The 144,179-nt window shown below is 35.4% G+C and overlaps 9 protein-coding genes, 1 long non-coding RNA gene and 5 pseudogenes across 34 annotated transcripts in view; 9 read left to right on the top strand and 6 right to left on the bottom strand.

Moving 5' to 3' along the window:
- LOC108983172 overlaps positions 1–981 on the top strand; it is a 4,331-nt gene extending 3,350 nt beyond the window's left edge. For 4 of the 5 annotated variants that reach the window (XR_004802599.1, XR_004802600.1, XR_004802597.1 and 1 more), the window contains one exon: positions 1–981. This exon is cut by the window's left edge. This is a non-coding gene — a long non-coding RNA (uncharacterized LOC108983172). The other variant, XR_004802601.1, reaches the window with a different exon arrangement.
- A 5,132-nt stretch (positions 982–6,113) lies between these two features.
- Positions 6,114–6,951, bottom strand: LOC109015262 (annotated as a pseudogene).
- A 23,908-nt stretch (positions 6,952–30,859) lies between these two features.
- On the top strand, positions 30,860–35,129 carry LOC109005389 (receptor-like protein 15). Its single transcript, XM_018984328.2, has 5 exons — positions 30,860–31,289; positions 31,401–31,565; positions 32,160–32,318; positions 32,430–32,817; positions 32,902–35,129. The coding sequence occupies exons 4-5, from the start codon at positions 32,754–32,756 to the stop codon at positions 35,013–35,015; spliced, it is 2,178 nt and encodes a 725-aa protein (XP_018839873.2). The 5' UTR covers positions 30,860–31,289; positions 31,401–31,565; positions 32,160–32,318; positions 32,430–32,753; the 3' UTR covers positions 35,016–35,129.
- A 3,077-nt stretch (positions 35,130–38,206) lies between these two features.
- On the bottom strand, positions 38,207–42,444 carry LOC109016767 (protein OS-9 homolog). Of its 9 annotated transcripts, none has more exons than XR_002000594.2 (5): positions 42,263–42,444; positions 40,346–40,549; positions 40,069–40,140; positions 39,274–39,686; positions 38,207–39,142 (listed from the first exon to the last, which is right to left on the bottom strand). XR_002000594.2 is itself a non-coding variant. In XM_035694936.1 (5 exons), exons 1-5 carry the CDS (start codon positions 42,347–42,349, stop codon positions 38,907–38,909), a joined length of 471 nt encoding a protein of 156 aa, XP_035550829.1. In that variant the 5' UTR covers positions 42,350–42,444; the 3' UTR covers positions 38,207–38,906. The 9 variants fall into 9 exon arrangements, 3 of the variants coding, with proteins under 3 accessions (XP_035550829.1, XP_018856259.1, XP_018854686.1); XR_004802594.1 differs by having other exon boundaries at positions 39,274–39,354; positions 42,259–42,403; XR_004802593.1 differs by having other exon boundaries at positions 42,259–42,397.
- An 11,465-nt stretch (positions 42,445–53,909) lies between these two features.
- Positions 53,910–54,921, bottom strand: LOC109020388 (annotated as a pseudogene).
- Positions 54,922–61,926: 7,005 nt separating this feature from the next.
- On the top strand, positions 61,927–65,722 carry LOC109005442 (heparanase-like protein 3). The gene is made up of 9 exons (XM_035694931.1): positions 61,927–62,448; positions 63,064–63,100; positions 63,223–63,406; positions 63,498–63,646; positions 63,937–64,167; positions 64,246–64,435; positions 64,522–64,647; positions 65,015–65,114; positions 65,200–65,722. The coding sequence occupies exons 1-9, from the start codon at positions 62,212–62,214 to the stop codon at positions 65,557–65,559; spliced, it is 1,614 nt and encodes a 537-aa protein (XP_035550824.1). The 5' UTR covers positions 61,927–62,211; the 3' UTR covers positions 65,560–65,722.
- A 333-nt stretch (positions 65,723–66,055) lies between these two features.
- LOC108988535 (probable anion transporter 6, chloroplastic) lies at positions 66,056–76,560 on the bottom strand. The gene is made up of 15 exons (XM_018961819.2): positions 75,999–76,560; positions 75,431–75,576; positions 74,185–74,284; positions 73,820–73,872; positions 73,297–73,371; positions 72,411–72,491; positions 71,930–71,991; positions 71,736–71,803; positions 70,973–71,088; positions 69,585–69,621; positions 68,194–68,289; positions 67,636–67,777; positions 67,480–67,532; positions 66,599–66,685; positions 66,056–66,501 (listed from the first exon to the last, which is right to left on the bottom strand). Exons 1-15 carry the CDS (start codon positions 76,380–76,382, stop codon positions 66,400–66,402), a joined length of 1,602 nt encoding a protein of 533 aa, XP_018817364.2. The 5' UTR covers positions 76,383–76,560; the 3' UTR covers positions 66,056–66,399.
- Positions 76,561–78,905: 2,345 nt separating this feature from the next.
- Positions 78,906–80,968, top strand: LOC108980943 (annotated as a pseudogene).
- Positions 80,969–81,709: 741 nt separating this feature from the next.
- LOC108988536 lies at positions 81,710–93,448 on the bottom strand (annotated as a pseudogene). The gene is made up of 11 exons (XR_004802592.1): positions 93,019–93,448; positions 90,102–90,676; positions 89,635–90,014; positions 89,237–89,323; positions 88,815–89,145; positions 87,875–88,283; positions 87,614–87,673; positions 87,324–87,504; positions 84,755–85,974; positions 83,301–84,294; positions 81,710–82,275 (listed from the first exon to the last, which is right to left on the bottom strand). The product of XR_004802592.1 is annotated as a pyrophosphate-energized vacuolar membrane proton pump-like (transcript).
- Positions 93,449–96,547: 3,099 nt separating this feature from the next.
- On the top strand, positions 96,548–100,996 carry LOC108980946. Of its 4 annotated transcripts, none has more exons than XM_035694929.1 (5): positions 96,548–96,745; positions 96,831–96,905; positions 99,060–99,103; positions 99,338–99,566; positions 100,343–100,996. In XM_035694929.1, the coding sequence occupies exons 2-5, from the start codon at positions 96,836–96,838 to the stop codon at positions 100,651–100,653; spliced, it is 654 nt and encodes a 217-aa protein (XP_035550822.1). In that variant the 5' UTR covers positions 96,548–96,745; positions 96,831–96,835; the 3' UTR covers positions 100,654–100,996. The 4 variants fall into 4 exon arrangements, with proteins under 4 accessions (XP_035550822.1, XP_018807549.2, XP_018807548.2 ...); XM_018952004.2 differs by having other exon boundaries at positions 96,548–96,749; XM_018952003.2 differs by having other exon boundaries at positions 96,549–96,745; positions 99,338–99,641.
- A 1,097-nt stretch (positions 100,997–102,093) lies between these two features.
- Positions 102,094–107,207, bottom strand: LOC108980944. 8 transcript variants are annotated; one of them, XM_035694919.1, is made up of 4 exons: positions 107,104–107,207; positions 106,099–106,197; positions 104,907–105,259; positions 102,094–104,566 (listed from the first exon to the last, which is right to left on the bottom strand). In XM_035694919.1, the coding sequence occupies exons 2-4, from the start codon at positions 106,099–106,101 to the stop codon at positions 102,262–102,264; spliced, it is 2,661 nt and encodes an 886-aa protein (XP_035550812.1). In that variant the 5' UTR covers positions 106,102–106,197; positions 107,104–107,207; the 3' UTR covers positions 102,094–102,261. The 8 variants fall into 8 exon arrangements, with proteins under 8 accessions (XP_035550812.1, XP_035550813.1, XP_035550815.1 ...); XM_035694920.1 differs by lacking the exon at positions 106,099–106,197 and having other exon boundaries at positions 102,094–103,353; positions 103,438–104,566; positions 104,907–105,337; XM_035694922.1 differs by lacking the exon at positions 106,099–106,197 and having other exon boundaries at positions 104,907–105,061; positions 105,166–105,337.
- Positions 107,208–113,003: 5,796 nt separating this feature from the next.
- Positions 113,004–116,891, top strand: LOC109008297 (monogalactosyldiacylglycerol synthase 2, chloroplastic-like). Its single transcript, XM_018988337.2, has 8 exons — positions 113,004–113,648; positions 114,507–114,679; positions 115,143–115,304; positions 115,402–115,543; positions 115,635–115,859; positions 115,944–116,006; positions 116,106–116,180; positions 116,288–116,891. The coding sequence occupies exons 1-8, from the start codon at positions 113,373–113,375 to the stop codon at positions 116,546–116,548; spliced, it is 1,377 nt and encodes a 458-aa protein (XP_018843882.1). The 5' UTR covers positions 113,004–113,372; the 3' UTR covers positions 116,549–116,891.
- Positions 116,892–118,306: 1,415 nt separating this feature from the next.
- LOC109008293 lies at positions 118,307–121,048 on the top strand (annotated as a pseudogene).
- Positions 121,049–123,971: 2,923 nt separating this feature from the next.
- Positions 123,972–128,596, top strand: LOC109008296 (ubiquitin C-terminal hydrolase 22-like). Its single transcript, XM_018988336.2, has 3 exons — positions 123,972–125,108; positions 125,374–125,498; positions 127,317–128,596. Exons 1-3 carry the CDS (start codon positions 124,222–124,224, stop codon positions 128,087–128,089), a joined length of 1,785 nt encoding a protein of 594 aa, XP_018843881.1. The 5' UTR covers positions 123,972–124,221; the 3' UTR covers positions 128,090–128,596.
- Positions 128,597–130,560: 1,964 nt separating this feature from the next.
- Positions 130,561–135,536, top strand: LOC109008294 (translocase of chloroplast 90, chloroplastic-like). 2 transcript variants are annotated; one of them, XM_018988335.2, is made up of 3 exons: positions 130,561–130,959; positions 131,705–131,836; positions 132,779–135,536. In XM_018988335.2, exons 2-3 carry the CDS (start codon positions 131,710–131,712, stop codon positions 135,037–135,039), a joined length of 2,388 nt encoding a protein of 795 aa, XP_018843880.2. In that variant the 5' UTR covers positions 130,561–130,959; positions 131,705–131,709; the 3' UTR covers positions 135,040–135,536. The 2 variants fall into 2 exon arrangements, with proteins under 2 accessions (XP_018843880.2, XP_018843879.2); XM_018988334.2 differs by having other exon boundaries at positions 132,773–135,536.
- Positions 135,537–144,179: the final 8,643 nt, after the last annotated feature.

The following is a 144,179-nucleotide window of genomic DNA, read 5'->3' as shown; positions in this document are numbered from 1 at the left end:
CATTTGTCAAAGGGTTCAAGAGTTTGAAACTCCATGAAAAATAATTTATAAACTGTGTATTAGTTGACTATGATACATAAAAATGAAAATGTCGGACCAAAACTTTTTCTAGGTTTTTGTGTTTATAAAATCCACACCCCCCCCTCCCCCAAAAAAAAAAAAAAACAAATTGAAGGATGTCCTGTTTCTTTTTTTCCCCTTGATGAATGATGGTGAGGCTAAAAACAACATTATTTTGGTTTCATCTTTAGTTCCTGCATGGTTATTCATGTGAGTTAATACCATCCAGATTTGGTAAAAAAATAAAGAGTAAAAGCACGACTGGCAAGACAAAAGAATCTAAGAAAAAGAGTTGGTTTTCGGTACTACAGTTGATAATGCTTTTTCCCCTTTATCTAGATCACTTGTAACTTTATCATGCAGTGATGGATGTAATTATCTGTTTCAAACTACACTTACAATTTCCTTTATATATGCTAATATATTTTATGTATATAACTAGAATTAAGTGCACGTGTCTTATTGCTGGATAATTTTTGTTGATATATTGTTTTTACAATTCTTAACTCTTTCATTGTTATGATCTAAAATTTTGACAGGCTGATGTTTCATGGAGATCTTGTGAACTTGATTTCTTACCTCTTGCCATGATTTTGTTGGAAGTTGGGACTCACATCTTTAACCTTCTTGTACTGTTATGACATTTGCAGAAACTTGGACGAAGTTCAGATCGTGAAGTTTTGTATTGGAGAAGCCACTTTAAAGCATGTTGTTATGATTATTATTATTGTTAATCTGCGTGCTCTTGTAGGACTCTTTCTGTGCTGGTTTCTTATTACTTTCTAGAGAATGCCTGTTTTTCCATTTTTCTTTCTTTCTATCAGCTATTTGAACTTTTTGCAGTATTATGTCACTGCTTTTTTTGGTTAACATTTTCATTTGACTTTTTGGGTTCCTAAGTTTTTATGGCTTGCTCAATTCAATTGCGGAGTGATAGTGATTCAAGCACAATCAGGATGATGAGGATCATGATAACTCTGATCATGAGTCACGTCCACCAGGTCCATGTTCATACAAGTGTCTAATTGCTATTAATGTTGGAAAAGCAAAGGGTGGTCTATAGGAGGCGTTAAAAGTTGAATTCAACATGTATTTGATTGAATTGAATGATATTTTATTTTGAATTAATATTTTTATATTTTGCACTATGCTTTAAATTACTAAATGAAATTAATCAATTTTATAAAATATATATTATTTTTTACAAATAATCATTTCATAAAACTAGACAAACGTGCTTTGCACGTAGCTCTCACCTAGTATATATATATATGCATGCATGCATGCATGAGTGGGCACATAGAAAATGGTCGAGTGGATTGATGAAGGCTATATATCACCTTTACATTAATCTGACTCGTTTTGTTACTACATTAATTATTAGCCATGCATGGTAGTGTGTAATGCTATATACAGTTGTGGAGTGCGCAAGCATCATGCAATTATTTTGAAAAAGAGTTAAGTCTACTATTAAAAAATTATTTTTTTTCATGTAGATCCCGTATTTCCTCACTTTTTTTAGGGGTTGCGTGACGTTTACGCACTCTACGACTGTAAATATCATTTCTATATATATATATATTGACTATATGATATATGTTAATTGAAGCATACGTAATTCCAATATTAATCATATATAAATAATAATAGCAAAAACTCAAAAATATTAATGATAATAATAAAAATAAAACTCCAATATATATAATGTGGAAATTAAAGAGCATGCATGCAGTAGTCTCATATCGATGATGATCACTAAATTATCGAGCTCACGCATTAATGGCAAAAAAGAACATCTTCGTTGAAAACAAAGAAAGATCATAAAAACTAAGAATTAAGGAATTAAACAGTACAAGAAACTTACCTAGCTAATCGATCGACATGAATTAATTTATTTTAACCAGAATGATCGAGCTGGTAATCATCTTATTCTTCAGAGATTTTAGGATCATCAATCCATGCCACTTGTAGATAATGCAAGCTGGATCAGGACTTCATGTTCATGGGGAAGGCGGAGCTGGTGTTGCAGATGGAGGCTTTGCAGCAAATTGAGAACAATGGTCCTTGAGCCATGGATGGTGCAAGAAATGATCACCCTCGCGAGCATGTTGGCCATGGCAATCCTCAGAAACCAGCTGGTTGAAGGCAGTGCAACAAGTCTGGCCTAAATTAGTGAAGTTAATTAATGATAAAATTGCCCGAATAATATCGGCCACACATGGCTCTATCTTTGAGACAGCAGTCAAGCATTTCCCAACTTCGTCTGTAGGACGTTGGGGGTCCGGGTGATCATGATCATCATGATGATTGAGAACATCAAAATCCCGTGCATAAGCACAAGGCAAGTTTTGAATAATGACTGTGACTGAGCAAATAACGAAGAAGAACACAGCTAAATATATAATTTCTTCATGATTCTGGTTGAAGGTGATCACCGGTTTTCTAGCTAGATGAACAAGCTGAGATGACAAATTAATAAATTAGCTTCGCATGTAGGCTAGCTGCAGGGACTATATATATATATATAGGCCAAAACATCAGACTTGCTCTTAATTAATCTAGCTAGTAGTTATTTGTTTGTTATGATCTCAAATCTTTTCCTCTATCTTTTTGTGATTTTCTGTTAAGAGATTATTATATCATGAGCTTTTTGCTACTCATCATCCCCACACACTCATACATTATATATATTTTTTATTCTTCTTAAAGTAATTAAATTTTTCTACTTATCATTTATATATCACATATTTAGTAAGAGAAAAAAAAAATATAATGTGTAAAGATGATGAATAGAATTTTTCTTATTATATATAGTGGACTGCTAAGGCCACCGAGAGGGGCCACAAGAGTTTCTATGCATGGAGAAATGTAAAATACACTTTTTTTATTTTGTATGTTTTTTTAAACATGTTTTAAATCACTTGAAATATTTAAAAAAAAATCACAAACTCATACTTCTTTAATCATTAAGTTTACAAAAATCATATATATAAATACATATAATATTATACAGGGTTGAAACGATCAACTTGCTCTTCAATTTGTGTGTTATGAGCTGATCAAATCTTTTCATCTCTCTCTGTGATTTTCTGTTTATCATATTTGTAAATCCAAGACTCCAAATCACGAGTCGCGCCACTACAACATATTGTAGTTTTTGCGACGGACAAAACCGTCATAAAAATAAACCAAACTGTCACAAAATTAGTGTTAAAAATCGTCCACGTATTGACAGAACAACTGCATCACAAAATATATATATATTGTGTCGGTTTATTGTTCAATTGTCACAAAAAATATTTTTTGTGACGATTTGAATTAAAATACAACTCAAATTTTATTCAATAAGATATGAACATTTTTAATATCTAATTTGGCAGAAAGAACAGCTAGCACATACAGCAACTTTAAATCCCTCGGGTGCTCATCAGTTCCACTGATTAGAGATTTGAAACAGAAAATGGAAACTGGACATAGAGCATCTAGATCTAAAAGATTCAAGGGGCCCAGTATTGTTAAGTATAAGAGTGGAAAACCTAATAATAGGAGCAGCAATTGATCTAAATACAAAGATGATAAGCAGAATAACTAAAAAATCATTGATTATGAAGTAACTACTAACTTCAGCTAACTAATTGTCCAGTAACTATTTGTGGATTTGCGAAACACACACCTCGCCTCTAAATTCTCTCAATCAATCGAGGAAACGTTGTCAAACCCATCAACAAAACGACAGAAAGATAAGGAAAAGATGAACCCAAACATCATCATTTGATGAGCATTGGTTGGCATGGAATATGAATCCAGGGGAAATAATCCTATCGAGCAGCAACAAATAGAAATGAAAAGGACTTGAAATCAGTCAAAACAACCAAAGTTGGTAAATTTAGCCAGAAAGTTTATAAAACCGTCTTGTGACAGAATAAACAAATGGCCTTTATTGCAAACTTGGGAGTGTTCTTCCGAACACCACATATCTGTCTGGGAAAACCTACCAAATACGCATAAATATGTAAACCAGATAAGTAAACATTTCAAAAGTAATATTTACAGATAGGTGAGATCAATAACACATGCAACCAGATAAGTGAAGATTCAACTTTCTCGAGTAGTAAAACTTATCATGGAATGTAAGTTTCAACAACCAATATTATTTTGACAGAACCACAGTATAATTAACTGACCTCACTCAGAATGAGTAAATTAATGCCGGGTCTACTAGACTTCTCTCTTCCATAAGGAAAGAAATGTGTACAAAAACACACCACAATTCTTCTCATTACCATTTCAACTACGTACCACAGATGCATGGCAATGCATAGTTGGAATAAAATTAGCACATTCATTACGATAGAAACTCTAAATGTAGGCAATCTAATCATAGTACTAAGACCCAGGTGCTAATAGATTGGTGGTATGAGAATAGTGATCTTGATCCAAGGATTAGATACCCTTTATCTGCTGAAGGAAAATGTCTGGTAAGTGATGATTACATAGCCAAGAGCCTATCCTTGATCACAATAAAGAAATGCATACAAGGAGGTGAAAAATGATGTTTGACAAGCAACGCCGTGACTAAAGCACTTGAAATCGCTGATAGTTATTGCTACCTAACCCTTGATGAGCTCTGACACAGGCCAGCAAGTATGGATTACATTGTGAGCTCTGAAACTACAGCTAAGCAATTCTGCAAGGCCGTAAAGGATATTACAAGTCTAGGGGTGTGATGCGTTCATTCCCAAAGCTCTAAGAACAGCATTCACCTAGGAAGTTCATCACATTCATATTTGTGAAAATGAACCAGGTGACTAAACATGAATGCAAACATAAAGCAATCAATAGGTCACTGCATCAAATCATATTGGAAAAAAGGAATGTTGGCCATGCTTGGACAATGATGAATAATCAATTTTAAACAAAAAACATCAGAGTCAAACTACCACTGCAAATGATAATCAATTCACAAGGATATCAATAAGTTAACTGAGGAATGAAAATCGTGTAAAAGTAAAGGTGGAAGAATTAGGCCCAAAAACAATCAGATCAAGAATAATGGGTGACAGGCCAAACATAGTCCTAGATTAAAAAAATAATAATAATAAGTAAATCAAAGAAATTATGTGCATTTAAAGTTGTTACAGTTATTTTCAGTATCTTGTTGGAGGTGCTTTTCAACAAAAGTTTCAATTTAGAATTTTTTTAAAAGTGGATTTTCAGATTTTTTAGGATACTTAAAACCACTTTTTATAAATTTACCAAGCATGCTATTTTTTCTTCAAAAGAGCTTTGAAGCTATTGAAAGTACATACTTTTCATGCTTTCAAACTCAACCAAACGGGCACTACAACCATCAAAGATCACAATCACAACCTCCAAGAGGAAGTAAAATGTTTCACAAGAAGATTGCATAAAGGTAAAGATAGGCCAGCCATTAGTTAGTTTACTTGGGCGTACCATACTCACGTCAAATAAACTATACTTTACTCAAGGACAAACAACCATTAGTTTAGGCATACTTTACTCAATCCAACCCAATAAAAATTTGACCCAACTAAAGCATACCATACTAGACTCAGCTCCACGAGATAAACCATTACCAGTATTAGTCTTCGCCTTTTTTATCCACTATGAGGTCATTTAACCCCGAAGTCTTTAAAGATTTGATACAGAGGAGCAAGCTTGGAGCCCACCAAGTCTTTATAGACACTTCTGGATTTCAGAAATGGCATGAGTCATCTCTAGCAAACATAAATAATCAAGCCCGAGGATTTAATGCAAACCAGAGCTTCGAAAGTGATCATCATCTAAGTACTACCCATACAGTCCACTTCCAGAATTTTGGAAGAAGCAGCAGTGCAATGTAAGCGAGTCGATTTTGGAAGCAGTGAAGGAACTAGCAATAGAATCATGTTACCAAGTAAGGAGTAAACTTGAAGGGTTTTGTCCTCATCCCCATTCAAATCTTATCTTTTTTCAGATGAGTTGTCAAACTATAACAATCCTACTGCCTACATATAATCGCAACCTAAAAATTTTATCCAACAAAAATACTCTATCAATATGCAAACAAATAAATACCCACAAATCCAATCAGTAGGAACATAAATGTCATTAATCGCATATGCAAGCATCACATCGGCAACCACCCGAACAAGAAATCAACATCCAAAAACTAAAACTCACTATGGTAGCTTCCCGGACCGAAAAATCGCGAATTTGGACTTCTCCGAGTACGAATAGTTGATCCCATGGTCCTTGAGAAACTCCTCGAGTAATTTCTTGGCGTCCTCGGGATTTTCACTCTCACACTCAATCTCATACAGAGTCCCAAACCCAAAATCAGTCTCGTCCACCTCCAATTTCAGTCCCTTCCACTCGTACACTTGCCTCACGTTCCCAAATCCTCCCAGCCCCACAAACCCCAACGCCCCAAACTCCTCCCTCGCCCTCCTCACAACCCTAGACTCCACGGCGCTCAGCTTCGCCGGCTCGGCCGCGCAATCGCGCCCGATAGACGGGTCCAGGTCCTCCTCGTCCTCCTCCACGCGGCTCACGCCGTCGACGAGGATGGCTCTGGCTTTGAGAGTGACGACTCAGCGGGGGTCCTTGTCGGAGAATCTGAGCCTGAGGACGGCTCTGAGAGCCGAGAGCTCAGCGGCGGAGCCGTCGAAGAAGTGGTTCTCCTGGCGGTGAGCCTTGACGTGGAACGGGGCCAAAATATTGGTAACGCGGCGGTGGGCCCCCGCGTCTGGAAGCCGAAGTTTAACCTCGACCTCCATGAATCAGCTGGTTGGATTCCCCAAAAATCCCAAAAGAAGAAGAAAGAGATAGTAACAACTTATAGGGTTGTATATGACGTATAGGTTAGTTTTGTTTGTTTCTTGAGAGAAGAGGCGGATACGGAGGGGGATGGATGAGTCTTTGGCGTGGCTGTCGAGTTGCTGGCGGCGGAGGTGGCGGCGATGCGTTTGCGGGCCTGGTCGAGTTCTTCTCTGTCTTCGTCAGGCTTTGCTTGGCTTTCTCCTCAGCATCTCTAATTTTCTGGCATTTCTGCTTACTAAGGTTTCGTTCGATCATCAACTACTCTCAACTCATCTCAATTTATTATTATAATTTTTTAAAATTTTAACACTAAATATAATAAAAAATTTAATTTTTTTAAACTTTTAAATAATAATAATATTAAAAAAATAATATTTTAACAATATTTTATCATCTCAACTCAACTCAACTTAACTTACTTCAACATCCAAACTCAACCTAAATGAGCGACCGCTAGTTAATTTTTTTTTTAATATTTTTTAATAGAATAATTTTTGGCATCAGCCACTGTTTACATCAGCCGATCGCACACCTTACGTGTCCATTTCACAATTGTGTTTCCCTCCCTCAGACAATTCACATTTGAAATCACTTTCTTCCTCTTCCCCCGGGTCGCCCCAGCTCTCCTCCCCTCCCCGTTTCTTTTTGTTCCTCCCCTCCCCCGGTCGCCCCCTACCCCCACCACCCGCGTCGACATCCTCTCCCCCACCCCTACCCTGCGTTGCCATCCTCTCCCTCTCCCCCCACCCCCACCCCCACCCCCACCCCCGTGTGCATCTCCCCCTGCTCTCCTCCCTCCTCGTTTCTTTTGTTCCTCTCCTCCACCCCCGCGTCTCCCCCCCTCAGTTTCCTCCTTGAGGTGGCCTTGATTCCATCAGCTTGGGTCTTCTATAGAGTTGGCTTGCGGTGACTTTACAAGTGGCTACTGATGCAATCATGGTGACACGGAGGAACATTGTCAATGACTTAGCACCATGCGGCGTACGGTGGTGCAAGGGCTGGACATGAGTTTTTAATGTGAGGTTGCGTTGTTTCTGGTTGTCGAGACAAAGGAATTATGGGAGGGATCTTCCCATGCGATTGCTCAATAGGGACAGAAACTATTTCCGTAAGAGACCTTAGAGCATTAGTATTGGTTTATGCATATCCATATGCAAAATTATCTCTTTTACATATTCACTTTGACATTCAAACAAAATTCTCACATTAGCTTATGCATATTTGAGACGAAATAATAATAAAATCAATTTTATTATTATAACTTTTATTATTGTTATATTATTATAACATTGGCTTATGCATATTTTATTATTGTTATTTGAGACGAAATAACAAAATTCTCACATTGGCTTATTATTTTATTATTATAACTTTTTTGCTAAAATCAATTTTTTTATATATATTTTACAATTAACATCCACTACATACATTTGACATTAATAATACAAATCTAATAATAAAAAATATAATTTTTTAATAATAGTATATTAAAAATATAATAAAATGAAAAAAAAAATATATAATATATTATAATAATAAAATGAATGTGCAAGTGAATGTTTGTTTTGTTGTTGAAGGAGGGAGAAAATGAAAGGATTGTGTGAGAGAGAGTGGGAGGAGGGATAAATAATTATTTAAATATGATTTGTAGGGTGAATAGTAGTTATCCAAATTTGGATAAGCACTATTCATAGGTAGTTAAATATTTGGATATGTATAAGCCAATGTAGAAGATTTTAGGGTCATATTATGTAAATATGACTTTGTATATGCATATACATAGACTAATACTAATGCTCTTAGTTGCCGCCACCCGAGATTTTCACCTAACTCACAAGCTCGGCGAAGGTGGCTTTGGACCCGTATACAAGGTATGATTAAATTCAGCTGTAATTTGGGTTTCCAAAGAAGTTTAAACTTTAAACTCTGTATGGTTTCTGAGAAAGTTTAAGATGTAAGATTAGATATACAGTTCTATCTTAGCTTGTTCCCCCCTCGTCCTGCTGGAAACATAAATATCCAGATTTTAATGTAATGGGAAATGATTTAATGATGTGCCTGTTTTCTCAATTTTTTGGTATTTTCTCATTTTTTTTTTGAAATAGAACAGAGCGTTAGAGGACGAAAATGCCTCATCCTCTATAATCTTTGCAAATTACGTTCTGGGAGTTGCCGGGTGTGTAAAAAGTTGTACGTCTTTTGGGAAATAATAGTGAAGGAGATAAAGATTAATGAGACAAGGAATGAAACTAACTTGGTCGGTGAATTAGGAACAACTTAATCATATTGGTATACAACGGAAAAATGAGATTTTAGAAAATAGAGGAGGTTTCTGAAAATTTGTGGGAATAATTTAGAACATAAGTACAACCACTAATATTATACAAATGAACATTACCAATTTAGAAGATAGTATAGAATCATTGATATCATGTACATCATATGTATATGTTTAATAGTTAAGCCACTTGCCTGAGAGTAGCATTTCTATAGTGTTAAATTATTAAATTTGCAGAAGCATATTTTTCCACGCTTGAGTTTACATTCCAAATGATAATAATTTACCAAGCTTTCTCATGTTTTGGGCTAGACCTTTGGATCCCAAGGGAGAGAGCTTCTTTGTTATCAAAGTAACCTACTAACCTCAAAGGGCAATTGAAACTTCTTCTAAGTTTTGGGATGCTTTTGGTAATAGGGGAAGTTGATTGATGAGAGAGAGATCGCGGTGAAAAAGCTCTCACACAGCTCAAACCAAGGGGAGAAAGTGTTTAAAAATGAGGCTAAGTTGTTGGCACGCGTTCAGCATCGGAATGTTGTGAATTTGTTGGGGTATTGTGTCCATATGGTGGAGAAGCTACACGTTTATGAGTAGGTCTCCAATAAGAGCCTAGACTAACTTCTATTCAGCAAGTTCTCTGTGACTCTCTGCTACTTTCCTTTATTAACATTCTTCTTCTTGTTTTCTCTCATGTGCACTCACTTATTAGGAGATTTTTATTTAAAAGTGAAATGAAACTGAAAGAGGCCTTATGTTTAGGTTCTAAGTTCATAGCTAATAACAACAGTTATAGTAGTAGTTTGTAGTTCTCCCCATTATATTTCTCTATTTGCTAGCCATGTGTAGTTCATGTTGGGGAATTTTTTCTTTGCTTTATTCTTTGACCATCTGTTGCCTGCACTATGTTAATCTAAATAACAGCAACTGAGTTTTGAAACAGATAATTTTTTTTTCCTCTAGTTCACGGGATTATTGGTTGATTATTTTGGATAGATTATTTTGGAAACTCATCCGTATTAAAATGACTTAGAATTAAAAGAATGCTGAATTGTTTTTAGTATGTCTATGCACATTCTAAGTTGGGCTGGAGGCCAAGTTTAGAATTTCCCAGTTGACAGTTGGGCAACAAGTAGAATTTGATGCAACAACCTTTAGACACGATCATAATCAGACAAGCTCAAATGTGGAAGACCTCTGTCAGAGATATTGTAATGTACCACAAGAGGTCCATCCGATAAAAGTTAGAATGAAATGTAAATGGGAAGACATTTGGATTAAAATCATCCACTAATAATTGTAGCTGTTTTGTGGTAGAAATAATTCTTTCGAATCTTCTTTTCTCTATGATAGGCCATTTTGTCATGCCATCTCTCCCAACAGCATTCAATTTAGCCTTAGTAGCTGTGCCCCTAAAATTAAACTCCTGTTAGTTATGAAGCCTTTAGCTTGATCATTTATGATTCAAATGTTTTTTTAACAGGTTTATGGGTCGACAATGTCGGGGACAAATAGCCATGCTTTTCTTTAATAGACCTGTTGGTACTTAAAAATCTCCATTAACTGTGACATCTTTTCTTTAGATATAAAAATTACATTTGAAGGTAATTTCACAATACTTCCGTTCATGAAGTAATAGCAAAGGTGAAATATACCGATAATATATATATATATATATATATGGCTATCTATGATTTGATTTGAGATTGTCAGTCCTCCTTGATTTCTGGTGTGTTTCTTTTGGAAGAGATGATGGCCTGCCATATCTTCATTTCCTGGGTTTGAGCAGCAGCATGCTAGCAAGAAGAACTTGCAAATGAAGACTTAATTATAAGTGCATGCTTAGCCAATGATATTGTACTTCTCAAGTTGCGACCTTTATAATGACCTTTAAATGAAAAGTTGTGTAATGAAAACAACTTAGCTCAAGATTGGTTTCCTTACTTTTCAATGAAATCTGTATATTCATATTGGTAACATTATGTTTATTGTATATTGGATCTATGTTGCAAAATTGCACAGAAATTATGATACAAGAACGATGCCTCATCTTGCCAAATTCCCTCATCTCATTCACATGAAATAAACTTATACAGATATCAGTGCATGCTTAGTCTCCAACAGGTATAAATTAAAATTGTACAAGAACTAATTAATACATAGCAAATGAAAATTTGGTCTTGTCGTCCATTCCAATCTTGTCAAAATCCTTCATCTGAAAGAAGTGACACAAAGCCATTCAAAACTTAATTCCTTCTACGAATGTCTAAATTAGTTACATTTATATGGACCAAACTGTAAATTCAACATCAACATGGCTTTTTTAGTGCACAGTTGTGTAGCTTTTTCTTTGCATTTTTTTGTTTTCTCAGAGTGCACTTAACCACTTTACAGATTGGTTGGTGGTCCGCTGTCTTTTGTTCTTCCTCATCTGTCAACCACCTTTTGAATGCTGCAGTAAAGTTGAATAGAGGAAAAAAACAACTTCAGCATTGTGGAAGCAACTCGAACTCTACTATAGCATACGAGAAAGCCATAATGAGGAACATTTGACTAATGATAAACCAGAAAAAAGAGGTTGGACTTACAAGAATGCCATCATAACGTGATCAGAAAATGCTACCAAAACATCATCTCAAGAGGTACAAAAATTACACAAACTACACCACAACCTCTTTCTCACTCCCGAATTCCATACCGGATTTTGGTGCTTCAACTCGTACCTCATCATCTGGGACAACAGTGGTACCCTCTAATTATTCATTTATGTTGAATAACATTTCTAAAAATTACAACATATGGATTGGATTAGCATCAAACCCACGAAGAAGACCACATAATTATATAGAATAAAATTACCCTTCTTTGCATAGCTCATGCGAATGTTGTTTGATGGAATTAAAATCTCTGCAAAACGACAGGTTTAACAATCAAAGATGCCATGCCTCCATGGGTCAGGAAGTTGTTAACCGAGAATAACATTGCTTATTTTTATACTCTCAGCACTTCCTACAATTTCACAAAAAAGTATAAACAAACAAATCTATACAGAAACTTGGTTAATGAAGCAATAATATATGATCTATATTATGTTATACCACTAGTACTTGCAGAATTATAATACATGCATTTGTACCCTACAATAATATCATTAATAATATTATTGAAAGTCTCCTCATGAGTTTAGTATTAACTGCTTCGACTTCTGTTGTATTTGTGATCTTGCATTTGAGAATTACATAGATATATTTATAATTACAGTTTTTGGTGACTATAGTTGATTCAACTATTAATTATAAGTAGTACTGACAACCTGGAGAGGAAATAATCACCTCATATATGCATTTGTGTTGAATATAAATGCTCTGATTAGACACCACCAAATGACATAAAAGTAGTAAAAAAAAAAAGTTTTCAAGTTGGTCTTGCACATAGATATCCCTATATTGTGCAGAAAATGTAAAAACCAAAATAATAAATATAAAAAAAAAAAAACACCTCGAAATCTTATAAATAGAGAGTCAGAACCTCTTATAAGGCTCATATGCTCAAAGAACCAACAAGTATGACCTTTGACATATCAACACCAAGCATTAGCCTCAAAGGAAAACATTTATCTTTTCTCAGTAACAAAATACTTGGCTAAACGACAACAATAAGTCACAGAAATTAACCAAATTCAGCAGTACAATGGCTGGAGTAAGGCTTGACCTATGATTTTTATGCATTCTGCATAAAAACTGACTCTGGGCTTCTAACTGAATTTTTTTAATGTTAACTTGAATAATTAGATTTGCATAAAAATGTGTCTACTGAACTCCAACTTCGTAAAACATGAATACATATAGAAACCTATCTAGCATGCTCCATCAGTTTGATGAAGTACCTGAATAATCTTTTACCGTAACATTTATGCTGCACAACATGTGTAAACAATATGCCCAACATTGCTGGATTTGAGACAAAATTGCAGCATTTGAGACAATTTTCAAGTGTGCTTTGTCCTCCCTAGAATTTGAAAGTAGTCAAACCAAACATTGGGCAGCAATTGAAAAGAACAGAGATAAACAACATAGAAAAATCACTTCTAAATACCCCAAGTAACAAAATAAAACAAACTGAAAAATAAAAAATAAAAAACTAAATTGAATTTTTTAAATGCCCTTAACTCACTCACTCATTCGAGGTACTATCCGGACGGGGGCACCCTAATCCGTCCCCCACTCCTGCATGTGTGGGAGGGTTTGGCACCTAGAGCTCAGCCCCAGCTCTCCATGGGCGGGTGCTCCTATCTGGATGTCGAGAGAGGATTGGCCCCATGGTCGTTCACCCCTACCCAAATCAATTAAAAAAAATTAAAATCATCCAAAACCAAAGAGACATACTTGGGACTGGGAAGCCGTGGACAACGCGAGAGGAAGATAAAGAGACAACATCAAAAGGTGAAGGTTTGTGCGAGGTAGTAAGAGAAAGATAGACTAAGAGGGGAAGGAGAGACAGTATCGACAGAGGGAGGCTTAACATTTTAAACAAAATCTAATAAAAAATATGACATCATTTTATTAAAGAAAATTATTTTATTAATATATATATATATATATATATAAAGTGGGTTGGGCTGGACAGATGGGATAGATCCCGAGCCGGCTTGGGTCCAATTCGAGCCATGTCCCGGCATGGTTTCACCATGAGGGCGGATGCTCCGCAATCCGCATGGGACGGGCAGGGGGCCCCACTCCTATCAAGAATTGAATCAAAAACAAAATTCAATGTCATATTAAAAATTGAAGGATGAAATTTAATTAGTTATTTATTTTAATAATTCTATACATTGTTAAATCTAAAGTTTTGGTATCATATTTGTTACATGTCAGTATTATATTATATATTGTACTCATATTATCTCTTACTATTAAATCTTTTTTTTTTTTTTTTTAGAAAATAAGAGTTGATCAAAAAATTAATAGTAATGTCACCAATATAGAAATAAAGTGATAGATTATTATATAGCATTTTTTCACGTATTAATTATGAGTTATGTTATATATTAGACTCTCCTCATAATTTTATCTCACTTGATGTGCCATTGATCATTAGCTCTAGAGTTTTTAAAAAAAGGCACAAAAAATTGGACATCAAAAAAATACTAGAAGTTGGTAGTGTATATATTATTGGTTCTTTACTTTTTCTTCCTTATATTGTCCTTGGAAAACTAAATAAGACATAAAATAATACTACTTGGGAGAGCTGAAACGATGGAATATGTAATTATTCAAAGCATTATCACTAATAAGAATCAAGTTTTAGTCTAAATATTATATATAACCCAAATCTCACAAAGGACTTGCCGAAGCTTTTTTCACTTCAAACTAAACCGAATTTTTGGACAGCTAATTATTTTGTCACTAAAATTAATAGGACAATGATTGTTGGACCAATAAGAGTGATCAACTGATTTTTTTTTTTAATTTTTAATTTTTACTTAATAGTTAAAAAACTGACTATTAGTGAATTAATATTTTTCTTTTGTTTTTTAAAATTATTTTAAATTGTATAAAAAATGAGTGAAAAAAATCACAAAGGACTTATCTGTCGTTTTTCTCGATTAATCTCATGGTCCGAGTAGCAAGGGCCAAAGTAATAAGCCCGTCGTAAAAATGAAAAAAAACAAAAACAAAAACAAAAGCATCATTTTGTTACTAAAAGACGTCTAAAGCAACAAGTTAATCGCCCTCTTTGACAATTTCTAGTTATGTTAGGACTCCCAAAAGAATATTAGTTTTATATTTTAAAAGAATTAACATTGTTAACATAACATTCACATAGTTAAAAAGGCATTAAAGTACTGATTTCTTTCCCAAAAGTACTACTCTCTTAACAATTATTTCAGGATACTTAAATTACAGGTTAAATTGTTGGGCAATAATTTAGTTAGTTAATAAAAATAGAAAAGGTTGAGCCAGTGACTACACAGTTTAATCTAGATTTGGTATCTCTTGGTGTCTTTGTCCATCTAGAATGGAAAAGAAATAGCGATATGAAATGAGATTTAACGTTTTGTAATTACTCAATTGAATTTTTTAAACGTGTAACACTTATGTAATTTTTGTGTATAAACTATGGTTATAAGGTTGAAGATGATAGCTCCTTCGAGGGGAGGGCCTCCAGAATTGAGAGAGAGAGAGAGTGAGAGGAATCTAAAAATAACAATTTGATCAATTTTTGCATAAAGGACGTTGGGCAAGGACTCTGCTCTCTAATAGTCTGACATAGGGAATAACCAATTAGATTCCCTTCTAGAACTCTTATGTAATTATAGACACTTAAAAGAAATAAAGGAAGAAATAAAGATTGGGCAGCATGCCCATGGACTCTTACATTACTAGATTGGACTACATCTAATAATACTTAACCATAAAACAGACCCCCTACAACCCTCCAGCCCATGGACTCTTACATTATTGGACATGACTACATCTAATAATACTTAGCCCATTATTCTGACTCAACCAGGCCCACATCTGAGCCCATGACTAACCCTAATATATCCACCCTCCAATCCCTTCCCTTGGCTTTCGTGCCCTAAGGCATCAGCCCCTTTCTTTAGCATTCGTGCCCTAAGGAAAATTGGAGTGTTATAGACCCCTCCCCTTCACAACACCTTGCCCACAAGGTGGGGGAATGTGGTCTTCAGCTGCTTGCATGGTTCCCATGAGGCGTCGTTTGTAGACTGTCCCTTCCATTGAGTCCAGAACTTGGTGAGAGGCTAATTCTTAAACTTGAGCACACGGTAGGCCAACACTAGTTCTGGTTCTGGTTTGAGGACTCTGGCGGCATTTGTGGGAGGTAATGTGGGCAGATACACATTCAGTTGGCCAAGTTTTTTCATCAGCTGCGACACGTGAAACATCGAGTGGATGGATGCCGTGGGTGGTAGTTGAAGCTTGTAGGCCACAGTCCCAATCTTCTTTACAATCAGAAATGGCCCATTAAATCTAGGGGCTAGCTTTAGATTCCTTCTTTGGCCCACTGTGACTTGTTGGTAAGGTTGGAGATGCAGGTATACTTGATCTCCTACCTGAAACGTCTGCTCTTTTCTTTTCAAATTCACATAGCGTTTCATTCTGTTTTGGGCCCTTCTAGAGATTTTGTTTGGGAACTGCTATCATATGCTCCCTTGATTGTAATATTTATTCTACTACATATACCTTTGAGAGTCTTGGAACATAACTCGTTAGCTTAGGAAGGGGTACCCATACAGAGCTTGAAATGGTGTTAATCTTGTAAATTAGTACCGAGTAGTGTTATACCACCACTCAACTAAGGGAACCCATTAAGCCCAATCCCTAGGCCTGTCTCCCGAGAAACACCTCAAGAAATTCTCCACACTTGTTCACTGTCTCGGTTTGACAATCTAACAGAGGATGATAAGCCATGCTAAATGCCAACTGAACCATTTAGATTCTAAACAGTTCCTGCCAAAAACCACTACTGAACATGCTATCCCTCTCAAACACTATTGCATTAGGCAACCCATGTAGCTTCAAGATGTACTTAGTAAATAGATGTCCAATTGTTTTGGCTATATAGGGATGAGTGATGGGGATGAAATGCCCATATTTTGTCAACCTGTCCACCACAACCCACAAGTTATTATAACCCTGAGAATGAGGTAGACCCTCAATAAAATCCATGAAAATCTCAACCCATGGTATTGCAAGAATAGGGAGTCGCTGTAGTAAGCCCCTGGGCCTTGTTTGATCAGCCTTGACTTCTTGACAAACCTCACAATTTCTAATAAATTGTTTAACTTCAACTTTTGTTCCTTGCCAATAAAAATCTCTTAATGTGTGAAGGGTTTTGTCATAACCCGAGTGTCCCCCAAGGGAACTGGCATGTAGTAAGTGCAACAATTTTTGTTTAAACTTCCTGTCTTCAGCCACTAGCAACCTCTGTTTGTAGAAAATCAACCCATCCCTTATTACATAAGTAGGAGGCAACTCTCCCTTCTCAGATTTCCCAAATAGCTCTTGTACCTTAGAATCCTTATTATACCCACTTTTGATCTCTTCCATCCAATCCAAGGTAGGTAGTGAAATCACAACCAACATAGCCTCCCCATTCTGTTCCTACGTCTCAAATTTTCTAGACAAGGCATCTACAACCTTGTTTTCAATCCATTTCTTATACTCCACCAACATGTTATAACTCAGTACCTTGGAAGTCCATTTCTACTGCATTAGAGTGCCTACTTTTTGTTCAAGTAAGTACTTCAAACTATGGTGGTCAGTTTTGACCATAAAAGGGTTGCCCACCAGGTAGGGCCTTCATTTTTGCATTGCCATCACTAGTGCATACAGTTCGTTTTCATAGGTTGAGAGGTTCAATATCCTGCCCTTCAAGGCTTGGTTTTAAAATGTTATTGGCTTGTTCTTCTGCATTAGCACAGCTCCAACAGTCCCTCTTGAATCATCACACTCAATCACAAATTGGAGAGAAAAATTAGGCAAGACTAGAATAAAGGGTTGAGTTACTTCATACTTTAATTTTAGGAAGGCCTCTTCAATTTCTTCAACCCACTTAAAATGATTATTTTTCAATAACTGGGTAAGGGGAGCTGCAATGCTCCCATAACATTTGATAAACCTCCTATAATAGCCTGTTAAGCCCAATAAACCCCTCAAAGATTTCACTATAGTTGGGCTAGGCCATTCCTTCATTGCTACCAGCTTCTCGGGATCAATCTTCACCCCACCAACCATGATCAAGTGACCTAAATAAGCCACTTCCTGAGCTGCAAATCTGCACTTGGAACCCTTAGCTAGTAAGCTGTGTTGTTTCAACAGTTCTAGAGTAATCTGTACGTGGTTCTGGTGTTCTTCCAAAATGAAACTATAAACCAATATGTCATAAAAAAAAAATAAGTATGAACTTCCTTAGATATGGCCTAAATGCCTCATTCATCAAACTCTTAAAAGTAGATGGTGCATTAGTAAGCCAAAGGGCATTACTAGGAACTCATTGTGCCTATCATGAATTCTAAAAGTTGTTTTGTGCACATCTTCAGGTTTGACCCTTATTTGTTGATACCCCGAGCGTAATCCAATTTAGAGAAAAACTTGGACCCACTCAACTCATCCAGCAGATCCTCCACTACTGGAATGGGAAACTTATCCTTCACAGTTACCTTGTTTAGTGCCCTATAACCAACACACATCCACCATGTACCATCTACCTTCCTCACTAGTAGTACAGGTGATGAATAAGGGTTGTGGCTGGGTCTAATCACTCCTAAACTCAGTAACTCTTTAACAATCTTTTCTATTTCATCTTTTTGGAAGTAGGGTATCGGTAAGGTCTTACTGAAATGGGCTAGGTGTTGGGTTGTAGGGTAATGGCATGGTCATGTGACCTTTCAGGAGGTAGGCCTTTAGGATCACCAAAAATAGCAGTGTATTGTCAAGTATTTTCTGGATGGATGGGGGTATATTTGTGTTTTGGAGACTCTCTTTTAGCTCAGCTATTTGTAATAATAGGCCCATTCTTTCCAATTTATGGTTTTGGTTAACATTCCCCTCTTAAATTAACCCACTTGGGCACAACCCTTTTAACTCCATTGGTTGTTTGTTAAACTGAAATTGCATGTGTAGTTCCCTAAAATTCCACACAATTGGCCCCAACTCACGCAACCATTCCACTTCCAACAACATATCACACCCTAGTAACACCAAGACAAAGGTGTTAGTAGTGAAAACTGATCCTTGCAACTTCACCCTCAAACCTGAACATCTCCCTTCACTCACCACCTGCTCCCCATTAGCAACTCTCACCCTTAAATTCTCATCAGTTTTTATTGGAATTTCCCATTTTCTTATCACTGTAGGGTCCAAAAAATTATGGGTACTTCTTGAATCTATCAACACCACAACTTCCTGCATGCCTATCCTTCCTTTTACCTTAATGGTCTTAGGATTTAAGGATCCAGTTCATGCATGCATGATATTTCAAGTTGGTCTATACTAGTGACAAAATCCAGCATTACACGACTATCAAACCCTTCCTCCACTATAACAGGTTCAATTAATTCCTCCTCTACCTCCTCAATCAAAAACAACTTAGGCTGCTAGCACCTATGACCTGGATTCCATTTAGAATCACAATAATAACAATGGCCTTTGTCTCTCATATCTTTCATTTGCTCGGGTTTTATTTTCTACACTGGGATAATGGCTTTGGTTTGATTATGGAAGATGTTTGATGAGTTTATTTGGTTTGGTTTAAGGATTCCAAGTCATGGGGATGATGTCAACAAACAATAAGTTGTCAACAAAGTCTTGGGGTTAAACATACGTACTGTCAATCTGATTTTATCCCTAAGCCCACTCAAACAATAGCTGAGCTTATACCTTTCAGATAAGCCCCTCAACCTATCAGATAAGGCTTCAAAACTAGCCATGTATTCTTCTACTGAACCAACCTACTTAAGACGAGTTAAGGACTCAATGGGGTTATTATAAGATGATGGCCCAAATCTCTCTAATAGGGCTCTAGTCAAACTTTCTCAATCTTGGAATCATACCAAGGCTTGCCCCTCCATGTGGAAAGAAGCAATTCCTAACTTGTGTTGTGGAAGAGTATTGTGATAAGCAAAATAATGGTTGGTTTTATACAACCAACCATTCGGGTCCTCTCCGTGAAAAGTGGAGAAATCAATCCTTACCTACTGAGGATGAGGCTCTGGAGATGCATCACCTTGTGGATGGCGATGGCCTTGATTGTCAAAGGAGGACTCTCCATGGAAGGTGTTGTTGCTCCTTTTTTGTAACTCCACTGTAATGTTGCTAGTTGTTGTATCACTGAGTTAGATTGTCTTTGTAATGCCAACATTTATGTTTTCAGGTTTTTTAGCTGTGAATCTGTGGACTTCTTCAACGAGGATAGCCCATCTTGGAGCTGGTTGAGGTGTGTTCCTTTTGCCACGATGAAGATGGCAGACTGGAGATGATTCTTGTTTAAGAGGTTGATATGAACCTCAATCGACTCGCTTTAAGACCCAACAAAAATATTGGAAAATGCAACCTAAGAAAGCTAGAATCAAGTCAAACGATGGAGAATCTAGACCCGTTGAGAACTCGTTTCAAGTACCTAGATTATATTAAAATCTAAACCCATTGAAGAACCTGTTTCAAGAACCCAGATTACAAGGAGGAACGTCACAAAAGTTGCTATTTACCTTTGATAAGTTCAAAAGTTCAATCATGAACAAGAGGAATAAACTCAACTCATAATTAACATTCAATATTGTCTAACTCTTAAAATGAGGCTACCAAGAGTATTTAAACCAAAACCTAATTAAAACCCTAGCCAAAATAAAACCATTTCTCCCTAAAATACCCCTGAATGAATAGTGCCACTCTACAGTAATTCGGCTACAATAATTCTGCTATAGTAACTCTTAAAACCCTAGTTCCTAATAAATAACTTTCCAAATAAACCCTTAGCCACAAAACAAGACATTTCCAAAACCCTAATTCATAAGAAATAAAACATATGTGGGCTAAGCATCCTCAAACCCACTTATTCTAAACTAATAAAATAAATTCTGTAACAAATTGAAAGCCTTCAATAACAATAAGTTCAAATAATAACTATAAGTCATGTCTTCCACAACTTGTATCAAATGGATCAAAACTGATTCTCCTTCTTTCAAGCCCATCTTGAGTGTTGGGCTCTTACTAGCTTCATCCTAAGTGGATTACACCATTCATTGATCTTACATGTCCAGACATATTCTTTACTGTAAACAAACTCTCTCAATTTATGTACAAGCCCACTGTTACGCATTGGACAACAACAAAGAGACTCCTACGCTACTTGAAGCAAACAATTTATCATGGCATTCATATCCGCAAAAGCTCAAGCTCAACAATGATCACCTACACCGATGCTGATTGGGCCGGAAACTATGATGATAGGAGCTCAACATCTGCCTATATATGCTTTCTTGGTTCAAATCCGATTTCTTGGAGTTCAAAAAATCAAAGGGAAATTGCAAGATCATCCACTGAAGCATATTATAGAGCCCTTGCAAATGCAGCATCTGAAAACATTTGGTTATTGACACTGTTTCAGGAACTCGGCTTCCCTATTTCTTCACCACCAAAATTACTTTGTGACAACTTAGGAGCCACCCAGCTCAGTTTTAATCCCGTTCAACACTCTCGGATGAAGCACATTCAGATCGACCTGCATTTTGTTCGAGATATGGTTCAAAAAGGAATGCTGAAAGTTCATCATGTAACCACACAAGATCAACTTGCCGACCTTCTTACAAAGCCGCTGTCAAAGCAACAATTAAGAACCAAGATTGGCCTTGCTAATGGCAGCCCTATCTTGCGGGGGCGTATCAGAGACAATCCCACAAATCATGCACCAAATCAAATCACAGAAGAGTAGCCAAGATTCAAGGAGGTGATTGTCGGACTAATCACAATAATCAAGCTTCACAACAGTTACATCTTTACAGCCACGATTTTAGCTAGCTTTCCTATAATAGACTTTATATTCTTTGTATATATATAGCACTCAATTCAATTGTACATGTACTGGAATATTGTAATCAATTCTGTTAATATACAATCAATATTCAAATTCCATCAGATCAAACTTTATATTGATGAGCAACTCAGTTATTTCCAACCTGAACTGGTCAGTCATATCCAAAGGATTCAAATATATTGTATCATTACTACTTAATGGAGCTGGAGTAGAAATTTGCTTACGATATTCCAATTCATGATATTGTGCTTATCCTGAGAAATAAGCTAGAAGCTGAACTTGGAAGCTTGCATTTTGACTTGGATGTTAATAGGGATAATTTGACAGTGAACTTTAAATATGTAGGAGTAATTAATCTTAGCACAGAGCTCGTAGCTCCCGACCAGTCGCACGCCTTCGCGCTATCCCACGGTGAGCTCTCTCCCCTTCCGCATACCATACTCTCTCATCGTGTTTCTCTCTCTCACCGTGTTGTTCTCTCTCTCTCTCTCTCTCTCTCTCTCTCTCTCTCTCTCTCTGTGTGCTCCGCCAAGTTCACCACCTTCCACCGCACCAAGCGCCGCACCCACCACCGCCAACCTCAGCCAGCTCCATGCGTTGTCGCACGTTCCCTTCTCTCTCGGTGTGCCTCTGCTGCGTAATCTACCTCACATAGTATGAGCATGTTTTCAAATAACAAAGCTTACCGTATAGTTGGTCAAGCATATATTATTTGAGGCAAGTTACATCTTTACCCTTTGAGTAAAAGGTGTATTGGCATTTAAACTTTTAAATATGTATTAGTGTACTCTATTTTATTTTTGCTTACAGAAAATCACTTATGTATTTTATCATGTTATTAAGTAAAGTTTTATTTTTAAAGTAAATAATATTGGTGTAATGTTATTTTTACATTTTAGATATGTTTTAGTCTATTTAAAAATAGTTATGGTTTATTTTAAAATATTGTGGGATAATTATATTTTTCAGTATTAAACTTCATAAGTTGTTTTCATTAATACATAGGTCTGACTTTTAAATATTTTTGTCATAGTTATTAAATCAACAGAGATGATTTTAGAAAGTGACGATTTGAAATTTTAGGTTTTGAGGACTTTAATAGGTTATTTTAGAAGCGTAGGATTGATTATCGAAATATGAGATTAATTGGAAATTTATGAGAATTACGTGATTATTTTATAGGTGACGATTAATTATTGTCCGATGTTTTTGAGGAATTTCGAAAAAGCTAAGAAGTTCAGGTAAGCGGGGTTTCTATGCTAGACTTTGCATTTAAAATAAAATGAGCTGAGGTTATTTTTGGAAAATATACATATTTGATGTTGAAAAGAAATTTGAACTGCCTCAGTTATTTGTTTTGCATTATTCATGAGATTCCGTTTAAGAATAAATTATTTTCTGTCATGACTGGTGTAGACATGAGCTTATTTTTTCACATTTTGTTTCTGCTCGGTTAGCTACTGGAGTTCGCACAACCCTACCACGAGGGTTAAATATGGTATTTGTTCTGATATGATAAGATAAGATGTGATATTTCAGTTTATGCTATGCCAAAGAGATTTTGATTATGAATATTTTTTAAACTTTCGCTCTGATATTCTTGATAACATATTCTAACGCTGCATTTTGAAAACATTATTCTAATTCTGCATTCTGAAAGAAAATATTTTCGTTCTGCATTCTGAACTCTGTAAATGCTCATGTTTACACACTAGTATATGTCCTGTGCTTACTGAGTTGTTGATAACTCACCGCTTATCTCCATATTTATTTCAGATAATTTTGATGGTTCAGCTGGAAAATAAGAGTATAAAGTTTAGCAAGGTATAATGATCGTAGTGGAATAAGTGCCTAAGGGTACAAATGCTTATTTGAGGTCGTAGTTAGTAAACTGATTTATTTTTTGGGTATTTGATTTGATGAGTTGAAGATGTTTTCGAGTTTTGAAGAATTTCTAATTTATGTTATTGGGGATTTCTTTATTGTCGCCATGGAGGAACTTAGATTTTTGGATTGATTAAGTGGATTAATATTTTATGGGATTTTCTGGATTTTATAGTTGTGTTATTTTTAAGTTAATTTTAAGTATTAAGAGTTAACTCTCCGGACCTTTGGGAACGGGACGTTACACCTTGTCTTGTGGTTGGCTTATTTTGCTTAGTGTTCATTTTTTTTTTATTCGATGTTGTGATTTGATGCATGTAGGCTAATTCAAAATTTAATAAATATTGCTAATTTTTTACATAAATTAAATTGAACAAAGAATTGTTGCATGCACATATTTACCTCCTCTAGGTGTTATTTAGGACCAATATTATAATTTCAATTGGCATAAGAGATTTAGAGTGCATTCACTCTAGATTTAAAATTATTTTATGAAACATACAAGTCTTAAGTGTGTAAATCTACTTCTTCCTTCCTTCCCTCTCTCTCTCTCTCTTATAAAATCAAGGACTTTGTATCTGATTTTTGCCGGAGGAAGCTTCTTCCTCCTTCTCCACCTCATTTTCCTCCTTTCTCCATCCACTCACCTTGTGTATCAAGGTAGTTCTTTTTGCTTAGTTCCATTTTGCTTCTTTCAAAGTCGAAAAAGATAGATCTATGGCTTTTCGACAACACCTGAGAGACACGCACAGTATAAGCAGACTCTCAGGCCGCAAATCGTTCGCAGGAAAGTGTCTGTCTTGCAAAAATCACCGCTTGTGATCCTCACATGCAAATCTTTCCAACAACTCTTTTCACAACATGTGCCAGAACACCGAACTCGCCACCACCAGATCTTTCAGATCTGACCTTTGTAGCTGAAAAGAGATAAGCATGTTACCTTCACACATTACCACAGATTCCGAAGTCAATCGGAGTTAGTCCAAACTGTAATCCATCATTTTTCATATTTATCTTATTGTTTTTCTTTTTGGTTTTCCTATTCAGGAGTGGAAAAAAAAACTGGTGAACCGGTAAACTGGATTGGACCAGACCGAACTGACCAATTCGATCCGATATTGAGATCGGTCTGGTCCAATACCAGTTTCATTTTTCTCAAAATAGGTCGAAATCGGTCTGGTTCCTATTCTCCTTTTTCTAACACCGGCACTAGTTTCATAGTATTAATTAGTATTAGTAAATATAACAATATATTACAATATACTATAATATATCACTATACTCTATAATACAATTATAATATATATTATAATATATTACAATATATTATCACTATATTATTATATACTATAATATATATATACAATATTATATATACTATATATGTATAATATACCGGAAAAATCAAACTGAAAGTACCGGTTTAGGAGTGTAACCAGTGTGGTATCGGTTCTTCAAATTTCAAAACAAGTATATACCGGTTTGATTCTAAAATATGTTCAAAATCGGATCGAACCGGACCAGTATACACCCTATCCTTATTGTTAATTAAAATATAAAAAGAGTTCATCTCTCAGAGTTTTGTCTATAGAGTTTGAGTCATCTCCTTCTATGAATACTGGGTTTGAGTCTCTGTTTGGATTGAGAGTACTGTCTCGTGGATGTTTGTTTGTAGAAAGTATTAACAGTAATAAAGACCAGACCAGTCACAAAAGGAAATATGGTGGAACTCCAAATGCATTATTTTGATTTATGATGTCATGTTTGATATGTGATCATCCCATAATGTATTTGGTTTTTTGATGAATGAATGATCACAATTTCGCTTAAAAAAAAATAAAAAATCTGAATGTGATCATTGCATACTCACGTCATCTTGAATTGCATCGCCTAATTAGAAACTATTTTTTTTAATCAACAACCATAAACTTCATTTCATTAAAATCAAACAACTTTATAATCTTATATTGGCTTAATAGTTTCTAACCATTTTAGAAAATTTTTAGGGTAATTGAACTAACTTCACTTTTTATCTTATTTCAATTTTAAATGCTGCTTGGGTGAGGAGTCATGATAACCATTTTTATTATTTTTTTACAATCATCTTTTAAAATCAGAATATTTATGTAAAGTGAGATTATTTTTAAAAGTTATTTTATAAAAATATTTTGCATAATTTAAAGTATAGTTCTATAAGAATTATAAAAAATAATTGTAGTCATGTACCATTTTCTTTTGTAAAGTTGTTATCAACGGTTTGCACCAAAATTTAGAACGAAATATTTCAATATGAGTACATTTTAAGATAGTCATTATGTAAATAAATTATATATATAATTATATTACAAAGTCATAAAAATATCGTTACAAGTTTAAAAACATGATAAAAGTGAAGAGATAGTGAGAGTAAACTCGAAAGCGATTTGAAAGTGAACTCCATATTTTTTCGGTTCTCTTTTCGGTTTCAGTACTTTTTATCTGTAATTCTTGTTTATTTACGTTTAATGGGTTTGAGCAGCCATGTCTTTCTATGACATTTTTTGTCTTCTAATGTTGTTCTTCACGTGGAGCTGTAAGAATTCTATTCAAAGATGCCAAGTTCACACTTGTCAAAAGTCACAGCAATTGTCGGCCACATGACTCACAAACAAATCGTAGAAATTAACGGCCATTTCTCTTTTTTTCTCTCGTTTCAATCTGAAAACAACTTAAAGTGAGTCAAGGTCTTCTCAATATGGAAGACTTTCTGGATAGTACGTGGAAGACTTTCTCGTTTGAAGTTTGAACCATGTCTTTCTATGACATTTTTTTGGCTTATAATGTTGTTCACATGACACCAATTGTCAAAAGTCATGACAACAATTGTCGGCCACACTCATAAAGAAATCGTAGAAACGGCCATTTCTTTAAAGTGAGTCAAGGTCTTCTCAAATAATGCAACGGTGATAATAATCGATGGAAATATGTGTATTATAGGGAGAAAGGAAGAGACGAAAATGTAAAACAAATTAAATATATATATAAAAAGTTGAAAAATATTTTGGGTAAAGAGATTTCAATAAAAGTAAATTTATAATTGATGTAATTTGATATAATATATCAGATTATAAAATTATTTTTATCGTAAAATAGAACTAACATATTACATAAAACCATATCTATTTTTAGATTTATTTGTACGAAATCTCTTTTGTAGCCATTTCACTTTTCTAAAAGTTATATAGTGTTCATTAGTCGTTAATTTGCAGCCATAGGATGCCAACTTAGATTAAATGCATAGCATTTGTAGAATATATTAAAAAATATATATATATATTTTAAGTCGTGGAGTACATAAGCGTCATACACCTTTTTGAAAAAAATAAATAAATACATGACTTGTTTGAATAAAAAATTAATTTTTTAATAGTAGATTTCACTATTTTTTAAAATAATTATGTGGTACTTGCGTACTCTACGACTAAATATAGTAGTACTCTTTAGTGAAATCTAAATATTTTCTGATACGTTGTTTTAGTTGTAATATTTTTTTCAAAAAAAAATTTGAGAAAGTTTTAATGATTAGGTAATAATTAAATAAAAATTAAATTAAATATTTAAAATTAAAAAATATTTTGTATTTAAATGATACTTATAAAAAAAATTATAAAAAACATACATCTCATCTTATTTCATCTCATCTAATTTAAAAATTAATATTTCAAAATCTTGATCTCTTTATCCATCTCTATCACCATTAATAGTGAGTCAAGGTCTTCTAAATAATGGAACCACTATGACTACCTGGTAGCTGGCGCTATAAGGAAATGATTCTTTACTAAGGATCGAAGACTTGTAGCAGAACTCGGTATGCACGGATATGTCATCACTATGAAAGACTTTTCTAGATGGTTATTGGTGGAAATATGCGTATTTGAAAATAGAAGAGACGAAAATGTAAAGCAAATTATACATATAAAAATGAGTCCATCTGTCATTAATTTGAAATCCTATGATGTCAGCTTATTATTATATATATATATATATATATATATATATATGTAAGTATGTAACTTAAATAATAACATATTAATAACTTACTATTCATATTCATATTTAACAATAAGTTTATATCTAGGAGAGGCATAAACAATAATATTAAAATTTTATATTATATTAATTTTATAATATGTGTAATATATATAGCATAAAAATTAAAAAAAGTTATAATATATTTAATATAAGAAATTAAATATATCCTACAAAAGAAAAAAGAAATTAAATATATATATATATATATATTTGGCTTTGGTTTGGTCTAATATCTTGAAAACCGATATCAAACTGGTTTTTAATCGATTTTGTTTTATAAGAAATTATTTGTAGCTAGATTAGTTTGTGAACTTCACATCTGCGATGTCTTTTTATGAACATAGCATTCCTCTAATCTAAAAGCTGTGATGATGTAGCTATCTATATGCAGTCTAGGAGGCATTTAGAGTTATAAATAATCAAAACTACTGACAATCTTTTAACCATTTTTCTTTAAATTGTATAATGGTGTTTGTTAGTGAAAATTAGGGCGGCAAACGGTCCGGTCCGGTCCGGTAATTTTCGGTCCATCATTTTTCCTGACCGGACCGGACCGAACACCCAAAGGGACCGGACCGGACCGATAGTCGGTCCACCCTCTTTTTTTTTTTTTAAATAATTAATAAAAAAATTTATTTAAAATACTAAATTAAATTAAGTGACTTATTAATGTGGATTATGTAACAAACTTAATAAAAAAATATTTTATATGGTCAATGATAATAAATTAGATGAAAATTATATTATTAATTTATATAATTACTATATAATTAACTAATTGATATTATATATTTATTAATTCATAGAATATTAACAAGTGTTAATAGTATATTTAAAATTTTATATTGTTAATAGTGATAGGTTAAATGAAGATATATATAAAATATTGTTAATTTATAGAATATTAACAAGTATTAATAATATATTTAAAAATTTATATTGTTAATTGTACAATTATTATATATAAAATATATATAAATTTTTTTTTTTTTTAATTTTTCATTCGGTCCGGTCCGGTCCGAAAAAACCGTGGACCGGACCGAATGATTTCCTCCTCTAAAATATGGACCGGACCGGACCAGTCTAAGTCTCGGTCCGGTCGGTCCGTTCGGTCCGACCGGACCGTTAATCACCCCTAGTGAAAATGTTGAAATGCAAATTGTTTGCATTTAGGCCCGTTTAGATGTTTGGAGTATTTCATAATTTTGTGAATAGTAATAAATTGTTTTGATTTTATATATTTTATTAGATTTTGAGAGAAAATAAAGAAAAAGTTAAATAAAATATTATATAGTTAAAAAATTATTTTAAATATTTTTTTTATTATAAAGTGTGTAAAAGTTATATTGATTTTTGTGTTTTATTTTTAAGTTTGTAAAAATTGTATTAATTTTTGTATTTTATTTTGAAGTTTGTAAAAGTTGTACTTGTTTTTATGTTGAGTTAATGATTAGGTAATGATTAGATAAAAAATTTAAAAATTTAAAATTAAAATGTGTTTAATATTGGAGTGATATTTAAAAATGAAATTATGAGAACTTTTGAGAATCATGCATCTCCAAACGAGCCTTTTAAGAATTTGAAAGCAGTAAAAGATACATCCCACTTCAAATTGACTTATCTTTATGATTTGTTGGATTATTGGTACTCGTGGGATTAAGCTTGGAGTAGTTGTGGATATATATAGTATTACTCTTTGGTGGAGCTTATTTTTTTTCAAAACGATTGCGCGACACTTGTATATTCTATGACTATATCTAGTATTACTCTTTGGTGAAAGATAAATATTTTTTGGTACGTTGTTTTAGAGTGTTACTGTTTTATTTGAGTTAACATGTTTAATTTGATTTTGAAAAATGAGAGAAAAAACGGAATACAAATATTATAAAATTAAAAAAGTTGTTTGAATATAATTTTTAATTTTAAAATTCGAAAAAATTGTATTATTTTTTTTTCCTTTGAGAATTTGAGAAGGTTTTAATGATTAGATGAAAATTAGGTTAGAGATTTGAAATTAAAAAATAATTTTTGTTTAAATGATAACGTTTGTGAAGAAAATTATAAAATGTTTTGAGATTATCATCTCATTTCATCTCATCTAAGTGCCGAAACATAGGCTAAAAATCAATGGTTCAAAAGCTTGATCTTTTTGTCCGTATCTATCACCATTATCACTGAGTCAAGGCCGTCTTCTAAAATAATGGAACCACGATTACTACCTGGCGCTATAAGGACATGATGTCATTACTAAGGATCGACAACTTCTAGCGGAACCCAGTATGCACGGATATGTCATCACCATGGAAGACTTTTCTAGATAGTAATCGGTGTAAATATGCATATATGGAAAAAGGAAGAGACGAAAATGCAAAAAAAAATTATACATATAAAAATTATATGGAAATGGAGTCCATCTGTCGTTAATTTGAAGCCTATGATGCTAGCTTAGTATGTATATATATATATATATATATATATATATATATGTGTGTGTGTGTGTGTGTGTGTGTGTATGTAAGTATTTAACTTAATAATAACATATTAATTAATAACTTAATATTCATATTTAAGAGTACTAAGTTTATATCAAGGAGGCATAAATAATAATATTAAAATTTCATGTTATATTAATGTATAGTATGTGTATAAATATATATAGCATAAAAATTAAAAATGTTATAATATATTTAATATAAGAAATTAAATATATCCTATAAAACAAAAGAAATTAATTATATATATCTGGCTTTGGTTTGGTCTAATTCGGTTTTCAAATCTTGAAAACCGATACCTAACTGATTAAGAGTTTCAAAGCAAAAGATTGAAAACAGAGTCAGTCATACTAAAAATCAATGATTCAAAAGCTAGCTCTCTTTGTCCTATGTTGATCTCCATTATGACTGAGTCAAGGGAACCCAGTGGGCACGGTTATGTCATCATCATGGAAGAAAGGAAGACACCAAATGCAAAACAATTTATTTATATAAATATTTATTTGGAAATGGCGTCCATATATATGTCGTTATTTTAATAATAGTGGTTGTAGTCAATAATGCACTAATATTACGTTATTCAAATAGTTAGTTGGGATAAGATCAACTTAATTATGGGGGACCCAACGTGAGTGTATAGCTACCTAGCTGGTACTGCCCGTTGCCTATTTAAACTAAACCTTTCATGCGAGTAATTACTTACTTAAAAGAGTAGAAATCAATTTGATGATCAATGGATCAGATGGGGCGTTTTTGTTGCTACATTTTTATTATTTTGGTCTGTGTTCAAGCTTCTATCATCCCTCCCTGCTCTGCTTGTTTGGAGGAAGACCAAAATGCCCTTTTACTACTGATCAACTACCCAATTGAATCTTTTTCACCATCTTCCAACTTAATTACCAACAAAGAGATTCATGCTACTGATTGCTGCAATTGGACAGGTGTCGTCAAGTGCAGCAACATTACAGGCCGTGTAACCCTTATTGATCTTGATGAGTTGCTGTATTCTTGGAGTAGTATTGGATCAGAATATTGGTACTTGAATACCTCTTTGTTTCTTCCCTTTCAAGAGCTCAAGTCTTTGTATTTGTACGGTTACAGATATAATTTGAGGGTATCAAAAGAAGGTCTGTGCATATTATAACTTGTGATATATAGCATTTCTTCCAATATTTTTGTTGTGAGATGAGAAATTAGTTTGAATATACTTATTTTGAATTTAACCAAAATTATTGTAGGTTTGGAAAGATTGTCTGGGTTGACCAAGCTGGAGGAGCTTTACTTGAACTATATTCCCTTCAATGAAAGCATCTTGCCATCCCTTGCCAAGATTGTAACGCTCAAGATACTATCTTTGTCTCGTATGAAGGAATGGGATTACGAAGCTGCTAATAATAGCCAAGGTAAGTATATCAATAATAAATTGCTCTTTTTATTGTAAAAAGGAAATATAAATTAATCACTTCTTATTAAGGCATCTTCAATAACTGACTCAGCCAACAATACACATGCACAGCAAAACAGAGGAATCACCTCTTAGCTCTTAGCCACGTCACTCACAAAGCATAACTAACGGATTGTAATTAATTCAAAGAGTATTATTCTAAAATCACATTCTGATATTCTACTACAATTTCCATTCACTTATATTAATAAAATATATGATTAATCGATCAAGTTTTAAACTATTTTTGAAACAAATAGTCAATAACTAAATTTTTTCCATTTGTTGTTAGTGTTGCAAGAGACAAATCATATTGAAAGAGCCTCCAAAACCTATTTTCAAGAAAATTAAGTAGCAATATATGATCACTCATTTAAAGGCGACTTGGCCTTGGATTTAAATTAAGTTGGTCCAAATATATGGAGCATGAGAAAATCAAACAGACATCGGTTATTTCCACAAGCTCAAATCATTGGGCTCCCATATATACCAATTTGTTGTATTTTAGGATTTATTGTACACAGCTTTGTACATTGAAAAATCACAATTGCAGGTTTTGAAAGATTGTCTGCTTTGAGCAAGCTGGAGGAGCTTTACTTGGATTTTAATGACTTTAATGAAACCATCTTGCCATCCCTTGGCAAGATTGCATCGCTTAAGAAACTATCTTTGAGCAACAATAAGATTACTGGAAGGGTCCCAATTAATAAAGGTATTATTTCTTCTATTTTCATTTACCTTACTTATATTTATGCAGTTTCCTAATATGATTCATTTTTTACAAATTTTTCTAATAAATAATGGAATATCAAAATCATTGCAGGTTTTACAATGAGTAAGCTAGAGGAGCTCAACTTGGATGGTAATAAAAATACAGGAGTTGTATTTGGATGATATAGAATAAAAATGAGGCCTAAATATTGTATGCTTACGTTATTTTAATATTTGTGGTTGTAGTCAATAATGCACTAATATTACGTTATTCAAATAGTTGGGATAACATCAACTTAATTAATGGGACCCAACGAGAGTGCATAGTTATAATTTTAGGGTATCAAAAGAAGGTCTGTGCTTATTATAACTTGTGATATATAGCATTTCTTCCATTTCTTCCATCGACAAAAGCTTTCTTCGTAAAGTTGGAGTGATGACTTCTCTTATTGTATTATCAATGCGTACTTGTGGACTCAATGGTAGCTTACCCAACCAAGGTAGAAACGTTTTTTCCAAATATATTGCTGATCATAAACAAGCTTATCTCAGTAGCATAAATTAAAAATCTACTTATTTTACAGGTTGGTGTGAACTCAAAAATCTACAGCAGTTAGGCCTTGGTGATAATCATTTTGAAGGGAGATTACCTTCTTGTTTAGCAAACATGACAACACTTCGAGCATTGAATCTCGCATTCAATAACTTCAACCGAAGCATTTCTCACTCTCCCATACTTAGTTTGCAGTCACTTGAGTACCTTTCTCTGTCATATAACACACTTGTTGATGAAACAGAGTCTCAAAGTTGGACTTCATACTTTCAGTTGAAGTTTCTGTCGTTGTCAAGTAGCCTTGCTAGAAGACCCACTAGAACGATTCCCAGATTCCTTCATTACCAATATAAGTTACAAGCAATTGATCTCTCGCACAATAATTTGGTTGGAAAGTTTCCCACTTGGTTGCTAGAAAACAATACAAGATTGGAGATTCTTAATTTAAGGAATAACAATTTCACAAACCCTTTCCAAGTACCCTATCATCCTAATCCCCATATTCGAAAAATAGATATTTCGAATAATGATCTAGGAGGTCCGATTCCGACAAACTTGGGTTTAGTTTTTCCCAATTTAGTGCATTTAAACATTTCTCAAAATGCATTTGCAGGCATAATTCCATCTTCTTTAGGTAATTTAGTTTCCTTGATGACTTTGGACTTGTCTAGCAATCATTTGTCAGGAACAATACCGGACCATTTGGGAATGGGTTGCCTCAATTTGATATACCTCAAATTGTCAAATAATAATTTAAGTGGGCAATTATTTCCAGCCATAAATAATCTAAGAGGTCTTAAGTATTTGTATTTGGACCACAACCAATTTTCCGGAAAGATCCCATATAGCTTATCCAGTAGTACTCACTTGATCGCATTTGATTTTAGTAGCAACTCTTTGTCAGGCAAGCTTCCAAGATGGATTGGCAACATGACCAACTTGGGTCAAATTGTTATGGCCAAAAACCAACTTGAAGGTCCTATTCCGATTGAGTTATGCAAAGTCAAATACATCATGTTTCTTGACCTTTCCGAGAATAATTTGTCTGACTTCGTACCATTGTGCTTCAATTCATTGAACATCAAACATGTTCATCTGGGAAAAAATAGGCTAAGTGGTCCCATTACAAGTGCATTCAAGAATAGCTTTGATCTGGTAACATTAGATCTTAGAGATAACAGCCTAACTGGCAACATTCCAGATTGGATCGGAAACCTCTCATCATTGAGCATCCTCCTCTTGAAAGCTAATCACTTGCAAGGAATGATTCCAATTCAAATATGCCTTCTTGGAAACTTAACCATGCTGGATCTTTCAAATAATAATTTTACTGGTCCAATACCTCATTGCTTGAGCAACATTAGTTTTGGGGCAACTAACCAAAAATCTGATCTAGGAAGTTTCAGCACTAGTTTTGTTATTCGAGCATCGATATACTTGGAGAGAGAGGCACAAGAAATTTTTGAAAATCATGATTATTATGATAGTTTCCAGGATGTGGATGCACAACAAGAAGTAAAGTTCACAACAAAGAGAAATACTTACTCCTACAAGGCCGGTGATATCCTCAATTTATTGTCTGGAATAGACCTCTCATGCAATTGTTTATCTGGTGAAATTCCACTTGAGCTTGGATACTTGAGCAACATCCGTGCGCTGAACTTATCGCACAACAATCTAATCGGATCAATCCCCACAACATTCTCAAACCTAAAAGAAATGGAGAGCTTGGATCTCTCCCACAATAAGTTGAATGGCAGCATCCCCCCTCAACTTATAGAGTTAAACTTTCTAGCTGTCTTTAGCGTGGCTGACAATAATTTATCGGGCAGAACACCAGAAAGAAAAGGTCAATTTGGAACCTTCGATGAAAGCAGCTATATGGGAAATCCTCTTTTGTATGGACCTCCACTACCTAATACTTGGAACAAAACTGGATTGCCATCTAAAGATAAGAGAGAAGAAAGTGGTGGTTTCATTGACATGGATTTTTTCTGCATAAGTTTTGGTGTGTCTTACACAATTGTGTTGTTGGGAATTGTTGCAGTTCTGTATATAAATCCTTATTGGCGTCAGGTGTGGTTTAGCTTCATTGAAGTGTGCATTACCAAGTCTTTTTATTTTTTTGGTTGTGATTTCTTGTAAGTTGTCCTGTACTTTGTAAATTATGTAGCCTTGCATAATGATGTTTGAAAATGTTTGTATGCTTGTTCTTGATTTTCAAATATGAGGTTTATAACTTTCGATAAACCTTTATCGCTCGATCATTTATCTATTTTCTACTAAAATGTATGGACTTTTTATGTGTATTCCTATTGAAATGTAAGCATTTGTAAATATATTGGGTGTTATTATTTGTTATTCGCTAGAGTAAAAAAAAATTTGACAAATGAAGAAACTATAAGCATGACTCGTTTACAAACCCAAAGACATTGAAAAGGAAGTTTGGCAAAATTTTCCTAGAAAGTGACTCATTTGTGGTGACTATGGCCATCAAGAATTCCCATTTGACCCAAGCCTGACTAAATCAATTAATTGTAAGCATATTATGCACCTTCTCCAAACCTCAATGCATTGGAAAGTACAAAAAAAATTGATTACAAAATTGATATGTACATTCATAGCCCATTACACAGTCACCAATTTTCAATTTAGAAGCACACCACCCACCTCTAAGATCCCATGTCTTGAATTTGCAAAGCAATTAACATCCCCTTTATATTGGTTTGTAACAAATTTAATTAGTTTTTTATAATATATGTTTAATTTGATCTTAAAAGAAGAAAAAATAGGGAAGAAATGAGAGGAGGTTGTAAATATTGTTCATAAAGTAAACTTGATAAAGTTTAATGATGTTTGGGAAAATTTATAACAACTAAAATCCTGCGAGGGTTGTAGATTACCTTAATCATTCAACGTCCCAATAATTAACACGAAAATTAGCAAGTTTCACAAAGAAATGACAATTAGCTGAAGAAAATTAAAACTATATATATACATATATATATTATATTAGAGGAAAATTTTATTTATCTTTTATTTTACTATAATCCTCTTAACATCTAATGACGTGGCATGAAATGATTGGCCCGTAAGTTGGATGTAACAAATAATCTCAAATAATTTAATACCATATAGTGCTATAGTCACAAAACAAATTCGGGCTTGTTTGGGGAGTGAGATGAGATGAGAATTTTGTGAATAATAGTAAGATAGTTTGTTAATAGTGATGAGATAGTTTGAGTTGAGTATTTTTTTAGTTTTGAGAAATGAGAGAGAAAAAATTAAATAAAAAAATATTATAAAATTAAAATATTGTAAGAATATAGTTTTATAATATTATTTTTATTTGAGATTTGAGATTTGAAAAAGTTGGAATTATTTTTTATTTTTTATTTAAAATTTTGAAAAGTTGAATGATTAGTTTTTAAAAGATGTAATGATTAGTTTTAAAATTTTGTATTTGAGTGTTTGGGAATAAGATAGAATGAGATAAAATGATATTAGATGAAAATTTAATATCTCTTCCCATGCCCCAAACCTGCCATTAAAGTAAACATAAAAAGAGATATGACTTTATGACATTAGATCTATTTTATAATAAAAATAACTTTAAAACTAATTCATCAATTTATATATTTCTCTTAAAAAATTTATTTTTTTCATTACTGTTTGTTTTTTGAAAAAATTAAAAGTTAAAACAAAGCATATTCTCGTTAGCTTTGAGGAAACAAATGTTGCGCTGACGAATATACGAAGTTTGTGGTTACATCTCATGCCATCATTCATTTAAGATAGAATGCTCCTATTATATACAATTTCCCGATCATTACCCAAAGTGGATAGATAGGCTGTTGTCCAACTCGATAAAAATCTGTGATGTAATCATCACAAGAGTACTATTGTCTCAAGTCTCTGTTGAATTAACCCTAATGCAATAGTATCTTCCACACGAATCCAGTAATTGTGAAAGCAATAATTGGAAATACCTCTCTAGGATTTGATATATGCCCTCCAATATAGTGTGGCTTTAGAAAATCAGAGGAGCTGGTTAAATGGTTATTCTAGTGCCCAATTTATATGTCTCTCTGGCGTGCCAAACATGACCCCAGCTGTTTTTATCATTTTCCATAAATGAAGTTTTCTATCTAAGTGATGGGGTGAGGGAGTGGTTGTTTGTCTGTTGTCTGCATACCCAACTTGGTGAAGGCATGCAAGAAAAGCCCAAAAAGAGCACCAAGCAAGCTGCAATTGGAATGACCATGTTCTCTAGTTTGTTAGGAGTTGTTATTACAATGTATATATACTATTCATTTAATAGACCTGCATTATATCCCGCATGATAACATGATAGTGGCAATTTTTCTTTTCAATATTCTTGGTATGCATGCATAATTTTGTTGTTGCTTTGGGTTATGTTGATTGCCTTGGGAAAGGATTACTTTTTTGCTTTCATTTTAATGCTTTGCCCGTGAGTCTGTTCTTTCTAACTTGATGGAATGTCTGTCGCAACAAGGATCTATGATCAGCGGTATGGTAAATAGTATGTTGAAGATCAAAGTGGACAGATTGTACAGTTAAGTTTTATGCATAATATTTTGAAAGGGCAGTTAGATGTGAGCATGGAATTCTTTTATTGAGGGATTTAAGGATCTATGATCCCTTTCTCAATGCTGAATATTTGAACCAACTTTCATGTTACAGGGCGGTAATGATGGGATTGATGCTTCATGCAAATGGAAAGCAACAAATTAGGAGTGAGAACTACATAGATGCATTAGAAGTGCTCACCATGGGAGAGGATTAATTCAACCCCATATGTTTTCATGATTGTAATTTTGGGATTTTCAAATTAGGCCATAGTTACTACCCCATATGCATTAGAGTTGCTTCCTATTAAGGGACACCATTTGGCTGAGCTGCTTGTGCACTCCAAGGATTAGTTGGGACGCTGTTCTCGGACACCCGGTGCCAATCAAAAATGGAAAAAAATAGTGGCAGGAAAATTCTTGGATATTCGTTGTGAAGCTAATTTATTTTGAATTTCTTTATATAGACATTTGAGACTGGAGCTGCTGGAAGGGGTGGTGGCATATCACAATGGTGACTTTGATAGATCAAGGAAGGCATTGACCTCAGCGCATGCAAAATACGTCCAGGTTAGTTGATACCTAGCATATCTTAGAACAAAAGGAAGAGAGTTCTGGGTAATGTTCCATCCCCTTCCTCTAAAAATTAATCTCTTCACCTTGTTTTCTAACAATCTGAGTAATGTACCATCTCTACATGTTTCTTCCTTCCCAGTACTAATCTCCTGCTGTTGATTTCAACTGCAGGTACCAGATGAAGCCTTATCACTTGTTATGAGCATGGGATTTAAAGAACGTGATGCAAAGAGGGCACTGCGAATGAGCAATCAAGATGTTGGGAGTGCTGTTGATTTTCTTGTTGAGGAGAAGGCAAAAAGAGCACATAAAAGAGAGGAGGATAATAGGCGAAGAACCGAAATAATGTGGGTGTGACTTGATGAATGTAATTCTGATGGTATTTACCTCTTAGTAGTGCTCATTAGTACAAAAAGTTTTGTAGGGAGCAAAAAAGGTATGGAATGACACGCTCAAAGAAAGCTGTGGATCTTAATAAACTGAAATAATTGGTCTCTGTTGGGTAAGTATGCCAACCAATACAATTTTTAGGGTCTAGGATCTGATCTACTTTCTTTTTCACACTTTTCCACCAAATCCATCGTTTTCCTTTAGCATTTTGATGAGAACTAGGGTGGTAGTCTGGGAGAAACATGAGTAGAATTCAATAACTTCACCTGATTTTCTTTAGGGTAAGTAGCCAAGGTTTTGATGTCATCACTTGTGTGCAGCGGTTGCTGCTCTTCAGGCTGGTGGTACTATTGAGCAAGCCATGCATCAACTTCTCTCACAATCTGATTCAAACCCCACAGTTGGTGCTAATAACAGTGCCAATTCTTCCGCACCAATACTTCCTGATGCTTCTGGCAGCAGTAATGATGTTGGAGGACCATCAACTGCAAGTGAAGCAGAAGAGAGGGATGCAGAGATCGAAGATGCACTGGCTGGAGAACTAGCGAAAGGAGACGCTTTAACAATCTATGACATTGAAGTTACAAATGAAGGCAAAGCCATAAATGAGTACTTGGCTCTGCTGGAGTCAGCTGGTAATAGGGTGGAGGCATCTCGACAATGAGAAGACAACTCTAGGCAATGGTGTGCCACACTGGTCTCTCTTCTTGAAATAATCTGCTAGGTCAAAGGTGGTCAGACCAAGTGTCCAATGCATTCACATAAAAGATATATAGACATAGCATAGTAGGCATGTTTTGACACTGCATAATGGCAGGCTACCATCAGAGAGAGAGAGAGAGACTTACGGGTGCTTGCAAAGCATTGGGCATTGAACTATGAGTGCATACTTGCAAGTGGATAGCTCTGTAAGAGAACTAATCATTGCTCTAGAATGGAAACAAAAATTTGCCATTAGAGACATGGGAGCAGAAAAATCAATGATCTTGAATTACTTCATACCTCAGTCTCACGTGGCTTATTAGTAAGGTCACACATGGTTCCATTTGTATACTTATGAGCATGATACCTACACGAACCATTGAATATGATAATTGTATAATTTCTTAGTCCCTATTTTCTATCCTCTACCAAAGTCCGTTCCTAACTAAAAACAATTTTTTCCTTCAACATAACGTAATCTAATCATTTCAGAGATATTCTGGTTGAAAGCAGCTGTGGCCTCTGCATTGTATTCACCTAATACGAACTCCCAAACCACCTGTAACAGTAACAAGATAAATCTGATGACTACACGGTTCTAAAAATGTTTGGGTCTTTTAACACACAACCGACTCCACTGGTCATAATGATATTGCTGTTACTACAACCATGATATCTACAAGGATGGTAATCATAACAAAATATTGGACACATATTTATCCAATCTATTTGCAAGGTTTAGTAATTAATTCATGGCATGGATCCATCAAAACTAGTCAAAACCCAAAACCCACCAACAAAAGTTTAATCAACATGCTTGCTTATTTGATCCACCCATACATCATGCTATTATTGATGGTATGTTTAAGTAGACATCAGTTACAAAAGCAAATAACAAAGAATTGCACGTAGGAAAATAGGAAAAGCCACTTAGACAATACCTTATCACCATCCGAATGAACTTGACGCAACTTCTTCTGATAGCAAAATTCATATGACCACCAACCTTCTTGCTGCATGAAGGATTTGGTAACGTGAGAGGATAATTAAGGTGGATACAAAATCTTTCAAAAGAAGCATACTAATTTGCAGAAACAAATACAGCCACTTCTTGCAGCACATACAAGGAATGTTTACTTTTTAGTAATTTTTAGAAAATATTAAGCATTGTTCAACCAGGGCCTGAACAACGAAACTATTGGGGTCTCAGATCGTAACTCGGATAAAACATCGGTCCTTCAATATTTCAAGCAGTTCATTAGGCGTCTTCAGTTTTATCCGCTTCTTAGATTCCATAATCATGTTGCTTGTATTGAGCTGAGTAACAGGCTTTCCACTCTTGGCTTTCTCCATCTTAGGCAAAAAACATATAAAATTCCCTCTATTTTTATTTGGCATAACCACAGAATCCTGATCATCATCCTGCCAAGTAAACAGGCCCAACTATTAGATCATATGACTATCATATTAAAATAACATAGTTTTCCACACAGACCTGAGAATGAAAGCAAATACGGATTAGAATTTATCAAAAACAAAATTTAACCCCAAGGGCATCTGGTAACTGTAAGGCCCTATGCAAGGGTCATAGTCCTATAGAAAGGAATTCGGCATAACCACTACAACTGGTAAAAATCCAGGCAGCTAATAGTTGCATAGAGGAAGCACCCCAACACCTTCACAATTAGGTTAAGTACTTAAAACTGTAACTCTTGCTTGCTGCTTAAACCCCCTACCCTTACACAAAGGGTACGAAGCCACCTGCTTTCCTGTCTACGAAAAATGCTGATAGCAAGGAAATGGATACAGGTGAACTGATAACAGCAATACATACCAATTAAATCCATCATGTAGATAGGTCAACTGATGTCATCAACTTTTTAATGACAAATGAAATTACTAGATATACGGTATCCAGATCACAAAAATTGTCATAAGATTAAGTTTAAACAACCAGACAAAAAGGTGAATCTTCAAATGTAGACCACAAACCTACAGTGGCATATTAAAAAAAGTAAAAATAAAGGAATAAAGAAGAACCCTTTAACGACAAAAGATTTGAGGAATCCATCTAGTATCTAATCATATAGGTTGATAGAATTACCCAGCAGCATGGCTACTAGGCCAAATGGGAAAAAGGTTTAAAAGAATCTAAACTACTTAAAGGATGAAATGGGGAATCTTCTGGATGGAATTCAATCTTGTACTTCGGTTCACAAAAGTTGTGACCAAATGTGCCACCTGCTGATCAAAAGTTATAATGGAGAAAAGAACATAACTTTGCAGCACCAAAAATTAATGCAAGAACAGACTTTCTGATTATATCCAGCAATAGAGAAAATAAATCTGGTTGATAGGCACAACCGCTTAGGACAGAAAAAACACATCATGCATAACCAATATAACTAATGGTGGGAATTGGGATTTCTTGGGTGAGGATTGCGGGTTGGGAAGGCTTAGGGGTCTTATTAGAACGGATAGGTTGGGTATTCCGTATGTTAGACGTTAAGTTATGTTGGGGCTTTGATGGTGATTCTTTGATGTAATTATGGTTGTTCCTCTGCTATAAGTGAGGGTTTATTAATAAAAAAATAACCCACATGAATCAGTATGCCCTCAAAGCTGTTGGGATGGTAACTGCCTATTCAAAGCACACCCAGTATCTACATTGGCCTCATTACAGCTGAACCACTCCATGAAGTCCCCAAATAGTTTATTACCAATTCACATGTTGCTCAAAATAGTTCATCGTATTCATTAACGCCTTGGCGAGCTAGCTGTTTATGATTCTAATCTTCTTGTAATTAATAAGCAGGAATAAGCAAAAGCAGCCAGCATTTCAGAATTAACATCAATTAAATTCCACGTAAGCTCCAAGAACCAAATTACATATAAGTTCAATTTCTAACGAAGCAATTAAAAACCCACTTGGCTCTATTAAATGGGAGAGAGAGAGAGAGAGAGAGAGAGAGGGGGGGGAAGAATTGGAAGCCGATCGATGTAAAAATCAAGAAAAAAAAAAACAAAGAACTCGCGAGCACAAGTTGAAGTCATAATAGCATCGGGTAAACATACATGAGATTTAATCGTAAAAATAAGAGATTAAAAGGGCATTTAGAAGAGGGGTTTACCTACATGACCAGGGAAGATCTGATCGGCAAACGCACGGTGACACAGGGTGTATGAAAGTAGGATCAGCCACCACAATACCTTCATCTTCATTTTTTCCCTCTTCTCTATTGACCGCTAGTCTCAGGGTTCTTTCTCTGTAATGTTAAACCCCTAACAAGGAGAAAACTCAGCTTTATATATATCGCTTCTTCGAGGAAAAGGAGGAAGAAGGTCGTTCCGTGACGACGGGTCTGTTACCTCCACGCACTTAAACCAATCAATATCCACCACGTCATGAACGTGCATGACACTAGGAATTAACACGTGCAAAGCCACGTGAAGCTGTTAGATGTGAAAGCCAAAAGGTAAAATAGCTCTTCAGTTTAACTAGATAAATAATAACCGGATAAATTTTAAAATTCAAAGTTATATTTATAAGTCCCCATAGATAATAAAGAAAAAGATAAGGAGTTTTTGAAAACAAATGATTTTATTTCTGTTAATGGCAACGTGAACACAGAGGCGATACAAAGGCATATATTTAAACATGAATATATCAAATAAAGATGAAAACAATAAAAATCTCATAAAATCTGGCGACTGATATGCACCGAATGAATCTGGTTGACAGCTTATGTTAGATCACTATCTTGGTTTGAATTAGTTGTCGTTAGAGCTCCAATATCCCTCAACATCTCTCCATTGATTGAGGTAAAATTATTAGAGCATCCAGCCTTATTTCTCCAAGAATCTTGTCTATCCTTTATCTCTTCACTGACTCTCACAATTGCCAAGCTTGCCAAGTTGTTATGTGCTAATACCCTCTTGCAAACTGTGTCGGGGACCAGGGTCGAAGGCAGAGTTTGGTTCAAAAATAACGAAGGGCTCCCTTTGACATTGGCTTAGTAAAGAGGTTTGCAACTTGGTTATCAGTGAAGATATGTCGAGTGATAAGTAGTCCAAGTGCAACACGTTCGCGCACAAAATGGTAATCCAACTCGATGTGTTTACTTCGAGCATTGAACACATGATTAACTGTCATATAAAGAGAACTAAGGTTGTCGTAGTAGAGTATGGGAGGAGATGCCATTGGAATGTGGAGATCTTAGAGAATGAAGGCCATCCATGTTAGTTCAACTGCAGTGTTAGCCATGGCTCAGTACTTTGCTTCTGTGCTTGACCAAAAAATTGTATGTTGTTTCTTTGCACACCCAGAGATAAGGTTTCCTCCAAGGTAGGTGCAGTAGCCAGTAGTGGAGCATCTGGTAGTGGGACACCCTGCCCAATCTGTATTTGAAAATACTTAAAGATCAAGTGTAGTGTTTGAAGAAAAATGTAATCCTATGTCAATAGTTCCCTTAACGTATCATAGAATACGCTGAACCATTTTCAAATGAGCTATGATGGGAGCATGCATGAAGTGAGACACATAGTTAACACTAAAGTCATTTTTGGATTGAGAGATGAGATGAAATGAGTTGAGATGGTTTGTGAATAGAAGTGAGATTTGTGAGTTGAAATTTATGAATAGTAGTGAGATGAGTTGACATAATTCATCTCTCAATTCAAACCAACTCTAAATGAAAGATCAGGATGTGTGAGTGTGAGGTATTGTAAAGCTCCAACAAGTCCTCGATAGTAACTAGGATCTTCCATGAGAGTGACATTTGGTGAGGCTTTTGTCTTAGATTCAAGAGGTGTACTCATGGGCTTGCAATCTACCATGTTGGATCGTTCAAGTATGGTAAGAGTGTAGTGTGATTGGGATAGATGAAGACCATTGGGTGTTGGGGAGATTTCAATGCCAAGAAAGTGATGAATTGGTCTCAAGTCTTTTATTGCGAATTCACTGCTCAACAGTTGAATGAAATTTGTAACAAGTGTTGGAGCAAATCCTGTGAGTAGTATATTATCTACGTAAAGAAGCAGAATTAGTGAGCCATAATTAGAATGAAAAATAAACAAGGAAAGATCTGCTAAGTTGCAAAAGAACCCGAATTTTAGGAAGAGGGCATTGAATCGATCAAATTGAGCACGTGGTGCTTGTTTTAAACCATAGAGAGCTTTCTGAAGTTTGCAAACATGTGTATGGTGTTGAGGATCCGCCATTCTTGGGGGTTGTTGCAGACCATGCAGAAAGTCATTCTTTACGTCTAGCTGACGAATAGGCCATTGCTGAACAAGTGCTATAGTAATGATCATGTGAATGGTTCCTGGTTTGATAACTGAAGAAAATGTTTATGTGTAGTTCACTCCATCAATTTGATGATAGCCATTTGCAACAAGACATGCCTTGAGTCGATCTAGAGAACCTCGAGTTTGATTTTTGATTCGAATACCCATTTAGATCAATGGCGTGCATGTTAACTGTGCGAGGAACAAGGTTCCAGGTTTGATTTTGATGTAGTGCTGCAAGTTCCTCGTCCATTGCATCTTTCCAACCAAGATGTGCCAAGGCAAATCTAATATTGTGTGGTTCACGAGGTATAATTAATGAGCCATAATTAGAATGAAAAATAAACAAGGAAGAATCTGCTAAGCTGCAAAAGAACCCGTATTTTAGGAGGAAGGCAATGAATCAATCAAATCGAGCACATGGTGCTTGTTTTAACCATAGAGAGCATTCTGGAGTTTGCAAACATGTGTATGGTGTTGAGGATCCGCCATTCTTGGGGGTTGTTGCAGACCATGCAGAAAGGCATTCTTTATGTCTAGCTGACGAATAGGCCATTGCTAAACAAGTGCTATAGTAATGATCATGTGAATGGTTCTTGGTTTGATAACTAGAAAAAATATTTTTGTGTAGTCCACTCCATCAATTTGATGATAGCCCTTTGCAACAAGATGTGACTTGAGTCGATCTAGAGAACCATCCATGGCAACTTTCCAACCAGGATGTGCCAAGGCAGATCTAACATTGTGTGGTTCACGAGGTATGTTGACAGATGTGGTAGCAATCAAAGCATACTTTGGGTTGGGTTTTACTATACCTAGTTTAGACTGAGTCTCCATAGAATGAAGTATTGGTGCTCAAGAAACTAGAGTAGGATGAGATGACTTCGATTGTTCAGGTGCGAGCTGTGGAAGTGATGCAGGTTAAGACAGTTCCAAAAGCTTAGACTCGTGCGGTGTTTCAAGTAGTGTCAAGCTGTGATAATAGGATGGGGAGGATGGAATATCTGATAGGTCAGTAGAACTAGGATGGTGGGGTGGTGGGATTGGAATATTGATGTCTGCTACCGGTAAGGGACTCAAACAAGGTGGTGTTGAAGATTGCAAAAAAGGCCCTACAGAGGAGCTTATGTTAGTGTGTGGCAACCAAGAATCAAAGATGCTAATGACTTGTGGCATAGTAGGTGTGATGCGGGAAGTGTTGGTAGTCTTATAAGGAAAGACTAAACTCATCAAAAACAACATGCCAAGAGATAAAAAAAAATTTTACTCGAAGGGTGAAAGCACTTGTATCCCTTGCGTTTATCACTGTAGCCTTCAAAAATACAGATAAGTGTTTTTGGATAATATTTGTGACGTCGTGTGTCCCAAGTGTAAGTAAAACATTTAGAGCCAAAGGCACAAAGTGAAGAGTAAACAGGATGGGCTCCATCAGCGCAAAATATGAGATTTCAAAATTAAGTGCAGATGAGGGTAGTCAATTAATAAGGTATACAGCTGCAGTGAAAGCGTCTACCCATAGCAGTAAAGGAGTACCACAGTCATACCTAGCTCTCTTACAGTCATATGACATCTTTCAACCATATCAGTCTGCTCTGGAGTATATGGGGAAGATACCTAATGAGTAGTGCATGTGGAAAGAAATTGAGATGAAAGTTCGGAGTTGATGAACTCACTGCCTCCATCTAAATGGAAGATTTTAATGTGTTTGTTGAACTGCCTAGCAACATATTTTTCAAATGGTAAATATGCATTAAAACAATCAGATTTATGATGTAAGGGAATAATCCATGTATATTTAGAGAAGTCATCTACCAAGCAAGCATAATATCTGAATTTTGCAATAGATAAAACAGGAGTGGGTCCCCACAAATAACAATGAATTTTTTCAAAAATATTAGAACTTGAATGTTCAGAACAAGAGAAAGGTCACAAGCTAAGCTTTCCTAATTGACAACTATCACAAAGATATTAAGATTTTGTTGCCCTTACAACATCAATTAGCCCCTTATTTTTTAGTAACTGTAAAGCCGAAGACTGAGGATGGTCTAAGCGTTGGTGTCAAACTTCTGCAGTACTAGATTTGAAACGATGAGAAAAATATAGTTCCGATGAAGTGGGTAGAATGTAAAGATCGCCCCTGCGTCTCCCTGTTATCACTGGTTGTACTGTTTCCCATTCCTTAACACAAAAATCAACGTTAAAAAATTCACAGTTGACATGAAATTGAGTAGTTAACTAGCTTACAGAGAGTAAATTTTTTGTTAAGTATGGAACTAACATGACATCATGAAGGGGTAAGGCAAATTTCTTTTGCTTTATACAAGAGTCACCAATTCCAAGAATTGGCAAGGAAGATCCATCGCCAATTAAAATTGACTACTAGAATACTTACGAATATAATTTAACATATTTGGCTTACCTGTCATATGATTGGAAACTCCAGTGTCTATTATCCATTCTGTATATGCGATGGTGTTGTCCAAAGTAAGTGTTGCAAGTGCTTGTGGAATTTCATCATGATGAGTAGACTTTTTGGGCACCCACTAGCATATCTTGGCAATATGACCCATCATCCTACAATATTGACATTGTTGATCACGATATTTGTCCCTCTCAGCAGGAGTCATACGACGCTCATCTGGTGGTGGAGGACAACCTTGGAGTCCTTGGGTTGTAGTGCCTAGAATCCATGCCCATTAGATGTGAACTTCTGTGAGGTTCCACGATATCCTGAGGAAGTTTGTTGGGAGCGTTGCTGCTACTGACCATAGAATGCCATTTGATGGGTGAGTGATGAAGCTGGTACATCTGTATGACTAGAAAACCAATTGTGCCTTTGATCAAAATTTTGGAGTTGAGCAACCAACTCATAGTATGAAGGTCGTGGGGGATTCAACATGGTATTTGTGAAGATCTCATATTGAGGACCAAGACTGGTAAGAAAACAGAATACTTTTTCTTGGTCGGGAACATGTTTCCCAATGGGTGCTAAACTGTCACATAGACCTTTGAAGGTACGAATGTGTTCTATAATGTGTTCAATAACATGAATACATCAGATAAAGATGGAAACAGAAAAATAATAAAATCTCATAAAATCTGCCAACTATATGCTCCTTATAAATTTGGTTGATAGTTTATGTGCATTCCTTATCTGTTGGATCACTATCTTGTTTGAATTAGTTGCCATTAGAGCTCCAATATCCCTCAACGTCTCTCCACTAATTGAGGTAAAATTATGAGAGTATCCAACCTTATTGCTCCAAGAATCTTGTCTATCCTTATCTCTCCATTGACTCTCACAATTGCCAAGCTTACCGAGCTGTTATGTGCTAATAGATAACATATTTAATAAAGTGCTTATACGGTATAATTTGATTTGAAAAATAAATTTTAAAATTTAATTTTTACTATTTAAGTGATATGAATAGTAGTGTACTCTATATAAGAATAGAAAACTCTTTAAAATATATATTTTAAATCAAATTATGCCATGCAAATATTTTATTAGATATGTTTTACTCACTAACTTGAGAATAAAAATTTTCGACCAATAATATTGATTCAAAATTCAAATCGTTTCACAATCTATTTTACTAATATGATAATATTATTTAATTCAAAACTTTTATTAAATTTTTAACTATTTATTCAACTAAATATGTTAATTGAAGCATACGTAATTCCATTAATCATAAATAATAATAGCAAAAACTCAAAAATATTAATGATAATAATAAAAATAAAACTCCAATATATATATATAATATATAATATATATTTATATATATATATATAATATATAATATATATTTATATATATATAATGTGGAAATTAAAGAGCATGCATGCAGTAGTCTCATATCGATGATGATCACTAAACTATCGAGCTCATGCGTTAATGACTAAAAGAACATCTTCGTTGAAAACTAAGAAGATCATAAAAACTAATAATTAAGGAATTAAACAGTACTAGAAACCTAGCTTATAATCGATTGACATGAATTAATTTATAATTTTAACCAGAACGATCGAGCTGGTGATCATCTTATTCTTCAGAGATTTTAGGATCCTCAATCCATGCCACTTATATATAATGCTTGCTGGATCCGGACTTGTTCATGGGGAAGGCGGAGCTGGTGTTGCAGATGGAGGCTTTGCATCAAATTGAGAACATTAATGGTCCTTGAGCCATGGATGGTGCAAGAAATGATCACCCTCATCACGAGCATGTTGGCCATGGGAATCCTCAGAAACCAGCTGGTTGAAGGCAGTGCAACAAGTCTGGCCTAAATTCGTGAAGTTAAATGATAAAATTGCCTGAATAATATCGGCCACACATGGCTCTATCTTTGAGACAGCAGTCAAGCATTTCCCAACTTCTTCATCTGTAGGACGTTGGGGGTCCAGGTGATCTTGATCATCATCATGATGATTGAGAACATCAAATTCCCGTGCATAAGCACAAGGCAAGTTCTGAATAATGACTGTGACTGAGCAAATAACGAAGAAGAACACAGCTAAATATTTCTTCATGATTACGGTTGAAGATAATCACTGGTTTTCTAGCTATATAAACAAGCTGAGATGACAAATTAATAAATTAGCTTCGTAGGTAGGCTGCAGGGACCATATATATAGGCCAAAACACCATATATACTTGCTCTCAATTAATCTAGCTAGTAGTTATTTGTTTCTTATGATCTCAAATATTTTCCTCTCTTTGTGATTTTCCGTTAAGGGATTATTATATGAACTTTGCTACTCATCATTCACACATCCTCACATACCATATTTTTTTACTTTTATTTTTTATTTTTTTATTTTTTTATTTTTTTATTTTTATTTTTATTTTTATTTTTATTTTTTATTTTTTGTTTTATTATTCTTAAAGTAATTGAATTGTTCTACTTATCATTCATATATCACACATTTAGTATGAGAAAAAAATAAAAATAAAATATAAAAAAAATGCGGTGCTTGGAGATGATGAATATAATTTTTCTTATTATATATAGAAGACTGCTAGCCACCGAGAGGGGCACGAGAGTTTCTATGCGCGGAGAAATGTAAAATACACTTTTTTATTTTGTATGTTTTTTTAAACATGTTTTAAATCACTTGAAATATTTTAAAAAAATCACAAACTCATACTTCTTTAATTATTAAGTTTAAACAAATCATATATATATATATATATATATATATATAATATGAGAAACGCTTTAGACCGGAGGCACCTATAACATGTATTTATCGGAGACCAATAAGGCTGTGACACGTAAGGCTTCATTAATTGTAATAGTGGGGACGCATACAGGGGATCCATGTGTATCTCCATCCTGATCGAGTCTCCTCTCTCTCCTTCGAAATCAATCTGCTCTCTCTCCTTTGATAGCTCACGAAAGACTCTCCCTCTCTCTACTTCGAGACACCCAGATTCACACATACAATGAGACTATCCCTCTCTCTCCTTCCCTCTCTCTCTCTCTCTTGACTTCGATCTCTCACGAAAAATTTCTCCCGAAATCAATCGGTCGACTCTCCCATTCTCTACTTCGATCGCACAAGTCTCTCTCTCTCTCGACTTCGATCCCTCTCTCTCTCCTTCCCTACAAAAATTAAACTTTCAAAAATTAGTAATTTCTGAAAAATAAAATCATGTGAGAGACAGAGATGGAATAATAAAAAAACCCTACGAAAAAACCCTACCTCGACGTCGTTTTTGCAAGTCTCGAGAGAGGCAGCGTGACCCTAAGTTTCGGATCGAGAGAGTGAGAGAGTAGAGAGAATCTGGGTGAGGTTGAGGGCTTTGTCTTTCGATTGTATCGTAGAGGTTTTGCCACATCTGGGTTGCTTCGATGAGAGCAAAGAGATAGGGAGCAAAGGTTTTCTTAACAGAGAGAGCAAGAGAGCAGAGAGAGAGGTGGAGGGGAGGCTCGAGAGAGGGAGGGTATGGTTTTCTGAATAGAGAGAGTGAGAGAGCAGAGAGGGGGAGGGGAGGCTTGAGAGAGGGAGGCAAGATGCTAATCCCCTGTATCGCAGTATCTAATTTGCATAATAAGTGGCTTAGGTGTCACCTCCCTATTGTTCTTCAATAAATACATGTTATAGGCGCCTCCTGCCATAAGTTATTCTCATATAATATTATATAGGGTTGAAACGATCAACTTGCTCTTCAATTTGTTTGTTATGAGCTGATCAAATCTTTTCATCTCTATGTGATTTTCTGTTTATCATATTTGTAAATCCAAGACTCCAAATCACGAGTCGCGCCATCACAACATATTGTAGTTTTTGTGACGGGCAAAACCATCATAAAAATAAACCAAACTGTCACAAAATTAGTGTTAAAAATCGTCCACGTATTGACAGAACAACTGCATCACAAAATATATATATTGTGTCGGTTTATTGTTCAGTTGTCACAAAAAATATTTTTTGTGACGATTTGAATTAAAATACAACTCAAATTTTATTCCATAAGATATGAACATATTTAATATCTAATTTGGCAGAAAGAACAGCTAGCACATAGAGCAACTTTAAATCCCTCGGGTGCTCATCAGTTCCACTGATTAGAGATTTGAAACAGAAAATGGAAACTGGACATAGAGCATCTAGATCTAAAAGATTCAAGGGGCCCAGTATTGTTAAGTATAAGAGTGGAAAACCTAATAATAGGAGCAGCAATTGATCTAAATACAAAGATGATAAGCAGAATAACTAAAAAATCATTGATTATGAAGTAACTACCAACTTCAGCTAACTAATTGTCCAGTATTTTATATGCATTTTTCATCTCTTCCTTTACGCTTTTAAGGAGCCATCGAATGATCCGTACTTTCACGTATCTTTCCTATGTTACTAACTATTTGTGGATTTGCGAAACATTTACCTCGCCTCTAAATTCTCTCAATCAATCGAGGAAACGTTGTCAAACCCATCAACAAAAAGACAGAAAGATAAGGAAAAGATGAACGCAAACATCATCATTTGATGAGCATTGATTGGCATGGAATATGAATCCCTACCATCTAGGGGGAAAGAATCCTATCGAGCAACAACAAATAGAAATGAAAAGGACGTGAAATCAGACGAAACAATCAAAGTTGATAAATTTAGCCAGAAAGTTTATAAAACCGTCTTGTGAGTTGTGACACAGAATAAACAAATGGCCTTTATTGCAAACTTGGAGTCTTCTTCCGAACAACACATATCTGTCTGGGAAAACCTACCAAATACACGCATAAATATGTAAACCCGATAAGTAAACATTTCAAAAGTAATATTTACATATAGGTGAGATCAATAACACATGCAACCAGATAAGTGAAGATTCAACTTTCTCGAGTAGCAAAACTTATCATGGAATGTAAGTTTCAACAACCAATATTATTTTGACAGAACCACAGTATAATTAACTGACCTCACTCAGAATGAGTAAATTAATGCCGGGTCTAGTAGACTTTTCTCTTCCATAAGGAAAGAAATGTACAAAAACACACCACAATTCTTCTCATTACCATTTCAATTACCACATATGCATGGCAATGCATAGTTGGAATAAAATTAGCGCATTCATTACGATAAAAACTCTAAATGTAGGCAATCTAATCATACTACCAAGACCTAGGTGCTAATAGATTGGTGGTATGAGAATAGTGATCTTGATCCAAGGATTAGATACCCTTATCTGCCAAAGGAAAATGTCCGGTATGAGCCTATCCTTGATCAAAATAGAGAAATGCATACATGGAGGTGAAAAATGATGTTTGACAAGCAACGCCATGACTAGACTGCTTTTGGATGTTGAACTGAGTTGAGTTGAGTTGAGATAATAAAATATTGTTAGAATATTATTTTTTAATATTATTATTATTTTGAGATTTGAAAAAGTTGAATTGTTTATTATATTTTGTGTTGGGATTTGAAAAAGTTGTAATGATGAATTGAGATGAGTTTAGGTTCCAAACGAAGCCTGCACTTGAAATCGCTGATAGTTATTGCTACCTAACTCTTGATGAGCTCTGATGCAGGCCAGCAAGTATGGATTACATTGTGAGCTCTGAAACTACAGCTAAGCAATTCTGTAAGGCCGTAAAGGATATTATACGTCTAGGGGTGTGATGCGTTCATTCACAAAGCTCTAAGAACAGCATTCACCTAGGAAGTTCATCACATTCATATTTGTGAAAATGAACCAGGTGACTCCAGGTGACTAAACATGAATGCAAACATAAAGCAATCAATAGGTCACTGCATCAAATCATATTTGGAAAAAAGGAATGTTGGCAATGCTTGGACAATGATAAATAATCACTTTAAAACAAAAAACATCACAGTCAAACTAACACTGCAAATGAGAATCAATTCACAAGGATATCAATAAGTTAACTGAGGAATGAAAATCATGTAAAAGTAAAGGTGGAAGAATTAGGCCCAAAAACAAAAGATCAAGAATAATGGGTGACATGCCAAACATAGTCCTAGATTAAAAAATAATAATAATAAGTAAATCAAAGAAATTATGTGCATTTAAAGTTGTTACAGTTATTTTCAGTATCTTGTTGGAGGTGCTTTTCAACAAAAGTTTCAATTTAGAATTTTTTTTGAAAGTGGATTTTCAGATTTTTTAGGATACTTAAAAAGAACTTTTTATAAATTTACCAAGCATGCTATTTTTTCTTCAAAAGAGCTTTGAAGCTATTGAAAGTACATACTTTTCATGCTTTCAAACTCAACCAAACGGGCACTACAACCATCAAAGATCACAATCACAACCTCCAAGAGGAAGTAAAATGTTTCACATGAAGATTGCATAAAGGTAAAGATAGGCCAACCATTAGTTAGTTGACTTGGGCGTACCATACTCACATCAAATAAACTAAACCTTGACCCAAAGGAAAGACAAACCAACATTAGTTTAGGCATACTTTACTCAATCCAACCCAATAAAAGCATGACCCAACTAAAGCATACCATACCATACTCAGCTCCACAAGATAAACCATTACCATTATTAGTCTTCGCCTTTTTTATCCACTATGATGTCATTTAAGCCCGAAGTCTTTTTTAAAGATTTGATACAGAGTAGCAAGCTTGGAGCCCACCAAGTCTTTATAGACACTTCTGGATTTCAGAGACGATCATGAGTCATCTCTAGCAAACATAATAATGAAGCCCGATGATTTAATGCAAACCAGAGCTTCGAAAGTGATCATTATACGACTTTAGGCGCTTCTGAGGAAAGTACTACCCATACAGTCCACTTCCAGAATTTTGGAAGAAGCAGCAGTGCAATGTAAGCGAGTCGATTTTGGAAGCAGTGAAGGAACTAGCAATAGAATCATGTTACCAAGTAAGGTGTAAACTTGAAGGGTTTTGTCCTCATTCCCCATTCAAATCTTATCTTTTTTTCCGATGAGTTGTCAAACTATTACAATCCTACATATAATCACAACCTAAAAATTTTATCCAACAAAAATACTCTATCAATATGCAAACAAATAAATACCCACAAATCCAATCAGTAGGAACATAAATGTCATCAATCGCAAATGCAAGCATCACATCAGCAACCACCCGAACAAGAAATCAACATCCAAAAACTAAAACTCACTATGGCAGCTTCCAGGACCGAAAAATCACGAATTTGGACTTCTCCGAGTACGAATAGTCGATCCCATGGTCCTTGAGAAACTCCTCAAGTAATTTCTTGGCGTTCTCGGGATTGTCACTCTCACACTCGATCTCATACAGAGTCCCAAACCCAAAATCAGTCTCGTCCACCTCCAATTTCAGTCCCTTCCACTCGTACACTTGCCTCACATTCACAAACCCTCCCAGCCCCACAAACCCCAACGCCCCAAACTCCTCCCTCGCCCTCCTCACAACCCTAGACTCCACGGCGCTCAGCTTCGCCGTCTCGACCGCGCAATCGCGCCCGATAGACGGGTCAGGTCCTCCTCCACGCGGCTCACGCCGTCGACGAGGACGGCTTTGGCTTTGAGAGTGACGACGCAGCGGGGCTCCTTGTTGGAGAATCTGAGCCGGAGGACGGCTCTGAGAGCCGAGAGCTCAGCGGCGGAGCCGTCGAAGAAGTGGTTCTCCTGGCGGTGAGTCTTGACGTGGAACGGGGCCAAAACATTGGTAACGCGGCGATGGGCCCCCGCGTCTGGAAGCCGAAGTTTAACCTCTACCTCCATGAATCAGCCGATTGGATTCCCCAAAAATCCCAAAAGAAGAAGAAAGAGATAGTAACAACTTATAGGGTTGTATATGACGTATAGGTTAGTTTTGTTTGTTTCTTGAGAGGAGAGGCCGATACGGAGGGGGACGGATGAGTCTTTGGCGTGGCTGTCGAGTTGCTGGCGGCGGAGGTGGCGGCGATGCGTTTGCGGACCTGGTCAAGTTCTTCTCTGTCTTCGTCAGGCTTTGCTTGGCTTTCTCCTCAGCATTTCTTTCTAATTTTCTGGCATTTCTGCTTTTACTACATGAGCGCTCCTGGTGACCACTAGACTCTAGAGTCCTGGACACTTTTTTTTTCCTTTTCCTTTTTTATCACATTTTTTAATAAATTTAAATATTTAAAAAAAAATTAATACACTCAAAATTACTTTCTTAACCAGTAAATAAAAAAAAAATAATCAAGTGATACGTTTAAGCGGTACAACCTGAGAGTGAAAATAACTTTTTCCTTACTACATGTCACTTCTCATACCACACGGGATGGCAAATCGTGTTCTCACGTAGTTTTGGTGTGATTGTATTGTGTCAAAGTTATGAACCGTGTTCTACGTTTGAGGATCAAGTGTAATTCAAGTACAATATTATTTTTTATTTTATTATTATTTTTTATTATTATATATTATTTTTTATTATTATTTAATTTTTTTTATTATTATTCACAGATCTTTACAACACTTCTCACTATCCCAAATTCGAATGATTGTAAAACTTTCAAACTCTAATCCAATCTATTTAAATAACAGGTCATGTCGTGTCACATATTTAATAATTAATTAAAAATATAATATGATACGACTTATTTAAACTTACTTGTTTCATATAAATAGATTGAACTAAAACTCATAATTAATTTAACTTGATTAACATAATTTGATATAAAAGTTAAAATATATATTTATTAATAACCACAATATCTTAAAAATTATATATCAATATTTTTTAACTTTTAACATATAATAAAGTTAATATTATAAACCATACAATAATAAGAGTTGATATAAAAAAAAAAAAAAAAACTTGATTTCTCACTAAGAGAACTAAGGATTGAATCTACCTCCCCATGTATAAAAAAAAAAAAAAGTAGATCAAAAAATTATAAGTAGTGTCACCAATATAGAAATTAAGTGATTGATTATTATATAGCATTTTTTCCACATATTAATTAAGAGTTTTGTTATATATTAGACTGTCCTTATAATTTTATCTCACTTGATGTGCCATTGATAATTATCTCTGGAGTTTTTAAAAAAAGGCACAAAAAATTAGACATCAAAAAAATATTAGTAGTTGGTAGTGTATATATTATTGGTTCTTTACTTTTTCTTCCTTATATTGTCCTTGGAAAACTAAATTAGACATCTAAATAATACTTCTTGGGAGAACTTAAACGATGGAATATGTAATTATTCAAAGCATTATCACTAATAAGAATCAAGTTATTGTCTAAATATTATATATTACCCAAATCTCAAAAAGGACTTGCCGAAGCTTTTTTCACTTCAAACTAAATCGAATTTTTGGACCGCCAATTATTTTGTAACTAAAAGTAATAAGAAAATGATAGTCGGTCAGATAAAAGTGACCGATTGGATTTTTAATTCTTTTTTATTTAATAGTTAAGGAATTGAATATTAATGAATTAATATTTTTTATTTTTTGAAAATATTTAAAAATATATAAAAAATTATTGAAAGAAAATAAAAAATAATAAAAAAGTACATTTGAACTGGTGGATCGTTTTTCTTGATTAAATCTCTTGGTCCAACCACCACGGTCCAAAGTAATAAGCCTGTCGCTAAAAAGGAAGAAAAAAACAAAAAAAAAATCATCATTTCATTGCTGAAAGACGTTGAAGGATTGTAAGATGAGATGAGATAATTTTAGATAAAAGTTAAATAAAATATTGTTAGAATATAATTTTTTAATATTATTATTATTTTGAGATTTGAAAAAATTAAATTATTTATTATATTTTCTGTGAGAATTTAAAAAAAATATAATAATGAGATGAAACCATTTTTGTATCCTAACGAAACCTTAGTCGTCCTCTTTGACCATTTCTAGTTTTGTTAGGACTCCCAAAAGAATATTATTTGTTTTATACTTTAAAAAAATTAACATTGTTAGCATAATATTCACATAGTTTTTTTTTTAGTACATTTGGGAAATGGGGGTTTCAAATTCCAAACATCCATTTTGAAGGCTTAGGGTTATGTCAATCAACCCATAGGCCTATAAAAAATAATGCTACTTTGGCACCTTATTTTGGCACCTTATTTTGACACCTCATTTTGACATCTAAGGTATTTTACTTTTTTTTCTTTACTTAATAGTTAAAGAAATGATTATTAATGTATTGATATATTTTTCTATCTTTTAAAAATATTTTAAAATCATTAAAAAATATATGAAAAAAATTGAAAAGATAAATTCAGCCTAATAGTAACTTGCAACGGGCTACTCTGAGCACAGAGTAGCATCCCCTTGGCAAAACATTCACATAGTTAAAAAGGTATTAATGTACTAATTTCTTTCCCGAAGATACTACTCTCTAACAATTATTTCAGGGTATCTAAATTACAGGTTATATTGTTGGGCGAGGTACATAGATGTCAATGAAAATAGAAAGGGTTGAGCTGGTGACTACACAGTTTAATCTAGATTTAGTATCTCTTGGTGTCTTTTACCATCTAGAATGGAAAAGAAATAGCGGTATGAAATGAGACTTACGTTTTATAATTACTCGAGTAGATTTTTTAAACGAAATTAAAATTTAAATATTTTAAATGTTATAGAATTTATTTAATGAAACGATATGATCTTTTTTATTCTAGACATTGAGATTCGGATAGAAACTCTAAGAACTCTTAACGATAGTTTTGAATTCCGTTCCATTCTAGTTGGAACGGTTAGAATTCTTTTGTTCCATATAATACCCAATATACTATACATCCACATTTCGTTTCATTCCAAGTTTTGTTCTATTGACATTCCAATTCAAATTATTTTAATGACAATTTTGTCTTTTACTTTTGTTTGGATAACATTTTTGTAAATTTCAAATTTCGATGACTTTTATGTGATTTTAAAATCTAAAAGGGATTTGAACAACAAGAAGAAGATGGTGATCACTCCCTAAATCCCTTTTCGCCAGTAGTAGGGAGACTTAAGCACCGAGAATGAAGAGGAATGGGAATAGAAGATATCCTTGTCACAAGCCTCGAGTAGGTTTGAAGAATCTATATGGGGTGCTATTTAACATTATTGAATAGTAGACAGTTGCTATATACTGGAAAATCCATTGAATCCATATCAAACTGAAACCATAGCATTCTAGGACTTTTAGAAGAAAGGTTATGAATTAATACGCTCACCCATTAGGGAGAGGACATGTCATTTTAGCAAAAGGCTTAATTTAAATTTTTTTCTAACTTCAAAATATGTTCCCTAATTTTTTTTAGTCATTTCTATTGTAGTGAAAGAGCCGAGAAAAGTTATAATAATGAGTTGATCCAAACTCACTCTTAATCTTTTCTCGGCTCTTTCACTACAATAGAAATGACTTTTTGCGTAATAGTCTTTTTGCAACGGTCAAATTTGTATATTTGCAAATAGTTACATTGCAACAAAATATTTTTCTTGCAAAATTATCGTTGCAGTTAGCATAAGATCTGGCATGTGAACTTAGGTTTCCAACGATTTCCAGTATAATACAGACAGATATATTTGTTGCAACAAGAAAATATATTAGCAACGATGTATTTGTTTGTTGCAAAAAATAATTCCCCAAATAGCAATAGACTACTACGTACTACTCGTTAGCAACGACATTTTTTCATTGCCAATTTCAATTTTGCAACGGTCATACATATATACCACTTATATGGACAATACTGAAGAAAATATATATATTTGCAAAGAAAAAAAATCCTTTTATAATTTAAGAGTTACGAATGTATTTATCCCTAGTTAAAATTTTCGCATGCATATTTTCTCATGCACCCTAATGGTTTTAGGTGTGGTGGCCTTTTTAGATAGATTTTTCATGCATGAATAATATTGAAATTACAAACTTGGAAAGAGAAGCATCTTTCTCAAGAAGGTAAAGAGATTTTACTTAAAACTGTGGCATTGTCCATTCCAATTTATGTCATGAGCTGCTTTAAATTACCTGATGATTACCTATGTAAGAAGTTGGAGGGTATGATTCCAAGTTGGGTGGCTTAGGCTTTAAGGATTTAAAGATCTTCAAATATATGGCTTAGGTATGATTCACAGTTTTAGTTGGGGAGGAAAGAAAATGAAAGGAAAATTAACTGGGTCAGCTGGAAAAAGATGTGTGATTTCAAGTTCAAGGGTGGCTTAGGCTTTAAGGATTTAAAGATCTTCAAATATATGACTATTTTGGCTAAACAAGGGTGGAGAATAATGCAAGAGGAATATCCACTGCTACACAGAATTTATAAATCTAAATACTTCCCAAAATCATATTTCCTTTTGTACAAAGCTGGGTTCTAATTAATCCATCTTATGCTTGGAAAGAAATATGGGAAACTAAGCAGTATCTCTATCAGGGATGTCAATGTCGAGTAAGAGATCGGAAATTGATCAAAATTTGGACAGACCCCTAGATCCCAGGAAATAAACCTCCATAGTAGAAACTAAATTTTGTAGAGGAGGGGGAGTGAAATGAGACTGTTGATTCTCTCATTGATAATAATACACATTGGTGGAATGTGCATAAAGTTAGAGCTCTTTTCAATCCAAATACAGCTACTGATATTCTAAATATTATAATCTACCCAGGTGGTAATGGAGACAAATGGATATGGGGCCAGGATAATAATGGGAGATTTAGTGTCAATAGTGCATATAGATTCTTTAAAAGAAGATGTGAGGAAAGTGTAGGTGAAAGTTCTTCTCTTAACCTACAGAACTCGTTGCGGAAAGTGTTGTGAAATATGAAAGTTCCCCATAAGTTTAAGATATTTGCGTGAAGGGCTTGCAAAAACTATTTATCCACTCAACACAATCTAAGGCAGAAACATGTTGAAGTTGATACCACATGCTGTTTTTGCAAAGGTGAGCAAGAGGATCTTCCACATGCTCTTATCTATTTTCCTACAATAAAACAAATCTGGAAGAGTTATAATTTGCCTATACTGCAAGACAGTCAAGAACATCAAAGCCTCCTAGACTTAGTTTTGATGTTGAAAGAGAAGGGGCCAATGGATGACTTGATCATTTTCTTTTTAATTGCCTGTGGTTTTTGGTTTAGAAGAAACAAAATGATACATGAAAATACATTTTATGAACCCATATATGTGATAGCTCATACATTGTCTTTGCAGAAATTTCACAAGGAGTTGGTGACTATACCTAACCCAAACCCTAAGACACACTGCAATTGGAAGCCTCCTCCTCATGGTTTCCTCAAATGTAATGTCGATGGAACTATATTCTTTAAACAACATAAAGCAAGGGTGGGGGCGATACTCAGAGATGAGAAATGTGATGTTGTTAACTTGTTATGACAGTTAGTAAAGCTGAAAATGAAGTTGCTGATGCTGAAAACAATTGAATTCTTATCTATGTTCAAAGGACTTCAATTTTGCATGCATAGTGGTATTTCTCAAATTATTCTTGAAAATGATTGCTTGGTGATGATCAAAGAGCTACAAGCAGCTACTGCCAGTTCTTTTTCAATGCTAGGGAATCTGCTTAAAGAAACCCAAAGACTAATGATATCAAGTTGTTTAGTGTGTGCAAAGTTCAACTTGTTCCCAGGTTAGGTAATGTAGCCTAGACTTGCATACTCTTTGTAATACTTCTGTTATTAATGCATATTGCTTTCCTATAATTATAATAATAATAATAATAATGACAATAATAATAATATTGACTATGACATTCAATGTTGTCACTACTCAATTAATTCTCATTTCCATTAAGGCGCCCCCGTTCACGCAAAAGGCACCGTTTTGGTGCCATTGCAGTCCTAGTTCAAATAATTTAACGTCCCATCATCACCATCATACCTATGGCGTGATCTGCATGTTGCTGCTTGGCTTTGGACTTTCTCTTCTTTAGAATATTGGGTACATCATACGTATTGATAGGTGGAATTTTGTTACATGATCTTTGGATTATGGGTGACAGCCGACGACATCATCCAGACCAGGGAAAAAAAAAGTGTTAGGTTAGAACAACTAAATCTTACCAAATAGAAGACATTTCGCAACTAACATTGAATTGAATGGATTAGGTCATAGTAGTTGTCTTCGGATAGAAAGTCGCTTTGATATCCCTCTCAAACTCATCGAGACAAGGATGCTTGCTTCGGATCTCAATATTACAATTTCATAGCAGTTGGAGACATCAAACAACAGACCAAGAACCAAATTCTGTGTGTTGATTTGAGAGAGAAAACCTTGTTTTTTTACATCGATGTTGTAGCTATGCTGTATCTTTATCCTATGATATGATAAACCAAGTACTAAATCTTTGACCGGTCATGTCATAAAATATTTCAAGTAATGGAGTTATTGGTCCTTCTAGGTTAAATTATGCAGTAAAAGAATATTTGACCTGAAAGAATTGTGAAGTCTGAATTATTCTCTCCTATAGTACTTTTCCTATACAATGAGTCACAGTTGCACTTGAGATGCTCATGCATGTGCTATGAATTATTTATATACTTTTATATCTTAGAAAATTATAGAAAATATGTTGCATGCCATAGGCTAGGGAGGACGTTCTTGCTGTACTTTCATGGAAGAAGATAACCCTCTAGTTTTGATGTGCACAAGAGCAAAGTTTTTCTTCTTTTTGAGAATAAAGAGTTGGAATAAGCATTAGTTAACGTATATTCTTAGCTCTGGACCCAAGCCCTACCCTGATCACAGAAGTTAAAGAGAGTAGATGGCAACCCCATAAATTGGATTGCAGATCCGGTTAGCCTCCCCGGAGCACTGATTGGACCGCACTCTAACTCTCACAGACACAGGTAGAATCTATATAGATTCTATATATATATAGATATTGAACAAAAACGGGAGCAGTACTATAAAGTACTTCCCGCTGTTGTCCTCAAACAAAGCACAAAAAAAAAATCATGGCCCACTGGCAAGTTGCTTGCAAGAATCGTCACGTTATTCTGAGCTGCAAAGTTATAAAGCAATAGTTTTTCCGCGGAAAAATCCAAAAGGTGAGAGAGAAAAGAAAAAAGGGTGAAAAACTTCAATTATTATTTCCTAGCGTTAAAGAATGGCATGACTGTAGTTGAGTTATTAAGAAGTAATGCGGCTGTCTTGCAATGTCGATCAAGTCTTGTATTTGTGGTCATGCGCCTATGTCTTGCAAATATCAAGTATTAATCATCTTCTCTCTCTCTCTTTTATAGAACACTTGTGGTCCCCCCATTAGCAGGCTCACGAGTCACTAGCGGTTTCGCATCCTACATATATATATATTCATGGCAGCCTCGGCCATTTATACTTTTTCAGCGACACAGAGGTTGAAACTTTTTTATATAATCTGAAAGGAAAATGGGTTGTCAGATTTGGGTTATGGGGATGTGCCTCTGGATGTATCTGTTTAGCTACGGCTTCATTTCCGTATACTCGCAGGGTGCCAAGGGTGGAGAGGGGACTGTTTTCATTGATGGGAAAGCAGCCATTGGGAGGATTGATGATGATTTTGTTTGTGCAACCTTGGATTGGTGGCCTCCTGAGAAATGCGACTATGGAACATGCAGCTGGGGTCGTGTTTCTCTCCTCAATCTGGTATGTTTCTGCAATGTATACACTTGTTAATAACATAACGAGTATTTATGAGGAAAGTATGATGATTGATAGTTGCAATGAATACCAGGCCTTCATGGTAATATCTCTCTGTTTCTTCTCTAATTTGTTGTTGCTGTTGCTGCTGCAGCTGCTGCATTGGTAGTGTTTCTCTGTGTAATTGTTTGATATGAGGCATACCCGCATACATGTTCCAACCACATTTCTTGGCCATTTGATGCGGTTGATTCGTTTTTCACTTTTTCGGATTTACTTGTCTTCCTTTCTCTTCCTGCATCAGTTTTAATGAGTAGTCATATTGTTTTTGCTTTTTCATCGGTTTCTATTAAATTCTCATCATGTTTTTCTGTATTTTAAATTATGTTCGGTTGGTGGGCTCGATGTAGTTCAGGAAGTTTTTTTAATACAACACAACCATTTCTTTTCTGGAGGAATTTATATCAAGAAATTTTTGAAAAATGATGCACTTTTAGTTGACCACTATAAATATGTAATGCAGAAATTTACAGTTTTCGTTTGAGCTGAAAGCCTGTTCCTATTCAATATGAAAAAGGAAACTCTGTCAAATTGGTGATGGTGTTTGCATGTCGTGTGCAGGATCTTGGCAACAATATTCTGTTAAATGCCATAAAAGGTGAGAACACCTAAACATTTGGAGATTTTAATTTATCACATGATTTTTCTTCATGGCATACTCATTTGTTTTCTCTAATAGTTCTATTGGAATCTAAAACTTTCCTTCCAATCTTGCTGCAGCCTTTTCCCCCTTGAAACTTAGACTAGGTGGCAGTTTGCAAGATAAGGTCATATATGGTACTGAAGATAATCAGCAACCTTGTATTCCTTTTGTTAAAAATACTTCAGAGATGTTTGGTTTCACTCAAGGTTGCTTACCCATGCATAGATGGGATGAATTAAACACCCTTTTCGAGAAAGCCGGGTAACAAGAGTTTTCTTTCTTGTTTACCATGATAAGTTAATCTCTGCCTACTAGTGTGAAACTGCCTAAAGATTTCATGGTTTTATTTCAGGGCTAAGATTGTTTTCGGGTTAAACGCTCTTAACGGACGATCTATAAATTCTGATGGGTCTGCCGGGGGAGATTGGAACTATACAAATGCTGAATCTTTCATCCGTTATACTGTCAGAAAGAACTACACTATTCATGGTTGGGAGCTGGGTAAGAAAAATATTTCTTGTTATTGCTACATTAATATGCCAAGTCCATCTTCAAAAACACTTTCTCATCCTACAAACTCCATGCAAGATCTTAAAACTACACCAAAAATAAAAAAAACTCCATTCGTTGTTGACATAATATGATGTTATGAAATCATATTTTGGATTCTGTTTGGTATTCTGCATTTCTTCACTCAAAATCTTCCAGGTTTAATTCTAATCATGAAATTGTCCTTTGTACCTTTTCTGCCAGTCATTTATGGAGAAAAAATGCATCTCTTTGCTGTTCAGGAAATGAGTTGTCAGGGAATGGAGTCGGCACAAGAATTGCAGCAGATCAGTATGCCTTGGACACTATTGCTTTGCAAAGCATAGTCCAAAACATTTACGAGGAGATCGAACCTAAGCCACTAATCATAGCACCTGGAGGCTTCTTTGATGCAAACTGGTTTCAAGAATTCATAGATAAGACGACCAAATCTTTGGATGTTGTGTCCCACCATATATATAATTTGGGGCCAGGTATCTTGGGTTGAGCAAACTGATTTTTGACACTTATTTCAGTTCTGAGTCCCTCTAATAGATTACATGAAATTACAGGAGTTGATACGCACCTTGTTGAAAAGATTCTTAACCCATCCTATCTTGATGGTGAGGCTGATACATTTAGGAGTCTCCATAAAATCCTCAAGAGTTCTGCAACTTCAGCAACCGCATGGGTTGGTGAGTCAGGAGGGGCTTACAACAGTGGCCATAATCTTGTCACAAATGCATTTGTGTTTAGTTTCTGGTAACTTGGCTACACTCGACAATTAAAGTATTAGGTTCTCTTATCGATTCTAGCTTAAATAATGTTATTTTGGATGCAATAATAAGGTATTTGGATCAGCTTGGAATGGCATCGGCTCATGACACAAAAACTTACTGCAGACAGACCTTGATTGGTGGAAACTATGGTTTACTCAACACCACCACCTTCGAACCAAACCCCGACTACTACAGGTTAGAGTTTTTTCAACCCTAACATGACAGACTCCAAATCAACAGAATCTGAAACCTTAAATTTAATATCATCTACAATATTTTTCTTTCTTTTTTTTTTTTTTTTTTGAATTTACGTTTTTGCTTGGGAGTTCCTCAAGCTGTAACGTAGATTCTTGAAACTACTTGATACTAGAGCATCATCATAAATCATCATGATGCAGAAGTAGGATTAAACTTTGTTGCAACTCTCATCGTTTTATGTTGTTTGGCTTTACACCATCGTTATTCCCATTTTCAGTAATCATAACTAATGAGAAAAATTATTTTAAAAAAATAAGAAAAACTACTGAGCAATGAATCTGATACTCTGCTTTCTTCACTCCAGTGCTCTTCTTTGGCACCGATTAATGGGAAACAAGGTTCTGTCAACAAGCTTTTCTGGGACAAAGAAGATACGTGCCTATGCTCACTGTGCAAAATATTCTGTAAGCTGCATCCATATTAAATTCTCAAAATAGGTGTGTATGCTCTGTCTGTGATCTAATCAGAATGAGGTTCTTCATCATGCAGAAAGGGATAGTATTATTATTAATCAACCTAGACAACAGCACCACCATCCAGGCCAAAGTAGCCTTCAATAGTACTTGGAGTTTGCATCAAAAGCACAGATCTCATAAAACAAATCTTGTTCAGCTGATTCGACCTGATATAAGTGAAACTGCAAGAGAGGAATACCATCTGACAGCAAAAGATGAGAATTTACACAGCCAAACCATGCTGCTAAATGGAAACATTTTAAGTGTAAATTCATCTGGAGACATACCTCCTTTGGAGCCTATATATGTAAATTCATCAACCCCAATAAAGGTAGCTCCTTTCTCTATTGTATTTGCTCACATACCAAGTGTTGTTCTCCCAGCTTGCAGGTAGGAGGTTGCTAGATGGAACTAAACTTGGTTCCATCTAGTAACCAAATAAAAGGGAGAAGATCAAGGCAATGATTTCATTCTTTTTTTTTTTTTTAGTGAGGTATATTTCATCTGCTCTTTCTTACAAACTACAGTCAATCAATATCAAATCTTTTCTTTCTTGTTAGAAAATCCCGATGTGTTTTCTTTATTTTTCATTTTTTTATTGTTCAGGGTGTAAGTTTCGATCATAGTCAAATAGATAGGAAATCACAACATTATCACTAAAGTCACCGAGTTGTCACTTTACACCCAATTTAAAATATAAGTTTCATGAAGATCGATTAACCCAAAAAAAAAAGGTGATGTGACAAGATTTTGAAGGCTAGATGTTAAAAAAGGAAAATAGTTTCAAAATGAATGGTGATATTTGAGGTAAAGTGACAGTTTTGATCGTTTGATGGTTGGGGAGTAAATGTGATTTTTCCTAGAGAGAGAGAGAGAGAGACAGAGAGTAGTACTTGCTCAAGGACGTACCAGCAGCCAATAGAAGGATAGGCATGGAAAACGTCCAGAGATTCTTACAACAAAATTTCTTCTGGATGAAAATACATGTTCATTACATCGCTTTGGTGGCCAACCAAAGAATTCCAAAATATACAACGCTGTTACATGTGACTGAACAAAAGACAGTGGGGATATACACATGTTTCCTATGTACTTGTACATCTAAGTTGACACAATCAGTGGCTGAACCTGTATCACCTCAATGCTGTTTAAAAAATTAATATTGCATTGAGCCTGAATGACTTCAATTTGGATGCTTCATAAAGAATGATATATCCAGAGAACATAAACAAGGTCAATCTCTCTTGGAAAAGGTTTGAGGCTTACTGCTGGCGAACATCAACCATACAACCGTACCGGTCAAGTAGAAGAAGATTGATGGTGCAAATAATGACATCTGGACAATACAAACCACAATTATAAAATGAAATTAAGATTAAGAGTTTTAGAGAGAGAGAGAAAGAGAACTAGAAAGGCAGTATGTTGAAGCTTACACTCCATGAATGAGTTGAATCAAGAAGGTAACCGGTAAGGGCTACCCCTACAATACCAGGTACAGCCCCAACAGTGTTGGTAATACCCTGCATGGAAAAATTTCAGGAATCTAACTATTCATATCTTCCAAAATTGATAAAAAAAAACACACACACACACACACACATATTTATATATATCCTAAGTAGGCTGCAAAATTAAGCAAAGCTTCAATTTTAAGAGCAAGCACAGGCATTGTACAGCATCAAGCACTATGCTTTTGGCCCATTGTGCATGAGATTAAAAAGTAATCAGGGAGTTAGATACCAGCTTACCCAGAACCCCCTGAAAATGAAAATATGTTTTTGAACAAGAGTTCAATCTAGGAAAGCTAAAACTAGGATGGAAATTCAACAAACTTCAAAGATAATCATCCATAAGTATTTCATCATGCTTTTTGTATAGCCATTTAGCCATGGCCATATCATGCTCAATTACAAACTGATGATTATCGCAGACTCTGTGAACAAGAAAATTGAAACTTGGTGATAAAAGCAATGTTCCATTAAGATGTGACCAGCTGAAAGAAAGAGATTAATAACTTCTAACACTAAATGCATTTCGTTAAATCATAAACAAAGTCATGTCCTTTTCTGCACCCAAAAAAGAGGGAAAGAAACCTATTTCCTTTATAGGAGGATGTATACCATTAATTCAACAAATTTTGATGGTAATATTCCATGGGTAAAAAGCACAGATAGTAGAAGAACCATATTCTGCGTGGAGATTGAGTTGGGCAGAGGAGCATGAGATTTTTAACTAGATAATATCTGGACACTAATCAAAAGATGACTATAAATTATGGAAATTTGAAATTTACAATTTTCATAATATTGCATACCAACAATATACTCGCATATTCAGGTGACATATCTTGATGGGTACAGTAAAGTCCTGCAAATTAATTGAGTAATTGGATAAGCAGTTTATAAGTCATTTATCTCCAATATATACTGCTCTATCCAATCAAAGTACTAAAAAGTTGGTTTCCAAATACCTGACAGGGCAAAGCTTGATAGGGCTAAGCCACTAGTGAGAATTCCCACCATTTCCCAAGGTGGCAATCCTAGATCCAGGGATGACAGAGTCATGCAAATTGCAGGCGCCAGAAAGGCAATTGATTGGCAAATCTTTCGTACCTACATGATCGAAACGTAACTAAATCAGAAGTGTTAAGAATTTTCCTTTCAGAAGACAAAAAAAATTTGATATAAGCATGAAAGTTTTGTTAAACGAAGTGTTCCACAGCCACAACCGGCTTAGAGACCCTATAGGTTCCTATCTCACATGATGCTTAATTCCCAGCCATTTTTTCCTGAGGATTTAGCATTTTCCTAATATCAGGAGCTCAATAAATTATCATGCAACAACTCAAAAACAAAGTTCACATTTGAAGCACCAATTAGATTAGTAACTAAACAAGAGCATACATATCAATCTACCAGATTTTTTTATTTTTTTTTTCATTTTCAGCCAAAAAAGGTAATTTGACTTCTTCCAATATGATCATGATCATTACAGGGGCAAAGAAGCAACAGTTCAGTGTACAGCTTACCATGGTGACTTCCACTCCATTCGCAATCAAATGGTCAGCAAATTGTGCCGCAATGCTTGTAACAAAGATCGAAGCCAGTGGAGGAAGGATAGAAACCTGAAATGTAGTATGTAGGCAAAAACAAATTCTCCATGAAATGCTTGGTTGCTCAAACAGCTTATACTTTCAATCAAAAATCAAATAAATGATATCTTGAAAGTTTCATAATTTAATAGGGAAATGCTTATTCAAAGCTGGGAGGATATTATGCGAATAAATAACATGCTTATGGTACATTGTTAATAGAAACATGACATTATCTATAATGGCTATAACTGTGAACATTCCAAATCTACAATTTATCAGCGAACCATTGGGACCATCAACCAAATTATTTGTGATAATCTCATGAGCACATCCAAAACAAAGTGTACTGAGTAAAAGGTCCGACATGCCCACCTTTGTCCCATAAGGCAGACATTTATGATACCGTGGGAAGCATACAACTACCACAGTTAAATCTCACGAGGTGGTATTTTGGAAGATGAGTTATGACAGATTTCTTGTATTTCCTGATGAGCACATGATTGTGTTGGACTCCTTTCACCTATGTGAGGGACACCGACTTTCTTTTAATAAACTTGTCATTTGATCATATATAAATATTCTGAGAGAATAACTAAATTTAAAATGTGTAGACTGGTGTTTTAAACTGAGTTCAGAGGATGAGTGAGTGCACTAAACTAATTCTTCGTCAGAAAAAATTGACCTATAACCAAATATGAATATAAAATTCAAAATCACGTAAATCCTTATCCTCCTGGTTTGACTAGTTTTTCTCTCCCTCTGCCCTGAGGGGCATACCCTCTGCATGATTGCTTATTATTTTCTGAAAATGGTGCTCCATGTGTAACAGCATGTGGCACCATAAGTTCACAGAAAAAATGTTCAAACATATTAGAAATTGGATCATTTTTCCAACGCATTTGATCTCGTGAAATACAAGTATTTTTTAGGTTATCAAAGTCTGTGAGTTGCATTTCATTGGAAGGTTATAGAAGGTTTATTTTGCACCAGTATTATCGTAAGCAAAACAATTTTTGTCAATCATTTTGCACCCTGCTCAAAGAAGAGATCAATGGTTTCAGTTACCATACTAGCCTGAATTAAACAGTAATCCCAACTTCAGAGCAGCAGAAGCAAATCCAAGAATTTTCCTGAAGAATATTTTATCATTATGGGGATCCACATGCTAAAAAGGGTGATGTTTTAGCTTCTAGTAAAATTCATATTCATTACATGGTATCTGGTATATTATTTACCAATCTCACTTGAAATAAGAACCTTTTTTGCAATAAATGTTCAGACAAATGTCCAAGAAGAATAAGAAAGCATATATATATTAGGCTTACCCAAGCAGCTTCTGCCAAATTTAGGTTCAGCTCCTCACTGCATAGAATGAAACTGTAACTTAGATTCTTTTAGATTATATAAATAAAAAATTTAAGACAAAGAAAAGAAAAAAAAATGTGGCAAAATATATCAGAACCTAATCCTATCAGAAGAGTTATTCATCGACACTTCATCAGGGTGATAAAGGTACAAGAAATTATCAAATACCAACTTAAGAATCTTAAAACAGAAATAAGAGTATAAAAATTATAGAATAATAGAAGACCAAAGGCAGCCCTTTGGCTTTGGCTCAGGCAGTTAGGGTGGGGCAAGATTGGGATAAGTCTTAGGATCAATTTATTTTCCAAACAATGAAAACCTGGGCAAAGTTTGAGGTGTGTTTGCATGGGACTCATAAATATTTCCCAGCTAAGAGAAAAGGAGTAACAAAAGACGGATGACCAAAACGCATTTTGGACTACCCTGCTTGCTGAGAATGTTTGTGTACTTTAAAAAAAGCCCTTCAGCATTTATGGAGGATGTCTTGTATGCTATTTTCATCATTCCAGCAGGTCTGATTATAATTTGGCAGAAATCCCAAAAAAGTTCCTGTTAAAATGTAAATTACAAAGTTAAAGAACTCATTATTCTTTCCAAACCACTTATCAAATTTCCTTTACTCATTAAAAATTATTCTTTTCAAGCCAATCTAAGTTAGCCGGACTTCCTCTATATGATTTCAGATAACTTGGATAGTATCTTCCAGGATTTAAGTAATCGGGTGACTAAGAAAGAAAGAGGTATAAAAAACCCCCACCACCCACCAAAAGGGAGAGAGAGAGAGAGAGAGAGAGAGAGAGAGAGAGAGAGAACAAATAATAATTTAGGCAGAAGGGTGTAATAAAGTAGATTATTGATGCTGACAGCCAGCAACTTTGGCATGCGAATTTCCAACTAATCTTAATTAAGGATGAATCATGTCCTTAAACTGAAGCTTAGTTGTGTGACCCTTCGCACCATCCTGCAGTTCACATGTCAACACAACCTGACATGAGTAAGGTTTGGCAATGGTACTTCGGACACTCCAGATTGGTAGAAAGTACTTGGGAAACCAAAGAAACCAACAGTTGGATGCATACCCAGACCCTAGTCTGTGTAACATACGAGGGAACTCAACAGCTTAGACAAGCAAAAAATTATCTAGCATTTTTGCTTTTATATGTTATAGTGCAATATGAAATCTTTTAGAATTTATTTAAAACAATTATTTGACAATTATATCAAGGATAACCAATGTTTGATGGAAGTAATGAAAGTGACAGATAAGCTGATGCAAGAGTCTCAGAGCACTCATCCTGGAAATAGCCAAATGTAATACTGATAATCCAGCAAAGACCCACAAAAACACCTGAAGTATGTAGGAAGCCACGACAGACAAGTATAGTGACCCCAACTTCCACAAAAATGAGTATATATCATCGCCCATACAGCTCGACTTTGAAAAAATGCCTTCCATGGTACTTCCTAGTATAGAAGATCCAGTCAGAAAACCAAGGGTAACACCATAAGAGCTCACAAAAAGATATAATAGGTGCTAAAACAATAAAATAAAAGCTAACACAATGTACGAACTAAGACTTTGATTATTTTTCTTCATACAAGCAAAAGCATGAGAATTCATAAAGAAATATTCTTTGTAAAAGCAAATATAGGCCTCGTTAATGGGAAAGCATGACCCAAGGCACTAATTTGACTGAACAATCTAAAATACTGTTTGCATAAGTTTTGGACGACGTCAATGCCAGTCTATTCAAAGGGCTGGATAACCAAGTTTTAGACAGCAGCCAAGAATGCATATAGTTCATCATGTTTACTCTCTAACATTTTAAATGGCAGAATTCTAACCCTAAAATACACCGAGTGAAATGTAATAGTCAATCATCTCCAATAGCAGATCAGCCAACAACTCTCACTATTTGAGGAATGTGCTGAAAATGCTAATTGAGACAGTCGTCATTAGCCAAGTTATTTAAGCCACCAACCCAGGGCAAGCATAATATGTTCACACAGAACACATCCCTAACCTCTTGAGTACCCCATATCCCGTTTCCCTCACTCCCCCAGAAAGAATCAAACCACCAAAAAACCCAAGAATAACAACAAAAATGTACCTTCAATGAGCCACCCAACTCATTAAGAGTCGTATTCCATGTTTGTGTCGTAGAGCCAGGCGGGGACACTGTCAGATATTTAAAAAATGGATAGAGAGAGAGAGAGAGAGAGAGAGAGAGAGAGAGAGAGAGACTCAGAATTGCTCAAATAAGGAGAAAGAATAAATAAATCCAAAAAAGGATCAGGTGCTCACATGAAACGGATTCAGCAGTGAATGAAGCTTTTTGGTCTTCGAAATATTGAAACCCCAAAAACCTTCATAGTTGTTTGGCAAGTAGAAAAAAAATCACACTTTAGTCAAATCAACATATTAAAGAAAACCTAAAAAAATAGTTTAACCAAGAGAAATTTCTTTTTTTTTTAGAAGTAATAAAAATTTTTATTGCAGCCAATAAATAAGCATAGCCCAAATACACAGGAAGTATACAAGAGAAAACACCTAAATACAAGCTAAGAACTAGTAGAAGCTAAAAGAAAATCATGAAAATTGTCCCCATTCAAAACAAGAACATTCGCCGAAAGACATAAAGTTTGAAAGAAAAACTCTCTAATTCCTCTCAGCGAACATCCTCTATCTTCAAAGAGAAAGTTCTTGTCTTTCAAACAAACAAAGATTACTTGGTTGAAAGCACAACTGATAAGTTCTTTACGCTAAATCAGAATCAGGTACTTACCAGGCAAGCCCAAGAATGCCAAACATGTAAAAAACAGATTCCCAACCAAAATTCTGGATAAGGGGAGGAGCAAAAAGAAGCCTGCATGTTTTTCCTATGTTAGAATAACCAATAAACAACACTATACACTCAATTAACTTAAAATAAGAGTGACCAAGGAATATGTAAGTTTGCTACACTTGGCAAACCTAAAAGAATCTAAGGGAATAACAGCATGCCTATGTTTTGCTGGCACAGGAGAAGTCTTAACTGACAGTTGATGTAAGATTTTTTTTTACAACTTAATTGTTTTATTAATAATAAAAAAATAGGCATAGCCTGGGTAGTCGGGTCATATACAAGAAAAACGCTTACTTTGAGTTTGAAACTGATACAAGGTTGTCATGGAGACTTAGTCCATTAAAATCTATAGCAATATAGCCCAAAGAATCAAAGCTTCATCGAAAAAGGTTTCCAGTTCATCCAATTTACTCACAATCTTCAAAATATTCCCTCCAGATGCACCACAGTAGACAGACAGGAGCCATCAACAGCTGATGTAAGATTATTACGTGTATACTACATTTATATCATGTGGAAGTAGGGCAGGAACTAAAAGTTTCCACTACTGGGCTTCTCCATCTATGATGATTCTATATATAAACTACTAGTATGTGAAAAGAAACAAGGAACATTAATGGTTTACAATCTATAGAACAATCTACTACCAAACAGCCTTACAATGTCATTTCAAATGAAATCATACATTTTAGTGGCTACAATCTCAGTTGTCAGTGATAAGAATGCTGATGCTGTCAAGTTTTGTGTTTTATGCCAATTAGCAAATATTTACTTAAATATAGAGATGATTTCTTACATATTTTAGAAGTGTTTTATTGAAACATACCCTGTAACACTTCCAACACTCAGACCACCAAAAACAAATGCTACAGCCCGTGACCGCTCTGACAATGGTATTGACCTGCAAATGATTTGGACGATGCCAATCAAGTTACATTATAGAAAAGAATAATTTTGATAGTATAAGACATCATCAATACTAAATCACCAGCAACAAAAAAGGCCAAACAAACCACCAGTTTAACATCACAGATAATTGCAAAAAGTTAAAACCAGATATTAAGCCAAGAAACTAGATGTTACTAACTATCCAAATTCTTGTCTAGTTTCCAACAAAGTTCACCCCAAATTTTATAAGACCTCTTTTATAATAAGTAGACTCAAATGTGCTTATTAGTGATGACCTTAATCAGATAATTAGCAGTGATAGCCTGTGATAGAGAAAAGGAATTTCCAAAAACTAATAAGAAAATAAACAAATAAATCAAATTTTAGCAAGAACAAGAGATAATTGTAAAATCATTTATCAGATAAACATGCTTCTGGACTAATTTGGATGTCATAAATGCCTGGCGATAAGATCCGTTGCAGCTGAAGGGGAAACGCCTTCACCTATTCCAACCTAGATATAAAGAGGAAGAGAAATTCTAAGTCAGTTAGTCATATAATAAAAAATCAACATTATGGGCATGAGAGAGAGAGAGGGAGAGAGAGCTGCGGGAGGGGGGGGTGACTACACTATCATGTCTATAATGCATGGGCAAAGACAATATAGATGGTGAACTTGGAACTTGGACCTTTTAAGTAATACAGAATTGTTCATGCATATAAGAAAAACACACTACAAAAACATGCAAAGTAAAGAAAAAACTTAGCCAGGTCGGATTGAAAAACTAAAAGTGTAGAATAAAAGATTTAGAAGGGACTTATATACCAATATTCTTGACAAGATTAATCCGGGTAATAATCCAGCAAGCATAGGAACAAGCGCTGTAGCCACTGACCATGTCAATACCCCAAACTTAAGAACTTTTCTGAACCAGGAAAAGGAAAAATCAGGTGAGCATGACCAAAATATAACACCATCTTATATGCCTCAAAACAAACATGACATATTATCTGGTGGGTGTGACATCTATAAATCATATCTAGTATTAAACAACATGATTGATTGTTAGGTACCATTCCGTTCGTTAGTTACTTTTAGTGTGGTTTCAGTTATATCTCATATTAAAAGAAGAATTCTTTAGAATGTATTGTTTATAATTTAATAGATATAAAAACTACAATTTAATAGATTTAATTGTTTTAATTTGGAGCTGGGATCAGACTCCATTATGGAAAGGGATCATAGAAAGACAATAGAGGATTTTTATTGTCTTTCTTTTATGCACATTAAACGTTTAATCCCTCTTGAGTTTCTGCTCTAGATGGTCCTCATCATTAGAGGTGCAGTGCATTATGCTCAAGCACGGCTATTAAGCTCTGGAATGTTGAAATGAAATTTACAAACACTGGTTTACAGGAAAATTGTAACTGAAATAAAGTATGTTGTCACAGCTGAGGATAGTTTTCCAAGCATTTTTTTTATATATATAAGGATAATTGTCCAAGCTATGCCTATAGGAGTAAATTAGGGTTGATGGTTAAGTGAAAAGAAAACTCCTACAGGTATTGGTGGAGAATTGTGGAAGAGATCTAGCACTACATGATTTAAGTGCAGTTGTAAACACTAGTCAAAATTGTAGCTAGTCAATGATGCTTTTACAAGAAATAACCAAAAAATAGACCTTAATTTTACCAAGTAAAGAAATATTTTTATTATTATTTTACTGCATGAGTTTATTTAGATGCAACCAAATAATAGACTTGAACCAATCTGCTTCATCAATTCCCACTCAACCAGATCAAATTGACGAGGTTTGTCCAAAATCTCAACTTTGCCTCTTAATTTCCTTTCTAACCTAGAACACCTTCAAGGACCAAGGCTTATTTGATGCTTAAATAGATGTTTAAAAATGGATAGTATTTTTCCTTGCTGACATGTACGATATCCTTTGGTAGGCTGTGCATCATTGCAATGTGGGAGGTAGTTTACTACTAAGTCAAGTGATCCTAGTTAATCAACAGCGTGCTCCAAATTAATCATCCCATATTATAGACAAAGGTAAGAATCTAACCTCCCACCAAATATCTTTGCAAGCCACCCCCCAGGCAACTGGCTCAATGCATAGCCCCAAAAGAATGATGACTGTACCAATCCTGCCACTGATGAATTCCATCCAAACTGGTGTGACATTGGAATTATAGCAATACTCAAGTTCACCTGCTCAGCAAATAGCAAACAAAAAGAATTCGATGAAATTTCACAAACATAGGACCCAATAACTATTTGAGCAACATGGTTTTCATCATCTCTTTCTAAGATAAAAATTGTTGCCCATCAAACAAAAATGATTTGGGTATTTATCGTGTTAACAGGACACACTGAAACTCAAGCACCTATTCATAATTATATTGTCAGGCCAACCATGTTTACACCAAACAAATTTGAAGGAATGGATAGCAACAATAACGAAAAGAGAAGCGAAAACTGACTGCACACGACTTCCTTAGGTCTCACCCATAATTTATGTCAATGTTTAACATTGATCAATGGCATCAGAGAAGGAAGGAAAACACACTATAGGAAATCAACTACCTTATTTTCTTAGATTAAAGAGAAAATATAAAAGAAAATGAAACTACCTTATCCATATTGCAAATAACGAAGGCCAACGACGTCGTCCCGATGAGCTTATACCTATCAGGAATATTCTTCCATGGCAGCGATTTCCAATCAAAGGCCACTTCCCCGGACCCGCTCTGGGGGCCCGTTTCTCCCTCAGAACTCAATTGCTCCAATTCATTAACGCGGAGTCCGGTCAGCACCCCTGCAACTCTTTCGCTTTTGGGGGCAGTTTCTTTCTCTTGGATGCTACAAAAGACCCGAAAGTTCAAGCGGCGCCTAGAAGGAGGAGAATGCAAGAGGTGGAGTTTGAGTACGGAGGCGTTGAAGACTGGACCTCTTGAGATAGTGTTGTTGTGAGGAAGAGAGCGAAAGTTCTCGGCCAAAGGTGTAAACTTCGCCATTTTCTTTACGAAGGAAAGAAATGGAGAAGGTATGAGGGTGCTGCGCAATTTTGACCTACTAATATTGGGCGGGGAGAGACGTAGACGAAGAGGAAGAGGAAGAGGAAGAAGAAAGAGCTAGCATTTCGTTCGCGAGGACTGGAGTAGGCCACGCAAGAGGTCGTTTGTGGCTTGGATTTGATTGAAAAATGGTTTCTTTCAACATTTTGCTTCATGGGTTACGATAGCTGGGCCCACGACACAACTGCAGTTTCTCTTTTTCTTTTCCTTGTCTTGTTTTTTCTTTTTCTTTCTTCATACAAAATGTCATTCTCAACAATTTTATTGACACGAAATGGGAAATAGTTGCCCAAAAAAAAAAAATTTTTTTGATAATTGTAGTCGTGAGTTTATAAGTATCGTATAATTATTTTAAAAAAAATAAATAAATACGAGATTCACATAAAAAAATTTAATTTTTCAATAATAAATTCACTCTTTTTTAAAACGACTGTATAATATTTACACAATCTACGATTATATGTAACATTAGTCATTTTTAAAATATGCTCTTTAAAATTTCGATTAAATTGCAAAGAAGATCTGTGTGTGTGAACATTACATATCTCACACATGATGACCAAAATGAGATCTCACCAATGATTAGATATACCTTGATGACCAGCCAACCAAGACCAAGTAAACAAGACTAAATCGAATGGGATGTGAACCATATATCATTTCATATGCATCCAACTACCTGAATCCATAGAGGTTATGGGACAATGAAATGAGCCACATCGGGTTCATTAAGCACAAAGATCCATGTAAGATACGTCCAACTACATGTTGTTCATCACACTAGCACCATTGCACCAAGAGCACCTTTTGGTTTTCTGTCTTCTAGCACCTCACAGTCACAGGTGAGTTATTAAAGAGGTTTGGCATCATTTTTTCAATGTTTCTGGCTTCACTAGTATCGCCTCTCACAATTGGAAACAAAATGCCTCTCAGTGGTGAATTTTTTTTAAAGGCACAGACCAATTCCATTTACTTAATCAGCTGCTACCATCTCTCTTCTTTTGGGAGATTTGGTTAGCCAGAAATAAAACTTGTTTTGAAGACTCATATACCCATTCATCCACTATTATCCATAAGATCAGTAGATGACATAGAGATTTGAATTCCCTCATCAAGCCTCGTCCTCTTACATCCTTTTCCAATGCTTTTGTCATTGTTGATCTCCACATTCCCCCCTTCCAACATTTGGACTAAGAGACTTTTCCTTATCAATTGGTTGCCCTCTCGTAAGGGTCCCTTAAACTCAATATTGATTGTGTTTCTGAAGTTAATCTTGTGCCCGCAAGTTGTGAGGGCATCGTTCGGTCTTATAATTGCTCCATTACTGTTGGTTTTTCCTGTTATCTTGGTATGAGTACTAACATTTTCACAGAATTGACAGCTTTAGTATTCGAGACCTCATTGTGGAATCGGATTCTCTTCTTGTTGTGAATTGGTTTAATAATACTTCTCAATCCCCTTAGATTTATGTTGATATGTTGGATCATGTTTTACATTTAAAAAATGTTTTCCATTTTAGTATCAATTATGTCTACAAGGAAGGGAATGTTTAAGTAGACGGTCTTGCTACCTAATTTGGAGCTAGGGCCACATTTTGGAGCTCTCTAAACATATGGTTGGCCTTTTGCTTTGGATCGTGCAGGTATTCCAAGTTTCTGACATTAGCTTGTAATGTTATCTTTTTAATTATTAGCAGTATTCTATTATATCCATTCGGTTGTTTTTTTTTTTAAATAATATTTTTCCCTCCTTGGTCTTTTTGTATAATGTATTCATCTATCACAAGTAAGGATATTTCAATAAAACAATTAAAATATCCCATATTTTACGCTAAATGGTAGTATTCATTTCACTTAAAATCGAAAGGATCCTTGTATCTATTTTATTTGAATACAAGCGAAATCACCTCATTTGGTTTGAGAGATGAGATGAGATGAGAATTCTTATATAATCATTACAATTTTTTCAAACTCTTATACAAAATATAATAAATAATTTAAAATTTTCAAATCTCAAAATAAAAATAATATTAAAAAAGAAAAACAAAATTAAAAAAATATATATACATTTGCACTTGTCGATCATTTTTCTCGATTAAACCCTATTTGGATTTCATCTCATTTTATTTTATTTCATCATTATAATTTTTTCAAATTTTCACACAAAATATAATAAACAATTCAATTTTTTCAAATCTCGAAATAATAATAATAATATTAAAAAAATAATATTCTAATAATATTTTATTCAACTCATCTAAAATCATCTCATCTCACTATCCAAACGAGCTATAAATCTCTTGGTCCGAGTAGCATGGTCGTTGTCTAAATTTTGAATAAAATTAAAAACCCCATTCCAGAAGTAGTTATGCTGCTCACAAGAATTATAATGAACCCATTACAGTTATTTGAAAAGAAAAATCAAAATATAAATATTTGTTTATATTAATTGAAGTGTGTATTTCTTGCGTAAGGGTTACCTACTGGTTGGCTATGTGTTTGTCCTTTTATAGTGCTGTAGACTATGCACAACACTTTCAAAGGCCCGTGCAGCTAGCGGTGCCTTGCCGTGCATGCATAGTTTACAAGACCAACAAAGAACTGAGAAAAATGCTACTTTGTCCGCTTAATTTTCCCCTTCAATATACTAATAATCACTTTCTTATAACAAAAAGTGAATGAGATCCATGCACTTGCCTCGACACTGCAAGAGTTCACCCAACTTCACTAAATGCATGCAATTTCCGCCATCTTGACTCCATCCAAGTTTAGCTAAAAACAACCCTTTTGCCCTTTGGAAGAACACCATAGTAGTCTAGACTGTTGTTGTCCTCGTCCACCCAGAACAGTACCTTAATATTGATTCAGCTGCTTCAGATAGTGAAATGGCTGAATCTGCCCCTCATACCAACGCCAAGTTGCCACAGAAAACTGTCCAAGAACTTGTCATCAATGGAGAAGAACTTCCAGAACAGTACATTCAAAAGAATGGTGAGGGTGGAATCTTGGATGTTCCATTGCTGGCGGTTCCGGTTGTCGTCTCACATCTTCTTTGACCAGCCAAGAAGAGCAGCAGAAACTTCGTTCCGCTTTAAGCTCATGGGGCTGCTTTCAGGTCTTAAACTATTTCACTTAATTATAAACCTTTTCATGATCAAAATGCTCAACAGTTCTTTAAGGTTGTTTCAGGCAATAAACCATGGGATAACACATTCGTTCCTCGAGGAAGTTCGTGAAGTTGTAAAGGAATTTTTTCACTTCCAATGGAAGAGAAGCGAAAATACTCGAGGGAAGTTGATGGCTTTTATGGGTATGGCAATGACAGAATCCTTTCAGAGCAACAAAGACTTGATTGGAGTGATCGCTTATATCTTACTCTAAATCCAGAAGACCAGCGAAGGCTGAAGTATTGGCCTGAAACTCCCCAAGCTTTCAGGTATTAACCAACCATATCTGCAAAAGAAAAAACAATTTTAAGAAAACTATCAATTATTTAAACTACTGATTGATCATGTTCATGATGACTGTTTCCTGTATATTAAATCAACAATTATCTCAAAAGTTTAAGATAATCGGAAGAGATCCATTTAATTATTCAAATTATATTCTTGCACAAAAGATTAAAAGGGCATGCTCAAAGCTTGATGCATGTAGAATAATCTAACTAAATAGCTCACAAACAATACAGAGATATTCTACACGATTATACTGTCAAGATGGAAATGATGACTGAAGTAGTCCTAAAGGCCATGGCACGGTCGCTGAACTTAGAGAACAACTAGTGCTTTATAGAGCAGTGTAGAAAACGAGCGACAATGACAGCAAGATTCAACTTCTATCCAAAATGTCCAAGGCCAGATCTTGTTCTTGGGGTCAAAACACATTCAGATGCATCAGCAATCACCATTCTCTTGCAAGACAAAGAAGTGGAAGGTCTTCAATTCCAGAAAGACAATCAATGGTGTAGAGTTCCAATCATTCCAGAGGCTCTTTTCATTAATGTTGGTGATCAAGTGGAGGTAACCATTACTGGGATTCATTCATTTATGAAATTAAATTAGGGTAGCTTTCAGGTTTGAAGTGCCCATTGGTATTCCTAAAAGAAAAATGAGATACACTACACCCTATCTTTTACAGACCATAAACCTAGAATAGAGGTTTAAGAATAAACGGTTCAATTACATTAACTGATTCTGAATTGTATGCAGATAATGAGTAACGGAATATTCAAGAGCCCAATACACAGAGTGGTGACAAACTCAGAAAGAGAGAGGGGATGTCTTTGGCAGTGTTCTATATTCCAGAACCAGAAAAAGAGATTGAACCGGATGATAGGCTGGTCAATGAGTCACAGCCAAGATTATACAAGAAGATGAAGAACTATGTTGATATCTAGTTCCAGAACTACCAGCGTGGGAAGAGACCAATTGATGCTGCAAAAATTTGATTTTTCTTATCATAATCTCTTGTGGTTTGGATGCAAAGACGACATTGTGTTTTGCCATTTTATTTATGAACCCTTTTGGGCAATAAATGATAGAAACAATGGCTGAAGAAGAGTAATATTTGATGATGATTTTGATACTTCTCAAGTATATATATAAAACTGATCCACGTGATTTACCATAAAGTCAAATTGATCCATGTCATTTAATTTAAAAAAAAAACATTAAAGTACTAAAAATAAGTAATAGAAATATATTGATGCGTGCAGATGATTAATGTGAACGGTTGTACAACGGCTAAAACCCACCTCAAACTGCCAATTTTTTACTGTCATAATCACATACATTAGAACTCTGTAGACACTGCAATGATATTTAGTCATCCTAATATATATATATATTTAGAGATAGAGATAGAGATAGAGAGAGAGAGAGAGAGAGAGAGAGAGAAGATAAATAGAAAAAGAACACAGCACATGTTATTAGACAAGTATTCGAAATTACTATTCTTTTAACTTGTCTGAGAGTTGAGATAAGATAATAAATTTGTTAATAATAATAAAATAATTTGAGTTAAGGTGTTTTATGAGATTTTGAAAAAAAAAATTTGAATAAAAATGTATAAAATTAAAATATAATTAGAATATAATTTTTATTTTAAGATTTATAATAATTAGATGAAAAAATTGAAGATTTGAAATTTAAGAGTATTTATGCAGTGATGTTTGGATGTTGAGATAAGATTGGATGGAGATGAGAACATCTAGCATTCAAACTGACCGTGTTTGAAGGCCTGTTACCCACCAAAACTCAAGTAGAGGAGCATTCAAATTTGGCAAAGAAAAAGTCCATCCCACCAGGACCAACAATTTCTTCATTCGCTTCAAAGTTCACAATTATAACAATTATTTTTGTAAGTTACAGTTCACAACAATATGAGAAAAGAAACATGTCAAAAGATCCTACCTCTTTCCTAAATTACAACATGACAACTACTCGAATAATCATACATCAAACAGCTTCCAAAAAGTCAGGACCTAAATGGAGGAACAACCAAAACTCTAACAATCTAAACTAACCAAAATTCTGGTAAACCATAGCTTATTGGCAGCTTCCTAAAAAATAATCATATCTTCCTTAAAATTAAATATCACTATGTCATCTCTAGTGGCCCCAATCCTAATTCTCTTTTACCTTCCCTTGTCCAAGAGCTTCAAAGTTGAATCAAATCACTTCTTATTGGTGCATCCATTGATCTATGCTGCGCATCCTCATCATAACTGCAACATTGAGCTACTGCCTTCAGCATAAAGAAGATTAAAGAAAAGATTCCTTTTTGCAGCTCCAAACAAGTATGGATCGCCTTAAGCACCACCAACAAGCATTCAGCTGCACAGACCAAGTAAAACAGATCACCAATAGCGATTCTAATCAACATCCAAATAATGCACTTATTTTTCTATAACAAGTAAATAACTATCAAGCTGAAACTTCAACTTGCAACTAGATGCATGTATATTTTATTTTCAAGTCGCTTCACAAATGAGTGCTTATTAAAGGTATATATGACAGAAAACCAAGTCAATGGCAATAGAGATTCTGAATGATTTTCATCAGGCAAGCAAATTTCAGAAGAGGACAATTCTAAATGGCACAATGGGCCAAACTGAAATTTCATCCAGGGAGCATAATATATCTGATCCTAGCATGTTGAATCCTCAAATTGAACCTGTATCACCAACTCTAGTTACTAGAAATGACACAATTGAATTATGGGAATTAATATTGCCCATTAATCTCATATAAGTATCTCTGCCACTAGTTACATGCAGGTAGTGTGTGGTATGCTCCCTATAGGTCTTGGTGGTATACCCCCTCTAGGGTTCGAATCCTCTTAGGTGCAAACAATTTCTTTGGATCATCAGACTGGGGTGGGGGTGGGGACTTCCCTTTGAAATGCCCAAGATGAACTTATGGGAAACTCCTTGCCAAGAGGGCCTATACACCCCCGAGATCAGTCAAGACTTTGTTCTCAGACACCCAGTGCCAAAAAAAATTACTTCAACCTTAAAAAGCTCAGGATTCACACTTCCATACCATGCTTTCTTTCTCCTTTTTTTTTTTCAAAAAAAAAAAAGTTAACAAGATGAAGTAGAGGAAGTTATAAGGAAATTTCAACTGTGATAGAACTGGCAGCAGTGACAGCCAAAAACATTTCAACCATAACGTAATAGAAGAATTCTATACATCATTCTCTCAACATTCCTTGATGTGGCATCAAGTGATAGGCCCACAAGAAGAACATAACAAATGTCTCCAATCAATAAGTACCACATCATAGGATGGTGGGAGGATGATCATAAAAAAGATGGTGAATAGCATTACTCTAATTGAACAGTACCGATGCTACTTACCACAGAGACGAAACATGGAACTTAGTTGTTTTCCCCATTAAGAGCCTCCAAAGAAGATGACAGTGCAGCACTGCCGTCCGATTGTTTTGGCAACATGCGTTTTTCCCATGAGACTTCAAACTTCTCTGCATCCTCAAACAGTTGCTTCCGAAGAACACCATGCAAACGCCCAAAGAGCTGCTTCTTCAATGATTCAAAAGAATGGTCTAACCTCTCTAGCTGCTCCATTGCATTTACATTGTACATGAATAAGCCATAGTAAAGGTCAAAACTATCCCCTGCAGTATTCTCCACCAGATTTAACAAAGTCTCATAGCCTTTTGTGTTAATAGGTGTTGACTCCAACTCCAACTTTTCCAAAACCCTTCCCATCGTGTGAGTAATGAACTGTGACCCTGCCGCATGCCAATCATGTTCTGCACAACTCATTTCCACCATTCGGCACCCTTCTCGTGCAAAAATATCAAGAAACCAGTCACACCGTGATACTCTTGATTCATCACTTCCAACTCTAACCTTATCATAAACAAAAGGAAGACCATTCCACCCATTTTTACCACTCTCAGGTCCAAACATAGGATGTGTGCAGAGAACATCAAAATCGGGTGGCAGATTTTGAAGAAACAAACTTCTAGGAAATTCTTTCACAGAAAGAACATCAACAAACAGAGTACTCCTCTTCAGTCTCTGAACTGGTAATGACTTCAGAACTTTCTCAGTAGATAGAATGGAAGTACAAAGAAGAATAACTTCAGGGTGCTCTTCACAAAGATCGTCTGCATCAGAGAAGTAAGAAACTCCTAATTTTTTTGCAACATCAGAGTAGTCCGATCTAGAATATGCCAAAACAGTGTGTCCTTGGTGTACAATAGTCTTCGCAAGGAACTGACCAAAGTTGCCAAATCCAACTATTGCAATTTTTAGTTTTGAGCTGTCACCAAAGCGATCAGAGATCTGCCCTTTGTACTCATTCGGTTGAGCACTATCCTCAGACCTGAAAGTTTGGATTAAAACTTTATGAAAATTGTAAACATGATTTTTGTAGAATGATTCATCCCCAACCCCCAAAAGGATTTTGAGCCCACTATTTGTCCATGTTGGCTGACCAATTGTTGATGTAATCCCACCAGGATCACAGAATCCAGCAAACAAAGGAAATAAGTATTTCACCGCCACCATCTCGGTTATTATCTCCTTCAACGATGAACCCCAAAAAACAATAATAAAATAAGAACAAAGCCTCAACCAGCATCAACTATCTGGTTGATGGTCCTCTTATTGCTTCAGATTTAAAAGCTTTTCAATGTTGAAAAGATCAGAATTACACCAGACATACTCAACGAAACTTCTGTCCAGATCTAACACAAGAAAAGCGACTGACGAAATAACCAAAAAAGAATAACCCACGAAATAAAAAGGAACCCCATACCAAACTTCAATATTTTGGATTTTACCTCAGAGCCAATGCAGAAGATGGCAATGCAGCACCATTTCGAGGCCGAGCGCTACTTTCCTGCGAGTTTCGCACCTTCTCAAACAATTGTTTCCTCACCACATGATGCAAGCGGCCGAAGAGCTCATTCCTCAACTCCTCGAAAGCCAAATCCAACCTCTCCAACATCTCCAACGCGCTATTATTGTACATGAACAACCCGTAATACAAATCAAAGCTATCCGCCGCCGTGTTCTCCACCAAATCCAGCAAAGTCTCATACCCCTTGGTATTAATCGGCGTGGACTCCAAGTTCAACATCTCCAATACCCTCCCAACTGTATGGGTAATGAACTGTGAACCCGCCGCGTACCTGTCGTGCTCCGCGCAGCACATCTCCACCATTTTACACCCTTCTCGCGCGAAAACGTCGAGGAACTTCTCGCACCGCGAGATCCTTGATTCTTCGTCGCCAATTCGGACTTTTTCGTAGACAAAGAAACACCCATTCCAGCTGCGCCTGGCGCTTTGGGGTCCGAACATTGGGTGCGAGCAAATCAGATCGAAATCATTGGGCAAAAGGTCTAGCAGCAGATCTCTAGGGAGCTCTTTGACCGAAAGAACGTCGACGAACAAAGTACTACGCTTGAGTCGCTGGAGAGGGAGGGAGCGGAGCACCCGTTCGGTGGAGATGATGGAGCTACAGAGGATAATGACTTCCGGGTGTTGTTCGCAGAGGTCGTGGGGGTCGGAGAAGAAGGAGACACCGAGGTTCTTGGCTATGTGGGAGTAGTCGGAGCGGGAGTGGGCGAGGACGGTGTGGCCTTGGCGGACGAGGGTTTTGGCGAGAAACTGCCCGTAGTTGCCGAAGCCGACAATGGCGATTTTGAGATGCTGGCTGGTGTGGAAATGGGCAGAGGCGAGCTTGGATTCATAGTCAAAGGGCTGGGCGGCGTCGAGGGCCCGAATGCGTAGTGGTGTGCGGCGGCTTAGAGAGAAGGTGGGGGTAGTAAGGGGGTTGAAGAAAGAGAGAGAGTGATGCAGAGGGGAGAAAGAGAGAGAGGGTGTGGATGGTGGTAGAGTTGAATAACGGCGGTGAAGAGAAGAGGGAGAGAGCATTGCAATTTGCGGGAGCGAGAGGAGCTCTCTGATGAGATTTGTGAAAAACAGTAGAGACAAACGCAGATGGAGAGGTAGCAGAAGTACTACGCGTTGCCCCTTCTGGCTTCTAGTTCAGAAAAGCTCCTCAACCGAGCACTTCTCTTATTAGCAAGCCTTTTTATTGCACACGAAAATATCCATTTGTAAGAATATTTATTAGAGAAAATATACTTACAATCGTGAATTGCGTAACTGCTGCGTAATTGTTTTGAAAAAAATGAATAAAACATAGAATTCATATGAAAAAAATTAATTTTTTAATAATGAATCTCACTCTTTTTCAAAACGATTACGCGACGGTTAAGCACTTCACGGTTGTATGTAGAATTACTCGTATTTTAGTTATAAAAAGATTTTAAAAAATTAAATCTACATATTGACGATGGTGGTAACACATTTTATTTAATTTATATAGAAATTTATAAAAAAAAAAAGTAAATATTAATACATACATATATATATATATATATTAATGTAATAGTAGTGTTATTTGCAAATGGAACGAAAGTTTCGTTTAGTTACGCAGTTTAAATAAGATGATATAAGATATTTTTGTTAAAAATTAAATAAAATATTATTATATTATAATTTTTTAATATTATCTTTGTTTTGAGATTTAAAAAAATTGAATTATTTATTATATTTTATATAAAAGTTTAAAAAAATTATATTGATCATATAAGATGAGATAAGATAGTTTGATTTTGTATACCAAACCAACTTTTCACATGTGTGCCTTTAGAGTCTAGAGCAAGATGGCTAATGGTGTGATTGGGGGCCTTGTTTTCCGTGGGATTTAGCAATGACCCTTCCTCCCAGGGTTGGTTGTCGACCTTTTGGTTGACATCAATGAAATGCCCTGAATCATCCTTCAGTCTCTTTATCAGTGGTTGGTTAACCTTTTTCCGATTTGGTCTTTGGAGAAGAAGATACGGAGGCAGAGGAGAAGGAAGAGAGGATGGTTAGGGGAGGGGAAAGAAAAAGATAAACTATAGTTAGAAAGGGGGAAAAAGAGAAACTACAGCTCACCTAAACTCTCTCCTCAGAGGGAAAGCATGGTTGTACTGATCCACTTTAAATGTATCTCCTTTTAATAGCATTTCAATGAAGCTCTTGCCAAAAATAAACAAAGAAATAAACAGGGAAACAAGTCATAATCTTTCTTAATAGGATAATGAATTATAAAGCAGTTCCCAACTCTTCATGGGATTGAACACTACTACATCATCATTATCATCGTCATCAACCCCTAAAAGGGGTTATTCCTCTGCCAGTTCATCTCTGGAGGAGAGAATTTTTAAAGGATAATATGTTCTACAAACTACTTTATAATTGAGAGCAAGAACTAAGAAGACAAAGGAAAAGAAATGGCCAACCATCTCTCGTTGTTTTTCCCATCTCCTTGTTTCAGATCTTAAAGAGCAGGCCGCCATGTGTAGCAAAGAAGGGAGCAAACACAAGTGACTCAACTGCCATTAGCTTGATAAGAATGTTGAGAGATGGTCCAGATGTATCCTTGAGTGGGTCGCCAATAGTATCACCAATAACAGCTGCCTTATGCGGATCCGATCCTTTTGGACCAAGGGTTCTTGCATGCTCTGAAGCACCAGCCTATCATTTCATAACAAAATTCAGAACATAATATATATATATATATATATTAAATTAGACTTGAAAGTTGAACAGCGAGTCGAGAAAAGATTCCCTAGAGAGTGTTTACCTCAATATATTTTTTGGCATTATCCCATGCGCCACCAGTGTTGGATGCAGAGATAGCAATCTGTGATTGTAGATAAATAAGAAACATGTGTATCAAGTATAGCTTCAGTGTCCCGAAGTATTAAAGACAACACCAAATTAAATGACTGCTACTATACTGTTGGGACCATAAATATAACTACCTTACGACCTTGATTAAAAGGTATGCTACTTAACTACAGCTACATGGGGATCCTTCCAAGCATTGAGGCTATAGCATTACCTGTACACCAGAAACAAGGGATCCGGCGAGGACGCCAGAGAGAGTTTCCACACCAAAAAGGATACCTACAATAAGATGTGAGCATGACGAGAGCACCAGGTGGGATCATCTCTTTGATGGAAGCATCAGTGGAGATCTTAACACAGGTAGCATAGTCAGGCTTGGTAGTGCCCTCCATGAGACCTGGGATGGAGTTGAATTGCCTGCGCACTTCCTCAACCATCTTCAGAGCTGCACTTCCCACACTCTTCATCGTCATGGCGGAGAACCAGTAAGGAAGCATTGCTCCCACAAGCAAGCCAATGAACACTTTTGGAGACAAGACATCAACTGTTGAGATTCCTGCACGGCTCACAAAAGCACCAAAGAGGGCCAGGGACACAAGAGCGGCTGAACCAATTGCAAAGCCCTAGAACAAAAGCATAAATTAAGGTTTTTTATCGGATGAAAAACTAGTTTGGCCTTCATGCAATTAGGTATTCTGGTCAAGTGTAGTTATATTGTTTTGTCAAAAAATAATGAGACAATCTTATTCAAGTTGTGTGAACCACTTGAACTTGGTCCAACATAAAATCCAGAGAAACAACCAAAGTGTCAACATCCAAGTGTATATTTTTTTATAAGTAAAAATAAATTTTTATTGAAACAAGTAAATAGGCATAAGCCCAAATACACAGGAAGTATACAACATCCAAGAGTATATTAACATGCTTTTGTGTAAACTCCGCCCGAAAAATTGAAAATCCAAGAGAAGAACAAGCCAAGTGTCAATACATTAAGGTTTCATAGATGCATTGAGCTATATATTAATGTGCGTTTCTTAAAAGTCAACATCCTTCCTCAAGAAAAGTGGGCATGGGGGATATGGCACAACACCTTATGGATACCAATAAATGAAAAAAGCGGAATGTAGGAATGTAGGACTAGAGACTTTTCAAACCTTTCCAATAGCAGCAGTGGTGTTTCCTGCAGCATCGAGGGCATCGGTTCTCTCTCGAATCCTGTGGCTCATGCCTGCCATCTCAGCAATGCCTCCAGCATTATCACTGATGGGACCATATGCATCAATGGCCAATCCAGTAGCTATGGTGCTCAGCATTCCAAGGGCAGCCATTGCAATACCATACATAGCAGCAAAACTGAAACTAACATAGATACTAACAGCAATGGCAATAATAGGAATAATAACAGATTTGTAGCCCAATGCAAGGCCAAAAATGACATTAGTAGCAGCTCCAGTCCGGCAGGAATCAGCAACGTCTTGTACAGGACTGCAAGAAATAATGACAAGCAAGAGTTGATTTAAAACACCAATCAACAAAAGCAGAAAGGTGAATTCATAAATGCTTCCAAAACTAGTACCTGTAGGCATTGCTAGTGTAATACTCGGTAACAAAGCCAATAATAAGCCCAGCCCACAAGCCAACAGCAACGCACAAGGACAACTGCCTGCACACACAAGACAAAGGCAGCATGTCTAAAGGCTGCATGGATGTCCTGAACAACCATAACGACTCCTAAAAACACATTCAACTAAATCAGAAAAACATGGAGTATCAAAATGCCTCTCATTTGATGCATTAAACAAGCAATGAAAACACTACTCCCTCCATCCCCAAATGTGTCCTGAGAAAAATATAGATAGTTTGCTTTTTTTAAGAAAGCCGGGCCTCGGAGATGAGCATGACTTTGAGTGAGAGATTTGTTTACTTTTTGAGAAAAATATATATGGTTTCTGAAAATGTCAAATAAATGTTTACCAGTTCTTCACAACTTTCTGAGTTCCGAAGTTGAATATGGTGAAGGAAGGTGGGAGCGCAATCCAACTAACAAGTGCAACCCCAACAGTCATCAAAATAGTCGAAATGATGAGCTGCCTCTTCAATGCTGGCTCAATTTCTTTCACATCCTTGATTTCAATGAAATCAGTTGCAAATAGAGTGGTGATCAAACAAACAAGGATACCCATAGAACTAACAATGAGAGGATATAGCATTGCAGTAAAGTCGTGATTGATCCCAAAAGAGGAGATGGATGCAACAACCAGGGCAGCACAGGAGGACTCAGCATATGAGCCAAAAAGATCAGATCCCATACCGGCTATATCCCCAACATTATCGCCAACATTATCAGCTATGACCTGACAAGAAGACGGTCGACTAAAAGTATGAACAAGAAAAGAGCTATTTCATAAACTAAAAGTTTTCTGAGAAGTAGAGACCCTTACAGCTGGATTTCTAGGGTCATCCTCAGGAATGTTTCTCTCAACCTTTCCAACAAGATCAGCACCAACATCAGCAGCTTTAGTATAGATACCCCCACCAACTCTACCAAAGAGAGCCATGGAAGATCCACCAAGACCATAACCAGTGATAGACTCAAAAAGGCCTTCCCAATCATCACCATAGTACAGCTTAAAGAGATTGATGGCAATGTAAAGCACCAAGAGACCGTTGGCTGCAAGGAGAAAGCCCATGACAGCACCAGATCTGAATGCTGTGATAAATGCCTTCCCAACGCCCTTTCTTGCCTCCAGGGTGGTTCTGGCATTAGCATAGGTAGCAATCTTCATTCCAAGGAAGCCAGAGGCCACCGAGGTGAAAGCACCAAGCAAGAATGATAAGGTACTGAAGATAGCAGTCGCAAGAGCAGGCTTGCACAACTTGGTTCGGTCATATGTGCAAGGCTGACTGCTTGCGCTAAAACCCTCCACAGAGCCTAGGAAAAGGAATATCAATACAGCAAAAGCCACCATGAAAATACCAACATACTTGTATTCCGTAAATAGGAAGGAGGTTGCTCCTGAACATCCATGCACCACAGTATTAGTGAACCCCAAAGGACTCTTCAAAAATTGAGATAAGATTTTGGAACTAATGAGATGAGAAAATTACCAGGCTATAGTAGTGCCTTTAATCAGCTTATAGCAAGACATAAAAAAAGAGGGAAAAAGGAAAGAATTTCCACATATATAACACACATAAGACAAAATCAACACCTTAATATGATTTACATAAAAAAAAATGTATAAGGAAAATAATTTACATAAGTATAACAGTAACTTCAACCATTTCTGATAGTCTTGATAACAACTTAAAGCATAGATTGAATCTTATTAACAACCAATGCCTATCCAACAAGCTGAATGATGCTTGAAACTGCTGATGATTCAGCCTTGACCGGTGAAAATGTGAGGAATGATTAAGTCCCGTTTGGATACAAGAAGTGTTTCATCTCATCTCATCATTACAAATTTCCTAAATTCTCACATAAAATATAATAAATAATTCAACTTTTTCAAGTCCCAAAACAATAATAATATTAAAAAATAATATTCTAATAATATTTTATTCAACTTTAATCTCAACGCATCTCATCTTAACTCACTATCCAAACTACACCTAAATCGCAAAGAATGAATACATCCTCAATTCATAAACACTAGGGAATCTTAATCATCTCGAGTTATTTATATTCAGAGGCAGGCGAATATTGGACTTTAAGCATTCTGTTCTTCATAAAGAACCATACAGCTATACAGTGTACAAGTGGCATGCATGTAGAAGAAAGGGGCCCATCAAGTATCAGACACGAGACACACCAAATATGTTATCAGTATTGATCTTTCTCTCTATACCCTCGGAACAGCAGAAGTTCGTAATAGTATATTGTTCGAACTCAACCAGTATAATAGTCCTCAAATGAAACGTCCCCCTCCAGGGCAGGGTGCATGACCGCTAAAAACGCTACATCTCACGTTAGGATGAGTTAGACTCTGTTAGAGGCCATCTTAAGATGAATATAAATGACTCCAAAACAAAATGTGTCGTTCACCGTACACACACCATGGAAATTTCGAACAAATGAAAAAAAATTGAAAGTAAGAAGAGAAAATAACTAGAAAAGGTGAAAATTACTATCTATTTAAAAAACAGGTATTACACCCTCTGACCTAATGTTAAATTAAAGGCACATCTATTGTTAAGAAATTGAGATCAAGAAATGTTTACAAAGAAGGTAGCAATTAGCATGGTAAATACATCCAAACACGATCAGTACTTCAGACTTTTCAAAATATAGTAATTTCAATGAAGCTGTCAAAAGGTGGCTAATCAGCACACATTCCCTTCGTAAGGGAAGTTCCATGTTCAGTATATGGGAGGAAGAAAAAAAAAAAAGTTACTGTACACCGGCCAGTGTAGAACTGCTTCCTTGCACCAGTGTTCTGGATCCCGCCCATACGACCCAATGCAGGGAGGGAGACTGGGATCACTTCAACGAGTGTATTGAACAATTTATCATGTGGAAGTGAGGGAATTGCCATGTATGTTTGAATGTCTCGGAAAAATAACCAAAGAACATAGCATTAAAGTCTGACTATGACGGAGAATCCAAAGTCTAGTGTGATTCTGCATACCAGGTGCTGGCATTAATAAATCATTAACTGCATGCATGAGAGAGTGTGCATGATCACACCCAGGCACCTACTCACATACACACATAAAGAATGATAAACATTAGAGATCGAGTAAACTCCCAGCGTATAAAGTTAAAAACAATAAGATTTTTAGCTACCTACTAGTGCTCGCGTAAGTTAAACTACTGTTTGGATGACTCAGTTGCGTATACAGACAAAATGATAAGAATATGAACCAATGTTGATCACGAAATATAGAAGAAGATTTATCAGTGGGCCCAGGTCCAGAACCAGCGAGCAGTTTCCATATCAAACGGTGAAATCATAACATAACAGCAACAGCTTAAACATGCTCGGATTATTCATATCTTACTCAACAAGTCAACAACACCCCAATAATAAAACAAAATAAAGTAATAAACAAAAATATACTGTCCAAAAGGGAGAAAAAAACTGTTGCTTTCACGCACAAGTCCTGCCAACAGACCACCGACAAGGCGTCACCAATCAAAATAAAACGCTTCGAAGAGAAGAAATTACTTCAAACGCGTATTCTCAAACAAACAGCACAAATCCTGAAAAAGTGAACAATGAAATCGAAACACTACGAAATCTGCCAAGACGACCCATCACCAGGTGGGGGCAGAGAAAGCAAGCAAAAAGAAAGGAATTGAAATAGTTAAAAGCATTCGAGTACTTCGAAACTCAAGGAGAGAAATGGAAAAACCTTCAGCAATGGCGCTTTGGATATCGGCGCACTTGAGGACGACGCTGTGATCGGTAAGGCCTTCCTCTTCTTCGATGAGGTATTCGGCGTGGCCATTCTTGCCGGCGCCACCGTCGGTACCTGCGGAGTCGAGACCGTGCGGCGAGAGCTTGACTCGCGAAACGAGGAGCCACTGGACTAGCGCGAACGCTATTGCCACCAACGCGCACGCCGGAATCAAAATCTCAACCCCGATAGCTGGCAAGAGCGTCTCACCCATGGCCAAACAGACCCAATGTTCCACAAACAAACAAACGGAGAGTGAGTGAGTGAGTGACGGTTTCTGGCGAAGTAAATGTCAATGAGAAATGAGAACGAAGCTTGTAATTAATATCATGGGGGCGATGCCTTATGTATCTCCATGTCTACGTACGTGCCATTCCAAACAAAATTGTCTACGTACTCAGTACATTCAAAAGTTATTTTACTTGTAAATACCTCATCCAATTATTAAGATTGCGTTTGGACGCAGAACTTAATTAATTTAAATTGAAATAATAAAATATTATTAAAATATTATTTTTAATATTATTATTATTTTGAGATTTAAAAAAATTAAATTATTTATAATATTTTGTGTTGTAATTTAAAAAAATTGTGATGATGAATTGAGATGAGTTAAGGATCCAAATGTATCCGTTAAGATTTTATTTTAAAATTTTAAAATATTTCATTCAAAACAAATTATGTAGTATAAGCATTTTACTAAGATTGCATTTAATATTAAAGTGATTTCAAATTATCTGAATTAATCTATGAACAGTAATATTTTATAGATCTCATTTAGATATGTTTGAATATATAGATTGAAATATATATTTGAATGTATGAAATAAGTTGAGATGGTTCTAATTTTTTTATAAAAAATTGAAAAAATAATGAATTCTATTCATAATTGGCCATTAAAAAGTATTGAATGCACTCATTAAATAAAGTATTGAATAATTTATCATGTGATGTCATTCGAATTGTGTGAAAGTTTAAAATATTTATAATAATAAAATAAAATATTTTTATTATCCAAATGGAGACTTAATGCTTAGGAAAGACGGTATTCATTATTAATTATTTGAATTCATGAATATCATTAAATATTTAATAAATTTAATTATACAATTATATTGATCCAATACGGTACGGAATACATGAGAATCAAATGATAAATAGCCGTATAGGACGGATGGATTCCTACAAAAGAAATTTCGTTGAGGGGAGTGGTGGGTCGGATTTTTCTGCCCTCACGGTTGGTCATGTCTTTTGGCTCATCGTACAAAGCTTCTCGTTTTCTTGTTTCCTTCTGAGTGTTGTAGTTGTGTACATCTAACTTAGAATTTTGAGGTGAGTTTTTGTCGTTGTGTATTGTATTTGTGTGGTGTTAAGTTATGCAATATTAGACTAGGCCCGTTTAGATTCAGAGATGAATTAAAATGGTTTGTGAATAATATAATAAAATATTATTGAAATTTAAAAAAATTGAATTATTTATTATATTTTGTATGAAAATTTTAAAAAATTGTAATGATGATATGAGTTGAAGTTAGTTTTGAATTCAAACGAGGCCATATGGATTAATACGAATATGGCATTTTTAATTAAATTGATCAAATCCTAAAATTGAACTAACTTGTATATTTAATTTTACTTAATTAATATAATTTCATATAAAAATATATAGATAATTATATAAATCATTCACAATTATAATTTGATGCATGAAAAAAAAAATTTATCAATATCAAATCCGATAAAATATTTTTTTGATCAATATCAAATCCAATGATATAAAAGAGAATTAATATTTTTGTAAGATAATCAAGTAATTAAAATTACAATGGGATTCATGATAAGATGTGATGGGTCCTATCCAAAAGAAATGAAGTTTGAGGTCAAAACTTGTATCTCACTTTGTGCTTCATTGGCGATCATTTCCATAGAAAGGTCATCTAACAACAATAAAGGTATATAAAACTAAACAATTATACAATATGAAAATATAATTTATTTATGTTATATGGTTTGATTGTGGGTTTCAGTTTACATATAATTGATTCATTTGTTAATCGTGTCTTATCATATCAATTTGTTTTTATTCAAACTCATTTATATTAAATCTACACATATTGATTTTTGTGTTATATTCGTATTGGGTTTACATGTTGTGTCATATATTAGCACTCATAATCGGTCAGGTGGCTTTCTGGGATTAAGATAATTTGTTTAGAGAAATATTCAATCTACACATAAATCCTACACAATATAGTTTACATACTAACGTAGTTTAATATTATCTATCAGATTGTAAAAATATTTTCATTATAAAATAGATATAATATATTACACTAATTATGCCATATCAGCTTGTAAACTTTTTTCTATAGCAAACCAAACATTTCTCAAATTTTCTTTATTCCAAAGTATTGGCTACTTTCTACATGTGAATGCTATCATTGATAGTTAATATATAATCACATGGCAGATGATGTAAGACTTATGATAATTGTGTTTGGCAGATGATTGCTCTACCATAGTTTGAAGAAAAAGATGTCATGCATTACACTTTTATTTCACTTATTTACTTATTTACTATGCGACATGATTTATAATCTTTGGATCTTTTTTTATTGTTCTTAAAAAAAAGACAAATATAAATAAATAATTCTTCATCAACAAGATAAGATTGAGATAGAAATATATAGTTAGAATAAAGTTTGGATCAAACTTTCATTGAACTAGAAAAAAATATAATTTATGTCATGTCATGTGCATGGGGTATTTATTATTCGAGTTATTATATTCTCAAATTAATATGTAGAGTCTACAATTTACATTAGTTAAATAATAAAATTTAATTTATAAAATTTAAAATTTAAAATTTATTTTTTAAATTAAATTATTTAAACTCAAGATTGCTGTAGAAAAAAATATCTCAATTTGGACAAAATTTGGGCCACCTTACTAGGCCTTGAAAGGAGAAGCCCAGAAATATTAAGGAACAAGATTAATTACTTGCTCTCCGCTTTATAAAAAATAAAAATAAGAATATACCTTTTACCAAATTGAGCTTAAGTGTACCGAATATATATATTTTTTTACTTATTAAATTTATTTTTAAAAAATAATATTACATATAATTATAGAGTCTATAAATACAGTTTAATTATTTTAAAAAAGAGTAAAATTTATTATTAAAAAATTAATTTATTTTTATAAATTTTATATTTATTTATTTTTTTAAAAAAATTAAGTGATGTTTACGTAAATTATAAATATTATTTTTTATTTAAAAATGAATTTTTAAAATTTATTTTTATTCATATAAAAAAGATTCGGTGAGTCCAAAATCCAAATATCTCTTCTTTTGGAGATGATTGGGTTTCCTCTGCAAAATAAAAATTCCAATGACACGTGTTCTCTATCTGCAAACGACTGTGACGTGGACGGAAGTTAGGGAACTCTCTCTCTTTCCTTTGTCCTAGACTAGAAACTGCCCAAACACGCACTTGCACTCCTTTTCTCACTCTCTCTCTCTCTCTGCGCGTGTCTCACACAGACTAGGCTCTGAATTTCTTGACCGTACGTCCACCCGAGGACCTTGTTCCCCTAAGCACTGCTCCAACATCGTAAAGCCACAGACACACCCACAGAAAGAGAGAGAAACAGAGAGATTCCACAAACTCGAAAGCCCGTTGTAGGTCGTGGTCTATCTCAGCCGCTAACTCTGTTTTTTGTGTTTTTACTGTTATATATATTCATAAATATTTTTGTTGTTGTAGTTGTCATGGGGAAGAGGAAGCGTATTCCAAATCCGAGCGACACCCAACCTCCCATTTCGTCCTCTCCTTCTTCAGGTTGGTTTCTTTCTTTTAATTAATTGATGGGCGCCGTAATGCCGGAAAAAAAGTTGATTTTCTTAAATGATTTCTACTTAATCGGGCAAAAATTTCGTTGAGGTCTTTTCTCCCCCCATTTTCATTTTTCCCAGAAAGAGAAGTAGGAGGGAAAATGTTCTGATGAGGGTTTTGGGGTTTTTTTTTTTCTCATAGTTATAGTTTGTCTTCAAAGTGTTGTGCTACCTGTTTTTATGCGTCTCTTTGCGACTTCCTCTCTTTGTTCTTCTTCTTCTTATATTACTAACTTTTGGGCTATTTTCTTGGTGATCAATGGGGCTTTTGTTTTTAATCGGTTTTCTTGATTGGTTTAGTGCAATGGAAGTATAAATCACAAGTTGTGCATCGTCGCAGTTTGTTTATTGATGGAAAACTACTTTCATTGATTTACGTTGCAATTAATATTGTAGCAATTGTCCGATATTTTTACGTATAAATTCGGAGAATTTTGAAAGTTTGATTTAGATGGACCATAATTGCTTGTTCCTTTCAAGTTATTTCTTTTTGAAGGAGCATCTGTCGAGTCACTTTGAACCATTCAGGTGCATTTCGAAATATGTCTTGATTTTCAAGAGTTAGAAAGAAAAAAAATCTGCATGATGTTTTCTCAGCTAACAAACTTCATTTCTACTGCAATGAAAACACCTTATCTGCTGTTTAGCACGTTTAAAGACTACAAGCTCCAGCATAATCTCACTTTTTCCACTGGCCATTCTCTTGTTGCATATAAGTTAAGTGCTCTTTAGGTTCTCTCTTTCTCATTTATGTAAACTACCTTTCCCAGTACTGCCTCCAGTAGTTGGAATGAATATCCTCGTATCTTTGTTTTCCTCTCAAACCATTTGACATGATATTCAAGAAATTAAGCTATAGAGACTTTTGGTGACTATTCTGTGGTATTTGGTTATTGCCCTTTCCACCCATCAAGATCGATACTTTTCTTATTGCACAGTTGAATGAATATTAGTTAATGCCCTCATATTAGTTTTCTGTAATACAGTGCTAGTTTAGGGAGTCTCAGTTCTTTACTCAAATAAGCAGTTCCACATATCTTCCTTCCTTCCATATTGTATTTTGCTACTCCAGTTACTCTTTTGGGCCCCCCAAGGTTGGGGGGGGGGGGGGCGACTAAGTCCATATTTGTATCCTTGATTGCTAAGTTCATAATCTTGCCCTTTTTACTTTGTCGGTCCTGTTGTATTATTCTATACCACACGAACAGTGGAGTTAATATGATAATTGGGTCCATTTGGTAAGCATTTTCAAGGTCACTTTCGTCGTTTTGGGGTCTCTTTGGTACCAGAGGGGATTCCCCCCTCCACCATAGCCCACGCAGCAGCCATTGCAAGTGATGGCAACTATGTGTGGATCTACCCCCTCCACTATGGCTTGTGTAGCCGCTGTGTTTGAGTAGTAGCCCGATTTGTGTGGGTGTATGAGCTCTGTTTCTTTATTCTTTGAGAAAGAATTTTAAGAATTGTTTTTGAAAACTTTCCGTTTGGCTTCCCTGGTTTTAGTTCTCAAGAACAGGACCGTCGGTGGAGAAGTCAATGTCCTGATCTTGGTGTTGGTGGTTCGTGGTCTATCTGAGCTTTAGGCCTCGTTTGGTTACACAGATGAGACGAGATGAGATGTGAAATTTGTGAATAATAGTGAGATAATTAGTGAGTAGTAATGAAATGGTTTGAGTGAAGATGTTTTTATAAATTTTGGGAAATGAGAGAAAAAGTTGAATAAAAATATTATAAAGTTAAAATATTATTAGAATATAATTTTTTAATGTTATTTTTGTTTTGGGATTTGGAAAAATCGAATTGTTTTTTGTGTTTTGTTTGGAAGTTTGGGAAAGTTGTAATAATTAGATGAAAAAGTTGAAAATTTGAAATTGAAAAGTATTTTGTGTTTTAATGGTGTTTTGATATTGAGATGAGATGAAATGGGTTGAAACCATTTGGTTTCACAAATGAAGCCTTAAAAAGGAGGAACTTCACCTATCATGGATATAAGAGTTTGATATTAGCTGGAAATTTGCATTTCTTTTCCCCAAGTGCAATTTAAAATTTTCTCTAAATGAAGTGAGAATGATTATTTTTTGTTTTGTATGTTATATTGCAGGTACCATGCCTTGCTCTTCTGGGATGGAATTAATGTCAGAAGAGGTTAGTGTTTTATCCTTTTTTAGATAAATGTAATTACTATTTCTAACTTTTTAAACCTTTTTAGGCAATGTCCTTCCTCTCTTATTAATGCTGGAGATTCCTAAGACAGTCTTTTCTTTAATGAAGATTAAGAAAGAGAGAGTCTTCTAGTCCACTATTGTTTAACATCAATTTTCTTTTCTTTTTTCTTTTTCATTCATGCATAGTTGTATCATTATATTTTTATTTTTGCAGAAACCTTTGCATTCAGTTGACTCTAGTGAACTAAAGACTCTCGCTTCTGTCTTGGATATTACGGATGGTTCAATGAAATTACTAAATGCCAATCCTACTACTACTGTGAATCATCATCAGAGTCTTGGACGTTCAATGTTTTTAAAACGGTCTCGCCATTACTATGCTCATCAGTACTCAAGGCGCAATTCAGCTAATCATGCCAATGCATCAACTTCTCGTGGCAAAGGTGCTTCTTTGCGTGATGAGAGACTATCCTTCAAGTTGGCCACTCAATGTACCCCACATACTGGATATCCTCCAGGTTCATTTTTTTTCCATGGTTTTGAATTTTGGTCAATTTTACCAAATCCAATTTCTTTGACCAGAATTTAGACCAAGGGGCTTTTACTCTACTTGATGAGATGTCCAGCTTTATGATGATTTTGTTGCTTTAAATATTGTCACTGCCAATATTAGGGTTTTTTTTTTTTTTTTAATAATAATAGAGGTGTTTTAATAATAGGGAACACAATGTAGAGGAACTCTGGAAATTTTTTGTGTTCCTTGTTTAGTTGGTTTTCAGCTCTTGTACTTAATGGAGGGGTTGTCCATGAGTTTTTGTCCTTGCTTTTCTAGTATTAGAATGTATTTAGGCATTTCTTTTGTATACATCCTGTGTACATGGGCTTCGCCTATTACATTTGATGAATATAACTTTTACTTATAAAAAAAAAAATATTGTCACTGCCAAAATGACACATCAAGTGATGAATGGGGTGACTACCATTTCCACTTTTACAATACAAGTGTGCCTAGCTCATCTTCTAGAAAACAAAAGTTAGATTTCTTTTGGTATGGGATGACTTGTTTCCACCTTTTACAAAATTCAGATTATCCTGCGCTTGAAACCTGAAGTCAAGTTTCTGAAAAGGTCCCTTTTGGTTTTTCATTTTGATTTACTATCAATTATTCTGCTGTGTAAGATATGCAATATAATTGTTTTCCTCTTCTTCTTTTTTTCAGAAAACATGGGGAAGGAAATTTTCAGGCCAGATAGACTTAGGTCTAGCTCCTTGGTAATGGATGCAGCATCATCTGATGCAGTGAAGATGGTATGTGGGTTTTGTCAGAAGCCATTGAGACGGAGACCTTATTTCCTTGGAAGTAGACTGTCTTCTGGTGAACTCTCTGTGGTGGCAGTTTTAGTTTGTGGTCATGTTTATCATGCAGAATGCTTGGAGCAGAGAACATGCCTCGACGATAAACGTGACCCACCCTGTCCTCTGTGTCTGGGATTGCTCACTCAGGACTGTGATTCGGGTGGACATGAGTAATTGGAGAATATATTATACTTTACACTAATTTACTGGTCATCTAGAAGTTGCAGGACTGGTCGGTAGATGGAAATACTGCCAGTTTTTGTATGAACAGCAGGGTGTAAGAAAGGGCGAGGAATTTGGCCTTACATTTTATTACCTATAACAACTTACAAGTGTTGAAGTTTTATGTATTTCACTTGGTTTTATTGCAAGTTTTTCCATAGGCAGATCAGAGTGACCGGCTTATGTTTATCTGAAGAGAGAGATTGCTTGTTCACGTTTTTATTTTATTTTTGGCACCATAAATAATGTAATCTTCTGTTGTTATATTTGATAACTTCTGCAGCTTGTTACTCTTTTTTCTATGCAGAAGTGGAGAGTGAAACAGTTGATGGTCTCGGTTGGCACTAGGTGTCTGCAACTTCAACCTCAAAACCATTCTACTGCGAGATGGTTGTATGTTTGGCGCATATCTTCTTTTTAAGCTAGGTAGAGATATCTGACTTAGAGATGTTTGGTCTCCTAGCTTGCTATCCATACTGGCCGGGGCCTTGATACTTAGCCGTTTTAATTTGTTTGGACAACAACATTAGCTTTGGTTGCATGTCTTCATCCTACTTTCAGAAATTGTTTAGAGGAACAACATGATACAAATCAATGTCTACGTGTGAAAAGCACAGCACATCGTTACCATGAGTTTTTACCATTTAGGTTGGAGTGCAGCAGTTCATCATGCTCAGGCACGCCCGTTGTCCGGTGCCACTCGGGTTGTCAGTTTTGAAACAACAGGCCTCGTCCCTGAGAAAACCATCTAGCAATTGTCTCCTGATGGGAACAATTGGATAGGTTTTAGGTTCCGTTTGGATGTTGAGTTGAATTGAGTTCTTTATGAATAGTAATGAGTTGAGTTGGTAGAGTGAGTTTTGTGAGACCCATCTAAAATGAGTTTAGATGTGTTTTGATGTTAAGATGAATTTAGATATATTTATGGAAAGTTGAAAAAGATTGTGGGTCCCGCATGTAAAGAGGTATTGAGTTGAAAAAAAATTGTAAGTCCTACGTGTAAAAAAAATTTGTGTTGAGATGAGTTTAGTGATTTGAGAGTTGGGTATTTGGATATTAAATTCAACTTAAAATTAGATTGAACTAAGTTAATCTAAGTTTAGTCCAAATTTCAAACGGGATTAGTCTATGCTTTCAAAAGCAATAATCTCGAGTTCCTGTAGATTCTCAGTCTACTCAGGCCAACCAAAGATTATGGCTTAGAAAAGGCAGGTTTTATTGGTTATTACTATCGTTTGCTTTTATCTTATGCTATTACTAACGATGTGATGCATTAATTTTAGACGCTATTGGAAAGGAAACCATTCAATCGAAGAAATTCAATTTGGTTTTATGTGACATTCTACTCGTCAAAACAGTTAACAACACAAAATATCGATGTTTATTTTTTTTTATTATAAACTCTATTGAGTCCTATGACAACTGTATTTATATACTGGCTTGTAAATTTCACAACTCCACTTCAAATATAATCAAACGACCAATTGAGCAGCAAAACTGCACAACCATGTTTGATATGATCGAAGATAACAACTGCGCAACTGCAAATTCACATACAACCTATAAGTTTGCCTTGCATGTAGATTTATTATGCCCCGTTCCCTTGCACCTAGTGCAACAAACCGGCCTCTTGGACACTCCCTTACTGCTGGTCTGCTCTTTTTGTTGGCTGGGGGGCCGCGTCGTGCAAGGAGGAAGTAGAGGCAGAGAATCCGAGGACGTTTTTTCATTACTTGAAGGAATGGAAATGGCAGATACAGGGTTTATGGACATTGAATATGTTAGACGGAAGCTATCAACTGTGAAGCACCCTGAACAGTGATCATACACATTCCTGCCTGTAGAATTAAAGACAGCAATAGCATGGCGGCAAGGTAGCCCAGAAGCTTTCCATCCTAGACAAGTGCAGTCCCACTTATCAATATCCACCACATGAATGGAATCATCATGAACTTCAAAAAGGGTATCAGATGAGAACAATACTTTCAAGCCCTGTGCTTTAGGAGTTTCTTCTCGCAATTTTTCCTCCTTGGATGGAGTAAGTTTTGTAGACCACCTACTCGATTCTGTTTGACGAGTTTTAATCAACTCCATCAACTTGTATCTTAGCATTTCGACCTTCTGTATTATCGGTAGCTCCCGCACTTCCTCTATCCAGTTGGTGTATGTCTCTCCAACATTTTCAGTGAAGTGATTATACCGCTCACCCTTAAATACTGCATTTGTCCAGTGCTCTGGCTCAATTTGCAAGACCCAGTCATATGCTTTTGAGGACACACGTTTAATTTGCTCAGTACATATTCTTAAACCATCATGTCGGACAGCATGGGCAGCAGCCACAAAAAAGCCAGGCAAAGAACCCCTTCCGTTTCCATGAAATGGGCCCTTCAAGTTTTTCTTGAAGTTTTCTATTAGATGGAATATCGAATATCCATAATGAGCCTTCTGAAATACTTCAAGTACCAGCTTCTTTAAGCCCTTCTCTCTGTCAGAGACAAAAGTTATGAATATTGAAGTAGACATTGCTGATTTCAACTGCTCCAAAAACCAACGCCAATTCTTATCATTCTCGGTATCTACTACAGCAAATGCAACGGGGAAAACACCGTCATTACCATCCAATGCAGTAGCTGTCAACAAAACCTCGTGGTACTTTGATTTTAAAGATGTGGTGTCAAGGAAAAGAAGGGGGCGACAACCATTTTGAAAACCAAACATTGTAGCGTGAAAGGATACAAAAAGGCGCTGAAATCTTTTATCTTCAGTAGCACAAAGCTTAACAATACTACCAGGATTTGCCTCCATCATCTTCTCACAAAACACAGGAAACTGCTTATATGCTTCTTTATATGAACCCTGAAGTTGCTCCCGGGCATCCTCAATTCCACGCCATACTTGAGTATAATTCAGCTCAATCCCAAAGTCACGAAGAATGCTGTTAGCAATTTCCTTTGGTTTGTGATGAGGGCTACCTCGTAATATTTCCTTTATGATACTCACCAACCAATTCTTTGACGGATGAGCAGACTTCCAAGATTCCCCTCCACACGAATGCGATTTATTCATCTTTTTAATCCTGAAGGACTCTGAGGATGAGTCCCAGGAAGCATGAATCCTCCAAGAACAGCCTTCTGATATACATGTGCCACTAGCACGGTAAGTGTCATTCTTTTTTAACCTGTACATAAAACGATGCGCTATGGCATATTTCTGGAGAGCATCCCGAAATTCATACACACTTTTGAATACCTGACCAACACCAACAATTCCATCTTTCCAAGATGAAACTAGTTTTTCAGGTGGAACATCACTTGAACTAGCAAGGATAGAGGAACCGTAAGAATCTTCTTCACAGGTTGAAGTATCTTGTTGCTGCTTTGGATTGTCGGTTGCTGTTGCAGCATTGCAATTTTGGGTGTTCTTTTTTCTGGATGAACTTTTCCTTTTCTCCTCAATATAGTCAGTGACATCAACAATAGCAGGACGATTTGCACTAACTTTCCAGGATGCAGTTCGCCTTCGTTTCTTAACAGTATCAGCAGGGGTGGAAGACATATCAATTATATTTGGGTCATGAGCAGTTGCATCAGTGGCAATGGCAATGGAACCGGCTGGACTGGAATAAGCAGCATCTGGATTATCATTGGCAGTATTGGCAGCTGCTGTAACAGATATAATGGAGTCAGCAGGTCTTTCTACAGGAAGAGCGACAGGGGAAACTGGACCAATGCTGGAATTAGCAGTAATGAGTTCTTCAGCTGCATTTATTGCAACAGGAAGAGCAGCAGCGGCATGGGGTGCAGCAGCAGAGGTACTGAAGTCAGCAACAGGGGGTACAGTTTCAGCTACTTTTATTGCACTTGCCCTGCAACTAATGAATTGTGAGATTCGAAGCAAACAAAATTTGCAGATTTGCTGCAATCACCAGCCTATAATCAGTCACCATGCACCGCATACAGTAGACAGAGTCATTATCTCCATTTCATTAAAAAGCAACAAGACTTTATTCTTCTTCCCATTGTGTCTTTTGATGCAGTGAGTGACATGGAAGCTTTTTTAACACCACCAGCTGAGCAGTGGTGCTCAGAAAAGTGGATATATTGATTGTTCACGACTAGAGAAAAAGAAACTTTAGCATCCTGCTTCTGCAAGTAGGATGTAGCAAAACAAAGCGGAAGAATAAAGAGGAAGAAAGAAAGAAATACCTGCTATGACTGTTCAAGTCTTCATGATCAAAACCTGCTCTCCCCATGACAAAAACGTCGGCAGTTACTGAACTTCCATGAAATTTACACATCCTTTTGAGGTCTTTGTCATTTGATAAACTGATGAGGGTTTGTCTGTTTCCTGGGAGGAAATACTTTATGGATATGGAATTACATTCCAAATTCCACATTTCAGCTAATTTTAATTTGAGATCTTCAAACATGGTTTCACAATTGATATCTATTGCATGTGCCTCACCTCCAGTGTATGACATCGATCCATCCTCATTTGTGACAAACTCACCACCAGATTGGCAAATCAATATAAGCTTTCCCCTTGCCATTGTAATGAACTTCATGTTCCAAATAAAATAAAAAAGTTACTTTCTCTCCAGTCTAGCCTCCAACTTTTCATCCACTATGGTCATTGTCTATATTTAGTGCTTGGTGATGTTAATAACTACGACACATACAAAGGTCAATCATGTACATAAAATTCAGTCATGATGGTAGTTAAAATGCATCCAATAAGTTGATTTGGAAAAAGCTTACAATGAAATCAAATTTGTTCATCGGTCTACAAGAAAATGTTCCCATGGAATAATCTGTTCATTTCGTCTTGCAAAGCAATGAAACCACCAATGTGGGAGTGAAATTTGAAGGCATGACCACTATGGCCAGAACAACAGAGAAATTCACTTATAGTCTCTTATAACGCTCTTCTTGTATCACTATATCATCAAGCAATGCATAGGTGATGATCTTGTATATTTCACGTGTACTTGGCTATTGCCTATCCCTACTATCAATAAAATTTTGTTTACCAATAAAAAAATCTCTTATAACACTCTGTTCAACCAGTGTATACAGAAATAAATAGCTAGCTTTAAAGGGGTTTGGAGAATACAATACTTTTCAATTCCATATTTTTCAATTCAATATAAAAGAAGATGGAGAATAGAAATATCCTATTTCTATGGGACATCCAAGCACCAGGTCACACAGTGTGGGAAATGGTTTGTTTGAAGTGTATAACATATTGAATTGATGAAACTACCACAAAATGCAGTTGACTATATATCCATTTCTCCACTCAAATTTACTTACAAACAAAATCTCAACTCAAACAATACAAATCTATTTAGCACTGATATGTCAGGACCAACCAAGTGATGGCCTAATGCATACATACCATAGAAAATTGGTGAAAGAGTCATATTTTTTTATTCTTATTCAATTACAAAAAGCGTCCAAACAAGCAAATGGTAGTGATAGCAAATTACTCCAATACCTACAATCCAAAAAACAACCAACCAATGTCAGTGGTAAAACGTATAAAAGGTTTATGAAATAATGGTTTGGTGGTGAATTGCCTTGGTCGATCTTCTTCCTTTATTCGTATTTGTTAGTTCAAAAACTAACCAACCAAATTCTCCCTTAAAAAGCCTCTCAGTTAAACATAATCTTCATCATCCAGTTTCCCAACGACCAAATTAAACAACCTAAGACCATTGACTCCGCATCCTTAGATTTATGTTTGTAGATCTCAAGTAAAACTCAACAAAGCTATACAAGAGGTGCATTTCAACCCAGCCAAGTGTGCTTACTGCAGTAAAACTCTTACAATTATTTTCTTTAGTAAAAGAAAGAACCTCTTAATTCATATCCGTATCCTCTCATTTATTTTCTTTATAAATGAGAGGATACGGATATGAATGAAAAACCCAGTTCACCATATTAACCAAGACAATGACAGAACACTGTTAGTGTACTACCAATGCAAAGCAATTAAACACCGTTTACAGCAAAATCCATGCGGTCTAACTGTAAATCATATCTAAAGGTAGCAGGACAGCATGCTTTTCTCAGTTGGCCAACTTAAATCAGCTCAGCAACAAAGTCGACCAAACAAGACGCTATATGATTATCCACCACCAAATACATCAAAGTAAGCACTTTTTATAAAAACCCATGAATCTTAAGTTCAATGCATTTTATTAAACTACTACAGAGACCCGCGTTGCGTTTATAACACCTGTGAAAATGGTTTAACCGTATGAAGAAGAATATTATTAATTGTGAATAACACTTAAATGAAAGAAACAGAAATATTTAGAGTGAAAAATAATGGGCAAAAGAATTAAAGTAAAAATCAAAAGTTGCAGGTAGATAGAGAGAGGAGGGCGGCGGGAATTACCAGAAACGGTGGTGCAGGGACTTTCAGGTGGATGAAAACCCTAGACTTGGGGGCTTTTCGGAAATAGGGGAAAAATAGTTCGACGTACTGAAAGGAGGAGGACCGAGGAAGGACGGGTTGAAAAAGAATTATATCTTAAATATGGTGCTGTTGTTGGAATAGAAAATCTTTAGATACGGTCTCTTTTGCAATTATGTGTTAAAACATCATCTGAATTCTGAAGTCAGCCAAGTGTTGTGTTCCGTATCGGTTTTTTTGTTTTTTTGTTTTTTGGCTTGATTATTTAAATGTTATTATTTATGATGTTTCATTTACTATTATATTTAAAATTTATTTTGTTCCTCAAAGTCATTTAAGAAAATTTAATGACACGTGAAATTTAGAGATTTTCATAATGAGTATTGTTCTACGTACTTACATTTTTACTTACACTACTTTTTTTTTGTTAATTTTATTTTAAAATTCAAAATAATTTTATAATTTTTAATATATCAATAACTGCAACGTAAAGAAAATTACAAGACTTATATAATTGTTTTATAATATCACGCCCAAACTATTAAACATGTCACTTTAAATTTCTAACTATCCAGTACCCACCACTCATTTTCTAATTTACTATTTTTAGGTCTAATCATCAATATCATACTTTTTATTATTATTATTATTACTATTGGATATCAGAAAGAAGGTTACTAATTTTGGGGCATAGATTCTTGAAAAAAAAAAAGTTTCGAACATGCATTTAGTATAATTTAAAAGAAAATCTTTCAAATTTCTAGAAATTATTTGCACTCAAGAATAAGAATCTTAGAGTCGGAGGAAGCATATTATCAAAAACCAAACTCTTACCACATGAGTTAGTCCCTGGATGTTATTAGACATAAATCTTAGAAAAATGCTACTTATCATTTCTACACTACACATTAATATGTGATTCGTCATTTTTATCTTTCTATTTTTCACATATATCTATACATTAATATGTGTGTCAGTGTATATTTAAATAGAATGACAAAAATGACAAATTACATATTAGTACGTGGTGTAGGAGATAACAAATAACATTTTTCTAAATCTTAATAGCTAAATATGTGGTGTAGGAGAAAATGATGTTCAAACAGATTTTATATATATTGGTGTGAGGATGATACTTCAAGATGAAACTGGGAAGATGCTCTTTACAGCTAGTAAACCCGAGCATGAGATCATTGATCCTATGGAAGTGGAATTTCTGGCAGTCATAAGGGGTTTACAATTATGTTTGCCTTTGGAAATTCATGACCTTCAAGTGGAAAGTGATGCTTTGCTGGTTGTGCAAGAGCTTATAAAAGGGGAGGAGTCTATGTCTATTTGGGGAAGTCTAGTTCTTGAAATTAGAAATATGTTACTAAGGTTTCCTAAAGTTGTAATACAGGTATGGCCAATGCTGCAGCCGATTGTTTGGCTAAATATTCATGGCATCTTCATGACTTAATGGTGTGGTAGAACTTGTTCCCAGAAGTGGTTTCACATATCATTGAGCATGATCCCTTGTAGTTATTTTTTAGATGAATAAAGTTAGTCTTATTATAAAATAAAATTAAAAAAAAAAAGAAAAAAGAAAAAAAAAAGCTAAATTTGAACTATACGCTTAATTTTAAATGATGGTTATAGGATGAGATAGAGTGATAATTTTGATAATTCATCAATCATATTTCACGGAAAGACTATTAATTTACAGAGATAAAGTTTTTTTTTTTTTTTTTGAGAAATTCTATTTTGTAGTCCCCACTTGGGGACTGTATGTGTAGGTATTTTATTAAATGAGAAAAAATATCATTTTAGGAGGAATAGTTTTGTAATTTTAAAAAATTTTAAAGATAAAATTATCTAGACTTGCATTGTTGTCTCCAAATGAGAACTGTATCTCTTTTTTTTTTTCCTTGTTATATACGATATAGTTCTTTTGGATGGAATAACAAAATCAACAGAACGCATCTATCTCACGTTTTTGTTTTGTTGGGATCATGGTTCCTACGATCTGTTTGGACATATTGCAAATAAAATTCAAAATGAATGGAAGAGAAGCGAGCTCCATAGGTTGGTTCCCTCATTCACTGTAAACAACCATGATCGAATTTATTATCTTCATATCATACGTCATAATCGGATTACATATGACGTGATACTTTCATCCTATCACAACATATCATGTAATTAAGATTGTTTATGTAAACATTAATTTGAATTGACGTAACATCTTATGATAATAAAAATATTACATGTGCATGCATACTCTAGTAGTACCTAGTAATCATTGATCATCTCATCTTATACGATGCAAGGTTGATGGATTTAAGGAAGTATCTATAGCTTGTTTATCTAATGAGCTCGACGTTCTTTGATCTTTTAATTTTATTTTCAATGGTATATGGTACTTTTTCTCCCCTAATGTATATATAGAACATATGTTATGTACTTGTTTGACAATTAATAAATGAGTGTTAGCTAAAGTCTTGATTTAGACTACATTTGGATATTAAGCTGAATTGAGCTCTCTATGAATAATAGTGAGTTGAGATGGTGAAGTAAGTTGTATGGAGCCTACCTTCGATGAGTGTAGATGTGTTTGGATATTAAAATGAGTTTAGATGTATTTATGAGAAGTTGAAAAAAATTGTGGGTCTCACGTGTAAAGATGTGTTCAATTGAAAAATATTGTAGGTTTCACGTATAAAGAGATTTTAAGATGAGATGAGTTTAGTAATTTGAGAGTTAGATATTTGGATGTTAAAAGATGATTAAATCTGAACTAAACTCAGCTGAGCTGAGTGCAGTCAAAGAACTAAACTATCACTTAATCATGCATAAACAAATTTATCCCAAGATCATCATTCGGATTTGTAAAAGAATGGAATTTTAATTAGGTCGAATCACATCAAACTTGGCTCTTAACTAGTTATATATTTAGGTTTTGATTGTACGTTTAATATTATCATGTATTAAATAATGTTTTTTTTTTTTTTGGCTGATATTTTATCATCCAAGTATTACTTAATGAGTAATGATAGGAATATAACTTTTACGTGTAACATTATCGTACAATAATCAAACATTTTCAATACAGATAAAAGAATTAATAATCTGATAAAAAAAAGAATTAATAATTTAATTATTATGCCAAAAAGTGTGGGATTGGCTTTCGTCACCTTGCATCAATACATTTTAGAGTCCTTTTTAAAATTTCTCCTTAGTAGAGTGTAAATCGGTCCAATCTGATTTGTGGGTGATGAATCGAAATTTCGGTCTATCATTTTCTTTTGGATTGGGCTGGATTGAACAGTCATAGGGATCGAACCAAACCGTTAGCTATCAGTTCGGTTCGATCTGATTGGTGCGTTCCGTTCGACCTAATTATTTTTTATTTGTTTTCTTCTTTTTTTTTCAAATAAATTAATAAATTTTTTAAATTACTAAATTAAAATTAAGTTAATTATTAATATGAATTATGTAACTAACTCATTAAAATAATATTTATATGGTCAATGATAATAAATTAAATAAAAATTATATCATTAACTTATATAATTACTATGTAAAAATAATATATTAAATTATTAAAAATATTTTAAAATATATATATAGGAGTTCGGTCTGGTATGGTTCGGTCCAATTCAAAATTTATAAACCCCAAGATGGAACCAAATTGTTTCGGTCCACAATTTATGGGATCGAGACCTACTAGTCTGGAGTTCGGTCCAGTCCGAACCGAATGGTTCAATCCAATCAATCTTTTCGGTCCGGACCGAACTCCTTACGCCCTTACTTCTTGGGATCCCTTTGAATCTATCTCATGTCTTTCCTCCAAGTAATTGTTTGGGCTAGCTTGAATGAATGATTCATGGATGATTTTAAGGAAAAATTAAAGTGGACCCAAACACGAAATTGGGATTCATTTATGAAGTACTTATTACTCGTGATATTTTGTCAATTTAATTTTAAGGTTATGTTTGGGTAGTGAGAGTATTCTTTATTTTATTATTATTTTTTACCTACTTTTTTACTATTCATTACTTTTTATATACTTTTTAATACTATTCAATATTATATTATTACTTTTTTACTATTATTCATAAACATTCTCAATATTTCTTAAATATTCTCACTACCCAAACGTAGCTAAATCTCTCTCTTGTTGTCAATTTAAAATAATTCTATTTTTCAGAAAAATGTTAAAAATATATACGTTTAGGCCCAATATGGTTACACAATTAAGATGAGATGAGATAAGATATTTTGAATAGTAATACAATTTTTGAATTAAGATGAGATGAAATAGTTTGTAAAAAAATTGTGTGTTTGGATAGTGAGATGAGATGAGATAATTTTTAATTTTTGGGATTTGAAAAATGTGTGGGTTTCACTGTTGATTAGAAAGCCGAAAAGTATACTGTTCAAGTACTGTTCACATTAGTTTTGAACTGTTCATATACTGTTCACTGTCAATATTCATTGTAAATTACTGTTTATTTAATTGGATATTTTTAAAATCTAGAGATAAAATATAATGTATTTGGATAGAAAAAACTACTATACAATACAGATGAGATGAACTCTTATAATTCCCAAATGCAACAAAACCGGGCCTTAGTTTTTTGTTACAATCTAATCCCAAATGCGACAAAAACTTTGATTTTTTATTTATTAAAAATCTCTGAATTTTTATTAAAAGTACGTACTAAAGAAATTCATCATGGTGTGTAATCTCTCATTATTATTATTTTTTTTAAAACATCTTCAAGATTTTTCTTTATTGTTATATTTTACCTTTCTATGCATGACTTCTCTTCATTCTTTTCTTAGGGCAGGTTTGGGACACAAGATAAAGTACAAAATTCTCATCTCATCTCGTCTCATCATTACAAATTTTTCAAATCTTCATACAAAATATAATAAATAATTCAACTTTTTCAAATCCCAATACACATTTTTCAAATATCAAAACAATAATAATATTAAAATATAATATTTTAAACTTTAAAACAAAACACAAAATTCTCATCTCACCCCCTAAACCTACCCTTAGACTTTCAAAAAATTTCTTTGTAATCAACGTTGAACATATAATTTATCTTAATTTGAATATATAGATGCATCATATATATATATATATATATTCCTATACTAATAAATATATTAATTTCTTTTAATCTCGAATCATGTTTATAATGTCTGTATATTATGTTTGCCTGTTTGTTACAATATATATTATAGAAAATAAATAAAAATGTAATTATTTGAGTACTAATTAGCCCTCCAAAAGGAAATTCTTGGATTTGTCACTGTGTTTAAGCATATCTTGTTGGATGTCTCAATAGAAAGGAACTATATAATTATATATAATTATAGAAAATTATTATCATCAGCTACTATTTACTATTCTACATTCTGTATTTTATGAAAAAAAAAATTATAAGTATGAAATATGAAAGTAAATAGTGACTGATATATAGTTATTCGTATAACCATATTTTGGTAAGAAAAAAGCAAATTAATGTTGATATTATGTTGAATGATTATAAGGAAAATAGGTAATAATTCCATTTAAAGGGGAGAAACAACGTGAAAGTATAAAAATCCCCAAAAAAAAGTAAAAGACAATTTGGATTTTTTTTTTAAAATTTTGTCCATAACTGTACCATCAACCATGTCAAGTTGCCGACCAAGTTAACGACCATAACGACCAAGGGGGCAAACTAGTCCTTTCACCTCAACAACTAGTCAACTACCAAAAGACAAATAAGCAAAACCAAAGGACCACCATAGCAAAAAACCATAAAAACAAAGTCGAAGAAAGTCGAAACCACAGTACTAAGAAAGTTAAAAGATTCGAATCTTCGAACACTCCGAATCAGAATGCGGATCTGACGGCTATAAAATTACCCCCATGCCTTAAATTCCCGGAGTAATTCTTGGCGTCCAAACACCTCTTAGCCAATAACAATCACATTTTGCCTGCTCGGACCTCACCAAACGTTAAACTCGGAACACCCCAACACACACAACACAAACGTATATACGTACATCTACCTCCAATTGCATTTTTTTTTTCTGTCCCACAAATCTCTCTCCACCATCAAGCTCTGCTTTTCTTTTACTTTGCTTTCCTCCGTCTCTCTCTGCCGGGAAATTTTATTTCCGGTGGCGGGAAAGGGGATTCGGCCGTTGGCTTCAACTGGGTGTTTTGTGAAGTTTGGAAATTTGCTTGGTTGGGGGATCTTACAAACATGGACGCCTCCGTGGCGACGCCGAGAAAGTCGTCGATAACGGAGATGTTCCAGAAGGTTGGCGGGTACCGCCTTGGGAGAAACAGCAGCCACAGGAGGTGCTCAAAAGAGTGCGACTACGATTATGACGAGGACGGCACCGTGGAGCTAGTGCAGATCGGAGCTGAGAGGACCAAAAACGTTCTGATTCTCATGAGTGACACCGGCGGAGGACACAGGGCCTCGGCTGAGGCCATCCGCAACGCCTTTCAGATTGAGTTCGGGGACGAATACAGGGTGATTGTCCGTGAATCTCTTCTGGGTTCTCTTAAATTTTGCTCAATTTTCACCTTTTTTTTTAATTTTTCTTTTCCTCGCTCTGTGTTCTTGACCTAGTGGTCCCCTGATGGTATTGTTATTTGGAACTATTAAGTTCCTTTTCGTGAAAGAAAGAAAAGAATCATGAACAGTTTCTTTACAAAATCGTGAATAGCGTGTTTTTATGTTCTTATTAGGTTTCTTTGGATTTATCTGTTCTGTTATTCCCACTAAGCCATGTTCTGATGCCATATATTATTCTTTCTAATGATTTTTTTTCCTACCTAAAGCTTATGTGAAATCTTGTCAATAATGCACCTTTTGTTCTCTCTCTCTCTCTCTCTCTCTCTATATATATATATATATATAAATATATATATTCCACAAGGATTGCTACTCTTAACTTCACCTTTAAGATCTTCAAAATCCAAATGTTGAAAAGCCATTTGTTATTTTTTACTTACCTGCCATTCATTTGATGCCAAGAGATGATGGTTAAAAGATGATGAATATCAATCTTTTTGTGAATAATAAACTTGATTCCATTCTGTTCCAGTTCTTCTACTTTGTAGCTACTAGTTTGTGGTCTTGAAAGTCTCTCCCATCTTAATTGTCTTTCGACTCTTTCTCTCTGCTGTTTTAACAGTGATGCAGAAGTGGAAAAATTGCTTGTTTCTTTGTTAGATTCCTTGCTAATATTACTAAACTTTCCAGTTCTCTCAAATAAAAAATCTATCATATCACGTGAATCTTCAATCTGAATAATCATCAATTTCTATCATTCTTGGGGTTTTCTCCCCTCTATTTTGTCCTTACCAGTGGCACCTTCTCATTTAGATTTTTGTGAAAGATGTTTGGAAAGAGTACACCGGCTGGCCTTTGAACGACATGGAGAGATCATACAAGTTCATGGTGAAACATGTACAGTTATGGAAGGTTGCTTTTCACAGTACCTATCCCCGATGGATACACAACTGCTATCTTGCCGCCATTGCCGCTTACTATGCCAAGTACTTCTTGATCCTTTTAGCCCTTTAACTTATCACTCTCATTGTCACTTACAATATTTCATTTTAGGATAATAACTATTTCTTGCAACCAACTGGATTGCAGTTTCCATTACAATGTATATAAGCAAGCATATATATTATGAGTCAATACTCTTTTTTTATACTAAGATCTAAGTCCTTCAACCTTACTTATAGATAATATTAGATGAAGAATTAAATGACATTTTATTACATTCACTTATATGTTTTTGCACTCATCATTAACCCACTAGGCACTTAATCAATTGGGGGTGGAGATAATAATTATTGAAGACATGATTGCTTACTTTTGACGCAAAGATGATGTATCTCTCTTAGCTGTAGCACATGTTAGTTCTGTTTAGGCGTAAAAGATTATCAAAATCTTAAATATATTTTTCGTTCAATGGGTTTCTCTAAATTGTCATGGATTTTGTGATTCTAGGGAGGTGGAGGCTGGTCTAATGGAGTACAGGCCGGATATAATCATTAGTGTCCATCCTTTGATGCAGCATATTCCTTTGTGGGTTCTTAACAAGCAAGGCCTCCAGAAGAAAGTGATTTTTGTCACTGTCATCACAGACCTAAATTCTTGCCATCCTACTTGGTATGGTTAACAAACCCATTTGGAACTCCAATTGTAATTTCTGCATATTAATCGTAGTCCACTTTGTATTATATTCTAACATTCAAGCTGAATCCAGGTTTCACCCTGGGGTTAATAGATGCTATTGCCCATCACAGGAGGTAGCCAAGAGAGCTCTACTTGATGGTCTTGAAGAGTCTCAAATCCGTGTTTTTGGCTTACCCATACGACCTTCTTTTGCCCGTGCAGTTCTTTCCAAGGTGTGTGTTGAAATTGTGAAGCTTGTGAGGTTTATTGACTGGAGTGTCTGATTTTTATTGTGTTTGGCTGGTTGATGTCTTGGATTTACAGGATCAGTTGAGAAACGAACTTGAGATGGACCCTCACTTGCCTGCAGTTTTGTTAATGGGAGGTGGTGAAGGGATGGGACCTGTTAAGAAAACTGCTTTGGCGCTTGGGGAATCACTTTTTGATAAAGATCTTGGAAAACCTATTGGGCAATTAATTATTATATGTGGCCGTAATGCAACCTTAGCCACTACACTTGAAACTGAGAAGTGGACGATCCCAGTAAAGGTAATGGTTTTCTTGAAGTTGTTAGCATCAAGAAACCAAATTCATCTTGAGCATCCGTTAAAAGCTTGTTACCCTTTGATGTAGGTGAGAGGGTTTGAGACCCAAATGGAAAAATGGATGGGGGCTTGTGACTGCATAATTACGAAAGTATGTGGAAATCTTGTCCTCAATCCCTTGTTGAATATGCATATTATCAAGCATCTTACTCATGGTTTCTATGGGTTTTCCATGTTTCACATTTCATAGGCTGGACCTGGTACAATTGCTGAGGCATTGATCAGGGGGCTTCCTATTGTTCTCAATGACTACATCCCTGGACAAGTTAGTCTTCAAATTTTTCTTGTGCGCGAAAGATAACCTGGAAAATTCAGGTTTCTAGTTGTACTCTCATTTCTAATACTAACCTTTTGCTTTTCTGGTGACCTCAGGAAAAGGGCAATGTACCCTATGTTGTAGACAATGGTGCTGGTGTCTTCACTCGAAGTCCTAATGAAACAGCAAGAATTGTGACCGAATGGTTCAGCACCAAGAAAGATGAACTCCAGAGAATGTCAGAGAATGCTCTTAAACTAGCACAACCTGAAGCTGTCTTCAACATTGTGAAGGACATCAATGAGCTTGTTTGCCAACGTGGGCCTCTAGCCAATATCCCCTACATATTAACATCATCATTCACAAACCTCATTTAATTGACAAAAATCGTGTCTTCAGTGTACGACAAAGGTTTGCCATATTAGAATACCATGTACAGCTAGCTTTGTCATTGTCAAGATGAGTTGTAGATTATGCTGAACAAGCAAGCTCCATTGGGTCTAAGGGCTGGGATTTCATTAGGGTACTATTTTTTTGGATGAAATAGGATTATGTGAAAGTTGCTGATGTTGTAATTTTTATGTTGCAGTGTTACACGTTTTCTGTTTTTACTCCAAAGGAACTTAGCTTGTTGAATGTTGCTTACCCAAAAAACTATGGTCCTGTAATGCTCCATGAATACACTTCCTTGTCATAATCTGTTGTGACTTTTCTCCCAAAGCATGATGTAAAGTTAGCTTTTCTTTCTTAAAAGAGTAATGCTAGGTATAAGCTTCAAATAAACAAGTTTCATATAAATCTTTTATAAAAAAATAGGTCTCATTAATAAAGAATAGATATTTTACACTTTTTTAAGTGGGGTCCACTTGTTTACAAGGGCTTGAATGAAACTCGTCTATTTCGGATTTGTACAAATCATTTATTTTCTTTATGAGTATATATGACCATTTTTACAAGGTTGCTCCAAAGGAAAAAAGACAACCCATTGAGACTGTTCAAGCACATTGAAGCTTAGAAGCAAGTAATCAAGGGCTTCGAAGCAAACAAATGAAGTAACCTTTTGAAGTAGTTGAAACTGTGAAACTTGGTATGTCCACTTGCAAAGGAAAAAAGATTAGAACAGTCAAATTAAATGTCCATTTTAGTACTTTGAATTAATCCAAGTTGATCAGTTGTTAGTTGTCGTACTCTCAAATATCTTTCTCAAATGTATTTGATAAAATGTGTGGGTCTTGCCTGGAAAAATTCAATAAAGAAGAGGTATTTAGATTAGAGAAATGTTGTCAAAGGTTTGCGACGTCGCTATCTATTGCGTCAAATTGTGCACGTATCGATTCTTTAAACAGTATATTTTCTTAACGTTTCATTCTTTGACAGAGAGAAAATAGTTTCTCAAATATTTTTTAATATCTAAAGAAATTTGAGTCAAAAGTTGTCGAAAAAGAGGAGGCAGACTTTGTGATCAATACCGCAAGTCAGGGATGGTGTTAGGATTATTTTGTTGGAAATGAGATCAAGGGATAGATAATAGATATATACCCTATTCCAAGATAACTATGTTTCATCTTAATTATAATAACTTAAAAACTCTTGCGCCTAATTTAAAAGCATCAAAGTCTCTCAACAACCAAACATGAATTTTCAAAATAATTATTTAAGCAATTATAGGTTAAAAAATTATATGTAATTTAATTATGTATATTAAAAATAAATTGGTAATGTAGTTCCACCCTTCATCAGTCACGCCAACTGCTAATAGCAGTCCGCTTTGCTGAGCCTTTTAGCCTTCCGGCGTTTTCCAATCACTTCCGCCAGTTGATAGAACGGAAAAAATCCTGCTTCTCCCAAGTGAAAATCCACGTAATCTCAGCCCCCGAATTGAAAATTCCAAAACTTTTTACCCCTCTTATTGATAAATCTTGCGCTGCATCGATCATCTGCGCCAGAATTGTTGGGTTGCATTTGGGAAAGATCTGATTTTTGAGAGATCCGATTTCTGTAAGTTGACATCGATTTATCTGGGAAAAGAGAAATATGGTGTGTGAATCAGACTACCTTAATGAAGCGCGTTCATTGGCTTTTTTGGCGGTTAACGGAATTCTTTTCTTTTTATACTTTTTTATGTTGAATAAAAAATTTTGGAAGCTTTCCAAAATGGAAATTATAGAGATGGTTGTAATGGCAGGTTTATCCCTTTAAAGAGCCATATAAGGGGTCCTGCTCCAGCTCCAGCTTCAGCTTCTGATCAAGGTATTTACTCATATTATCGTTATATCTATGCTCGGTAGCGATACTAACAGTACTTTTATACTCCCATGTGATGTTGGGCCACTGGAGTTACCATTCACGAACAAGACTGATGTATGTATTTTGCAATCGTTGTGAAAAAAAAAATACACATAATTAATTAATAATGGTGACTGAACGGCATAAAAAATCACACAGTCACTGCAAAGATGGAAATGAACTGCTAACACAAAAAAAGTTGAGTAAGGATAGCACGTTCATTGCCTATTTCTGTGTAAGTTGAGGTATCTGTGTCTGCAGATAGTACGGATATTGTTGATTAAGCCATCACATTCTTTCGTGCCAATGTCTTCTTCCGAAACTTTGATATTAAGAGCTCAGCGGATAAGCTCCTCATCTATATGACACTGTACATTAATGTGGCTTTGAAGAGGCTCGAAGGTTGCAGAACTTTGGCTGAAGGAACCAAGGCGATAATCAACTTGGGTCTGGAAAAAGTTCCAGTTCCCGGAGAGTCTGGTTTTCCTTTTCCAGGCCTTTTCCCCCTTGCTCAGTCTCAGAAGGAATCAGGCGAAATTCCTTGTCTTTTGTGTTCATTATTAGAATTCATGTCAGAGAGCTTATCCTCAAGTTGCCTGCCTTAATTCTCGTATTGATTGCTTTGGTTTTGAATGTGTGAGGATTGCTGTAGTCTTTTGAAGCTAACTTGAAAAACTTGAGCTATATATTTTTATTTGGACAATTTATAAGGAAATTATGATGTAGCTTCCTCCTGACTTTGGATGATCAATTGTAAATTTTAGTTCTAGACCTCTAGATTTTGTGATGGGAATAGAGTAAACATCCTAGATCGATTATCCTCTAATTTTTAATCCTGACAATGGTGGATTATTATTTTTTACTGGTATTAATTGTATATATGGGTAGAATCATTAATTCAGTTTTTCCTGTTGTGCTCTTCCTAGTCATTCTGTCAAGTTCTCGAGTACGACAACTTGTTTGGTGCCATTCTGCTTGGAGAAAGTCCAATTACTCTGCTTTCAATATCATTTTTATTAATTACTTTATGTTGGATTGCAATTCTTGATCTGAATGATTATTTTCCGTTTTTCCTTTGATATTTAGATTTTTTATGGGAACCATTGGATACTCTACACCCATGAGGTTTTTGCATCCTTTTAAGGTTATGGGTTTGGAGCTCCTGCACATTTTCTTCCATAGTTGGGACTTGTGTACGTCTCAACAACTTGGAACTGAAATGTCAATTCTGCACCAAATTATTGTTCCTTAATATTTTGAGAGGGAATGGCCCCTGCATCAATTATTGTTAAAATTTCAAATCCAAAGGTCATTTTGGACATTGGCTGATATGCTTGTGTAAAATCAATGTGATTTTGTTATTAAAATGACAGATGAATGTTGAGATAGACAATCATATTTAAACACTCGCCCCCCCCTTCATGTGACTGATTGCTTCAGCTGTTCAGCATTAAATATTCTTCTCGTTCTTAATCTTCTAGTAATTGAATGCAGAACTGCTGAGGACGTATATGAAGCAGATAAGGGAGGAAACAAGTGGAAGACTATTAAGTGTTTGTTGTGCTATGTGCGGCAGTTATGGACAGTACGTAAAAGAGAGAGAGCAAGAAAAAAACACAGATTTAACGTGGTTCGGCAGTGTGCCTACATCCACAAGAGTGAGGGCTGAATTTTCACTAACTGTCAAAATAGGGTTACAGAAACTGTATCTATACTAACCCTAGCTGTACAAAGGTAATAGAAAATTTCAATAATACCCCTGTACCTTACCGTACCTTTTCTTTTCTTTTTGCTTTGCCTCATATTGTATTTTCTTCTCTTCCTCGAGGCTGCATGTTGTCACCCTGTTCCTGGTAACTAAGATATTGTGCAAGTTGATTTTCTTGTACAAGAAGTAGGCTTTTTCACAGGTTGGTTAAGGGAATCCGGATTTTGTACTATCCATAAATACAACAGAGTCTGTGTTGTCCTCGATTATTAACCTATTGATCATCACCATCTCTGGTTGATTGGCACGAGATTGTGTATGAAAGATGACCGAGGTGGTTTGGGGAAGCAACTAGCTAGCAAGTCTGTTGGGGTGCTAGTTGATGCCAATATGGGGCCTGATGTCAATTTGCATACTGCTTTAGTGTGAGGTGAAAATGGAACTCCTCCTTTCACAAAATAGATTCACTATCATTGTAATTTGGAGGCCTTGTCCAAGTTCTGAAGCGACTGCAGATTGAGCATGGGTGTAAATCGCATGCAGCAAAAGACCATCAAAGTCTCAACCTGCCTAATGAATGGAAACGTATGAGAAAAGATTTGACCAGAAAAGGAACAATAAAATGCTATTTGCAGTAGAGATTTGAAAAAGTATGTGGTACAGAAAGTTTTGGACATGATCTGATGAGGAGAAATCATATCTCCAACCTACCAACCAACCAACCAAAAGCAGTAACTGAACCTGCCTATGACCAAATCATTGGACCGGTTGGTGGAATTGGCTATCTTATGATGATACATTCCACTAGTGGCATTGGAGGGGCATGCTTCCATGAGAATATGTGGGTGCAAGTGATTTCAAACTATTGACTATTCTAGTTAAGCCCCGGTTTGGATTGAAAATTCATCTCAACTTATCTCATCCCATTATTATATCTTTTTAAAATTTCCATACAAAATATAATAAACAATTCAACTTTTTTAAATTTTAAAATAATAATAATATTAAAAATAATATTTTATTCAACTCATCTCTGTTTGGGGCCTCTTCACAGATAAATAGTATCATTGTGAAATCTGGCTTGGGGCAATTGTTAGGATCTTCACCCTTTCTAAATATCAATTCCATTTATAATGATATCATTATCATGAAATCATTTTTTCACCTAAGGCTTTGTTTAGTTACACAGATGATATGAGATGGGATAAAAGTTGAATAAAATATTATTAGAATATAAAATTTTAATATAATTTTTAGTTTGGAATTTGAAAAAGTTGAATTATTTATTGTATTTTGTGTGAAAATTTAAAAAAATTGTAATGATTAGATCATATTGATGAAATTGTTTGTGTATCCAAACAAGGGAGGCCTAAAGCACTAAAAAAGGACTAAGAAATAGCAAAAGAAATGTTCTATTTGCAATTAGTGATGAGATTAGAAATTCAGAGAATCAGAATATAGCTTGGCATCTACAGATTCAGATAGTCCAAATCAATGCATTAGAAGCAGCATTTTGGATTGGCATCCACAGGCTGTGTCTAGGGGACTCTGCAGAGTTGTGATTTAAGAGTCTAATGGACTTGTCTTTTCTTTCCAAAGTCATCCTCCTCGAGTCAAGACATGTGCTGATGTTTCTTTTGTTTTGTGCTACAGTCTGTAGCATGTGAATGAGCATTGACTTATCCTTTTGTATGGTCCATTTTGTTAAGATTTTTTTCTTGTTTTAGGCGGACCATAGTCTAATTATCAACTTCATGGATTCAGAGATATCATTCATGACTTGAATGACCATAAATCAATCTTTTTCTGAGAATGATTTTGGGTTAGGGCTAGTTTTTGGGGTTGGAAAGTGGCTAGTAAGCTTGTTTTTCACCTTAAGGTTATCTCTAATAAAATTATTTTGCTATTTGAATAAATTTTTAAATTTATATGATCATATTATTTTAAGTTTTGAAATAAGTCGTGATTTAATATGATATCAAAATAGAAGTTTTAAATTAAACCCTGACTCCCTGTTCTATCTTCATTTAATAAATGAAAGTTTCGCTAGATGTGTAAAACACTATTTGTTGTGGGATCTATGAAAGTAATAAAAGTTACAAATATTAGTTATTTCTTTGTGTCTTAGACATCTACATCTTTTACTTCATGGTGTTTTTTAATATGTCAATAAGGTCTCGTTTGTTTTCACAATTTATTTCAACTCATCTCATCTAATATTATTTCATCTATGAAAAAAATTTATGAGCAAAATTTATGAGTTTTAAAAAAATTTCATGTGTCCCTTATATAAATAAGAAGTACATGTATGATAAATATTTAACTCGGATTTCTAAAGAATATATGTTTATCACATGTTCAATAGACACGTTATTCTTATAGATGAGATAGAGGAATCGTCCTTAAAATTGGGCCGTTAGAAAAATTAAGTCCAAAAATATTGATGTTATTTTTTTTATAAATATAATGAGTCTTATAATAAATAATATGTTAAACTATCACAATATTTTTAATAAAATATATAACTTATTAAGTCAATTGAGAGATGGAAAAATGTTTGTTGAAGATGAATTTCTTTTATGACTTAAATATTGTCGGATAGGAAATGAAAAGTTTTGAAAATCATTTTTTTAATTTCTCAATGGCATAAGCCCTTCATCCCACACTCATATGTTCATTTGGGTTCTAGCTCGGGAACTTAGGTATATTTGGACTAGAATTTGAGTTTTAAATTCGGGTCAAAATTTAGATTGAAATTGGTTTTTAAAAACTCGGAACTCGGGTTTTGGATTGTACTTTTTTTTTTCCTTTTAAAATCAGTCTACGTTTTATGAATATTTTTTCATGAAAAAAAAATATTGATACAACATTCAAATTCTATTTATTTAATTTTTTAAATCAAAGTTTACATGTTTAATATATTTATTTATTAGATATAATATATATTTTCTTTTTGAATTTCTGTCTATTTAATTTCTATAAAAAAAAAAATCAAAACATTCAAATCGGACAAAAAAAAAAAAATGGATATCGAGTTTAATACTCATTAATTTATTATTTATAATTTTCTCTATAACTAATAATGGCCATTTATTCATTGCATTGAAAGACCATTCAATGAATGAACAGAAAAAATTATGATATTTGGATGTGAAATGATAAAACACAAACTCAATAATTAATTACATCAATTGATTAGAATTGATGAGTTGAAGATAATTCCGTGTAGAAAAATTAATTAAGGGTTTTCCCCTAGTTGATTTTATTTTTTTATATGCATTTTTTTAATATTTTTAAATATATATTTTTTTAAATTCTCAATATTATTAAAAAATAATTACTTAATCGTTAAGTTAAAAAATAAATAAAAAATTCGACGTCAAAACAAAAAGGAAAATAGCCCATTGAAAAAACAGCAAAGCCGGGGGCAACACATTGGAGCGGTGGGGGCCATCTAGTGCAGAAAGCTATCGCATCCAACGGCCCAGAAAAAAAGGCCAAAACAAAATCAATTCTATAATACTTTATAAAATCGACCTTTATTGCCCTTTCACCGTACTCAGTAAAATGAAATAAATATACTAAAAGAAAGAAAGAACGAAAGAAAGAAAACACAGATCTCCGCTGCTACTGCTCAAAGATTCAGAACCATTTTCAGAGCCCATTTTATTTATTTATTTATTTATTTTATATAAATAAATTATTTTATCGCTTTTCTATCGTCTGTTTTTGGTTAAAAATTTAAATTATTTTGGAGAAAATATCGTAGTTTTTTTTATTTTTTATTTTTATAATTTCGTCCATAAATTAGAAACAAAATCTGTTGAAGATCTGAATGTAACCGAGAAGCTGAACAGTACTTACAATCCTCCCTCCTCTCTTCCTTCCTTCCTTCCCCATTTTCGTAATCATCATCATCATCACGCTCCATGCTCTCTCACTCCAACTTCTCCTTTCTCGGCCTTTGATTTCGACCATCGATGAACCGTTTCTTCTACGAATCTAGGGCTTCCACCATCTACCTTGACCCTTTCTTGTTCGCCGCCGTCGTCGACAATGTCTTCGAGGATCGACCACCACCATCTGCCCATAAACGGACAGATTTTACCCCAGCCTTGTCCCCATCTCGTCGAGTTTCGCTCCCGGAACGGCGCCAAGCCTTTTCGGGCCCTACAGGACTGCCTCCGGGTCAAGCCGCCCGGTGGCCACGCCTCGATCCGGCGGGAACCCAACGAGGTGCCGCGATGCGGCGCTTGCGGGGAATCAGGCGGTGTCACGCGCCTCTACGCGTGCCTCGCCTGCGCAGCCGTCCACTGCCACGCGCCTCCCGGCCCTTCCCACGCGGCGGTGCACGGAGAGTCGATGTCTCCGGGCCACGAGATCGCCGTGGACGTCGACCGCGCAGAGCTCTTTTGCTGTGCTTGCCGCGATCAGGTCTACGATCGGGACTTCGACGCGGCGGTCGTCCTGGCCCAGACGGCCGCGTCGACTCTCCATACACCGTCATCCATCGTCCGATCGCCTCACCCCGAAAACCTTCGAAAGCGGCGTAGAGTTGATTACCGGCCGTGGACACCAGATCCAAGAGAACGAGTCTTGGTGGGAAGCTGTTCAAGTCCGCTAAACGCCACCGTCTTGGATTCTTGTTCCAGAGATTTTCCCTCGGGATTGCGCGGATTGAACAATCTTGGAAACACCTGTTTCATGAACTCTGTATTACAAGCGTTGCTTCATACGCCGCCGCTGAGGAACTATTTCCTCAGCGATCGGCACAACCGATATTACTGCCAGAAGAAGAGCACTGTGGTGAATAATGGCAGTAAGAGCAATGCTGGTAACCCAACTGACTCGCGGATTTGTTTGGCCTGCGATATGGATGAGATGTTTTCGGCCGTCTTTTCTGGGGATCGGACACCTTATAGCCCCGCTAAATTTTTGTACAGGTTCGTGACCGTAGTACAGATCTTCCTCATGTTTTGTGTTTGCATGGTGTGTTTGATTTAGAGGCAATGTGGATGATTGAAGTCCGAAAAGTGGGTGTTTTGGCTTCGAAATTTGGGTCCGTGCTCTCTGCCCCGTGTAATCTACCCGTTAGATATATCACTGATGGTTCTCCAACTTTACTGATTCTTAAGTCTTTCTTCCCCCATTAATTATGTTTATATAAAAGTAAAGTACGTTGTTGATATGTCACCGTGGCTACTGCAGTTGGTGGCAACATGCAGCAAATCTGGCAAGTTACGAGCAACAAGATGCTCATGAATTTTTCATTTCTATGCTGGATGGAATCCATGAAAAAGTTGAGAAGGATAGACGCAAGACGCAGAGTCAAGGTAAATTTTGTTCTGTTCCGAGTATTTTCTACGACTTTTTCACGTCCCTTTTATGTGTTTGTAATTCCAAACTGGGGGTGTGTTATTTACAATAAATAACTGTCAAGTTTTTATGCGACACGTGGAGTATATCAGTTAAAGGCCTTTGAATTCTGTAGAACTTGATTTATATGGTTTAGTTAAGGTAGAATCTTTATGTGGTCATTTCTATAGACTATTAAAGATGGTTTGATTACCGTATTTGTATTAGACCATCGATTTTTTTCTTGGCGTATTAGAACCTTGTCGGAAGTTCCAGTTTTGCTATCGGACTGCCTCCCCTGAAATGTCATTTCTGAGAACGAGTATTTGTCTGTAGCACCTGACAGATACAGTGATACATAACTAATAGGCAGTTATTCTGAAAGACTCTAGGTGCAGGATTAGGTATCTTACTGTATCATCAATGTTATTATCAATGTTACTGTAGGTAAGAGGTGGAACCCTTGGATAGCTTGATATCTCATTCTGTAACTGCTTAATTAATGTAATCGGCTAGCCAATGGTTTTTAATGCACGAATGAAACTTGCTGCCAGCTTATACTGCAAGATGGATCAACTTAAAGTTCTCTTTATGAGCACCTGGTGTAACTCTTACATATTTATAGTTTTTTCTTCGTAATCTAGATGATACTGCTAAAGATATAGAAGTGACCTTAATGTTTAACTGCAGGGTCTGGGTTTAGGTCTCCTGTTTGTCGCCCTAGGAGTTGAAAAGCATGTTTTAGGGCTAATTGTCAACCTCAACCTGCTGGCTTGAAGGTGTTGTCTGCTTCATCCAGTAAGTCAAAAACTTTTCAGAGCCGGTTGGTTTCGTCATAGGGTTTTCTAGTCTGAAATGATTCTCATGTTAACTCCACCTTTTGGCATGTCTAGGGTCTTATTACACAGCTGATCCTGGTCTCTGAGAAAGGAGGGTGGGTTGCATTAGGTTCAGAGCCAGCATAAAATAATTTTGTCAGTCCTTCAGGAATTTGGATTCCCATTTTCTTCTTGATCAACCTGTCTTCTGCGCCATATGGCTGAAATATTTAATATCCAATGAACTTTATGAAGTTCCTGCTAATTGGTAGTACGCAATTTCCCAGCTTTAGCCATCTGCTTCTCGTCTCTTGAGAATGCTAACCCTAGGGTTGAACTAGTAACTATGATTTAACTGTTATCCATCCTTGTTATTAACAAGTAACAGTTAGTTCAAGTGATTTTGAGATTTGTATTCCAGTCACATTTCAGAAGGTGAAAGGGTTTTTTAAACTGAGGGAATGCTACATTTTCATACCTACCAAATAAGGATGCTACACTATCCTAGGGGCCCACAGAAAGGAAGAATGCATGTGTTGATTGGGAGCTATTTTTTCTTATTCAGACTTTTACCGGTAGCGAATTAGATGCGACTGATTTTCTGATTAAAGAATATCTAAGGCTCTGATTTCTGAGAAAAATTGTAGTAATGCTGATAAGACAGATTTTTTATTTTATTTTTTTTATAGGTTGTACTGCTGGTTAGACAGATCACAGCACATTCTACACTTGTAGCATAAAGATTTCCAGCCTGAACTGTATCAATTCATCCAATATGGTAGAATTCTGTTTAGAAGTGGATCTTTTGCTATTCTTTCAGTAGCACTGTTTCTTTTGTTTATATAGATTGCAGACAGGAACACGATGGTTTTCTCTTTTTTAGAAGTAAACACAATTCACTTCTGTTGTAACCAAGATGTCTTTTCTTTTCCTGTTTCTTAATAACGCTTTCCCACCACCATTTCTTTTGTAGTGCAGGTAACGGAGACTGTTGTGTTGCCCATAGAGTATTTTCTGGTATCCTGCGATCTGACGTGATGTGTATGGCTTGTGGTTTCACATCTACAACATATGACCCATGTGTAGACATATCACTGGACCTGGAACCAAACCAAGGGGGATCTGCAAAGATGGTGTCCACAAAGTCGAATCATTCTTGCAATGGCGAGGCAGATCACATGAATTTGAGTCAAAACTGTGGAACATCCACTCTGATGGGATGCTTGGACCGTTTTACAAGACCTGAGAGATTGGGGTCTGACCAGAAATTTTTTTGCCAACAGTGCCAGGTGAGGCAGGAATCTCTCAAGCAGATGTCCATCAGAAAGCTTCCACTGGTTTCTTGCTTCCACATCAAAAGATTTGAGCATTCTTCAATACGGAAAATGTCAAGGAAGGTTGACAGATATTTGCAATTCCCATTCTCCTTGGATATGGCACCCTATCTATCATCTTCTATCCTGAGGAGCCGATTTGGTAATAGATATTTCCCTTTTGATGGGGATGAGCCTGATGCTTCAAATAAGTTGTCATCGGAGTTCGAGTTGTTTGCTGTTGTCACTCACACAGGTAAATTAGATGCTGGCCATTACGTGACTTACTTGCGACTAAGCAACCAATGGTATAAGTGTGATGATGCTTGGGTCACTGAAGTCAATGAGAGCATCGTAAGGGCTGCACAAGGGTACATGATGTTCTATGTACAGAAGGTGCTATATTACAAAGCAAGTGAGAAACGGGTTGTTCCATGACATGGTGATAGAAGAATTGGTTAACTTTGTTAATTGCACAAAAACGGAAATTGACGGGAATCATTTGAAGTCGTGGTTAATACTTGATTGTGCATCAAAGAATGCCATGGCTAGTTTTGTATGCCATGATAAACAAAAACAAAGAACAGAAAGTCATTTAGAGTTTGCTTGTCTCTGGTAAAATCACCAAGAGCAGCAGCTCCCTTCTCTGCTCTCTAGAGGACATTTTTGAGAGGTAACTTTTAAATCCTCAGTTTGAGCATTAAGCCGGAATTTTTGAGGCTGTGTGGCATTTGGGAAAGATTAATTTATAGAGGTGTTGATTTCTTTTAAAATGATTTCTGATATTTAACTATTTGGTGTTGGTGGGTTAATTTTTTTTTTTTTTTTTTTTTCCCTTTGTCATGGATTATGGCAGAAGTTGCAATACTTAGAAGGAATGGTATTCCATTGTACTAATCTTCTTACATGAAGTATTATAATGTCCAGAATCCAATTTAGAGATCTCATATCAGTCTCTTTTGAACTCAATTTCGTTAACAGTATTTTACTTCTTGTTACTTGGGTGTATATTGGTCAAATCTCTCTCATGGAGTGCTGAAATGAATAAAAAGGCTTATTGTTTGAGAAAGTTGGCATGAGGCTGGGGCATACTCCCTGCCGCCCAAGGCAGCGGTGGCCAGTGCCTAATGGATGGCCATGATTTTATGCAACAGGACACATGTCATCCTTAAAGCCGTTGATCTAGTCAGGAGAAGCATAATCAGCACCCTCTAATGTAAAGTTAGTTGTGTGTTGGGGATGGGTCTTACATCGATTGGGAAGCACACGAAAGCGGCTGTTATCGATTGATGGGTCTTACATCAAGGAAAATGTTGTATACTGCGCTTTATTAACATTAATATTTGAATTTATTAAGAAGAAATGATCTGGAACAGTGCAGTGTGAGGGTTAAATATACAGCATAATTCAATTACTTCACCTTTGTTTTTTCACTAATTAGACAAAGAAGAACACAAATAGAAAGAGATAATAGTGTTGATACTGGTGTTTTTAAGGTGAACTGGGATCAGGAGAACAATAAGATTGGTGTTGGTGTCATTATCAGAGATTGAGTAGGTAAAACCCAGGAAGGACCATAGAAAAACCATTGACTTGCTGTTTAGAACCGGTTACTGCAGAAGTTATGGGTGCTCTGTAAGCTATTATGATATGCTGCTTTGAATTGGGATTTCCTGGGTATTCTAAATTAATATAAAGTTGTTTAAAGAAAAGGTTGATGCTGTAGTATTATTTTATAATTTTTTTATTTTATTTAGTGATTAAGAAAGTATTTTTTAATAATATTATGTTTTGTTTTTAAATATTTAAAATTGTCATGTTACAGCCCCCGCTGGAGGCTCCAGTTGGACTTGGCATGTACTTCTCTATGTGTAGTTTTTTAATTTATTTTTTATTTAGATTTTTCTTACATTTTTAAATATTTTTAAAAAATAAAATAAATTTAAAATATCATTAAAAAACACTTCTTTAATCAGAAAGTAAAAAAAAAAAGTTATTAAATATTATTTTTTATTCTACTTCGTAATTAAGAAATTTTTTTTAATAATATTATAATTTTTATTTTATTTTTTAAAATATTTAAAAATATTAAAAATATCTATATAAAAAAAAAAACTAAAAAAAATGCTACAGGCCAGCGGGAGCTCCCACTAGGAGTCCCAGCGGGGCATGTAGCATTTTCTTTAAAGAAAAATACGAGAATACACGTCATATTTTACCCAGAAGTCATAAACTAGAGGAGACTACTACAGCCATCGAGAGTGGCCACCGAATTTGTAACTTTTTTATTTTTTTCCCAACATTTTTTAATTACTTTAAACATTTTAAAAAAAATACAAATTGATCAAAAAAAAAAAAATTTCCTTAACTATTAAATAAATAAAAATAAATCAATAGGTTTTATCGGTAGGTATCCTCAATGGATACAACATTTTCCTAAGCTAAATCCTAAGAATTGAGTATTCTATTATTACACAATTGCTCATGCTTTTGTTTTCATCGAGAAATTAATATGTAAATGAAAACTTTAAATAACAAGAAATTAGAAGTTTGTGTACGTAATCAATATTTCCCAAAATTAGCATTATTTTTTATTTCAATTGGATTATACATCAGTTATTATTTATTCTCATATTTTATATCTATATTTATAAGGTGTTGAGGTATTTTTTCTAAGATATAAAAGTATTTTACATAGAATATAATAATTTTTTCTTTAAAATGTAAAGTGTGAAATAGTAAATAGTAATTAATAAAAAAAAAATTTAAAAAAAAATTTTAATTTATAGAAATTTTTAACCTAAGGTAGCATATTTCTTAGGATATTGTCGATAAGCCGTATCCAAATAAGACACGTGGTACACAGTGACACCCCTTCCCAAGAAAAAACTTAAGGAACGGGCACGCAAAATCAAGCTTCTTTATCGTTGTCTTATCGCATTGCTGCTTCTTCTTCATCTTCTTCTTTACCCCCAACCTCTTCTGCTATTCCTTCTCACCGTAGCCGCACCAGCACCACGACGTAAATTCAGATCAAGAATCGGATTCCTTTTTTTATATTCCAATTTCCTATTCCGTCGTGAATCCATTCGGATGACCTTCGGGGGTCTGGACCTTCCATTAGGGTTTCAGTGACGTCAATTTTTCGGTAGGTCGTGATTGATCGATCCCGCTGCGCTTTGGCTGCTCATACTGTTTTAGGATTCCATCTTAGGGTGCTCCGAATATCAGTTTTGGTCGCTGAAGCTGGTACTATACAATTCAGGGTTCTTAGCTTGACTGGGTTGACTGGAATTTTCACAGTTTAGGTAAACAAATACCTCAAACCTTAATGTTGTCTATAACAAATTTTTATTATACTTTTTTTGGTAACTTGTATTAAGTGGGAGTATTTGTTGCTATGCTTTCCTTCGTAAAATGGGTCTGACTACTTATTTTGACGTGGAATACTTTTCTGACTTTGTTTTTATATATTGGTTTGTGAGGTACCCTTGTTTTACGCTGCTGTATTTAACTGGATTATGCTTATGTAACTGATTCTTTTGTATCAAATCTGGTCTTAGTCTTAGCAGCATACCTTAGGAGTCTTATAGTTAATTGCCTCTAAATGTTAAAATTTCTGCTTCTCTCTATTTGTCTGTCTGAGAAGGTTTCAGTAGATATTCACAATTTTGTTTTTTCACGATGAAAGTAAAATGGATAAAAAGTATACTTGCTCTTTACTTATCAAAAAAAAAAAGTTTACTTGCTCTTTGATTGGATAAGCCAGACTTTTAGTTTATTTAGGATTTATAGTGCACGTGCCACGAAATGTTCCCCCATTTAGTTTCTTGATCTGTTTCTTGTCATTAGTTATGGAAGACTTTATAGCTTGGTCCTTGTTATATTCACTATGCTTCATTAAGGTTTTGAATGATGGAGTACTGTGGATACACTTGATTTTTTTTTTTTTTGGTACCATTTTAATGGCGATTCAGATTATAATTGGCACCGGTTGCCAATAAAAAAAAAATGGCGATTCAGATTATGATAATTATTTTTTGATATCTGCAGGAGAGATGAAGAAAATTAGGGATTGGGTTTTTTCTCAATTAGTTTCCATGTCATTGGTCTCATCTAGACCATTGTCAGGCAGTGACAGTTTTTTCAGCGAGGGACTTCTGGAGGAAGAGTCTGATGACCAAGGTACTTTCCTGTCCCTTTCTGTGTATGTTCAAGAATCATTTATTTATTTTTTGGTTCAAGTCATTATAGATTCATGTACACAAACTATGCTTGCCACTCTACTTTTTTTCTTTTTCTATACAAGGAAACGAAAAGGCCTACTAGAAAGAGGCCACTCTACTTCGTAAGGGAGACTAAACGAACAATTAGTGTATTAAATTAGTCTCCACACTTCTCACTTTTTTACAGTGGCAAGAATTTCTGTGATTTAAATTTGGGATTGTCGTTACAAGCTTCATTTAAGATGGCAAGGATGGGGATAGTAAATATAACTTTTTAGATCTGATAATGGTTCAATTAGCTAAGGAGGCCCTTAATCTTCTTGGACAATGGCTGTAAAGATTCATTTTGGTAGGATCATCTCTCTGGAGTGGAGGTTGTAGAAGTTTGTTTACACTAAATTTACTCAAGGGACTTGTCAATATTAGGGGAGGATTGGAAGGTAAATGTGAAGTGCTACAATGGGAAAGGAAAATTTCTTGTCATTTTTGGCTGCGATTTTGTGAACAGGAAATTTTTTTATTTTACTATAGCAGTAAGCTAACTGTTTTTGGCCATTTTGATTAAGTTTGCTTTAAATTTATTACCGTGGTCCTGTCAGTGTATATGGTGGAGATCACTATATACTGGATCTCTACACTCTTAAATAGGCATTCTCGTTGAGTTGCAGTAAAGACTTTATCTGCGTTAGGTCCAGTCGAATTCTCTGTAATCCTAATATCATTATTCTATATCCAGGCCTTAGATCTCCATTGTAGTTTAATGTTGACAATCTGGTTGAAGATTGTAGGAAACATGCTTCCAACGCTGCAAACCAATTTCCAATGATAGATTTGAATTTGTCTTACATTGATACATTTTATCTGGGAAAGATCTTATTGTCTTGTCACTTGCTAGGTTCAGGTCGTACAGCCAATTTGGTAGCACTTCCACTACTTCCTGATGCCTCACACACTTCAGATGGTAACCAGGAAAATCAGCATAATCCTTCCCAGAAGCGGGTTTCTGTTGAAGACTCCTATGGTTCCCCTCATATGTCTGATAAGAAAAAGCTGGACCCATTGGCAAAGATTGAGGATCTCCAAGTTACGTTCTTGCGCCTTCTCCGACGGCTTGGGCAGTCACAGGACAATCTTCTGGTTGCAAAGGTTTTATATAGAATCCATATAGCAGCCTTGATACGAGCAGGGGAATCGGACTTGAAAAGAGTTAACCTTGGAACCAATAGAGTCAAAGCGGTAGCCATGAAACAGGAGGCAGATGGATTGCCTGAATTGGATTTCTCATTTAGAATACTTGTCCTTGGAAAAACTGGGGTTGGCAAGAGTTCGACAATAAATTCTATATTTGATCAAACAAAAACCATGACGGATGCATTTCAACCAGCCACTGATTGCATCCAAGAGGTCGTGGGAACTGTTAATGGGATCAGAATCTCTGTAATTGATGCCCCTGGCTTCTTACCTTACTCTTCCAGTAATGTGAGAAGAAATAAGAAGATTATGCTATCTGTGAAAAGATACATTAAAAAGTCACCCCCAGATATTGTTTTGTATTTTGAACGCCTTGATTTCATCAACATGGGCTATAGTGATTTCCCTCTTTTTAAACTTATAACTCAAGTTTTTGGCACTGCAATTTGGTTCAACACAATCCTAGTGATGACTCATGCTTCCTCGGCTCTTCCTGAAGGACCTAGTGGTTATCCTGTCAACTATGAGTCATATGTGACTCAATGTACAGATTTGGTGCAGCATCACATACACCAGGCAGTGTCTGACTCAAGACTCGAAAACCCTGTACTTTTGGCTGAGAACCATCCTCACTGTAAGACAAATTTTATGGGGGAAAAAGTACTCCCTAATGGACAGGTTTGGAAATCTCAGTTCTTGTTATTGTGCATATGTACTAAAGTTCTGGGAGATGTCAACTCACTCTTGAAGTTTCAAGGTAGCATTGTACTGGGACCGTTAAGTACCACCCAACTGCCTCCTCTGCCACATCTCCTCTCATCTTTTCTACGGCGTCACTCTATGTCAGTTCCAAATGGATTGGAAGATCAAATTGATGAGAGTTTGCTTTTAGACACAGGGGAGGAAGATGAGTATGATCAATTACCTCCAATCCGAATCCTGAAAAAATCTCAGTTTGAGAGATTAACAGACTCACAGAAAACAGACTATCTTGATGAGCTGGATTACCGGGAAATCCTTTATCTGAAGAAACAGTTGAAGGAAGAGTACCAGAGGCGGAGGGAGAATAGGCTTTCCAAAGAGGAAAATTTGGTGAATCACAATGATTATGATAGCCAGCAGGTTCCTCCAGAGGCAGTTACGTTACCTGATATGGCAGTTCCCCCAAGTTTTGACTCGGATTGCCCAGTCCATAGGTATCGTGGTGTGGTCACAAGTGACCAGTGGCTTGTAAGGCCCGTTCTTGATCCCCAAGGAATGGATCATGATGTGGGCTTCGATGGAATAAATCTTGAAACGGCTGTGGAAATAAACAGGAATGTCTTTGCCTCTGTCACAGGACAGATGAGCAAAGACAAGGAGGATTTCAGTATCCAGTTGGAGTCTGCTGCAGCTTATACAGATCCCAGTGGGCCAACTTATTGTTTAGGCCTTGATGTACAATCTTCTGGTAAAGATATGATCTATACAGTTCATAGCAACGCAAAGCTGAGGAGCCTGAAGCATAACATTGCAGACTGCGGACTTTCTTTGACGACTCTTGGGAAGAAGTATTATGTCGGCGCCAAGCTTGAAGATACCATTACAGTCGGGAAGAGATTGAAGTTTGTGGTTAATGCTGGGCGAATGGGATGCCCTGGACAAGTGGCAAATGGTGCGAGTTTTGAAGCTACTTTAAGAGGGAGTGAATGCCCAGCGAGAAATGATAATCTCAGTATGACAATGTCAATCCTCTCCTTCAACAAAGAAATCGTTTTGGGTGCTGGTCTAAAGTCCGAATTCCGGCCTAGTAGAAGCTTGAGAGTGTCGGTTAATGCTAATTTAAATAGTCGCAAAATGGGACAGGTTTGCATAAAAACAAGTAGCTCTGAGCATTTGCAGATTGCTCTGGTTGCGGCTTTCACAATTTTCAAGGCTATGTTACGTAGAAAGACAGCTGAAAGTAGTAGGGAAGCATTGGAGAGTGGATAAGTCGTCATTGGGGTTTCAATGCTCTATTTTTTTGGTCTGGAAAGGGTACTATAGCGGCAAAGCAATCTACATCTGGATCTGAGACACGGACCTTTGACCATTAAAGACGATAGGACTAAGATTTGGTTTTTTCAAAGAGCATTCGCCAAATGTTCCGTTGTTTAAGCCACCCACTTTGGAAGTTTGGCTAGAAAATCTATAAAGCCGTATTTGTCTTTGTCATTAAACCAAGGATCTCAGTTTCGCATCACTGCAAGTATCCAGTCAAGCTGATAGCTTTGGGCCTCTGAGCCAGACAAAGGTTTGCATTCAACTAAAATAAGGTGATAACTGTACATAAAAAATGAGTCTTATTTTTTCTTGTTTTTGGTGACTTGTAGAACAAGTCCAGATCAGAGGTACCAATGAATAATACTTTACACAATGAAAAATTTTCAATCTTTTTTGAAAACCATTAGGTTTTGTTAATTGGCGACATATACAGATCATTTTAAATTGTTCGGACATTTCTTTGTTGGTCTTGTTTGACTGCAGCGTTTTTAATTAGCATAGGATTGGAATGGAAGCTATACTGATCTTATTAATATTTACTTGGTGCATCGAAAGAGGTTTCGGAAACGTAGATAATCCAAGCTTACATACAAGAACTAGTGCTTGAGCTGATAATTACCAGGATTTATGCACTGTGAAATTATCCAGCTTTCTGGACTCGGGTAATTATGGCTTTGGTGCTGGTTGGGAAGGAGATTCCCATGTTGCTGGAAGCTTATATGGCCTTTCTAGACGATGAAATTAAACCGCAAATTAATGATGTTTGTAGGATCCACATGTCTTTTGAGAATTGGAGAGTAATTGTATCTCCCAAACAAGTTCACCGTGATAACGTCTCATTCTTGTCTTGTCTAGCTTGCCAAAGATTACCCACTTTTGTAGAACCACCTGGATTCTCAGCCTCCTAGAATGCCCCATCTTCTTTTCTAGTCATAATATGTAGGGCAGGATGCCATGGTAGCATCATGACGCTGACCACCATAAATGACTTCCATCCGTTGTTAAGTCTTGAAATTGGCTTTGGTTGGTTGGTTGGTTGGTTGGTAAGGTTACATACTAGCATGTTTTCACTTTTCCTTCTTCTCTTGCTTCCTCCCCTGCTTTTCTTTTTTATTTTAGGGACGAGTGAAACCAGTTTGGCTACTAAATAGCATGGTAGAAAAATGTCGCAAACAATACTCTGTTCTCGAAAATTATTTAGTTTCTTTTTGGTCTTACTGAAGATTGTTTTTGCATGTGATTTGGAGATTTTATCAGATTTATAAATCACATTACAGGTGGTAATTACTAATTAGTCCTCTTCTCTTTCACTCCTATGATATATGGTCAAGAGCTAAGCTAAGATTTTTTTGTCTGATTTTAGAGTCTAGAGTGAGTGAGATAAACACAAAAAATAAATTTTACAATATTTATTAAATATTTAATATTACTCGAAAGATCTATATGAACAATAATCAATGTTGTAGAACTAGGAGATTTCTTGAATTTTCTGCATAAATTGCAGACAATTTCGTAGGAGGCCCCCACCTGTTTGGGCCCTTATTTCTTTCTCCATTTTTTAATCAAAAACTTTGCTATCATTTTTGTGTAATTTTTACACATTCTACTAATGTAATTGATTGTATTATTTTTTTTAAATATAAAATTATTATTTTGACCAATCATATTAGTAGAATGTATAAAGAATACGTAAAAATGACTGTATGTAGCAGAATTCTTTTTTGTTAGTGAATGCTATTCTTTTTCAAAAGAAGTGAAGAAGTGTGCAGCACTTATACACGTGACTGAATCTAATATTAGTCGTCTTCAATTTATTACTAATTTATTACTTTACGCATATGGTGACCTCACAGTATCACAATGGTTCTTTAGGCCAACAGCATATGCCTAGATCCGATTCCCCCATAGAATCCTCGGCCGCCATTTCCATAAAACACACACTGCAGTCTGCACTAAACAACCACAGAATGAGGCAACTAGCAACATACACGTCCTTCCCATCTCTGAACCATCAATAAATCAACTTATTGCATCTGTAATTTCACTTGATCCACAATTTCTTTTCACCACAAATATACATATATCTACAACAAGAAAAAAAAAAAAAAGAGTAAATAAATCAACTACAGATTACTAATACAAATGAATTTCTTTGTTGTACATCCCCAATGTTACCCAATATCCAAAATCAAAACTTTCTTTACGAGATTCAAGGTGAAGACCCCCACAGAACCTCAGCAACAATGGTGGCAGCTTCAGCATCAGAGACGCAAGCCTCCCTCACTCTGACCAATATCTCCTGCTTGAAAGCCCTTCTCTCTCTCTGCCTCAGCCCCTCCCCTACCTCCAACTGCACTGCAAACCTTGCCACACAGCTCGCAAATGGATGTCTCTTCAAGAATCTCCTCTGCCTACTCTCTCTCTTCCCCTCCACCACTTCAATCCCAACACCTTCATTCTCTTTCCCATCATTATTACCGTACCTCCCCATATCTATCAAATCCCCACCTAACTCTGTCCTCTGCAGTTCCACCAACTTTTTTATCAACCCTTCTCTAAGCATTGCTTCAATGGCTTCTTTCCGCCCGAAATACCCAATCTCAAGCACGCAGTCCATGGCCAAGACGAGCATTTCCAGGTCTTGACAACTCAAAAAGCTTATGATTTTGGGTATTTCCCCATTGGACTCGATCTCGTCCACGAGCGGAGACTTTATAGACCTTATCAAAGAACATAGAACTCTGATCGATGCCGGGGAAGCCATTGTTACCAGGGAGCCAATTGTCGGACCCATAAGTACTTGGCCCACGAACACGTCCTTGTTGAACCTGATCAGAGCGCCAATGGCAGAAGCGCAACTCTCGCGTACCCGCTTCGAACAATTGGGGTTGCACAGAACCGATTCGAGCAACGAGAACAGCTTGGATTTGAGGACTAGATCCTGCAACTCGCGGTTGAAACCTTGGGAGAGACGGTCCTCGAACTGAGTCAGAAGCTTGATCAGCTCGTCCTCGTTGTTGAAAGGCTGCTCGCGCAGGACCTGGGTCAAGGTGTCGATACTCTCGCGGTCGATCCAGGCCTGAATTTCGGACTCGATGGACCCGGCGACCCGGGAGATAGAGTGGGTGGATACCCGGCGGGCCAGGAAAGATTTGAGGCCGTAGTGGCCGCGGGATTCCTGGAGGGTCTCGACGAGGGCTTTGAGGTCGAAGAGGTGTTGGGTGAGGGTGGAGAGTTTCGGGTCCTTGGAGAGGATGGTGTCGGACTCGGTCTGGAGCTCGAGCAGAGCTTTAATGGGGGAGGAAGAGTTGAGCTCGTCAGAGTTGGGGTTCGGGTGAGCTTGTAACTGGTGCGAGGCTTGTTTCAGAGCTTCTAGGACTTTGAGGACTCTTGGGCTATCGTCCTTCGATAATGGGTCTTCCATGGCGGAAAAGAACTCTTCGAGAAAGAGCTGAAGACCGTCTGCGTCTATGTTTATGTTCGTGGTTCCTCGAGAGAGTTTCTAAAAACTCCGAAATGATCCCAACGACCAGTCGTAGTTTCCGTGCAGTGCTAACTGCTAACTGCTAAATGCCAAGTTCCAACAACTCCAAAAACTGGAATATACCTGAGTTTTTTTGAAGTGGGGTTATTTTAAAGAATAAATATAGATAGAAGTTATTACTGAGAGTATCTATTTTATACATATGATGTGTCATCATTTAGACCACACATCTCCTCAAGTGAGTGTTGAGAACAATCAACTAGAAGCAGCCACGCAGTGAGTGTAAAATGTGCACTGTTATAATAGTTTCTCTCTAGTATTACTCTATATTAAAAAAGGGTTGCTTTATGAGAAATTTTTGAAGATTATGATGTTCTTGTAGTTAGAAAGCACGTGTTTTTATTTGTGTGTAAGCGTGTTTGATGTTGGCTTGGTTGGAAAGCCACCAGGAAGGGTCAGAAACTTAATGGCTGGGGCAGGACTAATTATATATGGAGATCATTTTCAATCATGAAAATCATGGCAGAATGCATGAGAATATGAGATGCATTCAAGTGATAGATTGCTCACATGAGAATAATGCATGAGATGTGTTCAAGAGTTGAGACTCTAATTTCATTATATAAAGACCAACCATCAAGGAGGTTGGGTTCACATTGTACATGACGAATTATGTATGATATGTAGCAATATTATAGCGTACGACATCCATGCAAAACGAAAGTAATTCTGTACAGCTTAAAAGGCATGACACAAAGCATGCAGAGGTTTCAAACTTGGCAAATATACATATATATATATATAAATATATATATATATTTACATATATTAAGACATTTATTATACACAAGAGAGCAACAATATTCGCAAGGAGATAACATTTCAAGATTAAGACATTTATCTTGAGATGAATAATTCTAATAAATCAGAGTTGTTATCCCCTTCTTTATTAAAGGCTAATTAGAAATAAACGCAGGAAACAGATGGTTATCAATTCCCTTGACACGTTCCTACATTTCTATAAATAGTAAATGAAGGTAACAAAAGTCCTCCTGATCTTCTTATGATAATATATATTGTGGTTATCTCTCTAATTTAAGCATAAACTTATCCTGGGCACCTAGTGCCGTCAAGTTGTTTGAGTGATTGATAGTGTGAAACACATCCTTTATATATAGTTTTTCTATAAAATATGATGGAGAAACATGAGCCCTAGTCGTGGTCAATTTAATTAAACTCCAAGGCTTCAAGGAATAAAAAATCTTAACCAATGAATATTAAGGAATTGCGTGAGTGATGATCCAGAAGGTGGGGGGCATATTCGGATCTAAATATATATTCAATGGAATATGTCTTTAATTGTCACTAAAAAATGTGGGGGGTGGAGCTTTTCCTCTCCCTTTCACGACCCATGCACCCCAAATTGTTGTGGTAGTCAAAGACGTGTTCTAGCTCTGCCTAAATTCAATACCAACCTTTGGTCGTGTGGGGTCATCAGTCCATCGAGTCGAGCCCATGCATAGATATATTTATGAGCACGAGTTAATAATTTCTGGCTCTACGTGGTTTCCTGAACTTCGCTTCTGTGAAAGTAATGTTTCCACAGTACACCAACATGCATACCGCTCAAGTGAGGATCATTTTTTCAATTTCTCGTAAAAAAAAGTTAAATTCATCTTAATAGAACATATAAAATATTACTATTCACAACTTAACTCATCTCTATATTCAAACGTAGTCTAAATAATTAGGAGCTCATATCCTCTAGAGTTCTAACCCAAACTTTGATTCAGGATCAGAATGAAAAAGATATATGTATGAAGTGTGCCCGAAAATATTTATAATTGACTGAATAAATGTATTAGACAACATTATATACTCTATAAATACTATAGGATTCACTTCATCTGTGTATCTCTCTTTCACTCTAAGCTCTAAAGAGAAATTTTAGGAAATCCAAATCTTTATTTGAGTTCTCTTAGGCACGTTCTGAGATTAAAATCCATGACATTTTATCCACCCTTAATTAGTGACAATATTAAAACTTTCTTGTCAATCTAAAAAAGCTGATAGAATACGAAGTGCACTACTTTTTCTGGGGGTAAAAAATTAGAGCAATGTTTCATACGGTCATGGAGTTTATAATCGCCGTGCAATTTTTTTGAAAAATAGTAGGTCTTACTATTAAAATATTAAATTTTATTATGTGTGTCTCGTATTTATTCATTTTTTTCAAAATGATTGCGCACATTCCAAAACTACAAATATAATTTCTAAAAAAATAAACCCATTTCACCAGTAAATTTTATATATATTAACGCTGTCGTGATAGCCAAACATGAAAATTATGAGTCATCTGGTTGTCGTGTACGTTATCCAGTGCCTTACAACCCGATGGTAAGTATTACTATCCATTTAAGGTGAGCTAGCTTAGCATACCGGTCATCGAGAAATCACTCATTATGTTTCAGTATGAAGCATATGTGAATACTAGAATTGATACGAGATATTTGTGTAATTAAACACTACTTGTTCCAAATGCTTAAAACTCATGGGAAAATATAGATTTGATTTGTAAGCATGATGCAAATCTCTTCATAAAGGAGAGATGGAAACCCCCCAACTTGGTTCTGCAGCATACATGGTGTAAAAAATTGTTGAAGAATAGTTATCACTCAAAGCGTTTTGATTATCTATTTGAATTACTTCACCAAGGATTCATTGAGTCTATGATACTTGAACAAACTAAGACTGTAGGTGTGAGGATATAAGCTGGTCTTGTAAAACCAGTGATACTTTCACTTTGTTTTAACATTGTTAGAAGTAGGAAGGTATATGGTTTTGCGATACTTTTTTACTGAACGAATTAATTCGGTACTGCCTTTGTCCCAATTATCATGTTTGCTTTGTTTATTTATTTATTGTTCAAGGATAATTTAGGATATGGATGAACCAATAGTTTCATGTTTTTCTATCAAACTTATAAAAAATGAACCTTCTTCTTTAATTTGCTGGTTGGTTGGGTGGGTGGGTGGGAAGATCAAGGTGGAGGCATGTCTCATCATCACTGGAAGAACGTATTTGATTCTTATTTTACTGGCAAAGATGGGGGGTGCCCAGGAAATATTGAAATACCAAATTTCAGACTATTTTTCTTTTGTTTTCAGCATCGAATCGCAAATATACACCACAATATATCAAGTGGTGACAGCAACCCTGTACCACACAAACCAGCAGCTTTACATAACAGTTAGAGATGGAGGAAATTAATCAGGAATGTCTTGCTGAAAGGCAAGTTTACCTGCATGATGTTGTACAAAAACCATCCAGAAACACACTCAAACACAAGATAGAGACAATATGTAAGTGGTTCGGCAACTTGCTTACATCCACTATAACGGAAATAATATATTTCGAAATTTCTTCAAAATATACAAACTCTAACAAAAACTATCTCTACACTGCATTCTTTGGATTTCCACACACTAATTTCGTTTACAACTGATCTCCTTTTATAGGAGAAAGCTCAGGGGACAAATTAATCTACAGCCACCACTATTGACAATTTGAGACACTTGTTGGGAGATATTTCTGATATTTTGGAGACACCATAAATGCTTGAGGACAAGCTTAATTTATGGGGCAGCTTTACAAGACAATTTCACATTCATATTCACACATTGGGTTGATATTTAACACATGATTGAATGAAATTCACTTCCCTTGTTTGTTTCCTTAAGGATAATGAAATTTCCTTAAGAAAATGAAAATGAAAAAAAAATTGCACTAGCGGTATGCCCAGCGGTAAACACTTGGCAGCTGAATAGCACTACCTTTTGCTAAAAGTATTTTGATGACATGGAATCTCACCGAGGCAGGGCGCGTCGAACCCATCCCTAGAATGTAAACTCCAGATTACATTTACCAAGAAAATTACCTGTCATTGTCTGGAATCTGAGGGTTAAGTTGTTCCCTCCAAGAAATCTGTAGAACTTCTAAATTTTCTTTAATTCTTTGTAGTTGGTTATCTCCAGTGGATCAATCATTGTACTTCAGTATTTTACTTTCATATCCTTACATGTGAAAAAAATAAAGTATTTCTATCATTGCATTAATTATCCGATGGACCTTGAACTCTATCATGGTATTGGTAACTACCAGTTTTTTCTTTAGGGGGAACTGGGTAAACAAAAGTAGGGATCGAAGCGAATGGTAGTTCACTGGGTCTGTATTTTCTCTAGAGGTGCTGGACTCGAACCTGCATGAATTCCTTGAGGATTTATTTTTTATTTTTTGTCTATTTAAAAGTATGTTTAGGCCTTTTGACCATTCACTATCGATGGCAAGGTGCTCTCAACAATGAATCAGGACTTTATTTCTATTAGAGTATTTAGATATCACATTTCCATACTTGTATGGAAAAGAAAAGATATAGTAAATTCCCATTTGTTTTTGTTACTAAAGATGGTCCGAAGTGGTTGAATGTATAGAAGATGGTGGAGGGTGGGAGAGCGTTAAGATGATTTATTATTTTTTGTTGTGATATTCTTATAAAGACTAAATAACGAAATAGAGTAGCTCTTTCAATGTGCAGGTAGTTTTGTTGTGGTTGACATAAGTGGAAAGGAAAAGGCTCTGGAATCAGGTAGCAAGGTGGCATGCCTTGTGTCCCAACTTCACTTTTATGAACAAGTTCGCCCTCTTCAGAAATCTCCGGAAATTGGAATGGTGAATTTTCTTCACATCTTTACAACTGCAACTGATAAAATTATACTTGTTTAACCAATTATGCAAACCTATTTTCTTCATCTGAAATTTGCAAGCTAGAAGAGTTGGCCCTGCTCATTGATCCTCAACAAGGGCTTATTTTGTTTCCTACTCAAAAACAATTTGCAGAAAAAACTCATGTTTTTTGTTGTGATCTCATGCCCCTCGGCAATATTTTAAGACTATAGGTTAATCTGATCAAAAAGAAAAAAAATAAATGGTTGGTTCCTTAACCGTTCGATTATCCGATATGTAAGAATGATATCATGTGCACATAACACAATAGATCCGAGCTTAAAATTTCTAGTAGCATGTTATTTTATAATTGAACTTTCAAGTATTATGAATTAGAACAAATATTTTTCGTTGGAACAAAACAGGTTCCAACTCAAAAGGTACAAACCTTTTCTAGATTAGAATCCTCGGAATTGAGAGAAAAATGAAGTGGATCATACAATCATCCAATGCTACTTTATAGAGATGATAAAATGATCATGAATATCATTCCTCTTAAAATTGTATTTAATCCTTTCTTTTATTTAATTTTGTAAGGAGCGCTAAGATGTAAAATGAACATTCCCACAAAGAATAAGTATAAATTGTAATGCTGTTAATACTCACAAAGAATAAGGCCTAGTTTGTTTTCTAAAATTTAAATTTCATCTCATAAGTACAAGTTTTCTAAAATTTTAAAATATATATATATATATAAAGTAATTCAGCATTTCCAAATATCAAAATAAAAAATATATTAAAAATTTATATTTTAACAATATTTTAATTTTATAATAATCTTATTCAATTTTATCTCATCTTATTCTATTTACAAACTTATTTG

This window comes from Juglans regia, chromosome 10, assembly GCF_001411555.2.
Source record: "Juglans regia cultivar Chandler chromosome 10, Walnut 2.0, whole genome shotgun sequence".
NCBI classification, from domain to species: domain Eukaryota; kingdom Viridiplantae; phylum Streptophyta; class Magnoliopsida; order Fagales; family Juglandaceae; genus Juglans; species Juglans regia.
This window is presented reverse-complemented; position numbering and strand designations above follow the sequence as displayed.

Bases quoted from the DNA above. Each gene is read 5' to 3' on its own strand.
- LOC109005442 (XM_035694931.1), top strand. From the start codon at position 62,212: ATGGGTTGTCAGATTTGGGTTATGGGGATGTGCCTCTGGATGTATCTG. The intron at 63,407-63,497 runs GTAACAAGAGTT...GTTTTATTTCAG, and splicing joins ACCCTTTTCGAGAAAGCCGG to GGCTAAGATTGTTTTCGGGT. The intron at 64,168-64,245 runs GTATCTTGGGTT...ATGAAATTACAG, and splicing joins TATATATAATTTGGGGCCAG to GAGTTGATACGCACCTTGTT.
- LOC109008294 (XM_018988334.2), top strand. From the start codon at position 131,710: ATGAAGAAAATTAGGGATTGGGTTTTTTCTCAATTAGTTTCCATGTCA. The intron at 131,837-132,772 runs GTACTTTCCTGT...GTCACTTGCTAG, and splicing joins GGAAGAGTCTGATGACCAAG to GTTCAGGTCGTACAGCCAAT.
- LOC108980944 (XM_035694916.1), bottom strand. From the start codon at position 105,265: ATGAAGTTCATTACAATGGCAAGGGGAAAGCTTATATTGATTTGCCAA. The intron at 104,567-104,906 runs GTATTTCTTTCT...CATTAGTTGCAG, and splicing joins GACTTGAACAGTCATAGCAG to GGCAAGTGCAATAAAAGTAG.
- LOC108980946 (XM_018952003.2), top strand. From the start codon at position 96,836: ATGGGGAAGAGGAAGCGTATTCCAAATCCGAGCGACACCCAACCTCCC. The intron at 96,906-99,059 runs GTTGGTTTCTTT...GTTATATTGCAG, and splicing joins TTCGTCCTCTCCTTCTTCAG to GTACCATGCCTTGCTCTTCT. The intron at 99,642-100,342 runs GTTCATTTTTTT...TCTTTTTTTCAG, and splicing joins ACATACTGGATATCCTCCAG to AAAACATGGGGAAGGAAATT.
- LOC109016767 (XM_019000714.2), bottom strand. From the start codon at position 42,349: ATGAAGATGAAGGTATTGTGGTGGCTGATCCTACTTTCATACACCCTG. The intron at 40,141-40,345 runs GTTACGATCTGA...TCCTTCATGCAG, and splicing joins AGGACCGATGTTTTATCCGA to CAAGAAGGTTGGTGGTCATA. The intron at 38,967-39,038 runs GTACTCATTTAT...TCCTTTCGCTAG, and splicing joins GCTGACTCCAGCAGAGCCAA to TTCTCCAGCCAGTGCATCTT.
- LOC109008297 (XM_018988337.2), top strand. From the start codon at position 113,373: ATGGACGCCTCCGTGGCGACGCCGAGAAAGTCGTCGATAACGGAGATG. The intron at 114,680-115,142 runs GTACTTCTTGAT...TTGTGATTCTAG, and splicing joins ATTGCCGCTTACTATGCCAA to GGAGGTGGAGGCTGGTCTAA. The intron at 116,007-116,105 runs GTATGTGGAAAT...CACATTTCATAG, and splicing joins GTGACTGCATAATTACGAAA to GCTGGACCTGGTACAATTGC.
- LOC108988535 (XM_018961819.2), bottom strand. From the start codon at position 76,382: ATGGCGAAGTTTACACCTTTGGCCGAGAACTTTCGCTCTCTTCCTCAC. The intron at 75,577-75,998 runs GTAGTTTCATTT...TTTGCTGAGCAG, and splicing joins TTATTTGCAATATGGATAAG to GTGAACTTGAGTATTGCTAT. The intron at 73,372-73,819 runs GCATTTATGACA...AATCATTTGCAG, and splicing joins GCAACGGATCTTATCGCCAG to GTCAATACCATTGTCAGAGC.
- LOC109005389 (XM_018984328.2), top strand. From the start codon at position 32,754: ATGACTTCTCTTATTGTATTATCAATGCGTACTTGTGGACTCAATGGT. The intron at 32,818-32,901 runs GTAGAAACGTTT...CTTATTTTACAG, and splicing joins TGGTAGCTTACCCAACCAAG to GTTGGTGTGAACTCAAAAAT.
- LOC109008296 (XM_018988336.2), top strand. From the start codon at position 124,222: ATGTCTTCGAGGATCGACCACCACCATCTGCCCATAAACGGACAGATT. The intron at 125,109-125,373 runs GTTCGTGACCGT...TGGCTACTGCAG, and splicing joins CCCGCTAAATTTTTGTACAG to TTGGTGGCAACATGCAGCAA. The intron at 125,499-127,316 runs GTAAATTTTGTT...TTTGTAGTGCAG, and splicing joins ACGCAAGACGCAGAGTCAAG to GTAACGGAGACTGTTGTGTT.